The sequence below is a fragment of the Salmo salar genome, chromosome 14 (assembly GCF_965601325.2).
Source record: "Salmo salar chromosome 14, fSalSal1, whole genome shotgun sequence".
In the NCBI taxonomy this organism is placed as follows: Eukaryota; Metazoa; Chordata; class Actinopteri; order Salmoniformes; family Salmonidae; genus Salmo; species Salmo salar.
The window spans coordinates 65,469,387-65,613,565 of record NC_138304.1 but is presented as its reverse complement, the minus strand read 5'-3'; the positions used below and the strand labels follow the sequence as shown (position 1 = coordinate 65,613,565).

Genomic DNA, 144,179 nt, shown 5'->3' with positions numbered 1-144,179 from the left:
CAAAGTTATATTTGTGGCAAATCAAATACAACACATGGGTACCACTCTGCATATTTTCGAGTATAGTGGTGGCTGCATTATTTTATGGGTATGCTTGTAATCGTTAAGGACTGGGGAGTTGAGTTCACTTTTCAGCAGGACAACAACTTCAAACACAAGGGCAAATATACACTGGAGTTGCTTACCAAGAAGACAGTGAATGTTCCTGAGTGGCCAAGGTACAGTTTTGACTTAAATCTACTTGAAAATCTACTGCAACATCTTGAAAGAGCTTGAAGAAGTTTGAATAGAATAAATGGGCAAATATTCCATCATCCAAGTGTTATTTAATGTTTATTAATAAATAAATAAAAAATTGACTTTAGAGTATTTTGTGTAGTTTGCTGACAAAAAATGTAAACAATTTTAATCCCACTATGTAACAATAAAATTAGAAAAAATCCAGGAGTTCTAAATACTTTTGCAAGGCACTGAAATTTACATTTAGTTAATTTATCATGCCATAGTGCCATCAGACTTTTGAGGCCAATGTAGGGTGAAAGTGGGCCACAAAATGGTGCACAACTATAAAGAAATGGTATAGAAAAGTATTTTGTATTTAGAAAATACAAATTACAGCTTTCAAAAGTATCTTGTTACAAAATACATTATAGTTCAGCCCAGTATAATACAACATACAGAATACTCAGAAATAATAAAAATAGCAATTTCAAATACATGCAACAAAAATACTGCCCATCTCTGGGTACATGTGCCGTAATTGTTGGCACAGGGATAAGAAAGGATAGGAATTCTTAAAGGGACTGTGTCACAGCAGGGTCCAGGGAAAGGGTCCAGGTCTTCAGAGAAATATATTTTCAGAATGGAAAATGTCACCACACAATGTTGAAATTGTTGTCTTTGTCTGTTCAGAGTGCTTTCAACAAGAGCTGACAAAACCCTGAGACGAAGTGAATGAAAGTCCCTTGACCTTATTAGAGTCAGTGCAGATAGAAAACCTAGGCCTCATGTTGAATGTTCTTCAATATCACATCTCAAAAAACCTGGCATGAACCCCAGGGACAATAGGAAAGCACTGGTAATCAATACTCACAAATAGGGATGCACGATATATCGCTGAACATATCGGAATCGGACAATATTAGCTAAAAATGGGAACATCGGTATCTGCCACAATGTCTAGTTTAACGGCGATGTTAAAAACCGATGTCAAAGCTACCGTGCATACCTATATAACGTAGGTACAGGACGTAATGACGGCACATAAAATGTTGCGCTACACGTGCAACACAGCATTCCTAACCTAGCCCACAATGTCTGCTGTGTGGATCGAGCAGTCAACAAGTCCAGCAGTCATTTGAAAGAGTAAGAAAATTTCAGCGAGACAACTAAAAGGCGAAATCCATTAAAGCCAAGATAATGGAAATCATTGCCCTTGACAATCAACCATTCTCTGTCATGAGTGATGTTGGCTTTCGCCGACTGGTCGAGCACCGGAACACACTACAAAGTGCGCTATTTTTCAGATGTTACCCTACTGGAGTTGCACAGCAATAGCATCACTGCTATTAGCTTCACGACATCGATACTATGGAACGCCGTTTGGGTATTTGTGTGTCAAAAAAGATACACTAACACTGTCAAAGCTGTACAAAAAAGTCTGCAAACAAGCAAACTCTGGCCACGAACGATGTGTTTACAATATCGCGTTGGTAATAAAGCATCATTTGTTTGACTGCAGCTTCTGGGGTAGCTAGCTTTAGCTTGGTACCTAGCTAGCACCAATACAACCAGCCTGAAAACAATGACCAGTAGAAACTGCAGTCATTTTCATTATTCTTAGCAATGATTTAGGAATCTGTAATGGCTTCGGTAGTCGTGTAGGAGGAATGAGGCGCAGGAAGCAGCGAACACAGGGAGTGGTGTTTTTAATAACACTGGAGAATAAACAAAAGTTCCCAAACATAGGGAATAAATACAAATATGCGACCAGGTAAAGCCGACGAACAACACGTCGTCAATGAACAAAATTAATCCCGCACAAACAACGGACGGCCCAGCTAAATTAAATACCCCCTCTAATAGCTAATTGGCCACAGGTGCCCAAAACCAAAAAAAGGGAAAACCAAAAGGGGATCGGTGGTAGCTAATAAGCCGGTGACGACGACCGCCGAGCGCCACCCGAGCAGGAGGGGGCGCCACCGTCGGTGGGAATCGTGACAGTACCCTCCTCCTGACGCGCGGCTCCCGCAGCGCGCCGACACCGGCCTCGAGGTCAACCCGGAGGGCGAGGCGCAGGGCGATCCGGACGGAGGTGGTGGAAATCCCTCAACATAGATGGGTCCAGGACGTCCTCCGCCGGCACCCAGCACCTCTCCTCCGGGCCGTACCCCTCCCAGTCCACGAGGTACTGCAGGCCCCTCGCCCGGCGTCTTGAGTCCAGAATGGCCCGTATGCTGTACGCCGGGGACCCCCCGATGTCCAGAGGGGGCGGAGGGACCTCCGGCACCTCATCTTCTTGAAGGGGACCAGCTACCACCGGCCTGAGGAGAGACACATGAAACGAGGGGTTAATACGGTAATAGGAAGGGAGTTGCAACCGATAACACACCTCGTTTATCCTCCTCAGGACTTTGAAGGGCCCCACACACAGCGAACCCCAGCTTCCGGCAGGGCAGGTTCCGGGTCGAGAGGGGCAGGTTCCGGGTCGAGAGCCAGACCCTGTCTCCCGGTGCGAACACGGGCGCCTCACAGCGGTGGCGGCCAGCACTCCTCTTCTGCCGCGCACTGGCCTCCTTTAGTGAGTCCTGGACGGCTCTCCAGGTCTCCTTGGAGTGCTGGACCCAGTCCTCCACCGCAGGAGCCTCGGTCTGGCTCCGGTGCCATGGTGCCAGGACCGGCTGGTAACCTAACACACACTGAAAGGGTGATATGTTAGTAGAGGAGTGGCGAAGTGAGTTCTGGGCTAATTCAGCCCAGGGAATATACCTCGCCCACTCCCCTGGCCGGTCCTGGCAATACGACCTCAGGAACCTGCCCACCTCCTGGTTCACCCTCTCCGCCTGCCCATTGCTCTCGGGGTGATAACCGGAGGTCAAACTGACCGAGACCCCCAGCCGCTCCATAAACGCTCTCCAGACCCTGGATGTGAACTGGGAACCTCGATCAGAGACAATGTCCTCCGGCACCCCGTAGTGCCGGAAGACGTGGGTAAATAGGGCCTCCGCAGTCTGCAGGGCCGTAGGGAGACCGGGCAATGGTAGGAGACGGCAGGACTTAGAGAACCGATCCACAACCACAAGAATCGCCGTGTTCCCCTGAGAGGGTGGAAGATCTGTCAAGAAGTCAATGGACAGGTGCGACCATGGTCGTTGTGGAACGGGGAGGGGCTGTAACTTCCCTCTCGGTAGATGCCTAGGAGCCTTACTCTGGGCACACACCGAACAGGAAGAGACATAGGACCTCACGTCCTTAGCCAAGGTGGGCCACCAGTACTTCCCCCTTAGACTCCGCACTGTCCTAGCCTCACCAGGATGACCCGCAGTAGGTAGCGTGTGCGCCCACCGAATCAAACGATCACGAACACCGAGCGGCACATACATGCGCCCCACGGGCACCTGCGCAGGCGCAGGTTCCAACACCAATGCCCGCTCGATGTCCGCGTCCACCTCCCATACCACTGGTGCCACCAGCCTAGAAGCTGGAATGATGGGAGTTGGATCGATGGGTCGGTCCTCCGTGTCATAGAGACGGGACAGCACGTCGGCTTTAGTATTCAGGGAACCCGGTCTATAGGAGATGGTAAACCTAAACCGGGCGAAGAACATGGCCCACCTCGCCTGACGTGGATTCAGTCTCCTCGCTGCCCGGATGTACTCCAGGTTTCGGTGGTCGGTCCAGATGAGAAAGGGGTGCTTAGCCCCTTCAAGCCAGTGCCGCCACACCCTCAGGGCCTTGACCACCGCTAGCAACTCCCTGTCCCCCACATCGTAGTTACGCTCTGCCGAACTGAGCTTCTTCGAAAAGAAAGCGCAGGGGCGGAGTTTCGATGGCGTACCCGAGCGCTGTGATAGCACGGCACCCACCCCAGCCTCGGATGCGTCCACCTCCACTATGAACGCTATAGACGGGTCCGGGTGCGCCAACACGGGTGCGTCGGTGAACAGCGTCTTCAACTTCTTGAAGGCTCCGTCCGCCTCCGTCGACCATCGCAAACGCACCGGCCCCCCCTTCAGCAGTGAGGTAATGGGAGCCGCTACCTGGCCAAAACCCCGGATAAACCTCCGGTAGTAATTGGCAAAGCCTAAGAACCGCTGCACCTCCTTCACCGTGGTTTGAGTTGGCTAATTACGCACGGCCTTAACGCGGTCACACTCCATCACCACCCCCGTGGTGGAAATGCGATAACCCAGAAAGGAGACGGCTCGTTTGGAAAACTCACACTTCTCAGCCTTAACGTATAGGTCATGCTCCAGCAGTCTACCAAGCACCTTGCGCACCAGGGACACATGCGCGGAGCGGGTGGCGGAATATATCAGAATGTCATCGATATAGACTATCACGCCCTGCCCGTGCAGGTCCCTGAGAATTTCGTCAACAAAGGATTGAAAGACGGCTGGAGCATTTTTCAACCCATACGGCATGACGAGGTACTCATAATGGCCTGATGTGGTACTAAAGGTGGTTTTCCACTCGTCTCCCTTCTTGATACGCACCAGATTATACGCGCTCCTGAGATCCAGTTTTGTGAAGAAATGATTCCACCGCCGTAGCGATGAGAGGTAGTGGGTAACTAAATCCCACCGTGATAGCGTTTAGACCTCGGTAATCAATGCACGGACGCAGACCTCCCTCCTTTTTCTTCACAAAAAAGAAACTCGAGGAAGCGGGTGAGATGGAGGGCCGAATGTAACCCTGTCCCAGGGATTCCGTGACATATGTCTCCATAGCCGCCGTCTCCTCCTGTGACAAGGGGTACACGTGACTCCTGGGAAGCGCAGCGTTAACCTAGAGATCTATCGCACAATCCCCCTGTCGATGAGGTGGTAATTTAGTCGCCCTCTTTTTACAAAAAGCGATCGCCAAATCGGCGTATTCAGGGGGAATGCGCACGGTGGACACCTGGTCTGGACTTTCCACCGACGTGGCACCTATGGAAACTCCTAGACACCTCCCTGAACACTCCTCTGACCACCCCTGGAGAACCCCCTGTTTCCACGAAATACGAGGATTGTGACCAGCCAGCCAGGGGACCCCCAGCACCACCGGAAACGCAGGCGAATCAATAAGGAAAAAACTAATGCGTTCCTTATGATTTCCCTGCGTTACCATGTCCAGTGGCACCGTAGACTCCCTGACTAGCCCTGACCCTAATGGTCGGCTATCTAGGGAGTGCACGGGGAAGGGGGAATCTAACGGCACCCGCGGAATGCCCAGCTTAATGGCAAGTCCACGATCCAGAAAGTTCCCAGCTGCGCCTGAATCGACTAGCGCCCTATGCTGGGAAGAGGGAAAAAATTTGGTAAACAAAACACGTGACCAACATGGGGTTCTGGGTGACTCTGGTGCTGACTCACCTGAGGTGACCTAGAACTGTTCTGCCTGCCCTCTCGACTCCCAGACTGGCTCCTCCAGCACCGGTCGGCCGTGTGTCCTCTCCGACCACAGCTGGTGCAGGAGGAGCCACCTCCTCCGGTGCCCCTTGGCACGGCCCCCCCTACCTCCATAGGGGTAGGGGCGGGGGTGCACGGGCGTGGAACGGGCAGGACCCTCTCCGAACACCCGCGGGCAGCCAGCAAATTGTCGAGACGTATGGACATGTCTATCAGCTCGTCCAGGGACAGAGCTGTGTCCCGACAGGCTGCAGGCTGCAGTCTCCCTGCGGACGTCCGCGGGGAGACTGCAGCGGTAGTGGTCTATGAGGGCCCTGTCGTTCCACCCCGCCCCAGCAGCCAAGGTCCTGAACTCCAGCGCGGAGTCCTGAGCACTCCTCGTCTCCTGCCTGAGGTGGAACAGTCATTCACCCGCCGCTCTTCTTTCTGGAGGGTGGTCGAACACGGCCCGAAAGCGGCGGGTGAACTCTGGGTAGTGGTCCCTCGCCGAGTCTGGGCTGTTCCAGACCGCATTAGCCCATTCCAGAGCCCGGCCCGTCAGGCAGGAAACGAGGGCACTCACGCTCTCCTCTCCTGTGGGAGCAGGTCTGACGGTGGCCAGGTACAGCTCAAGCTGAAGCAAAAACCCCTGGCACCCAGCCGCCGCCCCATCGTACTCCCTTGGGAGCGCCAAACGAAGCGCGCCAGAACCAGACGTAGTAGGATGCGAAGGTGGCTGTTTCGGAGGAGGTGGAGGTGGAGAGAGGATTCCACTTCTCTCCCATCGGTTCCTCCATCGAGGGAAGAGGAGTGCCCGCTGCTCCCGCTGATTCCATGCCTTTTTCAGTGGTGCGGGATTCTGTAATGGCTTCGGTAGTCATGTAGGAGGAATGAGGCGCAGGAAGCAGCAAACACAGGGAGTGGTGTTTTTAATAACACTGGTGAATAAACAAAAGTTCCCAAACATAGGGAATAAATACAAATATGCGACCAGGTAAAGCCGACGAACAACACGTCGTCAATGAACAAAATTAATCCGCACAAACAACGGACGGCCCAGCTAAACTAAATACCCCCTCTAATAGCTAATTGGCCACAGGTGCCCAAAACCAAAAAAAGGGAAAACCAAAAGGGGATCGGTGGTAGCTATTTGGCCGGTGACGACGACCGCCGAGCGCCACCCGAGCAGGAGGGGGCGCCACCGTCGGTGGGAATCGTGACAGAATCCTTGTGAGTAAGTATTAGCTAGGTTGCCAGTTGTTGCTCGCTTATTGAACTTGAACTTTAGTTCATGAAAATAAATGGATAGCCAGCTACTTAACCCTGTTGCCCAAAGCTAACATTATAAGCAGCCAGCTAGCTTCATCTGGCTAGCGAGGCCTGACCGGACCGGGTTATAAATTGTGAAGATTGCGGTTTGCCTTCAAAATATAGGTATGCAATTGACAGTGATGCAAATGAATACAAATAATATAATTATACCATACTTTTATTTTTAAGGATAACCGCAAAGTACACTATTGTGGCTAATCCTTCCTTACTGTGGCAAGTTTCACATAAGAACTGTATTATAAATTAGGGTTATTTTAGATGATGACACCTAGATATATATTTAGCTAGCTAACTATATAGCTACTGAAACAGATTATGTCCTTTTGATATGTTTTTGGGGAAGAACTACATTGTTTGCATCCATGAGCTAGCTAGCTTTTTTTTATGACCAGCACTGTCCAGAGCTTGGGGTAGGGCAGGTGCGCGAGACAACTTTACCAGCATCATAGCATACATATCGATGAATCGTTGTGACATATGAAATACGAGTGATAGTGTAATCAATGTGTAATAACTACGTACAAAAATTATGAACGTGTTAAATTATTATTTGACGTGCAGTCATATTCAGGTCCTGGTTGGTCAACAAGCTTATTTGACACGTCAAATAGTGTTATTTGAGGTGTATCTTTTTTGACACGCAAAGACAATGTAGCTCAATAAATAAGTTTCCAATAAAATGTTGTTTTTTTTTAAAACAGAACATACAAATACACCTCTATTGACTTTCATTCATACTCATTCTACAGTAAAAGCCGCCAAAGGAGTGCTGCCGTAACGACACAGAGGGGGGAATACGGTCATTAGATTGGGAGGACTGTACTGTGGCCCTCATCCCCTCCAGGTGTGCTAAACGCATGCATTCTCCAAAGGCAGCGGAGGCCAAACAACTTTTGGGTTCTCTAACCGCTCTCCGTGCGTGATCTAACCCAAGACAGGTCATTAAGGCAGAGTGTGCATCCCCGTAGGCAGTGGTACCCCGCATCTCTCACAATAAAACACCATAATAGTTATGTAGTTTCTCCGTGAAAGTGAAGCCAACAGTGTGATATTACTAGGTGTCTACAGTATACACTACGCAATACTGTTATAGTAAGATACTACAGACCTACAGCACCAGCCTTAGTCTCATACACTATCTGATGGAGAAGAGACTTGAATGGTGTGTGAACTGCCTGATCGTGGGGGTAGGGCAGAGCACACAAATTCACTCACACGTTAGCTCAATCTTTGCTTATACGTGCAGGTTGGCTGTAACTCACACCATGTTATAGTTTATTCTACTATAGGTGGGAGTGTTGGCACGATGTAAGGAGTGTGCTTAGTCCTGCAGTGGTCTGCTCTTGTTAAGCGAGCTACTGCATAGCTCGTTCACAGTGGAACACACAAGAGTCTAGGCAAGATGGCTGCGCTCTGTGAGAGATAAGTGTGGTGCGCCTAGCAACACGTGACTCAATCTCCGGTGAGAACTGCAAGCCTGCCGGAGTGAAACATACACAGACTCCGATCTTGTGGGGTTAGGTGCTGGAGGCTAATCGGGAGGGTTCCGGTGGACAGACAAGACACAGACAAATAAGAGAAACACTCAGCACCGCAATACTGGTTGACCAGGTTGGTCCACTGTCATAAGTAATTAAATACAAGGACAAAACCCAAATGAGATGGCACAAGCCAAACCGATTTGGGGGACAGCAGAGCACCCAGGTGGAGAGGCTAGCTAGCTAGCTAGCTGCTCCAAACTATTGAATGGCTGCGTGTATACTTCTGCGCTTATACTCTCTAACATAGAGCTCTTACCAAGCGAATCCTCTCTGGAATGAGCCGAGAAAAGGAAGAGGTGGGAGTAGTGCGGCGGAAGAGTGTGCAAAGCTGTCAACAAGGCAAAGGGTGGCTACTTTAAAGAAAATTAATTATACAATATATTTTGATTTGTTAATGCAAGGGGTGCGTACTGGCGGCAGATAAGTCAGACGCAGGAGAGCAAAAACTGTGTTTCCAACGGCGCAGTTTAATAATAAAAACCCACCGGAAAACAGAACAATCAATAAATGGGTACATAACCCGACGCACACCAGACATAACGTGCACAAGCACTTACAATAAACAATACCGGACAAGGCCATGGGGGGAACAGAGGGTTAAATACACAACATGTAATTGATGGGATTGAAACCAGGTGTGTGGGAAGACAAGACAAAACAAATGGAAAACAAAAGGTGGATCGGCGATGGCTAGAAGACCGGTGACGTCGACCGGCGAACGTCGCCCGAACAAGGAGAGGGACCGACTTCGGAGGAAGTTGTGACAGTTAAACACTTTTTTGGTTACTACATGATTCCATGTGTGTTATTTCATAGTTTTGATGTCTTCACTATTATTCTACAATGTAGAAAATAGTAAAAATAAAGAAAAGCCCTAGAATGATCTCCACCAGGCTCCATCTCCACCAGGTTCCTGGAAATCATATGCTAAACCTGCATAGATTAACAAAATAAAATACTAACTGTATAAATACAGCTAAAGTCAATTGAAGTCATGACAGCCATAGGTTCTTTACACAGGAGCTTTTCAGGTTTTTGTTCCAGCACTTCATTCAACTAATTGTGGTCTAAGTTGAACAAAAACTTGCACACAGTTCAGCCCCCTGGAACAGAAATCACCCACGTTTGAATTATTGAATGAGCCTCCCAAGTTACAAGTTTAGGGACAATTCTGCATGATAGAAATAGATCCACACGTTGTTCTCTATCTAACCTTGTGAATAAACTCCAAGAACATTATGATTTTCCTGGTGCTTGGGAGGTTCCCAAGTTCTTTAGATCTTTCTGAGTGTTAGGGATGTTCTTTAACCCGAGGAAAAGAGAGGAGAGGGGGAAGAAAGTAACCTCACTGCTCAAATTTCAGTGCTGGTTCGTTGTCATTAAACTATCTTTAACTACCTTTAATGTGCCATCATCTTGTAAACAGTTTTGCATATTCATAAGCTTGATCAAGTTGTTGTCACCAGTTTACTTTTAGCTAGCTAATCTATTTACAGTGAAATTCAGAGGGGCATTTATTTGGGCAACTTTTTCAGTCATCAATTAATCAATAAACAGGCAGTGGAATGAAGTTTGACAAGTGTTCAAAAGTTGTCACGATTGTCGTAAGGAGTGGACCAAAACGCAGCGGGAAAATGTATACTCATCTTTTTTATTGAAGAAGGAAAAACAAAATAAACACGTATACAAAACAAACGACTCCAAACAGTCCCATCAGGTGCAACAAACACTAAACCAGGAAATAACTACCCACAAATCCCATAGAAAAAACACCCCTCTTAAATAGGACCTTCAATTAGAAGCAACGAGGAGCAGCTGCTTCCAATTGAAGGTCAAAACAATAAACTAGACATAGAAATAAAAAAACTAGAAAATAGAACATACACTGCTCAAAAAAATAAAGGGAACACTTAAACAACATAATGAACTCCAAGTCAATCACACTTCTGTGAAATCAAACTGTCCACTTAGGAAGCAACACTGATTGACAATAAATTTCACATGCTGTTGTGCAAATGTAATAGACAACAGGTGGAAATGATAGGCAATTAGCAAGACACCCCCAATAAAGGAGTGGTTCTGCAGGTGGTCACTTCTGAATGCTGCCGGTGCTTTCACTCTAGTGGTAGCATGAGACGGAGTCTACAACCCACACAAGTGGCTCAGGTAGTGCAGCTCATCCAGGATGGCACATCAATGCGAGCTGTGGCAAGAAGGTTTGCTGTGTCTGTTAGCGTAGTGTCCAGAGCATGGAGGCGCTACCAGGAGACAGGCCAGTACATCAGGAGACGTGGAGGAGGCCGTAGGAGGGCAACAACCCAGCAGCAGGACCGCTACCTCCGCCTATGTGCAAGCAGGAGCAGGAGGAGGAGCACTGCCAGAGCCCTGCAAAATGACCTCCAGCAGGCCACAAATGTGCATGTGTCTGCTCAAACGATCAGAAGCAGACTCATGAGGGTGGTATGAGGGCCCGACGTCCACAGGTGGGGGTTGTGCTTATAGCCCAACACCGTGCAGAACGTTTGGCATTTGCCAGATAACAGCAAGATTGGCATATTCGCCACTGGCGCCCTGTGCTCTTCACAGAAGAAAGCAGGTTCACACTGAGCACGTGACAGACGTGACAGAGTCTGGAGACGCCGTGGAGAACGTTCTGCTGCCTGCAACATCCTCCAGCATGACCGGTTTGGCGGTGGGTCAGTCATGGTGTGGGGGGGGCATTTCTTTGGGGGGCCGCACAGCCCTCCATGTGCTCGCCAGAGGTAGCCTGACAGCCATTAGGTACTCTTATGAGATCCTCAGACCCCTTGTGAGACCATATGCTGGTGCGGTTGGCCCTGGGTTTCTCCTAATGCAAGACAATGCTAGACCTCATGTGGCTGGAGTGTGTCAGCAGTTCCTGCAAGAGGAAGGCATTGATGCTATGGACTGGCCCGCCCGTTCCCCAGACCTGAATCCAATTGAGCACATCTGGGACATCATGTCTCGCTCCATCCACCAACGTCACGTTGCACCACAGACTGTCCAGGAGTTGGCGGATGCTTTAGTCCAGGTCTGGGAGGAGATCCCTCAGGAGAGCATCCGCCACCTCATCAGGAGCATGCCCAGGCGTTGTAGGGAGGTCACACAGGCACGTGGAGGCCACACACACTACTGAGCCTCATTTTGACTTGTTTTATTAAGGACATTACATCAAAGTTGGATCAGCCTGTAGTGTGGATTCCACTTTAATTTTGAGTGTGACTCCAAATCCAGACCTCCATGGGTTGATAAATTGGATTTCCATTGATTATTTTTGTGTGATTTTGTTGTCAGCACATTCAACTATGTAAAGAAAAAAGTATTTAATAAGAATATTTCATTCATTCAGATCGAGGATGTGTTATTTTAGTGTTCCCTTAATTTTTTTGAGCAGTGTAGAAATACAAAACATAGAACACTACCGAAAAACCCTGACAACACAAAACAAACACACCCCTGCCACGTCCTGACTAAACTACAATAACAAATAACCCCTTGTACTGGTCAGGACGTGACAAAAGTCAGTAACAAGATGTTTGTCACCATCCAGGCCCATGTCTCAGCATGCACTAAAGCCGTTTTAGCATTTACTGCACCTTGCTGAACTATCCAACCATTTTGTTAGTGTCATTGAAATAAAAATGGGCAATTCAAATACAATATCCAGTCCTTTGGTGGTCTGGCAGTATGCTGCCTTCTAGTGTTCTTACTCCCTCTACACCTGAAATGCAATAACAAAAACATGAATAACAATAATCCTAATCAGTCAGTAACTTGGCTAACTAGGCTAATTAAACACTTATGTAAATGTGTACATCAACCAAATAATACCCAACCAGCCTAATAGTCTATTTGCAGCGAAACGTCAACAGTGAAGTGGCGGCTCCGGGATGCTGGCTTTCTAGGCAGAGTTGCAAAGAAAAAGCCATATCTCAGACTGGCCAATAAAGAGAAAAGATTAAGATGGGCAAAAGAACTCAGACACTGGACAGAGGAACTCTGCCTAGAAGGCCAGCATCCCGGAGTCACCTCTTCACTGTTGACGTTGAGACTGGTGTTTTGTGGGTACTATTTAATGAAGCTGCCAGTTGAGGACTTGTGAGTCATCTGTTTCTCAAACTAGACACTCCAATGTACTTGTCCTCTTGCTCTGTTGTGCACCGGGGCCTCCTACTCCTCTTTCTATTCTGGTTAGAGCCAGTTTGCGCTGTTCTGTGAAGGGAGTAGTACACAGAAGGGAGTTGTACGATATCTTCAGTTTCTTGGCAATTTCTCGCATGGAATAGCCTTCATTTCTCAGAACAAGAATAGACTGATGAGTTTCAGAAGGAAGGTCTTTGTTTCTGGCCATTTTGAGCCTGTAATCGAACCCACAAATGCTGATCCTCCAGATACTCAACTAGCCAAAATAGGGCCAGTTTTATTGCTTCTTTAATCAGATCAACAGTTTTCAGCTGTGCTAACATAATTGCAAAAGGGCTTTCTAATGATCAATTAGCCTTTTAAAATGATAAACTTGGATTAGCTAACACAACGTGCCATTGGAACACAGGAGTGATGGTTGCTGATAATGGGCCTCTATACGCCTATGTAGATATTCCATAAAATATCTGCCATTTCCAGCTACAATAGTAATTTACAACATTACCAATGTCTACACTGTATTTCTTACCAATTTGATGTTATTTCAATGGACAGAAAATGTATTTTCTTTCAAAAACAAGGACATTTCTAAGTGACCCCAAACTTTCGAACGGTAGTGTATATATGATGTTCTGTATAGACATTATGGACAGTATGCGGATAGAATATACAGTGCAGTGAAAAAGTACCTGCCCCCTTTCCATACTGAACGTTATCACATCCTCAAAATACTCAACCAAAACCCAACACTAGACAAAGGGAACCTGAGTTTACGAAAAAATACACTTATTTTCTTTATTTAATCAACAAAGATTCCCCTTGTAAAAAAGCAATTGCCCCCTTACACTCAACAACTGCTCCTGCCACCCAAAGCTGCAATGACTGCAACCAAACCAAACATGCAAATCTTATTGAATGTATTCAAATGTCAAGTTACAAGTTTGTGATCGATGTTAAATCTTTCACACATCATGAGTCAAGCTTGCAAAATGTAATTACACATTTGCTAATCGTACTTGCAACCACGAATCTCTATGTGCGACCACAAAATTCAAAATACATCTCATTATATTCCCTTAAAGAAGTGGCATATTATACTGACATTTGCTCGCATGATTAAAACAAAGATATTGACTGATCCCCAGATTGTCGTTAGATGGCAGCAAATAGTTGTGCAATGTCTTCGCATGTGGATCTTTAGACCTGTTCCAGCCACGCCCACAAGTTGAAATTAAACATTTCCGCATTTTAAAGTACACAGCCAAGGGTTGGGCAGGAGTGGATTTGAAACGGTACCTGCTGCAGTAGGCCTGTTAATCTGCATAGTTGAGAAATTGTAATGGCAAGGCTACTATTAAGATCCAACTTTAGGGGCTTCTTTGCCACTCAGTTCAGGATGTTATCCGACCAGGTAAATGTAATGACAGTGTTGTATGGTATAGTAGTTAATTTAGTTGGAGCTCCCATAGCTAGTAAGTAGCCTAACAAGACTGATAGCAATTTCCTAGAAATAGTCCTCGTATTATTTGTCGCATACTGATCAATTCTATATTACAGATGGTTTGTAATGTTTCCGTTTCATTGTTTTAGTTCATTTGTAGCCAAGACATCCATCATGAACTGTAGTAACTCATGTGGCAGTGTTGTACATGTTTTGTCAGGAAATCAGAAAGGGGATTGGAAATTGGTCTAGTTCCACCATGAAGGCATAGTCCAATCATTAAGGATGTCTAATAAATGCTATGCTATTATATTTAACCCAATGCTCTCTCCAAAATAACCTAAGATAACTCTTCAGGTTTGTGGTATGGTCAGGTACGTTTTTCTTTTTCGGTTGTTCTGCCAAACAACATTTGTTCTGGAGGTAAGTCGAAATCGGTAACCGAGGTCTACGCTCCTTCGTTGTCGATTGTTCAACCTTAGGGATTTTTCAATAATCTTTGTTGACGTTCAAAGACACGATTCGTTTTCATGCACATTTTTTCATTGAGAAATACTGCACCAAACATCTTAGTTATATGTCAAATTGCCCGACTAAAGATATATCTCCTTGGCAAAAATGTCAAAATTAATGTCAGATTTCTTGAGTTAATTAGGAGTATTTTGGATAAGCGAATACAGGCTACAGCAACTCAAAATGGACAAACCGCTATTGCCGCTTTTTTCTCGTTTTTCAATCGAAGGTATTTTAAAACCTCTACGGGATGGGTGTCCCTAAACCGGGATGGGTGTCCCTAAACCGGGATGGGTGTCCCTAAACCGGGATGGGTGTCCCTAAACCGGGACGGTTGTTGCTAACGTGCTCTAATGTGACTAGAATGACTTTGTATACAACAGCCAACTTTCCGGGACATAGACTTGTCTTATATGGGCAGAAAGCTTAAATTCTTGTTAATCTAAGTGCAGTGTCTAATTAACAGTATCTAATACAGTGAAGAAATACCATGCTATTGTTTGGGGAGAGTGCACAACAACAACAAAACTTTTATCACAGCAACTGGTTTGATATATTCACCTCTGAAGATAAATAATGTACTTACATTCAGTAATCTTGCTCTAATTTGTCACAAACTGGGGTGGCAGCGTAGCCTAGTGGTTAGAGCGTTGGACTAGTAACCGAAAGGTTGCAAGTTTGAATCCCTGAGCCAACAAGGTACAAATCTGTTGTTCTGCCTCTGAACAAGGCAGTTAACCCACTGTTCCTAGGCTGTCATTGAAAATAAGAATTTGTTCTTAACTGACTTGCCTAGTTAAATAAAGGTAGAATTAAAAATCCAGAAATAGTTTTGTTTGATCAAATCCATTTTCATGTTCAAATGTAGGAATTGGGGTCTACAGTTTGACCCCACCGCTGTCTCTGGCTCCACACCCACCCTGCCCGGCCCGGCTATCTAGATGTGTGAAAGTTAGTGTATAAGCTAATGATCCATCATGTATGACATTCCTGGGAGTGTGTAAACTTAAATGTTTTATTATCAATACATGTTTTGTATGTTCTCTATAGTTATGTACTTGAAAATGTAAAAATTGACCAATTCGGCACATTTGGGCAAACTCCTGGCAGACTTGATACAAAATATTGTGCAGTAATGTAATTCTTCACTGGATTAGTCTGAAACTTTGCACATACACTGCTGCCATCTGTTGGCCAACATCTAAATTACACCTATACTCCTGTCTGAAAGAATGGCCTTTCTCTTGCATTTCAAAGATGATAAACACGTTTTTTTGTTTGTATTATATTGCTTCAGGTCCTGGTCTACAGGGTGTTAGATTTGGCGAAAATTGAAGGGTACAATCCTGAAGAGGTTTTAAGGGAGTATGTGAGCAAACTCGTTTGGTTCGCCTAGCAACTGAAGCATGCTGACGCCATGATTTGTTTGTTTTTCCCCGACTCAGATCCATCTGTGACACTTGTGAGATTATACTTTTTGGGAGGGGTCTACCTGAATTTCTCCAATACAAACTCTTGTTTTCAATACAAAACTTTTTCTGTTTGAAGTAAATGGTTTCTGTTGCAAAACGTTTGCAACAGATTTGGCATTTTGAATACACCCCTGGTTTTACTTATGCCTTGTTAGAGAAAGCAACCAACCTTTTCTCTCCCTCTCGCTCCTCAGGCAGAAGGAGCAGTTGTATGCCCTACGGAAGTACCATGAAGAGGAGATTGACCACAGTAAGAAAGAGATTGAGTGCTTGCAGCGTGAGATTGCCTGTCACAAAGGCAACATCAAGAAGCTGAAACATGATGACTAAACTCAGTCTTCAGTCCTGTTCAAATTGCTTACATTACTACCTATCCCATATATCACTCATTGCCTGACTTGGTGTTTGTCAGCCTGGTCTCATAGACTAGACGTAACATAGTAAACAAATCCGGGACACTCAAATGTTGTATATTTTACATTTGGTATGGTTACAGATGGTTACATAAGGCAAAAGTAGAGTGGTTGGTATGGGTGGGTGTTTTGCAGTGGCAACCCGTCATTCAGCCCCTCATTTTTAGAATGTTATTTTGGCATTAATACCTGTCACATATCAGCTTGCAAACAATGTAAAAAAATATATAAAAAATATTTGAGTTAATAAAGCTGCATACAGACATGGTCTCTTTTTTGCTTTCTTGTGTAGGCAGCTCCAAAATGCAGGTGTTTCAGCCTAGCTCAGTGCTTTCTGTGGTGGTGGGGCAGCCAGCGGAAAATACGGAGTGTAGGTGTTGGGAATGTTCTCTAGTTGCACCATGATTGGCTCCATCTTCTGTCACTCATGGGAACACTACGTCACTGCCAAATCTAAGGGTAGAGCTCGAAAATTCAAGCCCCTTGGGTGCTGCCATAGAGTTACATTAGAAGTGCCTATCCGCCCTCCCGAGTGGCGCGCAGTGGTCTAAAGGCACTGCATCGCAGTGCTAGCTGTGCCACTAGAGATTCTGGGTTCGAGTTCAGGCTCTGTCGCAGCCGGCCGCGACCGGGAGACCCATGGGGCGGTGCACAATTGGCCCAGCGTCGTCCGGGTTAGGGGAGGGTTTGGCCGGCAGGGATGTTCTTGTCCCATTGCGCACTAGAGACTCATGTGGCGGGCCAGGCTCAGTGCACGCTGACACGGTCGCCAGGTGCACAGTGTTTCCTCCGACACATTGGTGCAGCTGGCTTCCGGGTTAAGTGGACATTGTGTCTCGACCTTCGCCTCTCCCGAGTCCGTATGGGAGTTGCAGCGATGAGACAACACTGTAACTACAAATTGGGGAGAAAAAATGGTAAAAGTAACAAAAATATATATATAAATACAAAAATAAAATAAAAGGAGCTCCGACTGGGAAAATAAGTTTTGAACGTTCATCCAACTCGGAATTGTAAGTCGGGAACTCGGGCCTCTTTCTAGAGCTACGACCTGAAGATCCCTGATGTCATCATGATTTGACCTTGTTTTTTCAGAGTTCCCAGTTGTTTTGAAAGCACCATAAATCCAGAGAATGCCAGACTTTGAACATTTGCCCACAAAGGACCGTTGCGCCACCTTCCTGATCAAGTGAGCACAGCACAACAAGGTGACTCCAAAAATATTTTGTATGCTGCTGCATAAATGATGTAATATGCCAGTGAGATATGTATACTGTAGCTAAGAAAGTAATACTAAGTGTATGCTGTGTAGTAAGCTGTTAGTAGCCCATGTGCCTTACCCTAATAATTTAGTATATTTTCACCTCTTAATTTTGCCTACTGTTCTGTTCTGACGGATTGCCTATCTGCTTGTCGTCCCAGTATTCCATAGTTTGTACATCTCACTTGTCAGTTGAAACCACATTTGTTTAAGCAAGTCAGCCATATCAGCTGTTTTTTTAAAAGGCAGGAAATTAAGGTGAATCAACTGTTTTGCTGCCAGATAAGGCTCTGCTGATAGCCAGGTGTAGCTGTTGGGACAGCTTTATGTAGGCCCTAACAGTTTGTGGGCACCGTTTGTCACCGTTATAGTGCAATTAATGTATTGTTTATTGTTGTGTTGTGGCTTTGCTGGCATACACCCCCCCAATGTTTGTCCCACCAAGATGTACATGCTAAAATCGCCACTGGTGTTTTGTATAACACGAACGTCTAGCAACTCAACGTTTGTGAGTTTGAATCTTATCACAATTTTAGCATTTTAGCTAGTTAGCAACTTTACAACTGCTTATTACATTTTAGCAACTACTTGCATGTTAGCGAACCCTCCCCTAACCTTAACCCTTTAACATAACTCCTAACTTAACCCTAACCTTAACCCCTAACCCTTAGCTAATGTTAGCCAGCTAGCTAGCTAATGACGGCCAAACCTGGATGACACTGGGCCAGTTGTGCACCGCCCTATGGGAGTCCCAATCACTGGCGGATGTGATACAGCCTGGATATCCTACGTGTCGCATATTTGTAACATTTGTAACATTTTGCAAAGTCGTAACGTATTGTACATTTTGCAAATTATAACATATTGTATGTTTTGCAAATTCGTAACATATCATACGAAATGGGTGATGGACATCCACAAATGAATACATACCATACGAAATGTAACATATCATACTAAATGGAGTGTCTGATTTATATACAGAATAATATGAAATGCTCGGTGGCAGTTGTTGTAAGAGGTTGTATGTGAGTCACATTCAAAGCATTTAATAAAGCACCAAAGTTGTTTTCTGATTGGGAGTTTTTTGTGATTACTTTAAATACCACTGTAGAATGTTAATCTTGAAATCAGGCACCTTTGTTATGACAGATTAGTATGTGATTTCAGGTATGCAATATTTTGAAAGCATGAGCTGCACACATTTAGCTGTGACAGGCAGGCAGCCCAATCTCAAATCCGAACCAGTTCTAACAATGATAACAATAATCCCATCTCTTCCACATATCTGATTTCCATCGCCAAGACCTCATACCAAAAAATGCACAGAATTTTTCACATTCCGTTCAGTACGTTTATACTGAAATTCAATCACAGCATTGTGCAGTATCGAAATCCAAATATGTGCTTATTTTGAATGTATAGGTACAGTCATTGATTTACAATACCTAGACGTTCTGTCTGGAAATATGGGACTTTTATTGGTGAAAAGTCATGTCAGTCTGCGATTAACCACTTCGATTGGTTAAGATTGTGAGGCCCTACGTAGTTAGGTGTGGGCGTACTCCTTCGTCGCGGAGTGGTGTGCGAGCGACTGGGCCGTCTCGAAAACTGTCTCGTGGGTAGACTCAAACATATTATTGATATTGACCATAGTGCATATCTGTTTTGGTTAATTGTTGAAAAATACATTTAACGATACTGTTATATTCCTAGAAAAGATAGGTAAGCGTTTGCTAAGTATTCATTTTTCACCTCTTTTGGCGGGTGGTTTGTTTGAATGCTGAAAGGTGTTCAGCATGCTAACAAGGCCTTAGCTAGCCCTGTTAGCTATTTTCTTGGCAAAGCGTATGAACCTTAACGTTATTTTGATTTTCATTTTCGTATTTCTAACGCTAAACGTTTATTTTGGTGGGTGTAAATGTTCCAAATTGTGAATTCAGTCGAATTCGTCTAACAATGTAGCTAACTAAATCTAGTTATGTACTGTAGCTAGCTGCTGTAATTGAGCTTGCTATTATTGGAAGGGGGCGGGACGGCGTTTAACCAAGAAATACACACCACCAACTAAGCTTGCTTCAACAAAAACATGTTTGCTAGTTAGCATAGTCATTGTTTATGTTTACTGTCTGTTGGAGTTCACTAACTAGCTTGCTCCCGATATATCCTTACCGTTCACTTGTCCCCAGGTATTTCATTTTTTAGACATCGTGGTTGTCTGCATTAAAATGAATGGTTCAGATTTTCTAGTGTAGTTATAGTATCTTAGCCAATCTGAACTAGGTAGTTGATATATTTACAATACTTGCAGAGGTTTAGCTAGATTACATGAAGTTACTATTGCAGTTGGAAAAAATGTGCACAATATATCTTATAAAAGGGAAAGTTTATGTACCATACAAGTTGTTAGTCTTGATCTGTAAAGGGCATCTGAAACAAATATATGTTCTAATGTGGAACATTCTTACTGAAATCTTGTTTTTGTCTTGTCTTTTCCCCTTTCTCTCAAGAGAATGGCTGCTGCCGCCGAGGTGAACGGTACTTCTGCCCTGGTGAGGGAGGAAGAGGAGCCTATGGAAGTCACTGCCGAAGGCGAGCACACAGAGAACTACCAGACACTCATCAACGCTGGACTGCCTCAGAAAGTGGCCGAGAGTCTCGACAACGTATTCTCAACTGGTGGGGAATCGGTCATACAATGGCTGAGTGTAATCCGTTTTCCAAAGAAGCATGATGATATTGCATGAGGTTCAATGAAGTGGAGAAAGGCCAGGTTGTAATGTTGGGAATCTGTCTTGTACCCTCAGGCTTGGTGGCGTATGCTGACCTGGATGAGAGGGCCATTGATGCTCTGCGGGAGTTCAATGAAGAGGGAGCGCTGTCTGTACTGTTGCAGTTCAAAGAAAGTGACCTGTCTCATGTGCAGGTGAGTTACAGGGGGAGAGGAATGAAAGAGAATGAATACAAGTCAGTTTGGATGATGCCGCATTAGTCTAAGAAGTTTACATGGAGGGGTCTATACATTTTCCTCTGCTCATAACACCAATACATGAATCATCTGTCCCGTGGTTTGCTTTCCAGAACAAAAGTGCTTTCCTTTGTGGAGTCATGAAGACGTACAGACAGAGGGAAAAGCAGGGAAGTAAAGTACAAGAATCCACCAAGGGTCCCGATGAGTCCAAGATCAAGGTAAAATGCAGCTGTTAGAAGGTCGTTTCATTTGCTTAAATATAACCGTGTGTGTAACCTGTGCGCACAAAGTTCTCTGTCACTGTGACGTATTTCCGTCATTTGTTTAGATCAGTGTAGACCAGCTCCCCAGAGACTTTTATTGCAGGTTTGGCGATGACATAGCCTAATAGACCAACGGAAGGAAGCGTGTCTGTTTTGTGCTAAATAAATTCCCAATTGTATTATCAAAAAAAAATCTCAGTTACGCTGTATGCGCTGACTGGACATGCATGATTGTTGCTGACACTGATGTTCAGATAAAGGGAATTCAATTGTTTATAATGCGCAGCGCTCAACTCAAACAGCGGTGTGTAGCCTAGTGTACTTTTACATTTTAGTAATTCAGCAGATGCTATTATCCAGAGCGACTTACAGTAGTGAGTGCATACATTTCTTTTTTTACTGGTCCCCTGAGGGAACTGAACCCACAACCTTGGCGTTGGAAGCGCCATGCTTTACCACATGGGGCCACTGTAGCTGCTGGCAAAGTCATTCAAAGCCTATACTTATTGCTCAGGATGTAACTTTCCAGGGCTGGGTTTCCCAAAAGCGTTGTAGCACTAACATATTCATTCCATTGAAACTAAATGGATGAAAGATGATTTTACTGCTACGATGCTTTTGTGAAACCCTGCCCTGTGTGACTATTTTTGCCATGTAATGTTAAAACAAAATCGGACAACCCCATAGTAGAATAGTTTACCTATTTACCTAGTCGGCTTGTAGTTTTCTATTCGAGATAAATATGCTTGTCAATGCACAACAATTTTTAATGTCTCTGCCATTTACTGGTTGCTGAAATTCTAATACCTAATTTCAGTTTGACAAAACAAAGTATAGTGTACATTTTTAGATTTTAGTCATTTAGCAGACGCTCTTATCCAGAGTGACTTACAGTAGTGAATGCATCCATTTCATCCATTTTTTGTTGTTGTTGTACTGGCCCCCTGTGGGAATCGAACCCACAACCCTGGCGTTGCACACACCATGCTGGCGTTGCAAACATCATGCTCTACCAACTGAGCCACAGGGAATCGTTGTACCATCTAAACCGCTGTGAAATATACTTTACATAACCAAAAATATAGTATTTTCAGCTGTTTGAAGCTGGTGTACAAAAGTGAGAGACAAAAATGAAACTTAAAGGAAAAATCCACCTAAAATCACTCATACCTTTAATTAACAATGTTAAATAACACTGTGGAAACACTTTTTTTTTTTTTTGTGAACAAATGTTTCATTTTGGTGTTATAGTAAGGTTGGTAGCAACATGAAAAACTGTTGTGGAGATCTGTTGCAGGTGAAGTCGACAACAAAATCAGCAATGCTCTCTGGGCTGGCTAGCTAGGTAGCAAGCAAGTGTAGCTACTCACAATACCAAAGACAATATCGGCATGTAAAGTAGCTAGTTAGCTGTAAAATCGCCTAAACAAACTAGTCTATCAATTTAGGAATATACTATCTCCCCATGTTCAACCTAGACAGATGTGCCTCACAGTGAAGTCTGACATTTACAACAGCACATACACTATATATACAAAAGTATTTGGACACCCCTTCAAATTAGTGGATTCCGCTATTTCAGCCACACCCGTTGCTCACAGGTGTATAAAATCGAGCACACAGCCATGCAATCTCCATACTTCACCGGCTCCGACGCTCGTCGGATGTGGCAGGGCTTGCAAACTATTACAGACTACAAAGGGAAGCACCGCCGCGAGCTGCCCAGTGACACCAGCCTACCAGATGAGCTAAATCACTTCCATGCTCGCTTCGAGGCATGCAACACTGAGGCATGCATGAAAGCATCAGCTGTTCTGGACGACTATGTAATCACGCTCTCCGTAGCCGACGTGAGTAAGACCTTTAAACAGGTCAACATTCACAAGGCTGCGGGGCCAGACGGATTACCAGGACATGTGCTCCAGGTATGTGCTGACCAACTGACATTTTCAACATGTCCCTGATTTGAGTCTGAAATATCAACACGTTTCAAGCAGACCACCATAGTCCATGTCCCAAGAACACAAAGGCAACCTGCCTAAATGACTACAGACCCGTAGCACTCACGTCCGTAGCCATGAAGTGCTTTGAAAGGCTGGTAATGGCTCACAACACCATTATCCCAGAAACCCTAGACCCACTCCAATTTGCATACCGCCCAAACAGATCCACAGATGATGCAATCTCTATTGCGCTCCACACTGCCCTTTCCCACCTGGACAAAAGGAACACCTATGTGAGAATGCTATTCATTGACTACAGCTCAGCGTTCAACACCAGAGTACCCTCAAAGCTCATCACTAAGCTAAGGAACCTGGGACTAAACACCTCCCTCTGCAACTGGATCCTGGACTTCCTGATGGGCAGCACTCAGGAAGTGAGGGTAGGTAGCAACACATCTGCCACGCTGATCCTCAACACTGGAGCTCCCCAGGGGTGCATGCTTTGTCCCCTCCTGTACTCCCTGTTCACCCACGACTGCATGGCCAGGCATGACTCCAACACCATCATTAAGTTTGCAGACGACACAACAGTGGTAGTTCTGATGACAACGACGAGACAGCCTATAGGGAGGAGGTCAGAGACCTGGCCGGGTGGTGCCAAAATAACAACCTATCCCTCAACGTAACCAAGACTAAGGAGATGATTGTGGACTACAGGAAAAGGAGCACCGAGCACGTCCCCATTCTCATCAACGGGGCTGTAGTGGAGCAGGTTGAAAGCTTCAAATTCCTTGGTGTCCACATCAACAACAAACTAGAATGGTCCAAACACACCAAGACAGTCGTGAAGAGGGTACGACAAAGCCTATTCCCCTCAGGAAACTAAAAAGATTTGGCATGGTTCCTGAGATCCTCAAAATGTTCTACAGCTGCAACATCGAGAGCATCCTGACCGGTTGCATCACTGCCTGGTACGGCAATTGCACAGCCTCTGACCGCAAGGCACTACAGAGGGTAGTGCGTACGGCCCAGTACATCACTGGGGCAAAGCTGCCTGCCATCCAGGACCTCTACACCAGGTGGTGTCGGAGGAAGGCCTCGAAGACCCCAGCCACCCCAGTCATAGACTGTTCTTTCTACTACCGCATGGCAAGCGGTACTGGAGTGCCAAGTCTAGGACAAAAAGGCTTCTCAACAGTTTTTTTAAGACTCCTGAACAGGTAACCAAATGGTTACCCGGACTATTTGCTTTGAAAGATAAACATCTCCTTAATCTAACCACGTTTTACGATTTCAAAGAGGTTTTACGGCGAAAGCATAAATTTAGAGTATGTTAGGACAGTACATTTACAAGAGTTGTGTGTAATGTTTTGTCAAGTCAAAGACAGGGTCACCAAAACCATAAAACCAGCTAAAATGATGCACTAACCTTTTACAATCTCCATCAGATGACACTCCTAGGACATTATGTTAGACAATGCATGCATTTTTAGTTCTATCAAGTTCATATTTATATCCAAAAACAGCGTTTTACTATGGCATTGATGTTGAGGAAATCGTTTCCCTCCAATAACCGGCAGTCAAGTCAGCGTCAGAAATTAAATAATTAAAATTAGAAAACATTGGTAAAATATTATATTGTCATTTAAAGAATTATAGATTTACATCTCTTGAACGCAATCAACTTGCCAGATTTAAAAATAACCTTACTGGGAAATCACACTTTGCAATAATCTGAGCACTGCGCCCAGAAAAATACGCGTTGCGATACAGACTAGACGTCATGTTGGGGAGATCTAAAATCGAAAATACTATGTAAATAATCCATTACCTTTGATTCTCTTCATCAGATGTCACTTCCAGGTATCACAGGTCCATAACGAATGTAGTTTTGTTCAAAAAAGCTCATCATTTTATGTCCAAAAATCTCCGTCTCGTTAGCACATGATGTAAGCCAGCCGGACTTCTCGTCATGAACGAGGGGAAACAATATATTTCCGTTCGTTCAAACATGTCAAACGTTGTATAGCATAAATCATTAGGGCCTTTTTTAACCAGAACATGAATAATATTCAAGGTGGACGAATGCATACTCTTTTATAACGTATTGGAACGAGGGTACCCAACATGAACTAGCGCGCCAGGTGTCTAATGGGACATCACCGTTCCATGGCTCTTGTTCGGTCAGATCTCCCTCCAGAAGACTCAAAACACTTTGTAAAGGCTGGTGACATCTAGTGGAAGCAATAGGAAGTGCCAAAATATTCCTAAACCCCTGTGTTTTTCAATGGGATAGGTTTAAAGTCAATACAACACATCAGGTATCCACTTCCTGTCAGAAAATGTCTCAGGGTTTTGCCTGCCAAATTAGTTCTGTTATACTCACAGACACCATTCAAACAGTTTTGGAAACTTTAGAGTGTTTTCTATCCATATATAATAAGTATATGCATATTCTAGTTACTGGGTAGGATTAGTAACCAGATTAAATCGGGTACATTTTTTTTATCCAGACGTGCAAATGCTGCCCCCTAGACCCAACAGGTTAACTGTTTGTATGGAGCTTCATGAAATGGGTTTCCATGGCCAAGCAGCCGCACGCAAGCCTAATATCACCATGTGCAATGGCAAGCGTCGGCTGCAGTGGTGTAAAGTTCACCACCATTGGATGTTCTAGACGATTCTGTGCTTCCAACTTTGTTGCAACAATTTGGGGAAAGCCGTTTCCTGTTTCAACATGACAATGCCCCCAAACACAAAGCGAGGTCCATACAGAAATGGTTTGCTGAGATCATTGTGGAAGAACTTGACTGTCCTGCACAAAGCTCTGACCTCAACCCCATCGAAAACCTTTGGGATGAATTGGAACTCCGGCTGCGAGCCAGACTAATCGCCCAACATCCATGCCCGACCTTACTGATGCTCTTGTGGCTGAATGGAAGCAAGTCCCCGCAACAATGTTCCAATGTCTAGTGGAACACCTTCCCAGAACAGTGAAGTCTGTTATAGCAGCAAAGGGTGGTGGGCAACTCCATATTAATACCCATGATTTTGGAATGAGATGTTCGGCGAGCAGGAGTGAATTCGAGGAGTGAATGGGAGTCTGTTGGGCGCTAGCTCAAACGCAACATTAGCATGAATTTATTTAACAAGAACTACATTACAAATATTTTCAGAGATGTGAGAAGAACTTGCTGTAATATCGTATAGCTTTGGAATTGTGACCTTACGTGCTTTTGAGGAAAATGGGCGCGTTTCTCGGCATATACACTGTCTTTGAGAAGGGATTGCGTGAAGATTAGCTTAGCAACCGCGTGACGCACCATGACAATGTGTACGTGATTGACAGTCTGCTGTGTGGGGCGTTATACGTTTCTTCATTTGTTGGATTCCTATCTCTTTTCTATAATATTCCTGCCAACGGCACCATGCAATGCACCATGGACTAAATGTGCTAGACCCTCCGTTAAATTACACATTTCTTGAAGTAGTAATATTGCAAAAAATATGATCAATGGCTCATTCGAGAGACATCCTCCCGAGGTTATGACTTTGGCCAGTATTGAAATCTGACATGCATGATAGATGTTTTCACAATCTAAAAGTTGTATTCCTATTGACTTCCAGTGTAGTGAGAGCGACTTTATCGCAGTGCTACGCCATACCGGACGGATTTCTGCCTGCTTGAACGCCAATAACTCAAACATGAAAATATTAAATAAACCAGGGAATTGATGGAACATCACTGAGATGCACGAAAACATTGAAAATGGGTGAACCTTTCCTTTTTACTTTGTAATAGAAACCAACATTTTTTTATTTGAGTCATAATAATTTGAGGCCCTCCTGGCCAGTGACAATGTTGCTACTTTAAAGCTAATTTCCTGCAATTCTACATATATTGCCATGGCTTATGGCAGGATTTCCCAAAATCGGTCCTGAGGACCCCATGTTTTTGTTCTAGAACTACACAGCTGATTTGAGTAACTTACCATCCATCCCGAGTATAGCCCACAAAGAACTCCCCCACGGCACAAACCCAAGGGGGGGTGCCAACCCGGACAGGAAGATCACATCAGTGACGCACCCCTCCTAGGGACGGCATGGAAGAGCACCAGTAAGCCAGTGATTCAACCCCTGTAATAGGGTTTGAGGCAGAGAATCCCAGTGGAGAGAGGGGAACTGGACAGGCAGAGACAGCAAGGGTGGTTGGTTGCTCCAGTGCCCTTCCGTTCAACCTTCCCACTCCTGGGCCAGATTACACTCAATCATAGGACCTATTGAAGAGATGAGTCTTCAATAAAGACTTAAAGGTTGAGACTGAGTCTGCGTCTCACACATGGATAGGCAGACCATTCCATAAAAATTGAGCTCTATAGGAGAAAGCCCTGCATCCAGCTGTTTGCCTAGAAATTCTAGGGACAGTAAGGAGGCCTGCGTCTTGTGACCGTAGCGTACGTGTAGGTATGTACGGCAGGACCAAATCGGAAAGATGGGTAGGAGCAAGCCCATGTAATGCTTTGTAGGTTAGCAGTAAAACCTTGAAATCAGCCCTTGCCTTAACAGGAAGCCAGTGTAGAGAGAGGCTAGCACTGGAGTAGTATGATCAAATATTTGGGTTCTACTCAAGATTCTAACCAGATGTGTTTTGCACTAACTTAAGTTTATTTAGTGCTTTAGCTGTAAAGTAGAGCATTGCAGTAGTCTAACCTAGAAATGACAAAAGCATGGATACATTTTTCTGTATTTTTGGACAAAGTTCCTGATTTTTGCAATGTTACGTAGATGGGGAAAAAAAGCTGTCCTTGAAACAGTCCTGATATGTTCGTCAAAAGAGATCAGGGTCCAGAGTAACGCCGAGGTCCTTCAATTTTTTTTGAGACAACTGTACAACCATCAAGATTAATTGTCAGATTCAACAGAAGATCTCTTTTTGTTTCTTGGTACCTAGAACAAGCATCTCTGTTTTGTCCGAGTTGTTTAAAAGTAGAACATCTTTTTTCGCCATCCACTTCCTTATGTCTGAAACACAGGCTTCCACGGAGGGCAGTTTTGGGGCTTCACCATGTTTCATCGAAATGTACAGCTGTGTGTCATCCGCATAGCAGTGAAAGTTAACATGTTTCCGAATGACATCACCAAGAGGTAAAATATATAGTGAAAACAATAGTGGTCCTACAACGGAGCCTTGAGGAACACCGAAATGTACAGTTGCTTTGTCAGAGGACAAACCATCCAGAGACAAACTGATATCTTTCCGACAGATAAGATCTAAACCAGGCCAGAAGTTGTCCGTGTAGACCAATTTGGGTTTCCAATCTCTCCAAAAGAATGTGGTGATCGACGGTATCAAAAGCAGCACTAAGGTCTAGGAGCACGAGGACAGATACAGAGCCTCGGTGTGACACCATTAAAAGGTAATTTGCCACCTTCACAAGTGCAGTCTCAGTGCTATGATGGGGTCTAAAACCAGACTGAAGCGTTTCGTATACATTTTGTCTTCAGGAAGGCAGTGAGTTGCTGTGCAACAGCTTTTTCAATTGTTTTTGGGAGGAATGGGAGATTTTTTTTATATTTTCAGGGTCGAGGTTTGGCTTTTTCAAGAGGGGCTTTATTACTGCCACTCTTAGTGAGTTTGGTACACATCCGGTGGATAGAGAGCCGTTTATGTTCAACATAGGAGGCCACGCACAGGAAGCAGCTCTTTCAGTAGTTTAGTTGGAATAGGGTCCAGTATGTAGCTTGAAGGTTGAGGCAATGATTATTTTCATCAGTTCATCCATCCAGTCAACTGAAGTAAATTCATTAGGCCTAATTTATGGATTTCACTTGACTGGCCAGAGCCATGGGTGGGCCTGGGAGAGCATTGGCTCACACACTGGGGAGCCAGGCCCAGCCAATACGAATACATTTTTCTGCACAAAAGGACTTTATTACAGATAGACATACTCCTCAGTTTCATCAGCTGTCCGAGTGGCTGGTCTGACATTCCCGCGGGTGAAGAAGCCAGACGTGGAAGTCCTGGGCTGTCGTGGTGTCATTATCTAAAACAATGCTGGGAGGTGGCTTATGGTAGAGAAGGGAACATTAAAGTATCTGGCAACAGCTCTGGTGGACAATCCTGCAGTCAGCATGCCAATTGCACGCTCCCTCAACTTGAGATATCATGTAGCATTGTGTTGTAACACAACTACACATTTTAGAGGGGCCTTTTATTGTCCCCAGCACAAGGTGCACCTGTGTAATGATCATGCTTCTTGATATGCCACACCTGTTAGGTGGATGGATTATCTTGACAAAGGAGAAGTGGGGATGGAAGCAAATTTGTGCACAATGTGTGAGAAATAAGCTTTTTGTGCATATGGAACATTTATTTCATCTTTTATTTCAGCTCATGAAACATGGGACCAAGACTTTACATGTTTTATTTTTGTTCAGTGTATATATATATATTAGTGCAAGTGATCAAGGCTGTTCAAGATTCTGCACAGATTATTATAGCAATTGTGAAGATCTCCACAGACCTGCGACCTTTGCATGCTATCTTGAAAATGCACACTTTCTATGATCACTTTGAGGTTACTGTAACTAAATGTAGTCATGGATGTTTTACTCATTTTAAGGTTTAATAAATACTGTTACATTAGTTTAAGAGCCTTAACTTTAGGCTGTTTACTGTATTACAAAAGGAATATTGAATTGTGTTTGGTTGGCAACTAGTGTTGAGCAATTATTGCTTTTTGAGTGCAGTTTTGTTCGAATAATTTTTTATATAATCATTGACGTTAAATGCACTAGGGATGTACGATATACCAGTGAACATATCGGAATCGGCCGACATTGGCATTTTTAGCTAATGTCGGTATCGGCACGATGTCTATTTTAACGACGTGTAAAACCGATGTCAAAGCTGACGTGCATACCTATATAACGTAGGTACATGATGTAATGACGCCATGTAAAATGCTACGCTACACGTGCAAAACAGCATTCCTAACCTAGCCCACAATGTCTGCTGTGTGGATCGAGCAGTCAGCAAGTGGAGCAGTCATTTGAAAGGATAAGATGACAACTCAAAGGCGAAATCCATTAAAGTCAAGATAATGGAATTCACTGCCCTTGACAATCAACTGTTCTCTGTCGTGGGTGATGTTGGCTTTCGCCGACTGGTCGAGCACCGGTACACGTTGCCCAACCGGAGTTACACAGTAATAGCGTCACAACATACTATGGAACGCCGTTTGGGTCTTTTGCGTTTCAAAAAAGATACATGTCAAATATCACTATCAAATGGCACAGTTCTATTATAGAATGTTGTAAGTATTAGCTAGGTTGCCACTTGTTGCTCGCCTATTGAACTTGAACTTCAGTTCATGAAAATAAATAGCTAGCCAGCTACTTAACCCTGTTGCCCAAAGCTGTTATAAGCAGCCAGCTAGCTTCGTCTGACTAGTGAGGCTTGACCAGCCTGGGTTATGAGTTGTGGCTAGCTTCACAAGTGGAATTTGCGTTTTGCCTTCAAAATAAAAGTACCTCTTTGCAGGTGATGCAGAAGGTTGGTGGAATCATGCCATATTTAGACTAGATAATGTTAAACAGGGTTGGAATGTGAAGCAATGAAATGGGGTGTCAGTCTACTCGGTGACACCCGCAGAACACAACTGTGAAGAGTTTATGCAAATATTAACGTTGTAGTTCTTATTGCGGGACTGTGAAATCACATCCCCAGTCAGCCTATTTGGTGTCTTGACATTCATATTGCACTGTACAGCTTTACCTAGGGATTGGGGATCAATGAAATGGGGTATCAGTCTACTCAATACCCAATATATTTTTTTCCCACCGTTATCAGATTCCCAAACATCCACGCAGTATTGTTTTTCCTCGTGAATAGTGTTCAATACACATAGTTGGACAAAATGTGTCTCAATTCAGTTGTTTCAGAGTACTACAATAAGAGCTATGACGCTAATGTTCTCTGGGTGTCACTGAGTAGACCGATACCACATGGCATTGATCCACAATTAGGGTTGCAAAGGTTTAGAAACTTTCTGGAAATTTTCCATGGGAAGTTAAGCCAGGGAATTTGGGGGATTTTGCTTAAATTTGTGAAAAAGGTTCACTTTTACGTGGGATACACAAGGCAATTCTAGGTCTTGTGGCATATGTTTGTTAAACTATCCCCAATTCAGTGAAATTGCAACCCTTTGCATGCACAGTGCACTCTTCCATCACATGTACAGCTGATTCTCAAGATCTTGCACACTGAGATGCTATTGAGCCCACACTACTACACTGTCTGAGCCAAGGACTGCATGCTTTCTGGTAAGTTTTGATTACAATACTGGGTGGGGTGAATATATTTTATGACAGATGATTTCTTTGTTAAATAGTAGCCTACAGCAAAGTGTGTGTTAGAAATAATTTAACTTGTTAACAATTTCTGCTAGTTAGTTTTTGCTACCATGTGGGTTTGAGCTTGCTTGAGCCTGATAACTAAGTGTTTCCATATACGTTTCATTTAAAAACATTTATCTTACAAAGGAGTTTTAATCTAACTGCTTAACTATTTATCTGTACATGGAATTGTATTGTTTTTTTTTTGTTTTGAAATCTTTACAGGAAAATGCCACAGGCACTATCTGATGTGTGGAGACATTTCACTGCAGCTAATGTAGAAGGAAAAGCTGTGTACATTTGCAAATACTGTGCCAAATCATATGTGAAGAATGAAAAAAAGATGCAGAATCATCTGGCTAAGTGCATAAAGTTCCCACAGCGCTCACAACAAGCAACCTCTGACAAAAGTGTCTACTTCTATTCGAGGTGACAATGATGAATCGGACACCTTGTCGATAGCAACAGCTTATGGTCCTCCGGGAATCAGATGTTTTTTTTGACTCCATGGAGGAACGTAGTCAGAGAAATGTTGAGGAATGTCTTGCACGAGCTGTATATGCAACTGGTTCAACTCTGCTCACAGGCAATATGTATTGGAAGAGATATCTGAATGTTCTTTGCCCAGCATACACCCCTCCAAACAAACATGCTTTATCTAATTTGCTGGATGCGGAGTTCAACAGAGTTCAAGTGAAGGTCAAGCAAATCATAGAGAAAGCAGACTGTATTGCAATCATCTCTGACGGGTGGTTGAATGTTCGTGGGCAAGGAATAATTTAGCATGCATTATCTCAAAGTTTTAAGTTGTTTTTGGAGAGAGTGCGTGAGAACACAATAGCAAGATATACAAATCTAATGAGAAATTTGAACAAACCTTAGTTGACCATCATTATAAGACAGAAATTATGCATGCGTGGCTGGGGGGGAAAAAATCCTTCCTTGCTGTTGTGAATCAAACAACCAAAAGCCTAATCCTACTATTTGAAATATCCATAAAACATTAAGACACATTTAAAGTTTTGAAGAGTATTTTCCAAAAGTGTCTAAAGTTGCAGCACAATAGCTATTGATGACTTCCCAAATGCTATACAGACCTAAATAGTGTCATTGATGATATGTGACTTATAAAGTATGCTTACATTTACCTTAAACACTTCAGCTGTACAGACTGAATAGAGTCCTAGTACACAAATTAATTAAATGAAACAAATAAAACCAAGACTAAATTCATGAGGTTAGAGTCCAGAAATACACTGAGTCCATAGTTGCGAACATAAGCAACCGTTTAAATGTAAAACAATTTTTCTGTTAAACCTACCCTTTTGAAATGGCTACGATAGCAACAATTAATATATTTAGGTAAGACATCTCTCAATCTTTCTCACCCTGGCACATTGGTAGTAGTCGGTGACAAATATCAAAACTAAGCAGGGCTGGGCTCGGTTAAAACCCTGGATGGGAGACCAGATGGGATGGCTGGAGATAGACTAATTCTCCCATAGGCGGTGCTGCCCAACCAATTGTTTTTTTTTTTCTGATTTTGAGTATGACTTTGAAGATTTGATGACGAGGTTTGTCTTATGTTGAAAATTGGAAACCACTGTGGTTGAAATTTCGCCCTCAAACGTTGCGTTCCTGCTCATGTTGTGTATTGGTTATGCTGACCTCTACATGTTCCCCAGGCTCTGTTGGAGCGGACAGGATACACCTTGGACGTCACCACAGGACAGAGGAAATATGGAGGGCCCCCACCGGAGGAAGTGTTCCAGGGAGCACAGCCTGGGATTGGAACTGAGGTAAAGTTGCCTGAGATGAACCATTATAACATTGTGGCAAAGCCTATGACTGATAAAGAGATACGTTTGTAAGACTTTGGCCCCAGGAATGGCAACAGACTTTTATAGCAACACTACAGCCGTTTTCCCCTGCTGAAGTATCATGCGCTGATCTGATTACATTGTGGAACCCTCACTGATCTAGGCTCTGTTTTCTGCCTTCAGGTGTTTGTGGGAAAGATCCCCAGAGATCTGTATGAAGACGAGCTGGTGCCACTGTTTGAGAAGGCGGGCCCAATCTGGGACCTGAGGCTAATGATGGACCCCCTATCGGGTCAGAACCGGGGATACGCCTTCATCACCTTCTGCGGCAAGGATGCAGCAGCTGAGGCAGTGAAACTTGTAAGTCCCTGCAGTCAGTCAAGTCTTACTTCACCTTCTAAGAACCAAGCGGCTTGTTTCCCAGACACAGATGAAGCCTAGTCCTTGACTAAAAATCACTTTCAATAGAGAATCTCCATTGAGTGTGCTTTTTTTAGTCTAGGGCAGTGGTTACCAACCTTTTCTGAGTCCATATCACTTTCTGAGTCAAAATGTAATCCAAGATCTAACGCTCAGATTTTTTTTTCATGACTTAGAGAACGTAAGCCTATGCAATATTAACCAATTAAACAGTTCTTCCGCAATGATATTTGTGCAGTAGGCTATAGGCCCAATACATTATCACTGCATATTGACTATGCTTGAATTACCATGCTAATGTTGTTTTTCTCAGACCATTTTATAATTATATTTGAAAAAATAACATGATCACACTGCTAATAGATCTTTTTTTTTTTTTTTTTTTACTAGACTGATGGCTTGCATCAGTCTGGGGGGGGGGAGCGAGCAGCGGTGAGGTTGCCTCTCACCTGACTCGCGTCCCTCTGCTCTCCCTCCCTCTGCTGAGAAAAGGGGACAGTCTTTCAGCTCATGGCAAAACTCAAGTCACACTGCATTATTTCTGTCTCATGCACCAATTCATGTTATTACTCCGATGATGACTGTAATATTCCTCTATTAAAAATGACAAGCTGCTAATAATAACGGAGCACTTTGCTATACTCATTAATTGCAGCTGCAGAGCTGGTTGTAGCGTGAGTGGAAGTAGGCAGAATGCACATTTTATGGCTTATAAAAGTTTTGAACAAAGTGTTGACAGCTTAAGAGCTGTCATTTTTATTGTGAGGAACTGCAGTTCCTCAAGGACAAAACGGAATTAAAAAAAATGGATAAAACTGCAGTTCCTCGCAATAAAATGACAGCTCTTAAGCCATCTTTCCTCGATTCTTGTTTTCAGTGTGATAACTATGAAATCCGGTCTGGGAAATACCTTGGAGTTTGCATATCTGTAGCAAACAACCGCCTGTTTGTTGGATCAATCCCAAAGAACAAGACCAGAGAGAGCATATTGGAGGACTTCGGCAAAGTCACAGGTCAGTGACAGTGCAGACACCCCAATTTGGTTTACATTTGTTTTATGTTCTGTGGGTTGTCATTGGTCAGACATCAGTCATGTGACACCAGTCTCCTTCCTCCAGAGGGGCTTCAGGAAGTGATCCTCTACCACCAGCCGGACGACAAGAAGAAGAACCGTGGCTTCTGTTTCCTGGAGTACGAGGACCACAAATCTGCAGCCCAGGCCCGCCGCCGCCTGATGAGCGGCAAGGTGAAGGTGTGGGGGAACCCGGTCACTGTGGAGTGGGCTGACCCGGTCGCTGAGCCCGACCCAGATGTCATGGCGAAGGTAAGTCATGTCTTGTTCACTTGCTCTCCCACACTCACTCTCATTTTACAATGACCTCTCTCTGCATAAACTGAGATTAATATGGAGTTGAACTGTAATGTTTGTGTCATCAGGTAAAAGTCCTGTTTGTCAGGAAGCTAGCCACCCCGGTCACAGAGGAGCTACTGGAGAAGACCTTCTCTGCGTTTGGAAAGTTGGAGCGGGTGAAGAAGCTCAAAGACTACGCCTTTGTTCACTTTGAGGACAGGGACGCAGCTGTGAAGGTGGGTTACCCATCGTCCTTATTTCTCAGTAAAAAAATAAATACGTTTTACCTTCGTATGTGTGATACACATTTTCTGCTTTCCTCAGGCAATGTCAGAAATGAATGGGAAGGAGCTGGGGGGAGAGGAGATTGAGATAGTCCTGGCCAAGCCCCCTGACAAGAAAAGGAAAGAGCGGCAGGCTCAACGCCAGACCACCAGAAACCCAGGGTGAGGTCACAGAGCGACTGTGCCTAATATCTGAGTAGATCTCCTGTCATGGGATTACGTTGAACCTTATGTGTTATTCTTGTATTCTGCAGGTATGATGACTATTACTACTATCCACCGCCACGCATGCCTCCACCAGGTAGGGGCAGGGGCCGTGGTGGCAGAGGGGGTGGTGGCTATGCCGCCTACCCCCCAGACTACTACAGCTACGAGGACTACTACGATGACTACTACGGCTACGACTATCACGACTACCGCGGGGGTTACGAGGACCCGTACTACGGTTACGACGATGTGTACAGCATGAGGGGCCGTGGCAGCCGCCCCAGCAGGGGAGGCCCACCCAGGACCCGCGGAGCACAACCCACACGGGGCCGAGGGGGCTATGCCCAGAGGGGGCCACCCATCGGCGGGCCCAGGGGTGGCAGAGGAGGGGGCCGAGGGGGACCATTCCAGCCACAGAGGGGCCGAGGTACCCGAGGAGCCAGGGGGAACCGCGGGGGCAATGTGGGCGGGAAGAGGAAGGCGGATGTCTTCAACCAGCCTGACTCCAAGCGCCGGCAGATCAACCAGCAGAACTGGGGGTCCCAGCCCATCGCCCAGCAGCCCCTGCAGCAAGGGGCCGACTATTCCGGTAACTATGGTTACAGTAATGACACCCTGGAGTTTTCACAGGATTCTTATGGGCAACAGTGGAAGTAGACGCATCAAAAAAGGTATTTGGCAAAATAAAAACAAAAGTACAGGGGGAGAAAACATAAGGAGATTGGCGCAATGTTTTTGATTGACTTTTTATTCTTCATCCCTCACGGAGAAAAAAAAAAAAATTCACTGAGAGAAAAAAATGGACAGACACCCCCAGAATTGGCACATGATTGGCTGGAATTGCATTTTGGCCTGAAGATGTGAATGTAACCGTTTTGCTGAATCATTTCTTACTCTTACGGTTACATGGGACAAATGTCTTAAAACACACATCACTTTTACCTTCCAACATTTTGTTTGTTTATTTTAAAGCCAACAATGAGCATTTTAAATGTGGACATTCATTTTCAAAAGTCTGAGGACATTAAAATCATGATCTTGCCTTGCAGGAAAGTTTGTGTCCAAGCCCCTCCATCCCCTACCTGTATTCCCCTTATTTCTGGTTTCTAACAGTGGCATAGTGACTTGCTTGTAAATAATTGCTTATGGCTAGAGCTTCATATTCATTTTTTGCCGTGATGGAGAAAAGAATCCACAGGAAGTAGAAAAATTTAACGTTTTGTAATGTTAAGTGTATGTCAAGCATTTCTAGAGGTAGATCAATTGTGTTTTTTAAAACTGATATTATTAAATAACTTCCTATGTTTTCTTTACACTTGCCCGTTAGTTTGGTTTGGCTTACCTTAAAAGCCATTGCAGTTTGTTCTGATGTTTGTATTTATAACTTTTACGTTTGTTCCGTTTCAATAAAACTCAGTTGAGCATTATTCAATTGTCAGATACCTTCAAATTCAATGGTGTCATTCAGTATTTGAGTCTACTCCTAAACCTACCTCAAATTTCACATTTGGAATGAGATTTTGTCGGCTTTTTGCTCAAAGAATAAATAAAGACTCCAAATGAAGTTGTCAAATACCGAAAGACTGGATGACAGAGCACAAATGATGTTTGAATGACTGAATAAAAAAAAGATTATAACCCTTTATTTTCCAGGATATGCCACCCTCTTATGATCTGGTAAAAATTCAAAGGTATACAAATAAATTTAAAAAATGAACACAATAGTTGTACATTTTGTACAACGATGCAGAAATTTCTACCTCGCAATCATTTACATTGGACTCAACAGGAAGACCAGAACAGCTGAGAACTCAAATACATTCCCCTTCCCTGAAGGCACTGGATCAGTTGCAACTCACCTCCACTCAAACACCATGAGGCCCAATTTATACAGTAATTCCTTATTACAGACCGGGAACATCCAAAGGATAAAAATGATTCAGAAATTATCAAAGTAATATCTGCTGCTGCTGTACGTTTTGTCTTTTGCTGCTGTAGCAATGACCCTTCTAGCCCTGCTGTTGTTCCATAGAGAAATGCTAAGAGCAAATGCCTTTGGTTTCATTTATATTATTATTTGTGTTTTATCTTTTGTCCTTTTATTCCAACTTACCCAGGTGGTGAAGCGAGAGCGGCATCGCTTGAGTGAGGAAAGAACTCACCCTGAACGGTGTTCCTTACAAAAGGCCCGGGTGAGCTAGTTTAGAGTACTGTCTCTCCTCACCTACAACTGCTGCTAAAATCAAAGGGGGGGATTTCCAGCCACAATCATGCCATGCTCCTTGTTATTGTTGTTACGAATATACTACCGTGAGTGATGTAGGCCTACATTTCAATTGATTATTTTTGTCAGTGTCAACCACATCAATCCTTGCATCCTCAAACTAGGGTAATGAAGCTTCTAAATAATTGCATTGTTATTGTAAATCTAGATAGAAGACAAATGGCTCTCTCCAGATTTGAAGTTATCACCCCCTTTCTTGGGATGTAGCCTAGTCATCCTGATTGACCAAGAAGTGGTAGGTCACAGTAGTATTAAAGCCAGTTGGCCACATTTATTCAGAAGCAGATTAGTTAGTTAATCTACGGAATGAAATGGACAAAAGCAGACAGTCCAACTCGAGGCTTTTCTATAAATGAGATCGGCCTAAACTCTCAACACCTGTCACTTAGACAATTCCCTATATGGTGCACTACTTTCAAACAGCCGCTAGGGCCCTGGTCAAACGCAGTGCACTACATAGGGAATAGGGTGCCATTTGGGACACACTTAGCTACACCCTGTTGTGATAATTGCTTCAGCTGTCACCGTGTCACATTCTTTAATCTCTAGAGGCAGCTTTCTTAACAAAAGCAAGGGGGACTAGAATTCCTTTTACTTTCTTTAACAAAGCATATTTGTTTTATTGGGCAATTCTAAACTGACATTGGCTTTCTGTATGATGGATACCTGTTACTACTGTGGTAATTGATAACTACACTGATCCCAATGCCTTTGAAGGTTACAATTTAGTCAACTGCCGGGCAAGCGACAGAACAAAAGGCAGTTGCTGGAAATTGGTCTTTACATTTTAAATCCACAAGAGGGCAGTGTCTATTTGTTTTACTGATGTGCCTTATATTGCACCAGCAAATTTTATTCATGTTGCACACAATTTAGCTTTGTATTAATGTCTGATTTTTAAAGGATGCCATTTAATAAGAGTAGTTGTGTTTTATATGTTGCTTCTGTCACCAGACTGTAGGGGAGCTTCCCTCAAGCTAGCCCTCACCCTGCCCTTCCTGTGGACCAGTTAGGTTGGGCTCATTCGAGATGGAGTGGACTTATGGGTAAGGTCTTATATTTGTTCCTTTTCTATTTTGTTCTGTAATATACAGCTATCGTTTGAAATTGGATCCCTTCATTTATATTACAGTGTAAGAGGTAAATCCATTGAAGATGCTCTGAGATGTGATGCCTAGTTGTTATTCACTGACGTTTGCATAGAATATTCCAATGGGATTCCATTGATAACCTAGCATTCTGATTTGTTTTCAAGACTCTATTGAGTTGTTGCCAAACCTATGCTATGTTTCACAGGAATGTCTGATATTTGATATGGCTTTCTCTGTTGCCCTTTTCCAGCCCTCCTCCTAAGGAGACCTCTGTTATTTTCTCCGAACTCCTGGCATATTTCCGAGCCCAGGCTGATGAAAAGACCCCAAGGCTACTCTACTACATTGATCTCCTGTCCCCATGCCTCTCACCTTTGCTGCTAGTCTTTGTCATAGCTACTGCTGGCTACCATGCTTACAGAAATGGAAGGTAAAAATAATATTTTCTAAAATATAAAATCTTTAATTTTTATAAATATTTTTTTGTATTGGCACTGTTTAATCTGTGAATTTCTTCTAGTCATTAATATTTTTTGCGTCCACATCCCTATCCAGGAGTGGTCGGAGGCAGACGCCCTGTCTAAGCGGCTACATCAAGTCCTGGAACTTAAGGAGAGCCTGGCAGCACGGGTGAGGGAGGCCAGTCAGCGCCTGGAGGCCCTGGAGGATGCCAAGCGAGCTGTCCGGGGCAGAAGGGGCAGGCACTGTCACCGCTGTGGCTCCTCCACAAGATACCATGAAGACAGCCTACTGGATACCAGCCAGAGAAAATAAAATATGGAAAAGTTGGGCCGTGTGTGTGTCCCATTTTTCATTAACTGAATTAAAAGATCCCATTTTCCATATGCACAAAAAGCTTATTTCTCAGAAATGTTGTGCACAAATGTGTTTACATCCCTGTTAGTGATGATTTCTCCTTTGCCAAGATAATCCATCTGACCGGTGTGGCATATCAAGAAGCTGATTAAATGGCATGATTATTACACAGGAGCACCTTGTGCTGGGGTGTGTAATTGGCATGCTGACTGCAGGAATGTCCACCAGAGCTGTTGCCAGGGAATGTAATGTTAATTTCTCTACCATAAGCCACCTCCAATGTTGTCTCAAGAGAATTTGTCAGTACGTCCATCCGGCCTCACAACCGCAGACCATGTGTAACCATGCCAGCCCAGGACCTCCACATCTGGCTTCTTCACCTGAGTAATTGAGACCAGCCACCCAGACAACTGATGAAACTGAGTATTTCTGTCTGTAATAAATCCCTTTAGTGGGGGGGGAAAGTATTCTGATTAGCTTGGCCTGGCTCCCAATTGGGTGGGCCTAGGTCCTCCCAGGCCCACCCTTGGCTGCTCACATCAGTCATGTGAAATCCATACATTAGGGCCTAATGAATTTATACTGAACAATATAAATGCAACAATTTCAACAATTTTGCTGAGTTACAGTACATATAGGAAATCAGTCAATTGAAATGAATTCATTAGGCCCTAGTCTATGGATTTCTCATGACTGGGTATGGGTGCAGGCCCAGCCAATCAGAAAAAGTTTTTCTGATTAAACGGTTTGGCCCAGGGGGTAGGCCCTCATTGTAAATAAGAATTTGTTCTTAAGTGATTTGCCTAGTTAAATCAAATTTTCCTTGACAGGTTGGCACACTCTTAGGATTCTCTCAACCAGCTTCGTGAGGTAGTCACCTGGAATGCATTTCAATTAACAGGTGTGCCTTGTTAAAAGATAATTTGTGGAATTTATTTGCGTTTTAGCCAATCAGTTGGAACAAGGTAGGGTTGGTATACAGAAGATAGCCTTATTTGGTAAAAGACCAAGTCCATATTATGGCAAGAACAGCTCAAATAAGCAAAGAGAAACGACAGTCCATTACTTTAAGACATGAAGGTCAGTCAATCCAGAAAATGTCAAGAACTTTGAAAGTTTCTTCAAGTGCAGTCGCAAAAACCATCAAGCCCTATGATGAAACTTGCTCTCATGAGGACCAACACAGGAAAGGAAGACCCAGAGTTACCTCTGCTGCAGAGTATATGTTCATTAGAGTTACCAGCCTCAGAAATCAGCAATTAACTGCACCTAAGATTGCAGCCCAAATAAATGCTTCACAGAGTTCAAGTAGCACACATCTCAACATCAACTGTTCAGAGGAGACTGCATGAATCAGGCCTTCATGGTCGAATTGCTGCAAAGAAACCACTACTAAAGGACACCAATAAGAAGAAGAGACTCGCTTGGGCCAAGAAAAACGATCAATGGACATTAGACCGGTGGAAATCTGTTCTTTGGTTTAATGGGTCCAAATTTGAGATTTTTGGTTCCAACCGCTGTGTCTTTGTGAGACGCAGATTAGGTGAACAGATGATCTCCGCATGTGTGGTTCCCACCGTGAAGCATGAGGAGGAGGTGCTTTGCTGGTGACACTGTTGGTGATTTATTTAGAATTCAAGGCAAACTTAACCAGCATGGCTACTACAGCATTCTGCAGTGATACGCCATCCCATCTGGTTTGCGCTTAGTGGGGCTATCATTTGTTTTTCAACAGGACAATGACCCAAAACACACCTCCAGGCTGTGTAAGTGTAACAGTGTAGGTTCCATCCCTCTCTTCGCCCCAACCCGGGCTCGAACCAGGGACCCTTGCAAGCATCGTTACCCATCGCGCCACAAAAGCCGCGGCCCTTGCAAGGCAAGGGGAAACCCTACTTCAAGTCTCAGAGCGAGTGACGTCACTGATTGAAATGCTATTAGCGCGCACCACCGCTAACTAACTAGCCATTTCACATCGGTTACATAAGGGCTATTTGAACAAGAAGGAGAGTGATGGAGTAATGCATCAGATGACCTGGCCTCCACAATCACCTGAACTGAAGCCTATTCAGATTGTTTGTCATGAGTTCAACCTCAGAGTGAAGGAAAAGCAGCCAACAAGTGCTCAGCATATGTGGGAACTCCTTCAAGACTTTTGGAAAATAATTCCAGGTGACTACCTCATGAAGCTGGTTGAGAGAATGCCAAGAGTGTGCAAAGCTGTCATCAAGGCAAAGGGTGGCTACTTTGAAGAATCTAAATATGAAATATATTTTGATTTGTTTAACACTTTTTTGGTTACTACATGATTCCATATGTGTTATTTCATAGTTCTGATGTCTTCACTATCATTCTACAATGTAGAAAATTGTAAAAATAAAGAAAAACCCTTGAATGAGTAGATGTTCTTAAACTTTTGATAGGCATTTTTTATTTATTGTTTATATACAGTTTTGTTCAAGTAAATTGACGTGTTATTCTTTGGGATTTCAAGACTGGTGTGATGTATGTGAAAGGTGGGGATATGATTTAGCTTGGCAAAAAGCAACAGTGCCTATTTCTATTGAACATGTACTCTTTTATGACGTCTTTCACAGTTGTCTAGCACTATTACATCACAATAGGGGTTGAGGTTGTGGAATTTCATATTCTCAAGTCTGCATATACCGACTTTGGTTTCTCATGAGCATACACCTCGTCAATTGACCGGAGAAGAAAAAGAGGACACTATCAGAGATGGCGTGCATGAATCTCTGTGGGATCCCCTCGTGGTCACAAGTTGGAATGGAGTTCCCTCAAGTGGGCATTCGGGACACATGTGTCCATGGCTCTTGCAGTGATGCCATGTTCTGGGCACTCCATGAGTGGCCCAATGTCACCTTTGCTCTGGTTGTGGTCTTGCTGATCATCCTCTTCATCAACCTTAGAATCATCAAGAGGAATCAAAACCAGGTGACTGACCAATACGTTTCATCATAGATGTGTCTGGGGTTTATAAGATATTTATCCATACAGTATCAGTAGTAGACAGTACACGTGAGCTTAATTCATATTTTTGGAGACAAATGTATATAACTTGCAACAATGATTGAGATAGTATTGGTAATTTTCATTTCAACCGCTGCCGCCTCAGCTGCAGTACACTGCGGACATGCAGTCGATGTTTCAACAAGGATTCAGGCTACAGGAGGTGACCGAGCAGAAGTTGACAGCTCTGGACACACGACTGACCAACCTAGAAGACTTTCTCTATGGACTCTGGAGACCGTCGCGTGGAGGACGCTTCACCGGCTCGGAATCTGATGAGAGCTCCCTTTCCAGGAACACGCGCAGATACTCTGAATTGTCCGATTGAAAACTGCTTTTTCTGTTCAGTGAAGGACAATTGGTGGAAATGTTGTGGTATATTTTTGAACACCCGAATAATTTTTTGATCAAAATAATAAATATTTTAACCTGTTTTCAATTTTTTATCAACATTTTATTACAAGTTTTATAGTGTAAGCTAGCTATGTTGAATGCAATTTATTGAATTGTTTGGGAAATGTTTCAAAGGACAACCTGAAACCGGACCTGTGCTATTAGCGATCATACATCTTTGCAATATGTTTTATATATTTCATTGACATTTATTGAAGGTCCCTATTTTTTTATTTGTATAAATGTATTTGAGCGCAAAAACTCCAAAACTGCATTGACAGTCATGTGATAGTGGATATTGTGACGTCAGATGAGTGAAGTCTTAGCCAAGATGGCGGCTGCTGGAGGAGAGCCCTCTACCCAGAGTGGTCCGGATGATTTGTTCAATCATTTCTACACAGAGGTAAGATACATTTAGGAAATACATATTACACAGTGTGTTGATATGTAACCTAACATTATGGATTTGACAAATACCGACAATTCGTTCCCTGGACCTGCATTTATGAGGCCTACAAACATCTGCTAGCTAAAAAGCTAGAGGGGCTAAAGTTAGCTAACGTTAACTGGGCTACCTAGCTCGCATAACACGGTGTGTGTTCGTGCTAACTAACTAAGCTAAGCTACCAATTGCTAACGCTAACAGAGTAGTGTTGTCGATTCGCCAGTACACACTTCTCTGTGATCATTACACGTATATAGTTTGTTACACCGCTATTCTATCAGTGTAGAGGAATTTTGTTTCCCATTTAAACAGTGGTGAAATTGTTGAGTATTTGATCTGTTTTGTGCTCTTGCTAGCCAGCACAGCAGATTCGACCCTGTTTACAGCTAACTGCACTAGGTTGGACAGGCTTCCTGTGTAGATTAAGATATATGACTCGGAAAATATACCTCAATCCAGGGATGAGAAATGCGTTGTATAGTACTCCGAATTGTCCCATTATGCCAACTGTTACACCAAGAAGATTGAAAGACTACTCGTTTTTAGAAGTCATTCAATCTTCTCGGTGGAACAGTTAGGGTAATGGGACAATTTTAGGAATTCAACACATTTCTCATCCCTGGATGGAGTTTCATTTTCTGAGCCATATCTCGCACCAGCTTTGGGGTGTCTTAATCTAGACAGGAAGCCTGTCTGACCCTACCGCAGCTGTAAGCAAGTGGGTTGGATCTCTGGCATGAATGTAAACATGCTCAGTTCCATCTATCCAACCTTCCCCAAGTGGACTCATGAGTCATGACAGATAATGCTACGCCAGCTGGCCAGTGAAAGGGACCAAGATTATGTAAATATCCATTTGCTTGCTAATATGACCATGACTGAACTTCTGTGACCCTAACTAATATGGCATGTCTCTGACCAACAGGTAAAGCAGATAGAGAAAAGAGACTCTGTGCTAACCTCGAAGCAGCAAATAGACAGGCTGCTCAGACCTGGGTCATCCTACTTCAATTTAAACCCGTTTGAGGTAAGTGGCTAGTTCCTGTCACATGCAGCTGTAGTTGATCTATTATTATTGTGACAAGGTCGTTGTGTATAACTGCATTGAAGTGCCCTTAGTACAACACCAGCGACCTCATTAAGAAGTTCAAACCTCTTGCCATAATGGCTTAGGTGTTGTGCTGACAGACACATCGTTGCAGGTTTCAACCCATTTGAGATTCTTGTTGAAGGTGCTGCATTAGTGTCAGAAGTTAAATGTTAACTTTGTGTGACTGTTGTATTTGGGCGAGATGGTAAAGTGCAAAAGTGTTTCTCAAAGGAAAAGGGGTAGTGTAACATGTTTATTTAAACCTTATTTAACTAGGCAAGTCAGTTAAAAACAAATTCTTATTTACAATGATGGCCTACCAAAAGGCCTCCTGTGGGGACGGGGGCTGGGATAAAATTTTAAAAAAAAGATGATATATATATATATATATATATGACAAGAGAGACACAACACTGCATGAAGAGAGACCTAAAACAACAGAGCATGACAGCAACACATGACAACACAGTATAGTAGCAACACCACACCTTCTTTTTTTACCTAACACTTATTTTTCTTAACTGCATTGTTGGTTAAGGGCTTGTAAGTAAGCATTTCACTCTAAGGTCTACACCTGTTGTATTAGGCACATGTGACAAATAAAATTTGATTTGATGCGTGTGCTTTGGGGACCTTTTTAACAGAATGTGACTGGCAGAACAGGTGTTGTATGTGGAGGATGAGGGCTGCAGTAGGTATCACAGATAGGGAGGAGTGAGGCCTAAGAGGGTTTTAAAATAAGCATCCAGTGGGTCTTGCAACATCCTTTGTACAACACCGTAAACTTTGTCTAGCTATTTTAATCGCTGTCATATATATATATATATTTTTTTTTTTATCCCAGCCCCTGTCCCCACAGGAGGTCTTTTGGTAGCCCATCATTGTAAATAAGAATTTGTTTTTAGCTGACTTGCCTAGTTAAGGTAAATACACATCTGTGTTGCTTAATGCCTAATTTGAATTCCAGGTGTTACAAATTGATCCAGAGGCAACAGATGAGGAGTTGAAGAAGAGGTTCAGAGCGGTAGGTATACTACAAATCTGACAGTAGGTACCGGAGGATCCGGTCTTGGATCTACCGGTTCCAACACAGCTTCCAGGTCATAACACTGTTGAACAGCTAAACCTAGCTTTCTACCTGCACATACTGTACCTGCTAGTCACCCACACCCTATTAAAATACTATTTGCACTGACTCTTGACACACCCATTCACACTTTCATACATACACACTTTCACTCACTACCATCATTGCTGTTATTATTTAATTGTACTGCTCACTTTATCTACTGTAAATAACTGTCACATTGACAGTACATTCCATAGTAAATAGTGTATATTCTATAGTTTTATATTTTCCACCATATCTTTATAGCTGATGTCCTTAATAGTGAAACAGCCACATCCATTTGCAATATTACAATAACAAAGAAGTTACTGCAAACAACGAACACTGTTTTTTTCCCCCTCTGACATCATTGCATGCATGAAGAAAGTAGAGCCAGACTTATATTGGATTTTGGGGTCCGATACCAATTTTAGGGAGGCAAAGGTCACCGACTATTTATAGGTACAGTTGAAGTCGGAAGTTAACATACACTTAAGTTGGAGTCATTCAAACTCGTTTTTCAACCGCTCCACAAATTTCTTGTTAACAAACTATAGTTTTGGCAGGTCGGTTAGGACGTCTACTTTGTGCATGACACAAGTAATTTTTCCAACAATTGTTTACAGACAGATTATTTGACTTATAATTCACTGTATCACAATTCCAGTGGGTCAGAAGTTTACATGCACTAAGTTGACTGTGCCTTTAAATAGCTTGGAAAATTCCAGAAAATGATGTCGTGGCTTTAGAAGCGTCTGATAGGCTAATTGACATCATTTGAGTCAATCGGAGGTGTACCTGTGGATGTATTTCAAGGCCTACCTTCAAACTGTGCCTCTTTGCTTGACATCATGGGAAAATCAAAAGAAATCAGCCAAGACCTCAGAGAAAGAATTATAGACCTCCACATGTCTGGTTCATCCTTGGGAGCAATTTCCAAATGCCTGAACGTACCACATTCATCTGTACAAACAATAGTATGCAAGTATAAACACCACGTAGCCGTCATACCGCTCAGGAAGGAGACTCGTTCTGTCTACTAGAGATGAACGTACTTTGGTGCGAAAAGTGCAAATCAATCCCAGAACAACAGCAAAGGACCTTGTGAAGATGCTGGAGGAAACAGGTACAAAGTATCTATATCCACAGTAAAACGAGTCCTGTATCGACAACCTGAATGGCTGCTCAGCAAGGAAGAAGCCACTGCTCCAAAACTGACAAAAAATGCCAGACTACGGTTTGCAACTGCACATGGGGACAAAGATTGTACTTTTTGGAGAAATGTCCTCTGGTCTGATGTAACAAAAATAGAACTGTTTGGCCACAATGACCATCGTTATGTTTGGAGGAAAAAGGGGGAGGCTTGCAAGCCGAAGAACACCAGCCCAACCGTGAAGCACGGGGTGGCAGCATCATGTTGTGGGGGTGCTTTGCTGCAGGAGGGACAGGTGCACTTCACAAAATAGATGGCATCATGAGGCTCAAAAATTATGCGGATATATTGAAGCAACATCTCGTCCCCAGTATTTGATCGCCTGCTGATTTTGTACGTTTGCCCACTGACACTGATCAGGCAATTTTAATGGTAGGTTTATTTGAACAGTGAGAGACAGAACAAACAAAAAAATCCAGAAAAACGCACGTCAGAAATTTTATAAATTGATTTGCATTTTAATGAGGGAAATAAGTATTTGACCCCCTCTCAATCAGAAAGATTTCTGGCTCCTAGGTGTCTTTTATACAGGTAACGAGCTGAGATTAGGAGCACACACTTAAAGGGAGTGCTCCTAATCTCAGCTTGTTACCTGTATAAAAGACACCTGTCCACAGAAGTAAATCAATCAGATGCCAAACTCTCCACCATGGCCAAGACCAAAGAGCTCTCCAAGGATGTCAGGGACAAGATTGTAGACCTACACAAGGCTGGAATGGGCTACAAGACCATCGCCAAGCAGCTTGGTGAGAAGGTGACAACAGTTGGTGTGATTATTCGCAAATGGAAGAAACACAAAAGAACTGTCAATCTCCCTCGGCCTGGGGCTCCATGCAAGATCTCACCTCGTGGAGTTGCAATGATCATGAGAATGGTGAGGAATCAGCCCAGAACTACACGGGAGGATCTTGTCAATGATCTTAAGGTAGCTGGGACCGTAGTCACCAAGAAAACAATTGGTAACACACTACACCGTGAAGGACTGAAATCCTGCAGCGCCCGCAAGGTCCCCCTGCTCAAGAAAGCACATACACATGCCCGTCTGAAGTTTGCTAATGAACATCTGAATGATTCAGAGGACAACTGGGAGAAAGTGTTGTGGTCAGATGAGACCAAATAGGAGCTCTTTGGCATCAACTCAACTCGCCGTGTTTGGAGGAGGAGGAATGCTGCCTATGACCCCAAGAACACCATCCCCACCATCAAACATGGAGGTGGAAACATTATTCTTTGGGAGTGTTTTTCTACTAAGGGGACAGGACAACTTCACCGCATCAAAGGGACGATGGACGGGGCCATGTACCGTCAAATCTTGGGTGAGAACCTCCTTCCCTCAGCCAGGGCATTGAAAATGGGTCGTGGATGGGTATTCCAGCATGACAATGACCCAAAACACACAGCCAAGGCAACAAAGGAGTGGCTCAAGAAGAAGCACATTAAGGTCCTGGAGTGGCCTAGCCAGTCTCCAGACCTTAATCCCATAGAACATCTGTGGAGGGAGCTGAAGGTTCGAGTTGCCAAACGTCAGCCTCGAAACCTTAATGACTTGGAGAAGATCTGCAAAGAGGAGCGGGACAAAATCCCTCCTGAGATGTGTGCAAACCTGGTGGCTAACTATAAGAAACGTCTGACCTCTGTGATTGCCAACAAGTACTAAGTCATGTTTTGCAGAGGGGTCAAATACTTATTTCCCTCATTAAAATGCTAATTAATTTATAACATTTTTGATGTGTTTTTCTGGATTTTTTTTGTTTTTATTCTGTCTCTCACTGTTCAAATAAACCTACCATTAAAATTACAGACGGATCATTTCTTTGTCAGTGGGCAAATGTACAAAATCAGCAGGGGATCAAATACTTTTTTCCCTCACTGTAAAGCTTGGTCGCAAATGGGTCTTCCAAATGGACAATGACCCCAAGTAAAGTTGTGGCAAAGTGGCTTAAGGACAACAAAGTCAAGGTATTGGAGTGGCCCTGACATCAATCCCATAGAAAATTTGTGGGCAGAACTGAAAAAGCATGTGCGAGCAAGGAGGCCTACATACCTGACTCAGTTACACCAGCTCTGTCAAGAGGATGGGCCAAAATTTACCCAACTTATTGTGGGAAGCTTGTGGAAGGCTACCTGAAACTTTGACCCAAGTTAAACAATTTAAAGGCAATGCTACCAAATACTAATTGAGTGTATGTAAACTGGGAATGTGATGAAATAAATAAATGCTGAAATAAATTATTCTCTACTATTATTCTGACATTTCACATTCTTAAAATAAAGTGGTGATCCTAACTGACCTAAAACAGGGAATTTTTTGCTAGGATTAAATGTCAGGAATTTTGATTAACTGAGTTTAAGTGTATTTGGCGCCAAAAGATTAACAGATCTAAATGTTGATTTCTTAAGTAATTCAATGAACATTATTTAAGAACATTCTATTTGTGGTTTACATGATAACTATCAAAAAGCAACTATATAAGTATGAAAGTAAATTCAAAAGTTGTTCAGTTTACCTCCTTAGACAAATCTTTAAGTTTACCTATCTACTGCAGTGGGTAAGAATCCATAAGTGTTTGTGCTGAAGCACCACAAGCACACGAATAAACAATAAGGGCTGAATGAATTAAACTCAGTCTCAAAGTAAATCTGAAACGGCACTGTTCATAACCAATACAGAAGCTTGCAGTTTGTAATGTCACCACGAGATGTAATTTGTATTGAGTAGATTCACTACAGTGCTTTACAAAGGTCATGTAAAGAAACACTTTTAAATACATTTTTTATTTAATTAGGCAATCAGTTAACAAATTCATATTTACAATGACGGCCTACCCTAGTTGAAGCTCCTTGACATCATATTGCTCTACATGGACAACGCTGGGCCAATTGTGCGCCGCCCTATGGTACTCCTAATCATGGCCGGTTGTGATACAGCCTGGAATCGAACCAGGGTCTGTAGTGACACCTCTAGCACTGAGATGCAGTGCCTTTATGGCAACCTTGCAATGAGAGGGTTGTCACTAGTTACCACAGCCACAAAGTCATAAACCCTGCCTATTTCTACAATTTCTCTTAACCTCACTGCTAACCCTAACCTTAAATTAAGACCAAAAAGCAACCTCTTGTTTTCCTACATTTTTTGTGGCAGTGGAAACCCAATGAGAGCTTGTTACAACAAGCACACGCTAGCTCTTTATTAGGACAATGTTTTCTTACTGAAACCATAATGTAAATTACTGTTATTCAATACAAAATTCATTGGCTGTATATTTCAACTGCAAATGGCATCCGCTGATGACTGAACGTTAATGCAGAAAAATAGTTACTGCACTGGTTTTAGTAACACACGTTCTAATTTAGCTAGCTAGCTAACAACAATCTTATCTCATCATGAACGCAAGCAAGCACATCGCCTGAATGATAGCTAAGCTAACTACCTTCCTGCAGGGCTGCCAACTTTTGAAGAAAGCTTGGAGTGATATTTGCTATGAGAATTTCATTGCGCCCTGGCACAAACCCCTAGATGGAAAATTGTACTGTTTTAAATGCAATTCTATGTATTTTGACATGGCTTAGGCGTATGACCATGGTGGAAAATGTAAAAATAAAAACCACAGGTCAGGTGTATTCAGGATGCTTTGAATGTTAACACTCAACATTCGCTGACTTTGTTACTAAGACATTTTTGGGGGATTAAATTGAAAGTACATCTAAAAAAATATTAATTGGCAGTCGATAACTGAATCATAGATTGCAGTCTCCTTGTCCATAGATTGCTTTCAAGGTAAGGACACAAAGATTTTGTAATTTGGGTGAACTCTTTAAAATAGGGCTGGAAGAAATTCCTCCTTGCTGGATTGGCTTCCCCTGAAGTGCTGGGTGTTTGAAAATGTTCTTGTTATAACAATTAATTTCTCAATCACCCAACCTTCAAGTAAATATCAATATTCAGGTGGTTTATGCCAACTAGTTGAAGCTCCTTGACATCATATTGCTCTACATGGACAACATAGGATTGGTTGTGAGTCCCCATACCATTTCTGCCTAGCATATGCACAATACTAAAGTGTCAAATTGTATTTGATACCTGGAGCATTTAATATCTAATGTCTATTTATATGACTTGTTCAAAACTGTCCACAAAGTACTGCAAAAATACATAGCCTGATATAATTAATTTTCAAAGACACAAGTAGGTATATGTGATTACACTGATAAAATTGTGAAGAAGAGGAATAATAAAATAAGTGTGGGGAATAAGTGTTCTTACTGACAAGAACAGTAATTACCCTATATTTTAGCCTATTGTTAAGAATTAGAATTGTTTCACTGATCAGACTAAAAGTAAATCAATAATAAGAAATCCTGAAGACAAGATGACATAAATCTTGCTTTACACCCTAACCCAATTATTTTTCCAGTTATTGACGCCCCTCTAGAATAAAACGTACACTTTTGGGTTCACGATGTGTTTGACAAAATTATTTTCATAGTTACAAATCAGGTCACCCTGCCAAACTTCCCTGCTAAAACATACAGCTGGCTTTTCGTTGTCACAGACGAAACGCCAATCACCGAGCGAGGGGACTAGTGTGAATTAAATTGACGTTAGCACATGCTGTCAGAAGGCTGAATTCTGCAATAGAGACTCGAGTAACAGCAACCTAATTTTGTTGACAACGAACAGCGCCACCGTGATACTCTTTTTAGAGTTTTATAAGCAGAGAACATTCTCTCTCTCTATTCAGCTCCACTGTAACCTTCAGGGGCGTTTCTTTAAAACACGCATCCAATCCCCTTGATGCTTTACATAACTAGACCAATCATATGCTTCAACGCGCCGTGGCGAGACGTCACAATTCTACAGGTTCAGCTCGTGGTGTTAAATGGCAGTTGCAGATGCTCTGCTTTCGAAACGATTCGGAGTATAGTCGGAAAAGTAAACGCGCTGACTATACAACGGACTAATTGAAAAGTACTGCTTTTATTTTTCTAATGCGTGAGATATGAGGTGTGTGCTGTGAGAAGAGGGTCAAATGCGTTTGTCTCAAAGCCAATGCGTGAGAGTGAGCAGCTCTGTACCTGGCTAGATGGAGCCTTAACTACATTGCTTGCTAGCTGGCCAGCTAACGTTAACTAAGTGATGAGGACAGGGCTGCTTGCTTGGTATAGTGCACTTTTGATTATTTACTTACTCAAATACGCTGTCAAACAGACAGGCAGGTAGCCTAGTGGTTAGAGCGTTGGGCCAGTTACCGAAAGTGGATCGAATCCCCGACCTGACAAGGTATAAATCTGTCGTTCTGCCCCTGAACAAGGCAGTTAAAACCTGTTGAGGACAGACGGAACGCCTCACCAATATCCAATGGTAGAGCGTGGCGCGAAATACAAAAAAAATAAAAAATGCTATAACTTAAATTTCTCAAACATGACTATTTTACACCATTTGAAAGATAAGACTCGATAATCCAACCACATTGTCCGATTTCAAAAAGGCTTTACAGCGAAAGCAAAACATTAGATTATGTTAGGAGAGTACCCAGCCAAAAATAATCACACAGCCATTTTCAAAGCAAGCATATGTCACAAAAACCCAAAACACAGCTAAATGCAGCACTAACCTTTGATGATCTTCATCAGATGACACTCCTAGGACATTGTTATACAATACATGCATGTTTTGTTCAATCAAGTTCATATTTATATCAAAAAACAGCTTTTTACATTAGCATGTGATGTTCAGAACTAGCATTCCCACCCAAAACTTCCGGTGAATTTACTAAATTACTCATAAACGTTGACAAAATACATAACAATTATTTTAAGAATTATAGATACAGAACTCCTTTATGCAATCGCTATGTCAGATTTTAAAATGGCTTTTCGGCGAAAGCACATTTTGCAATATTCTGAGTACATAGCTCAGCCATCACAGGCTAGCCATTCAGACACCCGCCAACTTCGGGGCTCACTAAACTCAGAATTACTAATAGAAAAATGGTATTACCTTTGCTGTTCTTCGTCAGAATGCACTCCCAGGACTGCTACTTCCACAACAAATGTTGTTTTTGTTCCAAATAATCCATAGTTACAGTGGGGGAAAAAAGTATTTAGTCAGCCACCAATTGTGCAAGTTCTCCCACTTAAAAAGATGAGAGAGGCCTGTAATGTTCATCATAAGTACACTTCAACTATGACAGACAAAATGAGGGAAAAAAATCCAGAAAATCACATTGTAGGATTTTTTATGAATTTATTTGCAAATTATGGTGGAAAATAAGTATTTGGTCACCTACAAGCAAGCAAGATTTCTGGCTCTCACAGACCTGTAACTTCTTTAAGAGGCTCCTCTGTCCTCCTCTCGTTACCTGTATTAATGGCACCTGTTTGAAGTTGTTATCAGTATAAAAGACACCTGTCCACAACCTCAAACAGTCACACTCCAAACTCCACTATGGCCAAGACCAAAGAGCTGTCAAAGGACACCAGAAACAAAATTGTAGACCTGCACCAGGCTAGAAAGACTGAATCTGCAATAGGTAAGCAGCTTGGTTTGAAGAAATCAACTGTGGGAGCAATTATTAGGAAATGGAAGACATACAAGACCACTGATAATCTCCCTCGATCTGGGGCTCCACGCAAGATCTCACCCCGTGGGGTCAAAATGATCACAAGAACGGTGAGCAAAAATCCCAGAAGCACACAGAGGGACCTAGTGAATGACCTGCAGAGAGTTGGGACCAAAGTAACAAAGCCTACCATCAGTAACACACTACGCCGCCAGGGACTCAAATCCTGCAGTGCCAGACGTGTCCCCCTGCTTAAGCCAGTACATGTCCAGGCCTGTCTGAAATTTGCTAGAGAGCATTTGGATGATCCAGAAGAGGATTGGGAGAATGTCATATGGTCAGATGAAACCAAAATATAACTTTGGTAAAAACTCAACTCGTCGTGTTTGGAGGACAAAGAATGCTGAGTTGCATCCAAAGAACACCATACCTACTGTGAAGCATGGGGGTGGAAACATCATGCTTTGGGGCTGTTTTTCTGCAAAGGGACCAGGACAACTGATCCGTGTAAAGGAAAGAATGAATGGGGCCATGTATCGAGAGATTTTGAGTGAAAACCTCCTTCCATCAGCAAGGGCATTGAAGATGAAACGTGGCTGGGTCTTTCAGCATGACAATGATCCCAAACACACCGCCCGGGCAACGAAGGAGTGGCTTCGTAAGAAGCATTTCAAGGTCCTGGAGTGGCCTGGCCAGTCTCCAGATCTCAACCCCGTAGAAAATCTTTGGAGGGAGTTGAAAGTCCGTGTTGCCCAGCGACAGCCCCAAAACATCACTGCTCTAGAGGAGATCTGCATGGAGGAATGGGCCAAAATACCAGCAACAGTGTGTGAAAACCTTGTGAAGACTTACAGAAAACGTTTGACCTGTGTCATTGCCAACAAAGGGTATATAACAAAGTATTGAGAAACTTTTGTTATTGACCAAATACTTATTTTCCACCATAATTTGCAAATAAATTCATAAAAAATCCTACAATGTGATTTTCTGGATTTTTTTTTCTTCTCATTTTGTCTATCATAGTTGAAGTGTACCTATGATGAAAATTACAGGCCTCTCATCTTTTTAAGTGGGAGAACTTGCACAATTGGTGGCTGACTAAATACTTTTTTCCCCCACTGTATGTCCAAATACCCCCGTTTTGTTCGTGCATTCAGGTCACTATCCAAAGGGTAACGCGTGAGCGCATTTCCAGACAAAGAAATTCAAAATGTTCCATTACCGTACTTAGAAGCATGTCAAACGCTGTGTAAAATCAATTTTTATGCTATTTTTCTCGTAAAATAGCGATAATATTGCAACCGGACAATGTTGTATTCATTCAAAGAGAAAAATAAAAAATGGCATGATCTCGTGAACGCGCATCTCCAATCTTTCTGTCACCAGGCAGTCCACTGACAAACTGTGCTCCTGTTATCTGCCCAGAGACAGGAGACGCCTCAATCTGGTTTCTGAAGGCTTTAGAGAGCCAATGGAAGCCTTAGAAAGTGTCACGTAACAGCTCAGATACTGTAGTTTCGATAGATATGCAACAGAAGGACTACAAATTCGCAGATAGGCCACTTCCTGCTTGGAATCTTCTCAGGTTTTTGCCTGCCATATGAGTTCTGTTATACTCACAGACACCATTCAAACAGTTTTAGAAACGTTGGAGTGTTTTCTATCCAAATCTACTAATTATATGCATATTCTAGTTTCTGGGCAAGAGTAGCAACCAGATTAAATCGGGCACGTTTTTTTTCTCATCCGGCCGTGAAAATACTGCCCCCTATCCACAACAGGCTTTAACCCACTGTTCCTAGACCGTCACTTTAAATAAGAATTTGTTCTTAACTGACTTGCCTAGTTAAATAAATAAAAAACAATAAGGCCTACTCTCACCTCATGGCTTAGGGCAGAATTATGTTCAACGAGCAACCCACAGAGCACCCTCTGGAGAAAAAAAAAACGACTGCAAATTAGCAGACGTATTTGTTATTTCAATGTATATAATATCGCCGCTTTATCTGTGGAATAAAGACCGATGCAAATGTTTTTGTGAAAGGCTATCGGACAATAATATTGATTTATCAGTCGACTGATTTATCGGTCAGACTCTACAAAGAAGAGCACTACCTATTGCAATTTTCTTTACCATTCTGCTCACACTCCTCAGCTCTGCAGCAATAACAAAGGTGGTGGGGCGGCAGTGGCATTGTTTCCGCACACTGCAGATTCCATCTTTAATGCTCTACTGCCTTATTTGTATTGCACTGTTACCACTTATTGCCTTATGTTATTGTTTTGAGTTCATGTTTCACTGCACTGTTGAGAGAGAGCTCACAAATAAAGCATTTCATTGCATTTTAAAAACAAGAAAATTGTACCTTCTGGTTTGCTTAATATAAGAATTTGAAATGATTTATACTTAAGTATATTTTATCAATTAATTTTACTTTTGATACTTAAGTATATTTTAAAACCAAATACTTTTACTCAAGTAGTATATTACTGGGTGACTTTTACTTGAGTAACTTTCTATCTATACTTTTACTCAAGTATGACAATTGGGTGCTTTTCACACCACTGCCATTTACACCCCAATGTGTCCTGTGTATCTAACAAATACACTTTGATTTGATATTGTTGATTCTCACACTAACGAAAGCTAACTAATTTCTCCTTCCATTTCAGTTGTCCATCTTGGTCCATCCAGACAAGAACCAGGATGATCCAGACAGAGCACAACTAGCCTTTGAAGGTAGAAATATGATTGCTGTCACAGTATGTCTACATCAGTTAGCCGAATACATTCAAAGAGTTCTTAACAACCCCAATCCCACTGTATTTCTAGCTGTGGACAAGGCATACAAAAACTTGCTGGACCCAGAACAGAAGAAGAGGGCAGTTGATGTGATCCAAGCAGGAAGGGAATATGTTGAGCATAATGTGAGTAACTAACCACCTGTCCCTCTGTTCACACGTCTCATAGGTACAGTAGCTTCCCAAATGGAACCCTGTTCCCTATATTGTCCACTACTTTTGACCATGACCCATAGGGTTCTGGTCAAAAGTACTGCACTATAAAGGGAATAGGGTGCCATTTTGGACACAGATTTACTGTACAATTGTGTTAATACTAGTGATGCCATTATTACAGTTGAGTTCATGTATTGCCACAGCATATGACACTTCAACTGCATCTTTTTTTATTGCAACAGATGAAAGAGAAGAAGAAACAGCTGAAGAAGGATGGGAAGCCTCAATTCTTGGAGGAGGATGACCCAGAAATGGTATTGACAAGTGGTTAAATATAACTTGGAACAGATGTAAGGCTGTTTTTGAGATTGGGCTTATTGTTATTTTACTAAGGGAACCACTCTTCTCTTGATCGTCAGTTCAGACAGGCGGTGTACAAGCAGACTATGAAGCTGTTTGCAGAGCTTGAAATCAAGAGGAAGGAGCGGGAAGCCAAGGACATGCATGAAAGGTAATGGTGCCATTTCAGTCAACTTGCCATAGATTTTGAAGCCGATTTTTAAATCCAAACTTTAACTAGGCCACTTGGTAACATTCAGCGTTGTCTTGGTAAGCGCCTCCAGTGTATATCTGGCCTTGTGTTTTAGGCTATTGTCCTGCTGAAAGGTGAATTTGTCTCCTAGTGTCTGTTGGAAAGCAGACTGAACCAGATTTTCCTCTAGAAAACATCTATTCCGGTTATTTTTATCCAAAAAAACCTCCCTAGTCCTTGCCGATGACAAGCATACGTGCAGCCGCCACCATGCTTCAAAATGTGAAGTGGTACTCAGTGGTGTTGGATTTGCCCCAAACATAACACTTTGTATTCAGAACATAAAGTAATTATTTTTGCAGTTTTACTTTAGTGCCTTGTTGCAAACAGGATGCATGTTTTGGGATATTTTTATTCTGTTCAAGCTTCCTTTTCACTTAGTATTATGGAGTGACTACAATGTTGTTGATCCATCCACAGTTTTTGCCTATCACAGCCATTAAACTCTAACGGTTTTAAAGTCACCATTGGCCTCATGGTGAAATCCCTGAGCGGTTTTCTTCCTCTACGGCAACTGAGTTAGGAAGGATGCCTATATATTTGTAGTGACTGGGTGTATTGATACACCACCCAAAGTGTAATAACTTCACCATGCTCAAAGGGATTTTCAATGTCTACTTTTATTTTAGCCATCTACAAATAGGTACCCTTTGCGAGGCATTGGAAAACATTCCTGGTCTTTGTGGTTGAGTCTGTGTTTGAAATTCGCTGCTCGAGTGAGGGACCTTAGAATTATCTGTATGTGTGGGGTAGTCATTTACATTTTATGTTAAACAACATTTAGGCTTGCCATAACAAAGGGGTTGAATACTTATTGACTCAACACATTTCAGCTTTACCATTTTATATTTACTTGGCTCATCGTGCTCTAGCGACTCCTTGTGGCGGGCCGGGCTTCTGCAGGCTGACTACGGTAGTCAGTTGAACAATGTTTCCTCCAACACATTGGTGTGGCTGGATTCTGGGTTAAGCAGGCGGGTGTTAATAAGCACGGTTTGGCGGGTCATGTTTAGGATGCTTGACGTTCGCCTCCTGATCCCATTGGGGACTTGCAGCGATGAGATGATTTGAAATTGGGGAGGAAAACAATAATGCATAATGACAAAGAGAAAATAGGTTTTTAGAAATGTTTGCAAATTTATTTTTAAAAAATAAAGACGGAAGCCACTCCTCAATAAAACGCACAACCCGCTTGGAGTTTGCCAAAAGGCACCTAAAGGACTTTCAGACCATGAGAAACAAGATTCTCTGGTCTGATGAAACCAAGATTGAACTCTGTCCTGAATGCCAAGTGTCACATCTGGAGGAAACCTGGCACCATCCCTACGGTGAAGCATGTTGGTGGCAGCATCATGCTGTGGGGATGTTTTTCAGCAGCAGGGACTGGGAGACTAGTCAGGATTGAGGGAAAGATGAACGGAGCAAAGTACAGAGAGATCCTTGATGAAAACCTGCTCCAGAGCGCTTAGGACCTCAGACTGGGATGAAGGTTCACCCTCCAACAGGACAATGACCCTAAGCACACAGCCAGGACAACGCTGGAGTGTCTTTGGGACAAGTCTCTGAAAGTTCGTCCTTGAGTTGGCCAGCCAGAGCCCAGACTTCAACCTAATCGAACATCTCTGGAAAGACCTGAAAATAGCTGTGCAGTGACGCTCCCCATCCAACCTGACAGAGCTTGAGAGGATTTGCAGAGGGAAAAAAAAAATGGGAGAAACTCCCAAATATAGGTGTGCCAAGCTTGTAGTGTCATACTCAAGCATGTATTTGCTGCCAAAGGTGCTTCAATAAAGTACTGAGTAAAGGCTCTGAAAACTTATGTAAATGTAATATTTCTGTTTTTTTATGTTAAATATATTTGCAAACATTTCTTAACCTGTTTTTGCTTTGTTATGGGGTACTGTGTGTAGATTTACATAATTTGTTTTGGAATAAGGCTGTAACAAAATGTGGAAAAAGTCAAGGGGTCAGAATATTTTCCGAATGCACTGTACATAGCCCTCAATGTCTTTGGTCATCTTTTTGTGTCCTTAAGGAGGGAATACCATGGAATTCAATGTTTCATGTTTTCCTTTTCAGGAAAAGGGCAAGAGAGGAAGAGATTGAGACGGCAGAGAAAGCTAAGCGAGAGAGGGAATGGCAGAAAAACTTTGAGGTATGTTTAAAAAAGGTTGTAAATACATTTTAGTAATTTTTGGGGGGTAATGTTTTGAGCAGAACTTTGATCATCACCCAAAATAAGCTGGGATGAGGAGAGACTGAGTACCTACTGTTGAATAACTAGCTCTTCAGTTGTTTTAACTGAGATTCAGGGGTATGGTGTTGCCACGAGCAGCAGGGTGAACTGCAGATAGTCGTAGTTGTTTCAGAAGTCATCCCTGATGTTGCTGTTTACTTCGTACATCGCTGACTCTACCTTATATTTTCACAAGGAAACAAGGGATGGGCGAGTGGACAGTTGGAGGAGTTTCCAGGCAGGCAAAAGCAAGGCAAAAAAAGAGAAGAAACCCCGGTCCTTCCTGAAGCCTCCTAAAGTCAAGATGGAGCAGAGAGAGTGACGTCTGTTGAGATGTGAGGTTTAAGGATACTACCTAAAGGCTACATCCCGATTCTCCACCCTTTTCCAGAAGTGTGTGCTTGCACACTCCACGTGATGTTTAAAAGCATATGAGTGGTGTGTAAGCATTGGCTGGAGGGAGTTTCCACCATTGTAAAAATTCCACCATAGCAAGTGTACACTTCGAGAGAGGTGGGCGAGACTCAGCCCAACATTCTTACTTACACTTGACAGTGCATCCACCCTCCTGAGAAATGTAGTTTTTGTGCTTGTTTTTTTTTTTTTTTTATGTACATAATTGTGATCTGCAACCTCCATGGGACCATCACACTTACTGTCCTCAATCAAAGTAGAAAAGATGACAGGAAATCTTCCATTTCTGTAACTACCTTAGTTTGACTGGACTTTTTGTGCTGTATTTCTTTTATTTTATTTTTTTTTACCTTTAAATAAAAGCTTGTTTGTAACAAGCCAATTTTGTGGTCTACCAAGTATTGACTCCGAAACAAGGCAATCTAGTTGAGGGTAGAATAATGAAATCCTTAGCTAACGACTGCCTTGTATTTGTGTTCGTCAATAGGTACAAGATGCTATAACATGTTATTAAGGAATTTTCCCCTTACTGTGAAACACAAGGAGAATATCCAGCCACTCTTGGAGGACAATGGGAGTAGTTTACTCCTCTATTCAGGCACCGTGGTTGTAAAGTGAGGAAGAGAGTATCCCCACATCTCAAGTATCCTGCCATCCAGATTATTTTTTTTTCCCTTTGCAAGTAAATAAGAATTTGTTCTTTGGCGGCCCAGGAACAGTGGGTTAACTGCCTTGTTCAGGGGCAGAACGACAGATTTTTACCTTGTCAGCTCGGGGATTCGATCTTGCAACCTTTCGGTTACTAGTCCAACACTCTAACCACAGGGCTACCTGCAGCCCCGACGATCTGCTCATCACAGTTTCAAACCCACAGTGGGTTGGGATTCTACTACAAAGGTAGCGTCCCAATTGGCATCCTATTCCATATATAATGCACTACTTTTGACCAGAGCCATATGGGTCCTGGGGGAAAGAAGTGCACTAAAAAGCAAATGGGGTGTCATTTGGGACAGAGACACAAATCCACTCCTATTCCCATGATGATAGCCCCTCTGATTTTGTTTTCTCCAATACATTAAAATATGTTACCCCAACTGACCATTGGTCGTGATCCTATACCTATCATCTAACCGCTAGTAGTGTTCTTTAATTAGCAGTAGCATTGTGCATCCATTCTGTTTTCATATCAAATGTTTAATTGCAGCAGTGTTTCACTCAATCTACAGTACCAGGGAAAGTCGAAGCCTAGTCTGTGAGAGCTGTTTTTCTGTCAGTTGAACTGTAATCGTTACACTATAACAATAAAAATGTCCAAGATATTCTTAGGAGATAGTCAGGTCGTCTGAGTGTGATCAAAGCAAAGACATTTGTCAGTTTGTTCTTGCCTGTAAGTGAAGCATGATGAGCCCAAGTTTAGTCTTGTTCAACATTATGTCTTTAATAATTATTAATTGAAAATACATTCAATTGCTCATTTGTCAAAGACCACTAGACTAAATTGTGACCGAGCAAAAAATTATACAAACGTATATTTACTTGAAGTGCGTAAGTTGTAAATCAATTCAATGACAACTATCAAGTGTGCACATATAGGATACAACATGAGGATATTAAACACATGGCAATACAGATAGAAATGACTACCAGCATTAAAGTGTTCTCTTCGGCTACAGAGGCATAAAGGACATCCGCAAGGTCGGAGTTTGCCCCCCCCCCCCCCACCCTTAAAATATAACGTAGTCTATTGTGTTAGCCAGACAGCCACTCATAAAGTATAGACTACCGATTGTTGTCCGTGGTGCTTAAATTGCGACATGTCTATGCTGCTGCATGCCAATCGAGTCGATGTTCGGCTTTCTGTGGTGCCAGGGAATGTATAGGTTTGCTTTAGCTTATGGATAAATGTTTATTGGCAGACCTATTTGGTCATAATGTTCTCATTTTAAGCCTAACATTTCTCAAAGCTATACAAGGTGTAGCAAACCTGCCATTTTGTGACTGCTGGCTGGTTATTCAGTAATTAAAACTTGGGTGTTCAAACATTGCCGATTGTAAATAAAATGTTCGATGCAACAGCATACTAATCAGCTACCAATAATGTTTTAGAATATACAACTTTCCTGTATAGGCTAGGTGAACCTGCATCACGAGCCGTCCTTGCGCTGTAGTGCTGAGCGATTAACCAAAATGCCAGTTATTTTTGTTTTTAAACAACTAATTGACTAATGTCGGTTAAATTATTTGAATTCCATTTCGTTAAAGTTTTTTTCTGTGAGCTCAATGCGCACATAGCTCCGTTTCTCTACAGACAAATCAGATCCAGCCTGAACTGTGTGATGTAGTTTCCAACAGGCCAATATTCTACATAGTTTAGGGCATAAAACGCAGAAATTAACTACAATGATCATAATTCATTGCGTATCTACTTGTCCGATCTGTTTCTTTTACGCTTGCTACAGAAGAGAGAATGCCGATGGTGAGGTGATAAAGAGAGCAGCTGTTGCTTCACAAGGTATCTCTACCTGAAAATGCATGATCTAAGTGGTTAATAGTTGGTATATTCAGCAGTCAAAAGTATGCCTCATGTACTTTGAAGAACTACAAAATTGTGATTTTGTCACACAGCATAGGCAGCAGCTCTTTAGCGATGAGATGACTTGGAACGAAATAGTCATCAAATGTAATCTACACAGTTGAAATATTGTTAATAAATTATTAAGTGATAAGCAGTAATGGGCAGTCACTATCATCATTGGACTTTTAATAATTGTGTTATTCTGTGTTGTTATAGCATTCAACCCACATAATGCATAGTGCATTTCATGTTTTTAAACAATTATCAAAAACGAAATTGAAAACCATGATTGTTTTTTTTAATAATCAAACAGACTTCAAAAAGCACTAATCGCTCAGCACTATTGCACTCTCTCCTAACCTGGATAGAAAGCTGTGTGTCCATCCTCAAGTCATTAGATGATCAGTCCCTACACCCATAGGGCACTGCGTTCATCCACCTCTGGCCTGCTGGGCCCCCTACCTCTGCGGAAGCACAGTTCCCGCTCAGCCCAGTCAAAACTGTTCGCTGCTCTGGCACCCCAATGGTGGAACAAGCTCCCTCACGACGCCAGGACAGCAGAGTCAATCACCGCCTTCCGGAGACACCTGAAACCCCACCTCTTTAAGGAATACCTAGGATAGGATAAAGTAATCCTTCTAACCCTCCCCCCCCCAAAAAAGATGTAGATGTACTATTGTAAAGTGGTTGTTCCACTGGATATCATAAGGTGAATGCACCAATTTGTAAGTTGCTCTGGATAAGAGCGTCTGCTAAATGTAAATATAATTAGAGCCCCCCCAGGCACTTGTCCTCTCCCGCCTGGACTACTGCAACTCGCTGTTGGCTTGGCTCCCCGCCTGTGCCATCAAACCCCTGCAATTTATCCAGAAAGCAGCAGCCCGCCTGGTTTTCAACCTTCCCAAGTTCTCTCATGTCATCCCACTACAAGACCATGGTGCTTACCAATGGAACAGCAAGCGGATCTGCCCCTCCCTACTTTCCAGCTATGCTCAAACCCCACACCCAAACCCAAGCACTCCTCAGGTCTCTTGGCCAGCTCCCACTCAGCCCAATCCAAGCTCTTCTCTGGCACCCCAATGTTAGAACCAGCTTCCCCCTGAAGCTAGGCCTTCAGAGTCCCTGCCCATCTTCCGAAAACAGCTGACAATGTTATATATAAAAGGACTGTTGATATTGCAACCCCACAACTCAAACACCGGTTTACCAGTAGGAACGAAATCTCAAACCTTTTTTTTGTTCAAACCCTCACAAACTGTTGTCCGTTAAAGATGATTACTAAAAATGATTGAATCAGACAATTTATTGGCTATTCAGAATCTAGACGACGTGCTCTATCCATTGTTCTATCTGTGGTAGCATTAGTGCCTCAGCTGCTGTTGGTGGCTCATCATCATCATCAGTAGCCTACAACCGGCTAGCACTAGCAGCAGCACAGCGGTCGCTAATGTCGAACCAGAGCGAGAGCTCGGGGGGAGGAAGATGCAAATCATGCAAATTCGGATTCAGAGCCTGATTCACCCCAGCCCTTGCTCTTCCAGAGTCACAAAGATATCAGCATGTGGACCTACTGCGTGAGTGTGTAAGTGATGATGCCGCATTGTGGCATGAGGTGCTGTCTAACAGAGGTGTGATCTTGTCAAAAAGGGCCCAAAACAGATCAGAGATATTGTATTCCCTCAAATTTAGTAGCGACAACTACGAAAAATTACACGGACAATGCTTGTGTATTCAAGTAGAGGTGATACTGCTTTTTGTTGTTGCAATTTTGTAGATTTTTTTGTTGACTAATTTGAGCAGTGGGGGTTTTCGTTACTGGGAGAAAAAAAAATCGGCACCAATCTATAAGAGGTTAAAACTACATGAGCGTTGTAAGCCAACTGAGCATTTGCAAAATATGGAGAGTTGGCGCCACCTTGCGGAAAGATTCAAAACAGGCACAATCATTGACGTAAATCAACCAGACTGGCGGCGAGGTGGATCGCATTCTGACAAAGCCCCTGCAAAGAAGTTCTGGCCTGGTTGCTCTGGGTGTTGCCTACTTCAAAGGCATTTGGGCTGGGGTTCAAGACCTCATTTCATCTCCTGAAGTTGTTTTCAAGCTTCATCTATTGGCTCTTACACGTACGTACTTGCGTGTATATATAGATCAATAACTCAGTTCTGTCAAATTAGAGGGATGGAGACACTCACTTGCATTTCCATGATGTTCCAGGACCATTAGTCAGTGAAATTGGGAATCAACTCAGAACGGGGCCACACAGTTAATTTGCTCTCACAACCTGGTATAAAAAGTTGTAAATACGTCTTACTGTTCATTAAAAAAAAAATCTAATTGATCTGATCTCTCCCCTTCTCCCTGCAGGATGATGTTTGTGGTCTTCCCTGATGACATCACTGCCAACATGACCCTGGTGGAGGAGAGCCTGATGGCCGAGTTTGTCCAGGACCGTTCAGTTTCTGCACTTGGCCGACGCACTGCCTTCCAAGAGTTCAGCTACTCCACTGGCCTGCTGCCTGCTTACTGACCAGGGTGAGTACTCATTCATCCCACCTCATCCTGTCTTTGACTTGTCTCTCTCCTCCACTCCCCATCTCTTCTCAACCCTTAGGACCAACAAAACTCAACTTTAGGAGTAAAGTAAAATAACTATTAGAAAAAATAAAATGTGTAAGGATGTGTAAGTTCTTGTGGACTATGTTGTGTCTTCTACAGTCTGATGGCAGGAGTGCATCTATTTCTTTATTTTACATTTTAGTCATTTAACAGACTCTCTTATCCTGAGCCACTAACAGGAGCCATTAGGGTTAAGTGCCTTACTCAAGGGCAAAACCTTTCTTTTAACATGTCACCTAGTCAGTTCAGGGATTCAAACCAGCAACCTTTTGGTTACTGGCCCAACACTCTTTACTGCTAGGCTACTTCCCACCCTCTTTCTGTATCTCTCTCTCAACTTTAGAGTAAAGTAACGATAATAAAAAAAAATGTCTATCTATATAAGGGGTGAATATCAGAAGTGGAGGGAATAATCTCAGTTTCTAACCTGTCAAGTACCTTCTGCCCTCTCTTTCTCTTCAGGTCTATCTTGATAGGTTGCAGGACACAGACCAGTGTTCTGCAAAGCTCAGCAGCCTCAATCACAAGTTGGCACACACACACACACACAAACCAGCACTTAGGAGGATCCTAAGAGGAGACCTTTCAATAAATATCATATGTAGAAATATTAATCTAATAAATAAAAGGAATAAAAAAATAATAGCATTAGTCAGTCTCTTATCTATTTTCCTTCCTCGTCTTCCATGTGGTGATGCAAATAGCTTTACTAGTGAAGGGAATCTCAAATCTTTTCAGTCTGCGTTTTCAATATCCTTCTCTGGTTCAGACTGGTCTCTGCCTGGGGCCTCCAAATCACTAAGTCCGCCCCTGATGAGAGGCTCAACTAAAGATGTTGCAGAACTGCTGTATTTGAAGCACTCACACCCTTCTGCCCAGTTTCCCTGACGTTTCTATGGCAATCAAGCCATTTTTACCATCCCTGTAACTGTTGCTTCTGCGGTAAGATCGTTTGTATAAACTAAAACTCAAAGAACTATGTAAAAAGCCTTGACCACGGCATTTGTTCACGATATCCCCATATACTTTCAGTCAGTTGAATTTGTAGAAACTGATAATGTAATAACTGCCTATAATGCAATAGCTGCTAATCTAATAACTGGCTATAATGTAATAGCTACTAATAATGTAATAACTTTTGCATTTGATAATGAAATAACTGCCAATAATGTAATAGCTGCTAATGTAAAAACTTTTGCATTTATAATGTAATAAATGCTGATAATGTAATAACTTGCCAATCATGTAATTAATATGCTGAACGCATAACGTTTTTGCACATGAAGTTGAATTAAATAATTACATTATGCATTGACTTTTACATTTTATATCATGGCATTGTTGAGTACTGATTGGCTTTAAGGGCATTCAAGAGCGTGCACTACTTAAGCGATAATGCCCGAGAAGCCAGAGGATATAGTGGCATGGGTGTTGTTAGGCCCGAGACGAAGTCACTTTTTACAATGGGTTACCAACATTCAAATAATGATTGATTAATGTATTCATACTATTTCATCCTTCCACGAGATATAGTCTGACACAAATCTGAAGGTTGCTACCAAGCCGGCTGATCATTCGTTCTATCGGTTCGGTTGCCAGACCCACTCGTTGTCTTTTTGTTCTGCATCTATGGACGCGATCGTCCCAGTCATTCGTTCTAGATGTTCCTTTGTATACTGGCTGGCAACGTTTCTAATACCTTGTTTACTAGCTAGCCAACCACAGCTAATTTACATTCATGTCAAACAGTGCAGCCAGAATAAAAGCAAAGTAGCTGCATTTGCGTTCGTTTAATCTGTTTTCCAGGGACATTTATATGGATACATCCATAACAATGAGCTAATGATGCGCAATTTTGTCTGGCATAGAACATGTGCTCTCTCGTCAGGACACTGTTGTTCAGATGAGCTAGCCAACAACACAGCTAGCACAATCACTACAAACGGAAGATGGAAAGACTGCAAACAAGCTGCATTTAGATTAGTTTGACCTGTTTTCGATTGACATATCTTTGCATATATCCATAAAAATGATGCCAGCTGATTCATGATTTCGACTGGCTGAGAAAAGCTGTCTGACACGTTCATTACTATGGGACAGCTAGAGATCGAGTTTCAATATTGAAAATGTCGGAGAGACAGACAGCAAAGTTTATACAAATCTCCGCTGTTGAAAACCAAATGCTAGTCGAAAAGAAATGGGAGTTAATGTCTAAATGCATTTTATAGTGAAGGTCAAGTTTATAAATTGCCTGGCTGGGCTGATGAGACAGTGGATTGCGGAGATGGAACAGAGTAAATAGGCATTTTAACTTCACACCGGCTGAATGCGGTTTTAACCAATCAGCATCCCGGATTAGACCCACTCATTGTATAATTTCCTATAACGCATGGTATATTTCCATGGTAGAATTCAATGGCTATGGTTACTTTTTACATGTTTTGTTCGAGCTGCTTTTGAAAGCAAAAGTCGAATTGAAAACAGTATTGGTATTGTTGAACTCGATTTTCATAAAGGGAAGCTAGGACTGATGGTTTGGTTAGCTAAACTAGCAAGTCTGTTTGGTTACCACAGCAACTACTGTAGCTGTCTAGTAAACTTGCTAGCTACTTCAGTGGATGTTGAACACAATTCTATAAGCAAATTAACATTTCTAGTGGTTAAATTACAGCCATTGGTATAAGAGGCATAATCAACTCGACTCCATGCGTTCTCTGGAAAATAGTGCTACGCCGTGGAATGTCAGTTCCTCTCCGCTAGCGACACGTGTCGTGGAACACATCTTCCAAGGCGTTCATTATTTCCATAAAACCCATTTGCCCTTAGAACAGCCTCAATTCGTCAGGGCATGGACTCTACAAGGTGTCGAAAGCGTTCCACAGGGATGCTGGCCCATGTTGACTCCAATGCTTCCCACAGTTGTATCAAGTTGACTGGATGTCCGTTTTTTGGGTGGAGGACCATTCTTGATACACACAGGAAACTGTTGAGTGTGAAAATCCCAGCACTGTAGCAGTTCTTGACACAAACCGGTGCACCTGGCACCTACTATCAAACCCTGTTCAAAGGCACTTAAATGTCTTGCCCATTCACTCTGAATGGTACACATACTGTACAAATCCATGTATCAAATTCTTAATTTACGATGACGGCCTACCCGGCCAAACTAACCTGGACGACGCTGGGCCCATTGTGCGCCACCCTGAGATGCAGTGCCTTAGACCGCTGCACCACTTGGGAGCCAAGAACAGGTGTTCTTAATGTTTTCTATACAGTGTATAGATAAAAAGATATCCCCTGATATTGACCCTTTTCTCACAGTGACCCACTCTACACAGCTGCCTCCAGAACAATATTTAGTTACCAAGATGTCACTAAGGACCATGTCAGGACCTTTTTAGGACATTCTTAGGAATTTCATTTTACTAGCCATTAGGATGTTGCGTTATGTCCCAATGGAATGTTCGGGGGACCTTTTTCTAGTTTCAGGACATCACCGAGGACCATGTCAGAACATTCTCAGAACTTTCATTTTACTAGTCATTAAGATGTTTGCATGATGGTCCCAAGGGAACGTCCCTGCTAACAAAATAAATTGTCATTAGGATGTCCCCGGAACATCACAAAATGGTTTCCTAAAGTGGTCAGGACGTTATGTCATTGTCCCCTGGATGTTTTTAACTAGTTCCCGGTTTGTCCCAGGGACTTCCCGAGGACGTTTTAGGGAAGTTCTTGAGACCTTGTGTCATGGTCCCACGGATGTTTTTGTCTAGTACTTAGTTTGTTCCGGGGACATCACCTGACTCATTTTTCTTTTCAGGGATATATATATCTATTAAAAAACATTGCATATTAGTTGAGATTTTAGTAGTAGATACCCCCACAAAAAAAAAAAAAAAAAATGCATGCACACACGCTCACTCTCTCCCTCATTTACACAGACAGATTCACCAACTCACTGACTGACTGGGGTCTGTATTGATGGGTCAATTGTGTCATTTGAAAGTCTTGATATTACTGTTAAAGTCAGGTTTAAAGCTAGGATTCAGAAATGTGGTTTGGTGTGTACACAACTATTACTGAAGCACAAAAATAAAAATTGAGTGAATATTACATTATTGGTTAAAGTTACACTATTCATAATGTAATAATCAACACAATGTAATAATTGTAATGTAATAATTATTACATTGTGCGCAAAAACCTTGTTATGCGTTCAGCATATTTATTACATTATCGGCATTTATTACATTATGAATGCAAAAGTTATTACATTAGCAGCTAGTATATTATTGGCAGTCATTACATTATCAGTTGCTACAAGGCCTGAGGCACTTTTTTCCGTCACACTTCTGAAGCCCAAGAAACAAACACTTAGCTTCTTAATACATATGGAAATTGAAAAGGTTTATGATTGACTTGAGGGTTACTGTAAAAATGATTTATTAAATCAAATAAAAATAGACATTGATGACAGGCGCATGGGCCCCCAGAGCTTGTGGTGTCTGATATGCTAGTGCACTTACTCCCATCATCTTTAAACAAACTGAAAAGGTAGACTCAGCAAAATGACGTTGCCACAAGCAGCACCGCAGATATTGGGATATAGGGAGATGCAAGATGACGCTCTCACACAGTATTTGCACATGCGCACAGGTTCACTTCAAGCTGTTAGAAGGTCGTAACTAGTTACCACAGCCACAAAGTCATAAACCCCGACTATTCGTACAATTTCTCTTATTAAAAAGTGATTTTTAACCTTACCTACACTGCTAACCTTATGCCTAACCCAAAATTTATAAAAATGCATGATTTTTTTTCTTCTTCTTATAGACAATTTTGACTGTGGAAAACATGTAAAAAAATAAATTTCATTTTTTTTTTTATTTAACCAGGCAAGTCAGTTAAGAACAAATTCTTATTTACAATGACGGCCTACACCGGCCAAATCCTAACCCGGACAACACTGGGCCAATTGTGCGCCGCCCTATGGGACTCCCAATCACGGCCGGTTGTGATACAGCCCAGAATCAAACCAGGGTCTGTAGTGATGCCTCTAGCACTGAGATGCAGTGCCTTAGACCGCTGCACCACTCAGGAGCCCAACGTGGTAGGTACGGGACCAAACAGCCTTGCGCTTAGTTGTTCTGGAAATTTACCCACTATTCTGTATCTACATCATATTGTTGAGTCTACCTTTAAAACTTTGGCTTCATTGTGATTTCTCATCACCACACAAGACCTGTTGTTTTTCCCGTAGTTCAGTCTTCTCAGAATGTCTCAAGGGAAAGTGTAGGTAACCTCGTCCCCAGTCTCAATTGTTATCCCATACACATGTCAACAGAGAGAGCCATCTGAAGGACGAGATTAAAGTGTTAGAGGATATGTTGCCTCGGCCCAGGCTTTCATGTACATGAGCGAAGCCTAGGCCAGGTTATACGAGTCAAGTCTTTTGTCTCACATTACTTTACACTGGTCCCCGCCTGAGGCCATAGAGCTCTGGGTGCCTCCCGTCACATTCAGACTGAGCCCCTGGAAGGCACCAAACAGCGAATCATCCTTCGCAGATTTCTGGTTCCTCTTGGCATTTGTCTTACTCTACATGAAGATAGAAAAAAAAGAAAAGGGTCAATTATGCCTTTTGTAAGTCTAAAATCCTGGCCGACAGTACCCGTGTAATCCCTTCATATAAACGAGACATATGAGGTCAGTTCAATTAGAAAAGGTCTCTTGTGATTCCTAAGTTTCACCCATTACTCCTTCAAAATTAAAATCTTCTCAGATCAGATGTCTACTGAATGAGTGACCTTCTGTTCTTATGACCAGTGACACATGACATGCACACAGACTGAATTACCTTTGGGAGGCAGTGCTGGCTCCTGAAATGCTGACTCCTCCTTCTGATGGACCTTTCTGCAACCTTCTTCTCTCTCAGTTTCCTACAGTAGCACAATACGTAAACATTAGAGATGCTTCAGTGTCATTTTGTGAGTCTCCCAAGCAGATATACCTAAAAGTTTGATACTTATCCATGTAAACTCTACGGGTCGGTTTCCCAAACACAGATTTAGCCTAGCCCTGGACTAAAAAGCACACTCAATGAAGAATCTCCATTGAAAGTGCTCTTTAGTCCAGGTTTAGGCTTAATTTCCTTCCGGGAAACTGGCCTTTAATGATTTTATATCTATTAAAAACAAATGGCCAACCATCCCTACCTTTCTCTCTGAATGTCAGCCTGGTATGCACTGAGCCAGGAGTCTGGTACGGCTCTTTGCTTGGCGCAAGTTTTAGCGCAAGTTTTGGCGCAAGGGACACTCTTCCTCCTGACAATGCTGTGCCTCCGGACTACAACTACGCTCTTCCGTCTGGCCCCTGTGCTCACGACTATGCTCTTCCGTCTGGCCCCTGTGCTCTTCTTGGTGCCTATTTTGTTGTCCGGTTTGGTCCCCGTCCCTGACACATAATCGCTGAACTGCTTGATGGGATCACCCAGAGACTTAAGATCCACCATAAGATCCATCTAGTTGTGTGTGTCTGTACTGCTTTGAGCACTACGGTAGTGTTTCAGTATCTCTCAGCTGACTGACTGGAGGAACTCGACTGATGGGCTGGTTTTCAGACCTGTCAACAGCAAATAAAGAATAATGATTGAGTTGGGAGTACAAAAGGAGGGAAACGACACAAAACGAAATGCATGCAGTGTCTCTGAATGCAAGTTGAACTGAACAGTCTTAGAAAGGGGCATTATCAATGACAAAGGAACCAATGTCAACTACATTATTTAGAATACAGCCAACACATACTGATAAATAATTAAACACATTATCAAAACAAAAATCTATGCAAGGCCATTTCAAGTGTGACATGCATCCTTTTCTAATTGCACATACCTGTAAATATTGTCTATTTGCAGTATCCAATAAAGTCAAGTACTCCAAATAATTCCTCACAGTGACAGCATTGTCTGAGGTTGGACTAGTGCGCATTTGTCCGGTAAAGTGGCTAGTCTCCTCTTATGGGGATTTAACAGATGACCCTCCTAGCTTCTCAGGCAGATTAGTTGAAGACGTAAGCGCTAATTATTTAATTAGAACCTATAGGGTCGCAAACAAACCAGTGTAGGAAAGAAACAAGCATGTCATGTTGATGTCACTGATGACATGGCATGACCTGTTCCCATTTCTTAAATTTGGTTAGGTTGTAATGAACTGTCAGTGTAGTATAGGCCTACGTGTTGCCAGGTGCTTTTTTGAGTTCTGATGCAATGGATGGGTAATCTGACCATAAATCATAGTGAAAGAGGGGGTAGGGAGAGAGAACCAATGGTCTGGAGGAACAGTGTTAAAAGGAATCTCTTTATTTTCAATAGAGTGGGGGGAATACTATTTTCTTTAGAATAGCTGCAATTGAAGTTAACTGATTCATTGATGCAATACCAGATCAAAATCCTATGTGGAAACATCTAACCATGACCCATCAGCCTTCTACCACTTTGTACCTGATCATGTCTATACATTGACTGATGGAAATAAACGGTGGGTAATACAAAAAAAAAAATACACAATCTCAATTATAAAACTTGGTTGCTTGGGTTATTTTTTTATTTCTATAGCTAGACGTTTAAAAGGTTAATAGTTTTGTTCATCCAGTGAACTTAACTCTCAACCTAATGTCTGCCTTGGTTGCTACATATACCCCTTCCCTTTTTCCACATTTTGTTACATTACAGACTTATTCTAAAATTGATTTACACACAATACCCAATAATGACCAAGCGAAAAAAAGTTTCTCATTTTTAGCAAAGATATATATATTTTTAAACAAATGCCTTATGTAAATAAGTACTCAGACCCGTTGCTATGAGACTCAGGTGTCTCCTGTTTCCATTGATCATCCTTGAGCTGCTTCTATAACTTGGGAGTCCACCTGTGGTAAATTCAATTGATTGGACATGATTTGGAAAGGGACACGCCTGTCTATAGAAAAGGTCCCACAGTTGACAGTGCATGTCAGAGCAAAAACCAAGCCATGACGTTGAAGGAATTGTCCGTAGAGCTCCGAGACAGGATTGTGTCGAGAAACAGATTTACGGAAGGGTATCAACAAATTTCTGCAGAATTGAAGGTCCCCAAGAACACAGAGGCCTCTATCATTCTTAAATGGAAGAGGTTTGGAACCACCAAGACTCTTCCTAGAGCTCAGCTGGCTGCCCAGCCAAACTGAGCAATCAGGGGAGAATGGCCTTGGTCAGGGAGGTGACCAAGAACCCGATGGTCACTCTGACAGAGTTCCTCTGTGGAGATGGCTGTCCTCCTGGAAGGTTCTCCCATCTCTGCAGCAATCCACCAAATCTGGCTTTTATTTTTATACATTTGCAAAATGTATTGCTTTGTCATTATGGGGTATTGTGTGTAGACTGATGGGGGGGGAATTACATTTTAGAATAAGGCTGTAGTGTAAAAAGGTCAAAGGGTCTGAATGAACTTTGTCTGCCTTAGTTTACCTACAGATTCTTGCTTTGCTAAGCTTTGCTCTAACTTTTATGGTAGCAGATGGGAGAAACAGATGGAGCGAGGGAAAGCAGGCCAGGGACAGTGAGGCAAAGAGACTAAGGTAGTAGAGAGATGACGAGTTAGTGACAGATGGAGGAGTACACCTGCCAGGCGGCTGCCACAGCGGATCCTCTTGTCCTTGGCCCGTCCCGTGGGTGAGCCTGCTATGTCAGATCTGGAAGGCAGACTTCAGAGGAGTTTCCATGGGTGAACCTCGATCTTTCCTTGCATTCTACCTATTCCTTCTCAAAAAACATTGGCGGAGGACATCTGAGGGGAGGGACCTAGGACCTCCTCTAATAAGGTTGAGGTGGGGAGAAGATCAGAATGAAGGAAAGATGAAAATTGTAGCTCTACAGACTATTTGGTTAGTAGTAGTAGAGTTGGTGGCAAAATACTATGAAATAGAGCAACAGGGGTTATTAAGGGGTTTCCTGACAGCCTGCTATATCTTATGCCAACACTAGTTTTGCCAGACACACACAGAAGTCCTAAGGGCTACAGTCACAAGATAAATCAGGGATTCAAAGACACAGTCAAGCATCTAAGACAAAAAGCCTTCGCATAACTGTGCCAGAGGCCAAAGCTGACATTAACAGCACTATAAGCCCTGGCAAAGGAGGACTTGACTTTAATTCTAAACAATCATACATATATACAGTTTTATACACTTAAATCTCATACAAAAAGTACTGTACAGGGAGATGACCAGCAGTAGCGTCTCATAATAAATACTGTAAACTGTGCTGCTGTGTGCATGTGGCATTGGGATGCCACACTTGACTACTATGACCCTGTGGGTACGTGCGCTCTCATAGACCACAAGCCTGATCCTATCAAAGTATAAAAAGGCAGTTTGCGTTGTGTGTGGGTCAGTTCCCCAGACAAGATGACCAGCTGAAAAAAACCACATCTAGGCGTGAGTACTATTATTACATTAATATGGCAGCATAATCCCTCTCCTCGAAAGCATTACGTAACAGAAATAAATATATCAATAGGAGAGGCCTACATAAACAATGTGGTGTGTCAATCACGCATTGACAAAACATGTCATCCAATTGGCTAATATTAGTCCAGATCGATGGTTTCCAAATAAATAGTGCTCTTTAAATGGAAGAACTAACCACGTTACACATTACAATGCCCATTTTCGCCAATTGTCTGACATCAAACGAAAAGGGTCACAATATTTGATTTCGTAGCGAGGGTCCCTCTTGCTCTCACTAGTGTTCCACTTAATGGACCTAGACCAGGCCGGTCCTTTTCTTTACATGCGGAAGACTGGAGCTGGGTAGTTTAAGGTTGGGCTAAAAACTCTAATCTCGTCATGTCTTCTGTTGGGAGTAGAAGCCGAGAGGACTAAGAGGACTGTCCTTTTCTGAAGTCCTTCTGGTCTTCTAGCTGCCAGCATGAGCCCCTCTCCTGGCTGTGGAGGTTGGGGCAGTATAGTAAGCAGGAGGGAACAGGTTCATGCTGTGATACGCCACCTTAAGCGGTCATATCTGTCTGCTCCACCTTAAATCCCTCTATCCTTAAGAGTCTGGAGGCCCTGGGTCACCGGCTGATGTCGCGGTTGCCCTCCCAGCTCTTCCCCCCCACCGCATCGCCTGCTGTCCCCGATTCGAAGAAAGGGTGCCTGAGGGAGTTGGCCAGAACCAGGCGCTTAGTGGGCTCGTACTCCAGCATGCTCTCAATCAGGTCAAACAGCTGATGGTGCTCCTCAGCCTCCGACAACAGGTATCTCTGAGAGAGAGACAAAGAGAGAGCGGGTATACAGAGATGTGATTAGCATAACAATGAAAATCAGGAACCGTTGATACTAGATTTGGGGTTAGGGTTCATTTAACATGTCTAAAGAGGATGATTTTAGAAATTCCTGGTTAATCCGATATGAGAGGGTGAATGAGAGGTAGCGGGCAAGGAAGATAAAGTAGCGGGGTGCTACACAAGGAGAGAAAAGGAGCTGCTCTCTTACCCGTAAGGGTTTGCAGTTCTCCCTCACGTATCTCCCAGCTGATGAGCTTTCGTCCCAGTCCAGACGGCCACGGTAAAAATATTTCTGCTTCCTGAGTTGAGAAATTGTCGCAAAGATTGAGGCGTGACATGCAGAGATAAAAACACTGAGAAGAACAGTTTGTGTGTGCGCACGTGCATGCAGGGGCAGCACCCTGGAAGAGTTGCCATGGGGTTCGATGCAAGACAATGACAAACATCACTAGAAAAAGGCCCTTTAATGTGGCATGGACCAAACTTTACTTTGATGCTCTGTGTCAACAACTAGACGCTATGGGGGTGTGTGTTGGATTGCTTTTTGACCTGCAACAAACTACACAGATGCACCTGGTCATGTGTGAGCTCTGACCTTGTCTTGCGTATCATCCTGGAGGGCACTGGCCCCAGTATTCTCTCCATCATAGCCAGATGCTCCCTGTTATCATGAGTCTGAGGGAGGGATGAACAAACAAGATAGCCATGGTAAATCTTAATTTCATCACCATTTCTCATTCAATGTATAAAATAGCCATAAAAGTAGATTGTGGATATCAGCAATGCAAACAGACCATTATCAGAGTGCTCACCTATCTTGAAACTATTTAAATAAAACGCTGAGTAAAATGTGGCTGAAGTTGAGAGCTTTGAATAGAATGTGTGAGCTAGCATCTATGGTATTAGAAGCACGGCCAAGCAAAACTCAGAACACGGAGGACAACCTCAACCAAGGGTTGATCCTCAATAGGACTAGCAGCTGTGTCTCCCTGCTGCTCTCTCCGGCTCAACATGTGCGTGTTTTCTTGCACGTGCGCAAATGTATTTTTGGGCACACATGTTGGTGTGATACTGGTCCGACTCCGGGCTGACCAGTACCAGGCAGAAAGCTATTCTTGGCTTCGTTCAGTCCTTCCTGAAAAATCGACCAATCTAGGAAGGCAGCTGTCGCCAGACAGAATTGGGTTGGGAAGTGAAGTGGGGTTACCTGGAACAAGGTGAAGCCTAGGTAGTACTCGAACAGGATGCAACCAATGCTCCACACGTCACATGGCTGGCTCCAGCCCAGCTCTGCAGGAAAAAAACATAATGGGTGGAAAATAACATTTCTCAGGTGGTTTCCCAGAGACAGATTAAGCCTAATGCTGGATTAAAAAGTATTTCAATTGAGATTCTCCATTTAGCTTGTCTTTCAGTCAAAGACTAGGCATAATCTGTGTCCAGGAAATGCCCCCTTATTATTCAACGCATATTGAATTGGTGTAGGCTGGTGGAACCTGACAAAACAGCAGGAAAAACTCCATTTAAAACACTAGCCTCACTCTTACTCCAGTGCTTCAATTTATCAAAAGCAACAACCCAAGTCTCAACATAACAGCTTTCTGCCTAAACATTGTTCGTCACTTCACAACTAGCATTTCAGATCAAGAGGGTGAGTGTGCAGCTTTTGAGTTTCTTTAAATAGAACACGGGAGGACTTACACACGCCACATAACATGGCCAAGGGTAAGCGTACACCTTGAGCTTTTAAAATGACGTGAAAAGACAAAATCAACCCCGCTCAAAGCACACTCAACTAATTATCTCATGCACTACTAAGCGAGGTTAAGCCGATCAACTGTGCTTAGTGTCTGACTGAGTTGTTCAGTGTCTATCTGACTGGAACAGAACTGGCAGGCACAGGCAGTTCAACGCGACTGCCAAGGAACACCCCCCCCCTCTGTTTTAGAATAGCCCTCCTTGCTCAACTGAAGCAACCAGACAGACTATAGACGTTCATTGCCAACGTAGCGGCTACACACCGTTAGTTTAAGAATAGTCCTAATTTGGGCTGTGGCGGTCGTGAAATTGTCAAGCAAATAACTGCCAGTCACAGTAATTTGACCATTAATTAACAAACATTTCACATCTCCTGGCTTCCAAACATTGTCTACAAGCCACTGATGCAGACCTTTAGAACATCTACATTAAACAGTCTAATAAATCCATGTAATATAGCCTACACCTTCCAAATAAGATTTATTTTAGACAGGTCTAAAGAAGCATGATATCAAGAAAATGTAGTCTTTTTCAGAAGAACAGAATAACATACTCTTAGTTGTACCATGTTAAGCCCTGATCTGGCTGTGCCATATGGCTGTGGGCTACACTAGTTCATTTAGCAGACAAGATTTGGTTAAAACTCCATGGCATTATTTTATAATATGAAGAATACAATTGAACATAATGGAATTAAATAGGATATTTTCTCCAAACTATTTGAGTGCACACATGCGGCTATTCTATGTTGAGCGATTAACAAAGAAATAGGTACTCCTATATGCTTAATTTAGAGATATTCATGTAACTTTAGTTGTGATACAAAATGTTGGGCTATATGTTTAGATTTTTAATACACTAAGGCTGCATGAGACTGATTTGAAAAAAAGTCGCATGAAAAAGACACAACCTCTGCTTTGTTTATTGCGCAGGCTGTACACACTTCATCAGTCTCTCATTCACAATGTGACAAGCACTTGATAATACCTTTAAAACATGACAATACATTCACAACACACTGTGTACCCATAGGCCCCTACTCCACCAGATATCTACAGTACTAAATCCATGTGTATGTATAGTGCGTATGTAATCGTGTGTGTGTATGCATGTGTCTGTGCCAATGTTTGTGTTGCTTCACAGTCCCCGCTGTTCCATAAGGTGTTTTTTTAATCTAATTTTACTGCATGTGGAATAGAGTTCCATGTAGTCATGGCTCTATGTAGTACTGTGTGCCTCCCATAGGACTTGGGGACTGAAGAGACCTCTTGTGGCATGTCTTGTTGGGTATGCATGGGTGTCCGAACTGTGTGCCAGTAGTTTAGACAGACAGCTCAGTGCATTCAACATGTCAATACCTCTCATAAATAAAAGTAGTGATGAAGTCAATCTCTCCTCCACTTCGAGCCAGGAGAGATTGACATGCATATTATTAATATTAGCTCTCTGTGTACATCCAAGGGCCAGCCGTACTGCCCTGTTCTGAGCCAATTGCAAATGTCCTATGTCCTTTTTTGTGGCACCTGACCACATGACTGAACAGTAGTCAAGGTGCAACAAAACTAGGACCTGTAGGACCTAGTGATGTTAAGGCAGAGCATCACATTACTATAGACAGACTTCTCCCCATCTTAGCCACTACTGCATCAATATGTTTTGACCATGACAGTTAATCAGAGTGTGATGGGTGAATATTCTTGATTTAATCTTGTCTCTACATGCACTGTATATTATTTAGTGTATTCAGAAAGTATTCAGGGTCGGAATACTTTCTGAATGCACTGTATGTGTGAAATCTGTTTTTCGATTTAGAATGACCCATTATCATGAATCTGTCTCCCAAAAAATATGTAATCTATGTACTTAGATAGCGAATGGAGGACGCCTTTCCCATGGTTAATTTTCATGCCAGCCAGATAAGCAACAGGAGTATAGCCTCTCTTTACAATGTGCTTAATATTAGGAAAGTTGAATAATAAATATAGTAAGCCTAGCCTATAGAAAGCTGATGGGACCCTCTTCTTAAGAGGCCATCACTCTTTTCTTCAGCAATCGCATGGCCTATAAAAATGTTGCACAACATGAGCTCTCATGAAGGGTTTGATAACATTTTTGATCACATTTGCATTGATGTCAGAGTGATTAGAGGGACAATCGAGTGCCGAGTACCAGGCAGTTAGCAAGTTTGGTCATTAGTACCCCTACCATCGGCAGCATCAGAGCTTTGAGAAGCCTTATTATCGTGACTAAATGGTCATGTGGAATTTGACTGCCGTCGTGAATCGTGACCACCGGTGTGGCCGTAATACGGTCACTGTAACAGCCCTAGTCCTCATCCAATTGATCAGCCAACTGGCCTGAAGGAATGAAGTCTGAAGTGGGAGGTCACTCACCTAGTATGACTTCTGGGGCGCGGTAGTGCCGTGTGGAGACGATGGTGCTGTGGTGCTCGTGGTCAAACGTGGCACTGCCAAAGTCCACCACCCGTACATTCGTGCTCTTCACGGTCCGCTCTTCGCGCTTCTGTAGGGGAGGAAGGTGAAAAATGACATGGTTTAAAAACAGAAAACGTCCTAAAAAATATATATATATATATATAAAAAGTAAAAAAGGTTTCCACTATCACTGAACTAATTTCAAACCTCATGAAACAAGTAAAAGGTAAACTTTTAGAATGGGGCCAGTGAGTGATGCCTTGATTACTCAATTTCTGATATCTAGTAACCTTGACATTTAACCATACCTGTATCCAAATGGAAAATGCTTCATTTGTTTTGCTCTGGTACATTAAGGCCAATTCATCATCTGCACTTAACGCCTGCTTAAGCAGTTGCTATGACACTCAGGTCGCATCCCAAATGGTACCCTTTAACCTATAAAGTAAACTACTTTTGACCAGGCACTGGTTAAAAGTAGTGCACTATTGGGGAATAGGGTGCCATTTGGGACGCACCCTTGGTGAACGCAAAACAGGCTCTGAAGAAAGCACATGATCCTGAGGCCTGACTTCTCGTCTCACCTTCTCTACGTTATAGGTCATGGTGAAGTCGGAGTTGACAAACAGGATGTTTTCTGGCTTCAGGTCTGTGTGTGTCAGCTTGGTATCATGAAGAACTGTGAGGAGAAAATCCCAGTTAAAATCCCAACAAACGAGACATCCGCATTCGATGGTGGTGAATGAAAAGAGCACTCCTCTTCTGACAGGTGTTTGAACCAACGATGCCCTCATGTGGCTAAAGGCTTCTTATTGTAAACAATGGTGGCCTTTTACGCCAACCTCTCAGTCTCACCTATATATGGGTTGTTGTAGCGAGACTTAGTGCATCCGGAAAGTATACAGACATCTTCCTTTTAACACATTGTTACGTTACAGTCTTATTCTAAAATGTATTAAATAAAACATTTCAAAGTGAACGCATTTTAGCAAATGCATTAAAAATAAAAAACAAATACCTTATCTACATACAGTACCAGTCAAAAGTTGACACCTACTCATTCCATGGCTTTTCTTTAAAATGTACTATTTTCGACATTGTAGAATAATAGTGAAGACATGTATGAACACGTTATGTCGTAACCAACAACAAAAAAAGAAGCTGGTTGAGAGAATGCCGTCAGTGTGCAAAGCTGTCATCAAGGCAAAGGGTGGCTACTTTGAAGAATCTCGGGTTGTAGTTTTTTCAAGTGATTGCTACAGTATACAGTGACTTAGGGATCATTTTGCACTTCCTAAAGCTTCCACTAGATGTCAACAGTCTGTAGAACCTTGTTTGAGGATTCTATGGTGAATTTGAAGGGAATAACAGCCCGAGGAAGTAGGTGTCCCATTATAAGGCATGGGTTCAGTCACGCGCAGAGACTTGGGAGCGAGCTGAGTTCATATTCCTAAAGAGAACGGATAGGTCCGGTTGGAATTTTATTGAAGATATGTTAAAAACAACGTAAAGATTGATTCTATACATCGTTTGACATGTTTCTACAAACTGTAGTATAACTTTGACTTTTCGTCTGGACTAAGTAAGCACGCGCATTGTGGATTTGGATAGTGAACCTAACACGAACAAAATGGATGTATTTGGACATAAAGATAAACTTTATCGAACATTTATTGTGGAACTTGGATTCCTGTGAGTGCATTCTGATGAAGATAATCAAAGGTAAGTGAATATTTAATGTAATTTCTTAGTTTTATTGACTCCAAGATGGCGGGTTTCTGTTTGCTTGTTGTTGGTGTCTTCTGGGCTGTTCTCAGATTATTGCAAATTGTGCTTTCGCCGTGAACCTTTTTTGAAATCTGACAAAGCGGTTGCATTTAGGAGAAGGTTATCTATAATTCTGTGCATAACACTTGTATATTGATCAAAGTTTATGATGAGTATTTCTGTAATATGTGTGCTCATTGACCGAAAGGTTTGGAGGGAAAACATTTCTGAACATTACGCGCCAATGTAAAAATGGGGTTTTTGGATATAAATATGAACTTTATCGAGCAAAACATACATGTATTGTGTAACATGAAGTCCTATGAGTGCCATCTGATGAAGATCAAAGGTTAGTGCTTAATTCTAGCTGTATTTCTGGTTTTTGTGACGTCTCTCCTTGCTGGGAAAATGGCTGTGTGGCTTTTCTTGTTTAGGTTGTGTCCTAACAATCTAATGTTTTGCTTTCGCCGTAAAGCCTTTTTGAAATCGGACAATGTGGTTAGATTAAGGAGAATCTTATCTTTAAAATGGTGTATAATACTTGTATGTGTGAGAAATTTGAATTATGACATTTTTGTTGTTTTGAATTTGGCGCTCAGATTTTTCACTGGCTGTTGTCAAAATCAATCCCGCTAACGGGATCCTATCTCGAGGGGGTCCTCAACAGGTTAACCTGTTGGGGGTAGGGGGCAGTATTGACACGGCCGGATAAAAAAACGTACCCGATTTAATCTGGTTACTACTCCTGCCCAGTAACTAGAATATGCATATAATTGTTGGCTTTGGATAGAAAACACCCTAAAGTTTCTAAAACTGTTTGAATGGTGTCTGTGAGTATAACAGAACTCATATGGCAGGCAAAAACCTGAGAGGATTCTATATGGGAAGTGGCCTGTCTGACAAGTTGTTGTTCATCTTGGCTCTTTTTATTGAAGACTGAGGATCTTTGCTCTAACGTGACACTTCCTACGGCTCCCATAGGCTCTCAGAGCCCGAGAAAAAGCTGAATGATATCGAGGCAGCCTCTGGCTGAAACACATTATCGCTTTTGGCAAGTGGCTGATCAGAGTACTATGGGCTTAGGCGCGTGCCCGAGTCGACCCCATGCTTTATTTTCTTTCGTCTGTTTACCTAAATGCAGATTCCTGGTCGGCATATCGCTTTTTTACGAGAAAAATGGCATAAAAATGGATTTTAAACAGCGGTTGACATGCTTCGAAGTACGGTAATGGAATATTTAGAATTTTTTTGTCACAAAAAATGCGCCATGCTCGTCACCCTTCTTTACCCTTTCGGATAGTGTCTTGAACGCACAAACAAAACGCCGCTATTTGGATATAACAATGGATTATTTGGGACCAAACCAACATTTGTTATTGAAGTAGAAGTCCTAGGAGTGCATTCTGACGAAGACAGCAAAGGTAATAACATTTTTCTTATAGTAAATCTGACTTTGGTGAGTGCTAAACTTGCTGGGTGTCTAAATAGCTAGCCCTGTGATGCCGGGCTATCTACTGAGAATATTGTAAAACGTGCTTTCACCGAAAAGCTATTTTAAAATCAGACATAGAGTGCATAGAGGAGTTCTGTATCTATAATTCTTAAAATAATTGTTATGCTTTTTGTGAACGTTTATCGTAAGTAATTTAGTAAATTCACCGGAAGTTTGCGGGGGGTATGCTAGTTCTGAATGTCACATGCTAATGTAAAAAGCTGTTTTTTCATATAAATATGAACTTGATTGAACAAAACATGCATGTATTGTATAACATAATGTCCTAGGGTTGTCATCTGATGAAGATCATCAAAGGTTAGTGCTGCATTTAGCTGTCTTCTGGGTTTTTGTGACATTATATGCTAGCTTGAAAAATGGGTGTCTGATTATTTCTGGCTGGCTACTCTGCTGACATAATCTAATGTTTTGCTTTCGTTGTAAAGCCTTTTTGAAATCGGACAGTGTGGTTAGATTAACGAGAGTCTTGTCTTTAAAATGGCGTAAAATAGTCATATGTTTGAGAAATTGAAGTAATAGCATTTCTAAGGTATTTGAATAACGCGCCACAGGATTCCACTGGCTGTTACGTAGGTGGGACGATTTCGTCCCGCCGGCCCTAGAGAAGTTAACACTTTTTTGGTTACTACATGATTCTGTGTGTCATTTCATAGCGTACGTCACTATTATTCTACAACGTAGAAAAGTCAAAATAAAGAAAAATCCTTGAATGAGTATGTGTCCAAACTTTTGAGTGGTACTGTAACTATTCCACCCCTTTGCTATGAGACTCGAAATTGAGCTCAAGTGCATCCTGTTTCCATTGATCATCCTTGAGGCGTTTCTACAATTTGCTTGGAGTCCACACCTGTCTAGATAAGGTCCCACAGTTGACAGAGCAAAAACCAAGCCATGAGGTTGAAGGAATTGTCCACAGAGCTGCGAGATTGATTTGTGCCTCGACACAATCCTAAGGTTGCCAAAAAAAGTGGGTGGCAAAAAAATGTCTGCAGCATTGAAGGACGCCAAGAACACAATGGCCTCAATCATTCTTAAAAGGAAGAAGTTCAGACCCACCAAGACTCCTAGAGCTGGCTGCCCAGCCAAACAGAGAGAAGGGCCTTGGTCAGGGAGGTGACCAAGAATCCGATGGTTACTGAAGGAGCAACAGTGTTCCTCTGTGGAGATGTTCGAACCGTCCAGAAGGTCAACCATCTGTGCAGCATTCCACCAATCAGGCCTTTGTGGTAGAGCGGCCAGACGGAAGCCACTCCTCAGTAAAAGGCACGAGAGCCCACTTGGAGTTTGCTAAAAAGGCAGCTAAAGGACTCGGACCATGAGAAACAAGTTTCTCTGGTCTGATGAAACCAAGATTTAACTCTTTGGCCTGAATGCCAAGCATCACGTCTGGATGAAACCTGGCACCTCCCTACGGTGAAGCATGGTGGGGCATCATGTTGTAGGGATGTTTTTCAGTGGTAGGGACTTGGAGACTAGTCAGGAGACTAGTCAGGACTTCAGACTGGGGCGAAGATTCACCTTCCAACAGGACGACAACAACCCTAAGCACACAGCCAAGACAATGAAGGCATGGCTTCGGGACAAGTCTCAATGTCCTTGAGTGGCCCAGCTAGAGCCCGGACTTGTACCCGATCAAACATCTCTGGTGCAACCGGAAAATAGCTGTGCAGTGACACTCCCCACCCAACCTGACAGAGCTTGAGAGGATCTGCAGAGAAGAATGGGAGAAACTCCTCAAATACAGGTGTGTCAAGCTTGTAGCATCATACCCAAGAAAACTTGCGACTGAAATGGCAGCCAAGTGCTTGAAAGTGCTGAGTAAAGGGTCTGAATACTTATGCAAATGTAATCGTTTACTAAAAAGTGTAATACATTTGCAAACATTTCTAAAAACCTGTTATGCTTTGTCATTATGTGGTATTGTGTGTAGATTGAGGGGATTTTTTGTTTTGTTGATTAAGGCTGTAATGTAACAAAATGTGGAAAAGTAAAAGGGGTCTGAATACTTTGCAAATCCACTGTATGACCAGTTGACGGTAGGTCATGTTGAAATTGGTTAAATAAAGGCAATACAAACAAGATAGTAGTGTAATATCGGCGTGCACGTACACTTGACAGCCAGGCTGCGGAGTAAGAATTATGACTGGAGGACTGGTAGTAGCCTAGCATCTGAGTGTACTTATGTCAGGCTGTTAATGTGAAAGAGAACATGCCCTCATCGACTTAGCAGGTTAAATAAAAGGCAATTAAAAAAATATATAAACTTACACTTGACAGACAGGCATAGCTGGTAGGCCATGTGTCGGACCTGGGCGATGGAGTAAGGCAGGTAGTTGTTCTCCTTGAGGAAGTCAAAGGTGCTGAGGGCCAGCAACTCAAAGGAGATACACATGTGTCCGTGGTAGTCAAACCAGTCATACATCTGCACACACAGGCTGGGAGTAAAGAGGAGTTACATATTAAATAACACTAAACGCAAACATAATACAACAAAAACGAAATTATACAGGATCGAGTCAGTGCTTTTTCTGATCAAAAAGGGGCTTAGATGGTGGGTGTGGAAATGGGCATGTTCAGCACTGCTTGATTTGAGAACATTTTAGAGGCCCCCCCATGTTTTGCATTGTTAAGCCAATTTCCTGCAATTTTACTAACTTCTCCATGGAGCCGAGACACAAGAAAATGTTGCTGTTTTAAAGCAAATTTCCTGTAATTCAAAGCATTTTGCCATGGCTAATGCTTTGTTCTTTTGCTCAAACCTGCTAAATTCATTGATTTGGGAATTTAATTCTCCCCAACTGGCTAGCTTTTCTTTTGGTGATTGTTGGTGGTCAAAGATTATATTACTTAAAAATATATTAGGTCCGTTATCTTTGACATACTTTATATTTTTCATAAAAACGGCATTGTTGGTTAAGGGCTTGTAAGTAAGTGTTTCACTGTAAGGTCTACACCTGTTATATTTGGCCAATGTGACTATATTTGATTTGATTTTAGTCATTTAAGTTTACGGCCAAAGTGTTTCCATTCCGAAACTGTATTTCTAATACATACACACAAAAAATATAAACTCAACATGTAAAGTGTTGGCTGAATGTTTCATGAGCTGAAATTAAAGATTCCAGAAACTTTACAAGCACAAAAACCATTAAACAAAATTAGTGCACATCCCTGTTAGGAAGCATTTCCCCTTTGCCAAGATAATCCATCCACCTGACAGGTGAGGCATGTTAACTGCATGATCATTACACTTGTGCACCTTGTGCTGGGGACAATAAACAACCGTTCTAAAAATGTGCAGTTTGGTCACAACACAATGCCACAGATGTCTCAAGCTGAGGTGCCATTGGCATGCTGACTGCAGGACTGTCCACCAGAGTTGTTGCCAGAGAATTGAATGTCAATTCCTCTACCTTAAGCCACCTCCAACACCGTTTTAGAGAATTTGGCAGTACGTCCAACCGGCCTCACAATTGCAGACCACATGTATGGTTGAGCGGTTTGCGGATGTCAACGTTGTGAACAGAGTGCAGGCATAAGCTACAAACAACGAACACAGTTGCATTTTATCTACGCCAATTTGAATGCATAGATATACCGTGACAAGATCCTGAAGCCCCTTGTTGTGCCATTCAGTCGCTGCCATCAGCTGTTTGGCAAAGACAATGCACAGCCCCATGTCGCAAGGATCTGTACACAATTCCCGGAAGCTGATAATGTCCCAGTTCTTCCATGGCCTGTACTTACCAGACATGTCACCCATTGAGCATGGGATGCTCTGGATCAATAGCGTGTTCCAGTTCTTGCCAATATCCAACAAGTTCACGTAGCCATTGAAGAGGAGTGGGACAACATTCCACAGGCCACAATCAACAGCCTGATCAACTCTATGTGAAGGAGATGCATGAGGCAAATGGTGGTCATACCAGATACTTATTGGTTCTGATCCACACCTCTACCTTTTCCCCCTACCAGATGCATATCTGTTCTCCTAGTAATGTGAAATCGATAGTTTAGGGCCTAATGAAATTAAAATTTACCTGAATTCCTTATATGAACTGTATCTCAGTAATTGTTGCATGTGTGTGTATATATACTGGTAATGAACAATACACCAGTGGTCTAAGTAGTAGGTATACTCACTGTTTGTTTTCCGGGTCTTTCTCATTGATTCTCTCCAGCACATTGATCTCCAGACGAGCTGCTTCCTTATATTTCTCCACATTTTTTATGATCTTCAGAGCAACAGTGGCTCCTCCCCTGTAAAACACAATGAATGAGAAAGATAAACGGTTAAGGTAAGGCTAAGGGTATGGACGTCCCAATGATCCCTCATAGCACTAACCTTAGGTACATTCAAAGATTTTTGATTAGTCTTCAGGCTTTTCCTCTGATATACACTCCACCACTGGTACCACCATATATTACAGCAAAAGTGAAGATTTGCCCTACCTCCGTGGATTTAGCTAGCGATTAGTATTAAAGGCTAGCCTAACAAAATGTTTCAGGCACATTGGCAGCTTGCGAAGACCAACTAATCAGCGTGTGGCACAGAGCAAGTTACAAGCGAATAGTATATCCAAAACGTGGATTTATATTAAGAAACAAAGTGGAAAGCTCTGTTCTTGTTTGAAAAAAAATCTGTTGACTGCATGCTGTTCATTGGTCAAAGCATGCAGAGTGAATCTCTAGCACTTGGAACTGCCTGCTTGAGTGACAGGGGGCGGGACTAAGTGTGTGTGGGGGATTGAGAAGCGGCAAAAAGGAGAGGGCGAGAACACCGTCAACTGAGCAATAAATCAAAAGTATTGCGCATGTCAATGTCACAATTTAGGTGCCGTCCTAACACACAATACATTAGGGAATAGCATATGGCGCATAGCTGTTATTCCCTAAAGTGAGTCTTGTTAGAGGTTTATCTACATTAACCAAGAGTGCTGTTGCTTGGAAACCTGGTGTCACAGGTTTGGCAGCTAAAATAAGACTGACGGATACACTAAGATTAAAAAGCAGGTTTCAAAAGCTCTCTCTAAACATGATAAATTTGTCCAATTCTATAACTATGAAAGTCCACCTTATTTCATACAAGAAAACAATTGTGATGAGTAAATTTGCTTTTCATGTTGATTATGCATCATCTTTTATTCTCATAATGACGTTCAGTTTTTATCACATTTAAGTTCAAACTCATATCATGCTTCAGGGAGCCCAGGCAAGGACATTAGCATGGCACACATTTGCATGGGGTATAATTGCCAAGCCAGCTACACTCACGGAGCCACGCCACTCTTCCATAATTACATGGGAGGGTGATATAGGCGGAGGCTGTGTCCCAAATGGCACCTAATTTCCTTTATAGTGCACTACTTTTGACCAGGGCCCACAGGGCTATGATCAAAAGTAGTGCATATATTAGCTAATAGGCTGCCATTTGGGACACACTCTGAATTTACACAGAGGTCTATATCGCTAGAACTAAAACGTGTAAATAGTAAACACCTAGTGCAGGGAGAGGGAACACATCACAGAAAACAAATAGGAATCTGGAGGCTTTAAAAAAAGGCCACCAGCTAATGGTCAGAGAACAGTTGTTTTTAATGCGGATACATACCGGCCATGGTCAATACATTGCATTACCCTCCCAAAGGTGCCTTCCCCCAGAGTGCCGACAATCTCATCTGGAAGACAGAGAGAGAGAGGGACAAAGCGGGAAAGAAGGGAAGAGAAGAATTAGACATGTGGACAGGAGCAGGGAAACCAAGGCAAAAAAAGTTAGGCGTTTCAATGCTAGCGCCCATCCCCCTTTTCAGGTTGTGGACAAATGGGATGCCTATAAAAAAATACATTTACTTTTCCACAGTCCTAGATAACCTATGACTATTGGGGTCCACACACTAACAGGGGGGGAAAAAAGAAAAAAAGGGAGGGAGTAAATTTGAGTGCCCCCCAGCAGCTTATAGGAAGGAAAACAAAAGTATATTCCCTACAGATGTGGTAGTGTGCCTATTTTAGGGCAAGGTAGTGTGAGGAATGCATTTGCTTTTACTGGTTTACCGTAATTAAACCACTCAAGCTAAACTTTTCCTGAAATAAGTGTGAATGTGTAGACTTGGGGGAGGGGTGTTTCCAAACAGGAATTACTGAAGATAACATACAAGTTATGCCAGGGATATGAGCTAGAAAGTGGTAAAACTTTGTTAATTGTGTGGGTGTTATGAGATCATGATCATAACTGGTTTTTATCATGCTCTTAATTTACTAAGAAGTGTAGCATTAAAAAGAAGCAACACTGTCAAATGAAAAAAATTGCAACACTGCAGACAACTTAAGTTGTGAGGCCCAATGAATGTTTACTAGATACGCCTCATGTTAGTTGAGGGAAAGGGCTAGATATGAGGGATTGGAAAAATATTTAAAACGTTCATAATTGCTTTGCCTAATTAAATGTATTACAAAAAAAAAAAATATTTGTAGACCTGGACTTGGGTTTAAACTAAAGCGCAAGAGACGATTAAGAAGTTAAGGAAATGCGGTGGTAGGGGAAGATAATTTTTTGTTTGTTGAATATCTCCGATATAAAACATACCACAGCTAGATATCTTCAACACAACGAGCAATAGTTATCTAAAACCATTATCCTCAACATTGTGTGCAATCCACCCTGCTTTTTGAGCTAGAGCGAACAACATTCTACCATGGCATCATCATCAGGCACTCCCCTGTCAGTGAATGCTCTATGGTTTTAAATACTCATATGGAGAAGGGTTACGATAGAGTAGTGGCAGTGAGTACATCTCTCTTGCAGGACGTCCCCACTCCGACAGATCAGGTGCCCTTCCTCGTCGTCCCTCACACTCAGTGCCCGCGTCCGGCTGTCGCTCCGCTGTTTGCAGCCCCCACGGCATCAGCAGGTCACGACACGACCGACAGGGGGACAGGGGGTTTTCAGGGGTAGCCGTAGCCACGGCGATGGAAGGCGGCACAGGTAGAGGAGGGAGGAGGAGGGTGGTGTAGTTGACGTAGTGGTTGTGGTGGTCATTGGGCGATTCGTATGACACCACGTGAGGAAATATATAACGATAGGGATATAGTGCAAGGGAACAAGTCAAAGATCACATTTCGTCCTCTGCTTCTCTCCCCCTCTACCGTTTAACCCGTGCTGCTTACAAATAAGGAAGCAACCTGCATATCCATTCATGAATAAAAATCCAATTCATAAAAGAGCAAAAATATCTACAAATTATAATAATGCTCACTTAAAATTAAGCAGAGTACTTCCCAGAAAACAAATAAACTGAGAATGATTAGGAAATGAAGCAGAAATAGTTTGAGATTAAAATCAGTGATATATCCCAACCTATGGTCACCTCTCATTCATGTCTACTTAATGCAGGATAAAATGCGGCTGATGCTTTATCCACAATGTGTCAAAAAACAATCAATGTCTCACTACACAACTAATTTTATCAAGACTGTAGAAAGTACATTTGGATTGAATTACTAAGACCAACAAAAAAAACTAAAATCCTGCTGACGAAAACAAAACAAAAAAGATTGTACTACTTACCAAGTCCAGGAGCTGTGGACAAGAGAAGGTTAAAGAGAAGTAGAGAGAAAGACATGAGAGAGAAGCGGGAAAGACATGAGGGAGAGAGAGAAGAGAAAGGAGTGGGAGGGTTAAAGGACAAGCTCGGGCCGGGCTGTACTCACCGACGAGGATGGGCTATAGGACCTGGTTCTACGCCGCCTTCGTTTGTGCTTACGCCTGCTGCCCTTCCTTCGGAGTGACTCCTCCCGTTCCCTCTCACGACCCCGCCGGTAGTCGCACATGCTCGGTGAGAAGTCGGGTGCGTAGTAACCATCGGCTGCTGCTGCTCCTCCATGTTCCCTTTCCCTGATTCCGCGATCTCTGTCTCGTTCGCGGCTCTGGTCCAGGCGCCGATAGCCCTCACAGTAGCGTCTGTCGTACGGCCTGCGGTCTGCCGAGCGATTATTGTAGCTGCAAAAGAGGGCCAACACAATGGGTTAGAGTAATGCTGTCTGACCATTCAAGAAGACGCATTGCTTAAACTCAGGTTACACATTAAATGAATGCCACCAGGTACTCTGATACAGGTACATTCATCTATTGAGATTAAGACTATGAAAACATTTCTACCAGATAAAATATCATACAGAACAAAAGCTACCATACCAACTAATTCAGTATGCAAGTGAACAGATATAATACAACCATACAAACACACCTCCTAGAGCGAGCATAGCTTCCCTCCTGTCTGTTTTCCCGTCCCCTTCTGTCTTTGTCCCTTTCCCGGTCACTGCTAGAGGAAAAAGAGGGCGATCTGCGGTGCCTCTGCTTGCGTCCTCTGTCTCGGTCTTGATAGCTGCTCCGGCTGGCCCGTTCTGAGGACGGGTACCGTCTTGAGTGTGGCATCTGTGACAAGACAAGAGTTGTTACTTGGTATTCTCATTGCAGTTGGTGAGGGGTTGGATTGCACTCAGTATGGAAGGGTGGGATACATAACAGCTGCATTGTGGGGAAAAGGAAGAAAGGTAGCCAAAGCAAACCTGGTGAGGAACAGGTGGTGGGGAGGTATACAATTAAACATGACTTACATTTGTACATTTGAAGGCTTTGAAACACAAACTCTATATTGTGGAGGCAGGTAGCATTGGGCCAGTAACTGAAAGGCTTCTAGATCAAATCCCCGAGCTGACAAGGTATGCATCTGTCGTTCTGCCCCTGAACAAGGAAGTTAACCCACGTTCCTAGACCGTTATTTTAAATAAGAATTTGTTCTTAACTGGCTTGCCTAGTTAAACAAAGGTAAAATAAATTTTAAAAAATACTGGTGGTTTGGTAGTATTCACGATCACAAGTGTTAAGCCAGTCAAATGCCAAGAGTACAGTGACGTTAGCCTACTGCACTCAATAACAAAAACTTATAATAACAGTAGCTAAGAAGAACGTTAGCTAACGTACCTTGTTGATGTTACCTGGCTAAATGCAAATGTTAGATAACTAACTTAATGACGTGGGTTAATCACTGTGACAGTTTAACTAAATGTGAACTAAAAAAGACATGGGATGACCAAAATGTGTAGTTAGACAACTAAGTCTGTTCGCTAGCCATCATGACAACAAATAGCAATTTGTTGACTCAGACTAGTTAGTTAACTACGACGTCAGAATTCAGTCGAGTTGGCTGCATAACGAACGCTTCGCTAAATTCGCTACTAAACAATGACCTGATATTTCGCAGAAATGCACCCATGTCACACGAACTGCTTTCGTGAAGAAAGGCATAAATTGTCATTTTGTCGAAATAAATAACTGTTTGGCTATTTCTGAAAATATGTCGCTAACGTTAGCTAACAGCTATTTAGATCGGCTACCTAGCTCCCTAATGCTAGCTAATTTGACCGCCATCTTACCTAGCGTTAGCTAGCTACTTGTTAGCTTTGATTCGCATGGATTACCTTGTCATTGAAACCCGAATACAACTACATGCACACGTGTATTTCCAATTTATTGTTTACCGTTTTAGCAGCCAGGCCTGTGTGTTTATCCCACAGGAAATCCGTGTTGGCAATTGCTCGTTTTCGCTTCTCTTCTCACTATTGGAATCCTATCTATATCTGTTCCGAGCGCTGTAGCCTCATACGAACCATCACGGTCTCGCGAGCGTACGTCTGTTTTGCGACAGAACGTAAGCTCGCGAGATCATGATGTTTAGTAAAAACGCTACTAGCGCTCATCCCCTGTGCTTGCAACTTTTAAAAACATGTACATGTAAAAATAATGTTTCTTTACAGGACAAGAATTGTTTCAGATCAGATCTACAGTACCGCAAATTGCGAAATTTGCCTCTAAATGGGTAAGGGAAACATATATATATTTTAATTAAACAGTAACATACAAAACACAAAACAGCCAGGCGGATTACATAGACATTACAAAGAGGAAAATTAAATAAAAACATATCCACATGATATAAAATCATATACAGACATTTAGCGAATACATGAGACATTTTGTTTTGCATACGTTTCAATAATTCTAAATAATTTTCGAAATCTAAAAAATTAAGGCTTTTTCTTTAAAAATGTAGATGTGTATGACATTTCTTCCCTAATAAAATAAAAAGATTAATGACATACTGACATTCAATTGTACAATCAGTGTAAAATAATGTCAAACTTAGATATTTCAATGGTTGTATGCATTTTGTTGTCAAGATATAGCATCACGTCAGTCCAGAACAGCTCACAACGCAAACAATTATGAAATAAGTGTTCAATGGATTGTTTGTAGTTCACAAAAAAAACTGCATTCACTGTAACATCAGGAATATATTTAGAAATCAAGCTATTACACGGATAGAATCTATGGATAATCTTAAAGGAGATCTCCTTTACTTTGTTGGTCACCGTACATTTCTGTGGAGTGAGACAAGCATGGCGCCAGTTTACGTCAAACCATGAAGCCCAACTAAATATGGCAGAAGGAATCGATGTCCTGTAGTAAATATCCCTTAATAAACGATTGTTAAATTTCTTATCTACACTGAACAAAAATATAAACGCAACATTTGAGTTACTGAGTTACAGTTCATATAAGGAAATTAGGCAATTTAAATAAATTCATGAAGGTATAATCTATGTATTTCACATGACTGGTCACAGATACCTTGAACAAAAATGGTAGGGGCATGGATCAGAAAACCAGTCAGTATCTGGTGTGACCATTATTTGCCTCATGCAGCGTGACACATCTCCTTCACATAGAGTTGATCAGGCTGTTGATTGTGGCCTGTGAAATGTTGTACCACTCCTCTTTAATGGCTGTGCGAAGTTGCTGGATATTGGCGGGAACTGTAACATGCTGTCGTACACTTCCACCCAGAGCATCCCAAACGTGCTCAATAGGTGACATATCTGGTGAATATGCAGGCGATGGAAGAACTGGGACATTTTCAGCTTCCAGGAATTGTGTACAGATCATTGTGACATGGGGCTGTGCATTATCATGCTGAAACATGATGTAATGGCAGCAGAGGACTGCCACGAAAATTGGCCTCAGGATCTCGTCACGGTATCTCTGTGCATTCAAATTGCCATCGATAAAATGAAATTGTGTTTGTTGTCCGTAGCTTATGCCTGCCCATACCATAACCCCACCCCCACCATGGAGCACTCTGTTCACATAGTTAACATCAGCAAACCACTCACCTACACGACACCATACACGTTCTCTGCAAGTGAAGTAGCCGGATGTGGAGGTCCTGGGCTGGCGTGGTTACATGTGGTCTGCGGTTGTGATGCCAGTTAGACATACTGCCAAATTCTCTAAAACTACGTGGGAGGTGGCTTATGGTAGAGAAATTAACATTCAATTCTCTGGCAACAGCTCTGGTGGACATTCCTGCAGTCAGCATGCTAAATGCACGCTCCCTCAAAACTTGAGACATCTGTGGCATTGCGTTGTGTGACAAAACTGCACATTTTAGAGTGACCTTTTATTGTCCCCAGCACAAGGTGCACCTGTTTAATGATCATGCTGTTTAATCAGCTTCTTGATATGCATATGGAACATTTCTGGGATTCACATTTAAACATTTATATTGAAATGTTGCAAGCAGTAGGCATTTACAATTAAATGTAGAGTGGAGCTTATAGTTTTTAAGTATTCGGCAATCATAATTTGTGGCAATAAAGAAATTTGGACAAAAGAAAAATCCACCTCTGTCGAATGAATACATTTTTTGTCAATCTTTAGAACATTTCTTCTATATCTGCCGTTTCCATTACACGTCGCAATATTTTGTTGTTGTTGTTGGGACATTGCCTTTGTCGGATAAACCTTGGTCAATGGAAACCTGCCTAGTGAGGGGTTTGTTGTTTGTGTGGGGAGTGCACATATTTCTACGACGGGGGATGAGTGCTAGTAACGTTTTACGACCAACACTTTAAATGTTGCGTATATTTTTTGGGGGTATAGTAAAACCTATGATATCCAGGTGAATGGCACTTACAGTAGGAGATATTCCAGAATATGCCTTATTCTGTAGTAAAGGTTTTATCCAACTAGGTATAGCTTTTAGAACAATGTTATATTCCTTTCTTGAAACCTCAAAGTTATATTTTTCTATAATCTCTCTGTATACACAGATTCCCACTAATACTGACTAATTGGCTGACTAGGACAATGTTTTTCGAGAACCAATTACGGTAAAATAACATCTTGTTTCTATGTAATATAGACCAATTATTCCATATAAAACATTTGAGGTGAAAAGTTGTTTATACAGCAAAGCCCAGCACATTAAAGCCTGCTTGTGAAAAGCTGCCAATTCCACAGGAAGTTTACCCACAATATCAGGACATTGTGGTAAAAAACTTAAGCCCTCCAAGATAATGAAAAACAAAATGAGGTACAACATTCCAAAAACCTTGAGGAAAAACCCATCACAAAACCTGTTGGTGATAACATCTCTTTTTAACTTATGTGGCTTTTCCATATGAAGTTGTACAATAGCCTAACTAAAAAGCTACAGCAAGTGGATTTGGGAATATCAATAAAAGAAAAAAAAAAATAGGATGCACAACATAGCCCTTCAACCTTGGGTAAAAGCACCCCTTGAAGACTTAAATCCCTCCCTAACCATGAGGAGAATTACAAGTTTCAAATGAAGACGATTCGTAGCCTTAAGGTTTTTGGTGATCTTTACAACCAGGTAGTTTACAGTATCTTTTTCAGAGATGTTAAATATGTTGGATTGACAGCTCCTTTAAGAACAAACATCTCACATTTGAAAATATTTCATACCAAACCTGATATTTTGGAGAACTGCTTCACAATATCCAATGCCAATCTAGCTTGTGACACATTTCTCAAAAAAATCTGTGGAGGGAGCTGAAGGTTCGAGTTGCCAAACGTCAGCCTCGAAACCTTAATGACTTGGAGAAGATCTGCAAAGAGGAGTGGGACAAAATCCCTCCTGAGATGTGCGCAAACCTGGTGGCCAACTACAAGAAACGTCTGACCTCTGTGATTGCCAACAAGGGTTTTGCCACCAAGTACTAAGTCATGTTTTGCAGAGGGGTCAAATACTTATTTCCCTCATTAAAATGCAAATCATTTTATAACATTTTTGACATGCGTTTTTCTGTATTCTTTTGTTGTTATTCTGTCTCTCACTGTTCAAATAAACCTACCATTAAAATTATAGGCTGATCATTTCTTTGTCAGTGGGCAAACGTACAAAATCAGCAGGGGATCAAATACTTTTTTCCCTCACTGTATAAGATGACAACAGAATAATACATAATTTTCCATCTGTTATATTGGAAATGTGTCATTTGCTCTGCTCCCAACTCTCCAGTTAAAAATAGCAGTGTCCGGCACGGTGTAGCACCCCCAAGGGCGGAGTCATCACTATAGGTAATGGCAGAGTTCTGTTTCATGAAGTATGACGTTCCAGACAGACCAGTCATCTAGATGCTCACCTAATTGACCTGGGGAGAAGTTTCCCCCTAGGGAAAAAAAATAAAATACAATAAAAAAATTTTTCCCCCTAGGAACAGATCTTGGATCACCCCCCCAATGCTAACCTTTAACCGTTAGAGAGGAAAATGCTAAACTGACCTAAGATCAACATCTAGGGGAAACTTCACCCTACCCCCACCTTGTTATTGACCCGGCGGTGGCCCTTCATGCGGCGGAACTCGCAGAGCAGGGGGATGAGCATCGGGTTGAGTCCACGGTGCTTGGCCTCAACCTTTGACCGGATGCATTCCAGGCAGGCTGGGCAGCAACGGTGGAGGGTGAAGGTGACCAAACCTTTAGCTGTGATAACAGATGACTCGCCAGTTGAACGGTTCTGGCCATAGGGCCTCCTGACGTGATCAGGGAGAAGATGACATGGGTTTGAGGGAGAATGAACGAACTAGGAAATGTTGCCATTCTGAAACAAGGATCGAAAGGACTAAAGATCAAATAGGGGGTGCTTATATTTGTCCTGTTTCACACATGTACACGTGTGTAACCTATACAAGCATGTGGTGTGAAATAGATTTTTTTTTCTGCATATCCTCCCCCCCCCCCGAGAGCGGGATCAGCCATTATTGACGGTGACCCTGGAGCAATTATGGTTAAGTGCTTTCAATCAAATTTATTTATAAAGCCCTTCTTACATCAGCTGATATCACAAAGTGCTATACAGAAACCCAGCCTAAAACCCCAAAACAGCAAGCAATGCAGCTGTAGAAGCACGGTGGCTAGGAAAAACTCCCTAGAATCCCCAAGCCTTCACATAGTGGGCTCGGGGATTCAAACTAGCAATAATACATACTTTTTTTTTTCTGTCCCCCCGTGGGAATCAAACCCACAACCCTGGCATTGCACACACCATGCTGGCTTTGCAAACACCATGCTCTACCAACTGAGCCACAGGGAAGACGGATAACTTTTTTAATGAAATGTATGCATTCACTACTGTAAGTCGCTCTGGATAAGAGCGTCTGCTAAATGACTGTAATGTGGAGTTTGAGGGGGTCCAGGGGAGGACAGAAGTAGAGCAGATTGACTGCAGCCCTAATAAAATCAAATTATAAATGCATGCAGGTAATACATATTCATGAAATTTGTGCAAGACTCTCTTTTGAAAACAGTACAGCAACAGTATAAACACAGAGACATAAATTCTACTCACCCTAAGGGTGCTGAGGCAGTGACGTAAGGTTTGCTGGCAGCGGCCGCGCTGGTCTTGTGGATAGTATTAGCAGTCGACGCTGCTCCCCCAGGGTGATGGAGAGTGTGCTCGCGAAATAATCACGTTGTCCACTATATGAATCCAAATACAGGAATGATTCAAAGTACTGTGCACACCATGTAAGGAAACAGACGGCTGACTTCGATGCTCATTCAGTCAGATAGACTGTAGATGTGTTCATATTTATCTACAGGACACAGTAACACACAGAGACAGAGGGATAAAGAGAGACAGACATTTACCAGCGTTGGGCAGTGTCACTGCTGGTTTATCCTTTGACTCCTCAACACGTTTCTTCATGTTGGCCATATGCTCCAGGCGCAAAGAACCTCGATACAACCATTCCTTATATTCGTCATCCTGAGAACACACACACACACACACACACACAGGAAAAAAGGATTGGCATTATGTGCGTCAGTGAAGAACTAGACTTTAGTTAGGTAAGCATAACCAGAACACCAAGCACAATATACTGCAAGTCAATCATTATCACTTCAATAAATGGTTACAGCATGAGCAGTTGTAGATTCTCACCTTGTAGACGACACACAACAAGCTGCAGTCAATCAGCTCTACTTCTGTCCTCCTCTGGACCCCCTCCAACTCCACATTGATGGGCTGGCCTGGTCTGTACTGGGCCATGGGCGGGTTGGGGTACACCTTGATGTAATCCTTGAGGAACTCCCTGTTGGCCTCATCCTGTATGTCTTTCCACACCTCCGGCACTTAAGACGATAGAGAGAGACAGTAGGCTTAGTTTGTGTGGGTATGTATGTGTGTTTCCCTGCAAGCATCTCACCAACACCTACATTTGCAGATTAAACTTGTTGTATGACAACAGCCACAGTATGAGTTTTGTGGCTCCATAAAAGCCAATTAATTGAAAAATGTATAACAAAAGAGTATTACATTGGAATATACATGTATTGTCACACAGGTGGATCTGAATTAGACATCTTACATTTGGTAGGAGGATCAAACAGAATTACATTTACATTTTACATTTAAGTCATTTAGCAGACGCTCTTATCCAGAGCGACTTACAAAATGGTGCATTCACCTTATGATATCCAGTGGAACAACCACTTTACAATAGTGCATCTAAATCTTTTAAGGGGGGGGGTTAGAAGGATTACTTTATCCTATCCTAGGTATTCCTTAAAGAGGTGGGGTTTCAGGTGTCTCCGGAAGGTGGTGATTGACTCCGCTGTCCTGGCGTCGTGAGGGAGCTTGTTCCACCATTGGGGTGCCAGAGCAGCGAACAGTTTTGACTGGGCTGAGCGGGAACTGTGCTTCCTCAGAGGTAGGGGGGCCAGCAGGCCAGTGGTGGATGAACGCAGTGCCCTTGTTTGGGTGTAGGGCCTGATCAGAGCCTGAAGGTATGGAATTGAGCCAAGAAGTATTGAGTAAAGGTCTGCAAACAATGTGAAGATCCGGCAAGCCTACATAGGAAGGTGTGCCGTCATCAAAAAAGATCAGGAACCTGAAACACAAGGGGAAGCGCAACAGAGCTTTACTAAGACATTGATGAATCATATTTAGCATTATGTTTCCATATATCATCATCCAACCACACCCACAATAGCTAATCACACACACACACACAAACACAGGGCCGGTCCTTGCTGTTCTGCCGGCCTAGGCGAGAGCAAACAAATCACGTTAAAAAGACAACTAAAACACTTAGTTTTCCAGACGGAAATCATTTTTGGTTCTGAATGAAAGTTGAAAAGACGTCATTTAGAGAAGTCTATGTATGGTCCAAATCGAGGCTGTTCCAGACCGGGCAAAATTCATTGTCCGTGAACATAAAAAAAAAGACACCCATAGGGCGTCAGCATCGGTCTATCCTTACTGAGGTTTATCCGACAGTGTCGCCTGAATTAGAATTTTAGGAATGCCCATCTATGTGGTAGGCCCACCCAAGGGCGGGGGGGGGGGGGGGGGGGGGAACATGAATGATTCATGGGGCCCTAGCCTGGTAGGGGCCCCTAAATGTTTTGAAAATGATTTATCATTTAAAAAATGTTAGACAAAAAATAAATAAAATCGGATATATTAAAACGTATAACCATATATAACGTATAACAGATCTTGGAGGTGAGGAAGTTGTTTTGTAGCAGCAGCAGCATAACTAGACCATTTTTTTTATTGTAAAGTTAGGCACATGATTACTTAGACACACTTAAATATGTAATCTATTTGATATGTATACTATTATTAAAACATGTTTTCTTTCAGTAGTAGATTTTTTGTATGGTAACCTTTTGTAGGAGCGAACATTAAACCTAACATTCCCTTTGTTTACTCACTTCCTAGTGCCTAGAGAGCCCCAGGTAGGCAAAATCTCAGCAGAAAGCTGTCAGACAGACTGATGCAGAGGAGAGCAGGGAGGAGAAAGAGGAGTTAAAGAGTAGCAGCAGTGCCAGTGAAGGAGTGACAGAAGAGACTGAACAAGCAAGTAATAAGGGAAAGGAAGTGTATGGACAGATTCGAAGTGAGGAAGATGAGGTTTTATATGATCCAGCACTGTGGCCAGAGAAAGTACAAGACCATGAAAGAGAAGCTATTGTTCGCAGACTCGCCAACAGGTGTGGTGAGGAGACAGAACTGTATAAAATCATGCCCCTAGACTCAGAAGGCAAGCCATTCCCCAACTATTTACAGTACAGTAAGTCAGCAAACGGAAGAGAAAAGATGCAGAGAGACTGGTTTATTTATAGTAAGAGTGTAACGGAATTATATTGCATTCCATGTGTTATTTTTTTCTCATGAGCAAAGTAAACCATCACCCAGTTCTCTGAGTAGTAAGGATTGCTATTAGATATCATCAGTGAAATGCCGGAGACTGTATGACAAACTACCAGAGCATGAGGATCGTGTGTCTCACAAGAACTGTTACTGGAAATGGAAAAATCTGCAGCATACCGTAACAGCTACAGGTATAGACAGTCAGCTGCAGAAACAAATCCAGTCAGAAATGTATAAAAACAGAGCACTTCTTGAAAGGATTTTGGATGGGACACTGTACTAACCATCTAGGAATCTGCCATTCTGGGGAAATCACTCAATCTTGATGATACGCATAATGGACATTATCTAGGCTTACTTGAACTGTTGTCAAATTATGACCAGCTGTTACGTGGCCACTTACAGAAAGTCAGGGACAAAAAGAAAGGAGCACGACTTACTCATTAACTCAGCCCTGAGAGACGAAACAAGTTCATCGGAATATGTGATCAATTGTTTTGAAAACAATACTTTATGAAAGAGAAGATGCAATCTATTACTCGGTTATATGTGATGCAACTCCAGACATTTCCCATACTGAGCTAAATGTATTATTGGTGAGATATGTACACAAAGATAAAGTTCAGGGAACAGGCGAATGGGAAATAATTGAACGTTTTCTTGAATTTAAAGACTTTGCTAGAAAGACAGGCAGTGACATTTCTAAAATGATTGGGTGCAAGCACACAAACTGCAAAATAATCCACTGGCCACATACCTTGTGCCTACCATACTCCTAATCTTGTGGGTGTACATGCAGCTCAGTCGTGCCCAGAAGTATCAACCTTTTTTGGCTGTGTGAAACGTCTTTACAATCTGTTCAGTGCCAGCCCAGAGCGATGGGCCATTCAAGGAAAAGACTGGCTGCTGTCTTAACCCCCTTTCAGACACGCGATGGAGAGAGCGCATTGCTGCGGTCCAACCAGCGTCAACTCATTTACCGTCTATCATCAAGGCCCTAGACATGCTTCCTGCTACCTGCAGCCTGACAAACGAAGCCAAATCAGAGGCAAAAGGTCTGAAAAGCTACTTCATGTCTTTCAAGGCAGTCTTCCTGCTCACTTTCTGGGTAAAAGATTTGCAGTGTATTGAGAATAGAACCTAATTCTTCAGTCAGGAAATATTTATCTGGACACTGAAGCAGCTCACATTAAGGCACTACAGGAATAAATACAGGCTCTGCGTAATCAATGGGACACTCTTCTGGCAGAAGCCTCCATGGTGTCAAATCAAATGGGTGTAAATACTCCATTTCACAGTGAACAGAGGTGCTGCCAGAAAAAAAAAAAAAAGTTTCCCTGATGAGACCAAAGATGACATAGCAAAGGAACAGAAGTCAGAGAATGGATTTTGCAACACAGTGTTTTATATGGCTCTGGATAATATGTTCAGTTATTTGGACAAGAGGTTCCATGCGATTACAGCTATATGAGAGGAGTTTTCACAATACTTACATTTAGGAAAATTACTGAAAACTAAATGTGTATCTTGCCACAAATTGAGAAACATGTACTCCAAAGATCTCAGATCTCAGATGGATTTGAAAATGAAGTGCGAGATCTAAAGACGATATATGCTGCGACTTTTTCAGATGGTCTTCCTCCTGTAGAGCTCCTAGTTGTCTGCAGCTACAGGGTATTTTTTGAGAGGTGTGCATTGCACTGCAAACTCCAACAGTTGCTGGAGGTAAACGTGCCTTCAGTAAGCTGAAACTTATAAAGAACTATCTAAGATCTACCATGTGCCAAGACAGGTTGAACAGCCTTGCCAAACAGCCCCAAAATTCTGGCAATGACTCTGGGCCCACCGTTTGACAAAACAGGCCGTTGTATTGGCTTTATTAGTTCTGAATCCCGTGATGAATCCATTTGGCTATTTTAGCTCTGAATATCAGCTACCCAACTTTATGAGGAGTTATCCTGAGCCTATTTGCATGTCACGCCCTGACCAGGTGAACTCGGGTATTTTGGGTCAGGGTGTGTCATGTAGGGTAATTTTCCTTGGTTCGTTTTCTATGTTTGGGGTTATAGCCTTGTGTTAGCTCTATGTGGGTTATTTCTAGGTTGGGTTCTGTCGATTCCCAATCAGAGACAGCTGTCGCTAGTTGTCTCTGATTGGGATCACATTTAAGTTCCTTTTCCCCCACGCTGTTGGTGGGGTGTTGTCTCTTTGTGTTAAGAGCAGTTAACGTATCGGCATTTTCTTGTTTTTGTGTACGTGTTTATTTCAAGTGTAAAGAATAAACATGTGTTCGCTCCCAGCTGCGTTTTGGTCCGCTTCCTCGTCACCCGACGACGAACGTTACAGAACACCCCACCAAACCAGGACCAAGCAGCGGGAGGATAAAGAGCGCGAGAGATGGGCTCGCGAGGGGAAGGAGTTCTGGACCTGGGAGGAGATCAAGTCGGGGAAAGGACCCTGGCGGAAGGATTCCCAGGTCGAGGAGGTAAAGCCAGCCGGTGGACGGAGTCGCAGGCGGCGGTCAAGGAGGCCCGGAAGACACCCCCAAGAATTTTTTTGGGGGGGGACTAATGGGGTGGTCCGGAAGGGCAGAGGAAGAGCCCAGACCACTGCTCTCGTGGGAGGAGACGGAGATGAGGCGGTTGATTGAGGACCTGCTGAGGGAAGATCTGGAGGAGGAGCCATGGTATGCGGAGTTGCGCGCTGTGTCGCCAGTGCGCCCGCACAGCCCGGTGCGTCCGGTGGACATGCCCAGCACATGCCGTGCTAGGATGGGCATCCAGCCAGGACGAGTGGCTAAACCGGTCCACGCTTCAGTTCACCAGTGCGTGTTCACAGTCCTGTCTGGCCCGTTCCTGCTCCCCGCACCAAGTCAGTGGTGCGTGTCCCCAGTCCGGCCCGGCCCGTCCCTGCTCCCCGCACCAAGTCAGTGGTGCGTGTCCCCAGTCCGGCCCGGCCCGTTCCTGCTCCCCGCACCAAGCCAGTGGTGCGTGTCCCCAGTCCGGCCCGGCCCGTTCCTGCTCCCCGCACCAAGCCAGTGGTGCGTGTTCCCAGTCCGGCCCGGCCCGTCCCTGCTCCCCGCACCAAGCCAGCGGTGCGTGTTCCCAGTCCGGCCCGGCCCGTCCCTGCTCCCCGCACCAAGTCAGCGGTGCGTGTTCCCAGTCCGGCCCGGCCCGTCCCTGCTCCCCGCACCAAGCCAGCGGTGCGTCTTCCCAGTCCGGCCCGGCCCGTCCCTGCTCCCCGCACCAAGCCAGCGGTGCGTGTCCCCAGTCCGGCCCGGCCCGTCCCTGCTCCCCGCACCAAGCCAGCGGTGCGTGTCCCCAGTCCGGCCCGGCCCGTCCCTGCTCCCCGCACCAAGCCAGTGGTGCGTGTCCCCAGTCCGGCCCGGCCCGTTCCTGCTCCCCGCACCAAGCCAGTGGTGCGTGTTCCCAGTCCGGCCCGGCCCGTCCCTGCTCCCCGCACCAAGTCAGCGGTGCGTGTTCCCAGTCCGGCCCGGCACGTTCCTGCTCCCCGCACCAGGTCAGCGGTGCGTGTCCCCAGTCCTGTCCGGCCCATCCCTGTTCCCCGCACCAAGCCAGTGGTGCGTGTTCCCAGTCCGGCACGGCCCGTGTCCGGTCCACCGGTGCCCAATCCTGTTCCGATCGACGGCTCCGCTCCAGAGCCTGAGCATGCCGCTCCACAGTGGTCCAGTCCGGGCCAGAGGGGTAGGGCTAAGGTGGAGGCGGGGGAAAGAACACGCCCGGGGCCAGAGCCTCCACCGAGGGTGAGGCGCCCACCCGGGTCCCCCCCCTAATAGACTTAAGTTTGGTGCGCCGGGAGTACGCACCGTTGGGGGGGGGGGGTACTGTCACGCCCTGACCAGGTGAACTCGGGTATTTTGGGTCAGGGTGTGTCATGTAGGGTAATTTTCCTTGGTTTGTTTTCTATGTTTGGGGTTATAGCCTTGTGTTAGCTCTATGTGGGTTATTTCTAGGTTGGGTTCTGTCGATTCCCAATCAGAGACAGCTGTCGCTAGTTGTCTCTGATTGGGATCACATTTAAGTTCCTTTTCCCCCACGCTGTTGGTGGGGTGTTGTCTCTTTGTGTTAAGAGCAGTTAACGTATCGGCATTTTCTTGTTTTTGTGTACGTGTTTATTTCAAGTGTAAAGAATATACATGTGTTCGCTCCCAGCTGCGTTTTGGTCCGCTTCCTCGTCACCCGACGACGAACGTTACATTGCAATGTGTTTACACAGCGGGAAATGCATAAGTATTTAATTCTTTGTTATGACCAGCTCATAAAAAAATGTATGGATAGAGACTTGAAACCACTGATCATGACAATTTAGCCCACGGGATGAAACTCCTGGACAGCAGTTGTGAGTAGCCTGATTGTCCATTTTACTTTCACCTGTCCTATTTTTAAGGATAAGTTTGTTAACATGTCAGCACGTTTTATTCGCTTTGGTGTCATTTAGGTTAGGCTATTTGATCGGAGAAACATGCATGATGTAAAAAGTTTCCGTCTCATTACATTGTCATACATTTGATCTCCAGCCTGTAGGCTACAGAAAAAGGTCAAATACTCTATCACATGCTATACCGGATACACAATATGTTTTTTCACGGAATGTTGGTGGAGCAGTGTAGCGATGCGTTTCTCCAACAGCACCCTGGAGAGGCGCGCTGCGAACGGACAAGATAGATATTTTGTGTCCCTGCCAAAGTGGGCACCGCTCATCAAAGGGCGGCATCAGCGCTCACCTAAAAAGCCCATATGCCACTGGTTGAGAGAAATTGTCGTTGTTTTTGGCCAGAATTATGTGTTGTTGGGAGGTGCACCTTGGTCAGTTTTGCTCAGAAAATGCCGCCCTCGTCAAATCTACCATAATGGGCGGTCGCCTAATCCTGCCTAATGAGCAGACGGCCCTGCACACACAATCACACACTAACTTTACGCTCAAGCGGTTCTTTCGGTTGGGGAGTTCAGCCAGAATGCCAGAGCAGAACAAGGACTGGTCGACATCTTTGAACTTGGCCACCACTCGCACGCCCACGTACAGCTGCTCCAGCAAAGTGGTGTGGTCAAAGGCTATGTGATGTCCTGACAGCATGCTCCTCCCCTTCTCGCTAAAGTCCACCTTATACCTGCTTCCATTCTCTGTGGAGCATCAACGGTTGAGATATAGAGAGCATGGAGAAAACTAAGAAATCTGTAAAGGACATTTAATGATATACAAGAACAGGAATAACCGGTGGTTGGGTGTGTTCTTACCTGTTGGTTTGATTTCTGTAATCCTGTCGTGGTGCCAGGTCTCGGTCCTCCTCCTGGCCAGGACCATCATGTCAATCTTGATCTCCTCTATGAGGACAGGGAGTGACTGAGTCACGGGGTTGGGTGCATGGGTCAGAGCTTGCGACATGCTGGTCACCACAAACAGAGTGTCTGTTTCTAAATCAGGGAGCAAGAAGACCACCATGAGCACTAAAGATGGTCATTAACGATATCATTGACATTAGGTAGAAAGCAATTTAGAGAAGATCAATGTAAAACAAGGTCAGTCCATTAATGCAAAGCATAACTCACCTTTTCAGGCCTCTTGTGGTTTTGATGGGGCAGTGGAACCACATTTGCTGGCCTCTTGTAGTTTGGGAGCAGATTTGTCACTCTTGCTGGGCTCTTGGGATTTTGGTGGGGAAGCTGTGCCAGCTTTGCTTGAGTTCAGCTGTTTTGTTGATGCAGAGGAGTCACCTGTTATGGGTTTTTGTGGTTTCATTGGCACAGAAGGATTTGTAGGGGCAGGAGACAAGTCTTCAATGTAGCACCCACATTTGTGTTTGGCTAGGGGAGATTCTCTTCTCTTTTTCTCAGTCGTCCACATTTGCTGGCGTCGGGATGTTTTGTTGAAACCTTTTTTGATTTTGACGGTGGAGTATTATCGTCGCCGTCTTCTTGTGGACTTGGTGGTTCAGACTCTGACCGTGCAAGGCGAGTTGCTGGGGTATCACTAGAGCTTGAGGCTTCACTTGGGACAACAGTTACAGAAGGGGTGGTCACAGCTAGAGAAGATGACATGCTCTCCATGTCATCTGCCGTGTCATTGTACTAAGGAAGAATGAGAGAAGAGCATGTCAGGAGCATGGCCCGAGACCACACACGTAGAAGTGTGTGTGAGAACATTTGAATCCGGTCTGGCTTAGTTCTCACATCTTCTGTGTCACTGTCTGTATCTGTGACTTCTTCAGGAGCAGCTTCGGGAGCAGCAACTGAGAAAAAGATAGAGGTGGATGAAAGAATAAAGCAAAACGGATTGGGATTGAGGGTCTCGTCAAAGACTGTGTTCCCATTCAAACAACATCTCCCGCAATCCCTTTCAGCAGGGTTTCCCAAACTCTGTCCTGGTTTCCTTGTGTTTGATACCATTCCATTCGCTCCAGACATTAAGCGGCGTCCTCCCCTCAGCAGCCTCCACTGCTACAGTTATATAAGGACTGAATTTGCGTCTAATTTACAAATCTCCATCTGGCTTTTGGGAGGGGGGGGGGGGGGGTGTCACATACTTTTTGTGTAAAGATAAAACATTTGCAGGTAAATTGCAGGTGCAGAGTTTTAAAGGAGCCTATCACTCGAATATTTTTGCTTTAAAATGAACTCCTGCAGACAGTGAGTCACATGGCTGGCTATCTAAAGCAGGCAGACAGGCATTCAGTTACTGTTTTATTGAACAGTAGAATGGGCAACACAAGTGACCTAAGCTACTGAGCGTGGCATGATTGTCGTTGCCAGGTGCGCCGGAAACAATATATCAGAAACGGCCACCCTCCTGGGCTTTTCACACACTATAGTGTCTTTGGTTTACAGAGAATGGTGCGACAAAGAAAACACATGCAGTCAGCGGAGTTCTGTGGGCAAAAACAGCTCATCAAATCAAATTTTATTGGTCACATACACGTGTTTAGCAGATGTTATTGCGGGTGTAGCTAAATGCTTGTGTTTCTTGCTCCAACAGAGCAGTAATATCTAACAAGTAATATCTAACAATTTCACAACAATCCACACAAATCCAAAGTTGTCACGACTTCCGCCGAAGTCGGTTCCTCTCCTTGTTCGAGCGGCGTTCAGCGGTCGACGTCAACGGTTTTCTAGCCATCGCCGATCCACCTTTCATTTTTCCATTCGTCTTGTCTTGTTTTCCTACACACCTGGTTTCAATTCCCTCAGTATTAGACGTGTATATAACCCTCTGTTTCCCCCCATGTCTGTGTGTGGAATTGTTTTGTTGTAAGTGCTTATGCACATGTTGACTGGTGTGCGACGGGTTTTGTACCCATGTGTGTTATTCTTTATGCCGTTGGTTTTGCAATTAAACTGCTCCGGCTATTACCTAGTTCTGCTCCTGCTCCCTGCCACCAGTTATGCACCCCTTACAGAATTCCACACCTGTACAATGGAGTCAGCAGGAGCAGGTGCCCCTGGTATAGGGGTCGAGGAGCGCGTCCAGGAGCAAGCGGCGATGATCCACCATCTCGGCGCCACCATGGACCGCATCATACAGACCATGGACTGCTGGGAGAGACAGGGAGTCCCTCCAGCACCTCCACCAGCACAAGAGGGATTACCACTACTCGTCCCTCCTGTACCCGATCCCAGTGAGATGCGTCTTGTCCTCCCCGGGGAGTATGATGGGACGGCGGCACGGTGCCAGGATTTCCTGCTACAGCTGGACCTATACCTGGGCACCGTTTACCCGGCTCCCTCGGGAAGGGAGAGGGTGTCCGCCCTCGTCTCGTGCCTCTCAGGGAGAGCTCTGGAGTGGGCTAACGCCATGTGGGGAGAAGGAGATGCGGCGTTGGACGACTTCAAGGAGTTCACCTGCCGTTTCCGGGCAGTCTTTGACCACCCGCCCGAGGGTAGAGTGGCGGGTGAACGTCTTTTCCACCTGAGGCAGGGGACGAGGAGCGCCCAGGAGTTCGCACTGGAATTTCGGACCCTGGCCGCAGGAGCGGGATGGAACGACAGGGCCCTTATCGACCACTACCGTTGCAGCCTGCGCGAGGATGTCCATCGGGAGTTGGCCTGCAGGGATACCACCCTCACCTTCGACCAGCTGGTGGACCTGTCCATTCAGTTGGATAACCTGCTGGTCACCCGCGGACGTCCAGGGAGGGCTCTGTCGATTCCCTCTCCCAGCACCACCACTCCGGTGCCTATGGAGCTGGGAGGTGCTGTGCTCATGGAGGCCGGAGGAGGGGCTTTCACGTGTACCATCTGTGGCCGCAGAGGTCACACTTGTTGGTGCCGGTTTGGTTCCACTAGGGGTCGAGGCAGCAGGCAGGGCACTCTGGCGTTGCCCCAGGTGAGCCTGCACCACTCTCATCCAGAGCCCTTTGTTTTACACCTGTTTGTGCATGTTTACTTTCCTGAGTTTTCCCCGCATTCCCAGCATAAGGCGCTCGTAGATTCAGGCGCGGCTGGGAATTTTATCGACAGAGCATTCGCCCATAGGTTAGGGATCCCTATTGTTCCAGTGGTTAGGCCTTTCCTAGTTCACGCTCTGGACAGTCGACCATTACGGTCCGGGTTAATTAGGGAAGCTACCATTCCTCTGGGCATGGTGACGCAGGGGGGTCACGAGGAGAGAATCAGTCTCTTCCTCATTGACTCTCCTGCATTTCCCATGGTACTAGGCCTTCCCTGGTTAGCTCGTCATGACCCCACCATTTCATGGCAAAAGAGGGCTCTCACGGGGTGGTTGCGAGAGTGCTCAGAGAGGTGTTTAGGGGTTTCGTTGGTGCTACTACGGTGGAAAGTCCAGACCAGGTCTCCACCGTGCGCATTCCCCCCGAATATGCCGATTTGGCTCTCGCCTTCTCCAAAAAGAAGGCGACTCAATTACCACCCCATCGACGGGGGGATTGTGCGATAAATCTCCTGGTAGACACTGCACTTCCCAGGAGTCACGTGTATCCCCTGTCACAGGCAGAGACGGCGGCTATGGAAACATATGTCTCCGAATCTCTGCGTCAGGGGTACATTTGGTCCTCCACTTCACCCGCCTCCTTGAGTTTCTTTTTTGTGAAGAAGAAGGAGGGAGGTCTGCGCCTGTGTATTGACTACCGAGGCCTAAATCAGATCACGGTGAGGTACAGTTACCACTGCGATTGAGTCAATGCACGTTGCGCGCTTCTTCACCAAACTAGATCTCAGGAGAGCTTACAACCTGTTGCATATCAGGGAGGGAGACGAGTGGAAGACAGCGTTCAGTACAACCTCAGGGCATTATGAGTGCCTCGTCATGCCGTACGGGTTGATGAATGCTCCATCAGTCTTCCAAGCCTTTGTAGACAAGATTTTTAGGGACCTGCACGGGCAGGGTGTAGTGGTGTATATTGATGACATTCTGATATACTCCGCTACATGCGCCGAGCATGTGTCCCTGGTGTGCAGGGTGCTTGGTCGACTGTTGGAGCATGACCTGCATGTCAAGGCTGAGAAATGCCTGTTCTTCCAGCAGGCAGTCTCCTTCCTAGGGTATTGCATTTCCACCTCAGGGGTGGAGATGGAGAGTGACCGCATTTCAGCCGTGCGTAATTGGCCGACTCCCATCCCGGTAAAGGAGGTGCAGCGGTTTCTAGGGTTTGCCAATTACTACCGGAGGTTTATCCGGGGTTTTGGTCAGGTAGCGGCTCCCATTACCTCACTGCTGAAGGGAGGACCGGTACGTTTGCAGTGGTCGGCTGAGGCGGACAGGGCTTTTGGTCACCTGAGGGCTCTGTTTACCTCGGCTCCCATGCTGGCCCATCCGGATCCCTCTTTGGCGTTCATAGTGGAGGTGGACGCGTTTGAGGCTGGGATAGGAGCCGTGCTCTCTCAGCGCTCGGGTACGCCACCGAAGCTCAGCCCCTGTGCTCTTTTTTCAACATGCTGCGGTTCGTTTTAAATGCAGGTAGCTTATCGGTTTGTCCAATTTCCCATGCATAATCTTTAGTCAAAGTAAATTGAATAACTCTTGCATCTTCTCTCCTAGTTTCCTCAAAACCCATTGGATGGAAAAAAACCGCCCCTATAACCTTCTCTAATTGGTTTTGAGAAGGAGGCAATGAGAGAGGATGCAAGGAGAATGCAATCGAGGTTCTGCCTATGTAACTGAAGTTGCAAAGCTAATGGCTTTATTCTTGGGTCAGCACACACTTTTTGTTACGTGTTTCAGGGTTAATTGATAGCTATGTTGACAGTTATTTGACATGACCATATCAATACGTTTCTACGCTGAGTGTACAAAACATTAGGGACACCTTCCTAATATTGAGTTGCACCCCATTTAACCCGCAGAACCTCCTCAATTCGTCAGGGCATTGACTCTACAAGGTGACAGAAAGCATTCCACAATTGGCCGATGTTGACTCTGATGCTTCCCACAGTTGTGTCAAGTTGGCTGGATGTTCTTTGGGTGGTGGACCATTCTTGATACACACGGGAAACTGTTGAGTGTGAAAAACCCTGCAGCGTTGCAGTTCTTGACACACTCAAACCGGTATGCCTGGCACCTACTACCACACCCCGTCCAAAGGCACTTCAATCTTTTGTCTTGCCCGTTCACCCTCTGAATGGCACGTATACCCAATCCATGTCTAAATGCTTCAAAAATCCTTCTTGAACCTGTCTCCTCCCCTTCATTTACACTGATTTGAAGTGGATTTAACAAGTGACATGAATAAGGGATCATAGCTTTCACCTAAATTCACCTGGTCAGTCAATGTCATGGAAATGTTTTGTACACTCAATGTATATAGGACAGTGTAGAGGGGTCTCTGCCTACACTGTGACAATTCCACATGTTCTGATTCCCAAATTTTTGGTAAAACATTGCATGATCTGATAAGGTCGTCTGGCATTAAACCCTACACAGTCAATGCATTAAACATTCATCACTTATCAAGGAATGTACAGACTAGAGAAATAAATACAGTACAAGTCATGCAAAAACTTTATTTACAAAAAGATAGAAAGGAACAGTGCAACTCAGCTGCCGTTGTGGAAATTATTTGCATTCTTTCCCCAGTGATAATCTTGGATTATACACTGGCCTGCGTAGGCTTAGCCTACAGTATTAGCTATTTCTGCTGCATCTCCCAATTAAACCAAAGTTTGTTGCTAAGTCAAATGACATCCCTCATTTAGGCTATCTTTCCATAAAGCTTAGGGATTCCTGCTGTATATCTTCAGCCTGGTGAGTAGCAGAATGTCAACTCTCTCCAGCACATGATTTGTAAGTGCCTCTTTTTTTGTGTGGTACTCTCTTCTTAATTAGTGATCTGTTCCTCTTGATAGGTGGAGGTTGAGATGGCACCATAAGGGTCCATCACTGTCTGAGCGCAGCGCACCACCGTCAGCAGCAGGAAGAAGCAGAGGAGGGCAAGAAAAAAGAGAGCAAAGCCCAGGTCCACGTCCACCTCCAGCTTGGACAGAGAAGGAGCTGGCTGGTGCTGGTCCATGTGACTGATCAAGCTATGGGTCAGTAGTAGCTTGAGAGATGCTTGTAAGCTTGTGTTGCAGATCCTGGATGAACAGGATAAATGAAGACAACAGAGACTTAGCTGATTTTCCTATGGCTTGTCTTCCAATGTATGAGATCAGTTGCCAGGTGAGTTAAAGTCTTCTCAGGTAGGTAATGTCTTGTCATGAAATTGCAATGTAAATCATATGATTATATGATATCTCATTAAAGATCCAAGTTAAGTCTTGTAAGGTGAGTCACTTGCAGCATAAGTGAACGCCACATTGGGCGTGTGTCCTCCTGTGAGAGAGGAAATAATATTATCAGCCTTATCTTAATCTAACACTCTCACTGGCTCTGAGGTGTACATGTACCCTTGTTAATGTATAGCTCAGAGAAAAAACAAAGAAGACATACATACACTCATACAAAAATGTTGCTCTGACAGAGAAGAAATAGACAAAAAAAAGAAAACTGGCCAATACAGCACTTTGTATTTAGGAGCACCCCTAGGTATTCCCAAAATCCCAATAATGCTTAAATGTTTCTCTTTTCAATATTTTGCATACACGTGTAAGAAAAGTATTGTTTATTTTAGCATATTGTGGCTGCAGGTAGCCTAGTGGTTAGAGCGTTGGCCCAGTAACCGAAAGGTTGCTAGATCAAATCCCCGATCTGACAAGATAAAGATCTGTTGTTCTGCCCCTGAACAAGGCAGTTAACCCACTGTTCATAGGCCGTCATTGTAAATAAGAATTTGTTCTTAACTGACTTGCCAAGTTAAATAAAGGTTAAATAATAAAAATAAATATTTCTGGGTTATACATCACACAATTTGAATACAGTTCATATGAATGTTCATAGCTGTTAATACGTTTAGTTTGTGTTTTCACCAGTGCTTGACATGGACTGAAATAGGTGCCGGTACTGTTTATATTTAGGTGCAGGAGCTCCACAATACTTTTGAGCTAATATTCTTTAACAGGGGTTCCCAAACTTTTTCACTCAGGACCCCCCTTCCAGCATTGGGGAACATCCTGCATTTTGCAGTTTTAAAGCACATTTTCTTGCAATTCTATAAATCTTTTCATGTCTAATGTATTCATGTGATATTTGAGTGACAAAAAAGGTACAACTATCTACGGGCTAAAAAACCTAAAAAAATAAACGTTAGCTGACATGGGCTTGTTGATCTGGACATTTCTGATAAGTTATAAATATCTCTCTAAGGTATGCAATGACTAACATGACAAGAGGACATGATGATGCACTACCCAATTCCGAAATTACACCTTGTGCATTCTACTATTACAACATTCAGGAGTAAGTTTAAAGCCGGACTAAGTTCCTTCATTTTTTTTATGGGGGAGGGGGGGGGGGCACCCCACAGTTTGGGAACTACTGTTCTATAAGAGGAACAGGAGCTCAAGCAGTAGAACATTTGAGGTGACGGTACTCAGCTCCAGTGAGCTTTTACCCATGTCAAGCACTGATTTACACAAAACAGTAAAAGTGCTTAGCAGTAGTCTTAGAATAAAAATGCACACATATGAAAAGCTATAACTGTGGCAAAAGAGCACTCGAATGGACTCAATTAAATAACAAACCAAGCTACACACATGCACCATATATACAAAAGTATGTGGATACCCCTTCAAATGAGTGGATGCAGCTATTTCAGCCACACCCGTTGCTGAGAGGTTTATAAAATCGAGTACAGTCATGCAATCTCTATAGACAAACATTGGCAGTAGAATGGCCTTACTGAAGAGTTCAGTGACTTTCCATGTGGCACCATCATAGGATGCCACCTTTCCAACAGTTCATCAGTTCGTCAAATTTCGGCCCTGCTTGAACTGGCCGGTCAACTTTAAGTGCTATTATTGTGAAGTAGAAACGTCTAGGAGCAACAACGGCTCAGCCGCGAAGTGGTAGGCCACACAAGCTCACAGAACGGAACCGACAAGTGTTGAAGCGCATAGCAAGTAAAAATCGTCTGTCCTCTGTTGCAACACTCACTATCGAGTTCCAAACTGCCTCTGGAAGCAACGTCAGCACCAGAACTGCAATAACGGTTTGTCGGGAGCTTCATGAAATGGGTTTCCATCACCGAACAGCCGCACACAAGCCCAAGATCACCATGTGCAATGCCAAGCGTCACCTGGAGTGGTGTAAACTTGCCGCCATTGGACTCTGGAGCAGTGGAAACACATTCTCTGGAATTATGAACCATGCTTCACCATCGGACGAATCTGGGTTTGGCGGATGCCAGGAGAACGCTACCTGCCCCAATGCATAGTGCCAACTGTAAAGTTTGGTGGAGGAGGAGTAATGGTCTGGGGCTGTTTTTCATGGTTCGGGCTAAGCCCCTTAGTTCCAGTTGATTAGCGTTAATGGAAATCTTAACGCTACAGCATACAATGACATTCTAGACGATTCTGTCCTTCCAACTTTGTGGCAATAGTTTAGGGAAGACACTTTCCTGTTTCAGCATGACAATGCCCCCATGCACAAAGCGAGTGAATTGGAACGCCGACTGCGACCCAGGCCTAATCGCCCGTATCAGTGCCCGACCTCACTAGTGCTCTTGTGGCTGAATGAAAGCAAGTCCCCACAGCAGTGTTCATCTAGTGGAAAGCCTTCCCAGAAGAGTGGAGGCTGTTATAGCAGCAAAGTGGGGACCAACTCCATATTAATGCCCATGATTTTGGAATGAGGTGTCCACATACTTTTGGTAAAACAATAAATACAATCTCCCAATTAAATTAAAAATAAAGAGCATAACTCCCTATGAATCTGAATAACATAAAACATTGATTATTACGTACATATTGTTCACTACTGTATGAGTATTTCAAACAGTGCTAATGATTTAAAACTCACCGTCCTTGCTTGTCTTTCACATGTGGGAAGAAATTGCAGTTTTATCGATCTCCCTGTTGTTTCACAGAACTTTTCCCTACCTGTCTGCACCCCTTTTAACATGAACCACCCACACCGGCAAGCGCCCTCATGTATCGCTCCCTTTGAGCTCCCCTCTTAAGTTCTTTTACTGCTTTTTCTTACATAAAACAGTCCTGAGTCCTCTATTACAAATCTCTTCATCCTCCCATCCTGTCACGATCAGAGGAAAAATGAGCACCCCACAAAATACTTCTCTACACATATTCATGCAGATACACACACACACATCCGTGGGCACATGCGACCTCCCCTTGGCACTAAAGTCTTCATAAATAGTTTAACAGGAGTTGAATAACAGTCGCTGCAGTTCACATGTGAATCAAACACCCCTGTCCTTTGTTTCCCTGTCAGAAAGACCTTAAGCCTGGTTACCTGCTAGACTCGACACCTCAATAACTCCAGCCACATCAAGAGTCAATGCATGTGCCTTTATCATGGAAGACTGAAGGGTTACTAATGAGGCAGGGAAAGCTTGACTTGAATGAAGGCAAAGATTGAGGAGGAGCAAGAGACAGAGGCCTGACGTTGGGAATGCGCTAGAGAGAAAGACGATACACATGAGCAATTAAATTCTGTAGCCGGGGGCATGACCAGGATGAAATTGAGATTGCTTCAGTGGAAGCAATGGAGATTGTTTCAGTTAAGCTGCCAGTCAAGAGGAACGATATACAGTAGAGGCTGAGGGTGCAGGCGTAAAGTGATCCCGATCATATGCAATTAACTAAGGAGGCCTTTAGGCTGCAGCCAAACAGAGGGAGAGAGAGGAAAGAGACAGAGTATGGTATCTACATTGAACAAAGCTATAAACGCAACTTGTAAAAGGTTGGTCCCATGTTTTGGAGCGTTGGGCCAGTAACCGAAAGGTTGCTGGATCGAATCCCCCAGGTGACAAGGTAAAAATCTGTCATTCTGCCCCTGAACAAGGCAGTTAACCCACTGTTCCCCAGTAGGCTGTCATTGTAAATAAGAATTTGTTCTTAATTGATTTGCCTAGTTAAATAAAAGTTAAATAAATAAAACATCTTTAAAAAAAATCCATGAGCTGAAATTAAAGATCCCAGAATGTTTCCATATCACAAAAAGCTTATTTCTTTCATATTTTTTGGCACAAATGTGTTTATATCCCTGTTGGTCAGCATTTCTCCTTTGCCAAGATAATCCGGATGGATTATGCCACACCTGACAGGCATATCAAGAAGCTGATTAAACAGCATGATTATTACACAGGTGCAGCTTGTGCTGGGGACAATAAAAGGCCACTCTAAAATGTGCCGTTTTGTCAAGCAACACAATGCCACAGATGTCTCAAGTTTTGGGGGAGCGTGCAATTGGCATGCTGACTGCAGGATGTTCACCAGATCTGTTGCCAGAGAATTTAATTTTAATTTCTCTACCATAGCAGCCTTTCAATGTCATTTTAGAGAATTGTCAGTATGTCCAACCTGACTCACAACCGCAGATCACGTGTATGGCGTCGTGTGGGCAAACGGTTTACTTATGTCAATGTTGTTAACAGAGTGCCCCATGGTGGCGGTGGGGTTATGGTATGGGCAGGTATAAGCTACGGACAACAAACGCAATTGCATTTTATCGATGGCAATTTGAATGCACAAAAATACCGTGAGGAGATCCTGAGGCCCATTGTGAGGCCATTTTTTTTAAAGGTATCTTTGACCAACAGCTGCATATACAGTACCAGTTAAAAGTTTGGACACACCTGTTCATTCCAGAGTTTCTTTATTTTGACTATTTTCAACATTGTAGAATAATAGTGAAGACATCAAAACTATGAAATAGTCAGGCAATCCGGAACATCTGCAGAACTTTGAAGGTTTCTTCAAGAGCAGTCACAAAAAACATCAATCGCTATTATGAAACTGGCTCCCATGAGGACCACCACAGTAAAGGAAGACCCAGAGTTACCTCTGCTGCAGAGGATATGTTCATTAGAGTTAACTGCACCTCAGATTTCAGCCCAAATAAATACTTCAGAGTTCAAGTAACAGACACATCTCAACATCAACTGTTGAGAGGAGACTGTGTGAATAAGGCCTTCATGGTCGAACTGCTGCAACGAAACCACTACAAAAGGACACCAATAATAAGAAGAGACTTGCTTGGGCCAATAAACACAAGCAATGGACATTAGACCGGTGGAAATCTGTCCTTTGGTCTGATGAGTACAAATTTGAGATTTTTGGTTCCAACCGCCGTGTCTTTGTGAGACGCAGAGTAGCGGGTCTGACTCTGTACCAGCACCGCCTGGTATATATTGCTATTTTTTTTTTACTGGTGCTCTTTAATTACTTGTTACTTTTATCTCTTATTCATATTTTTTTGAAACTGCACTGTTGGTTAGAGGCTCATAAGTAAGCATTTCACTGTAAGGTTGTATTCTAAGTAAGCATGTCCAGATTTTCAGGAAAAAGTTGGACATTTCACCTAGATATCCCTAATATGATGACTGAGGTGTACAACATAGAAGCTTATCAGGATTTGATCATCTTACTATGCTTCTTCACCCGAGATAGGCCCCAGATTGCTAATCAATAAGTTCTTTATTCTCCAGGCTCCGCTTTGTCATCAACATGGACAACCTCGCAATGAGTAACATTTATCCATCGTTATTTTCCCTAGACTTTTACTGCTGACCTCGTTATGAGCAAAATTGATAAGGACCTTCCCATTTTGGCCCTAATGTGTCTGTTACCTATTTTTTTTACCATCATGGGTAACACCGAAAGCATACCTTGAGTCTGTGTAGATATTAGCCGTTTTCCCTTCATCCTGTTTGCATGCTTCTGTCAAAGCCACCAATTCCGCCACCTGTGCTGATGTTCCTGTAGGTTATGGTGGAAATTACAAGATTATGTTATAATACTATTATTGCATCAAATGGTTGTTTTATGCAACAGAATAGGGGGTTGTTAGAATGCTCATCTGTGTGTGTTCTAGTGAGGATGGGCCTCTGGGAGATAACACTGACAGGAGATTTACGATTTCCTTTGGGTGATAAAATCTAAAGAGACCGCATTCCAGAGCATGATTTAATGTTTCTGTTCTATATGGTACCAGGGAGAGATGACCCCAGGGCCAGACCTTGGTCTCTACACAAAGAGTACTGTTTTTACAGCACATACTGTCGTTTCATACAAATCTTAACCTATTTTTCATACAAATCTTAACCTTGTGACCCATTCTATACATCTGTTGTTCGTCATGTAGGTTGAAAGGGGTGTATCTTGGCTATAAAAGACCTATGTACTTTTGTCTCGGGGCTCTCAACGAATCATCTGTGGGTGATTCGTCGACCAGCCATCGTAATCGTAAAGCACTCAATCAATTGACTTTATATGTGTGTGTTGTATTGACCTGCTCCCTTATTAATAAGTGATTAAAGATTTAGTTTCAGTATAACTCTGACTTGTGTGATAAGTTTGTCTCTCCTCATTTGATAGTAAAGAAATTACCAGAAATTGACCAGAAATCCCGCAATAATGACATACACCAGGTTTCTCTTCTGCTGAACGAATCATGTTGTTGGTTTCACTCGGAACCTGCACAACTCTGATAACAGCCAGTTTATTTTGTTGATCGATGTCTCTGTCCAGTTGTAATGGACAGAGACATGTCGATGATGTCACCGTAGTTTTGTCTCTCCCAATCAGTAGTTGTGGAAACAAATCATCATGTATGGATTGTATCAACTGATGGGTGATTGCCCCATTTTTGGAGGAATTGAGTGCATCTTCATCTTCCATGTCGGGTAACCCACTGTGCCTATCCACCTCTGCTCTAAACCTTTCTTTAAATTCAACAAACAGTTATTTTGGTTATTGGACACATTTTGTTATCTCTCCCCAATTGGTGGTTGCATTGGTCAGTCCCTTAAGGAAAACATGTATGGCTCTCCATCCATCGGCCACATCTTGCTCTTCACCACCAACAACTCTATAAACCTTTTCTTCATGTACACCATGTTCACGGTTGTTCAAAACAAAGGCTAATACCTATAACCCATCATAAGGATGTAGATTGTAGAGTTTCTTATATCGCTTCAAATGGTCCCACGTCTTTATACCCACGTCTCGCGGATACTTCAAAGTCTTTGACCATTCATCCAACTGTTTTGGAGATGCTGATTTATGTGTGATTACTGTCACTGGAGGTTTGGCTTTACTTCCTTTAACAGCCTGTGTTCTGGTTGGCCTAAGACATCGTTCGTCACCGCGGTCAGAATCTGTTGACTCAAAGCCAGGTAGTGCTGACCAGATGCTTGAAACCTGATCTGCCTTGTGCAATTCAGTGTGAGGATAGATGGAAGGAACAGAGAGCCCACAGGTGGGGGTCAAGTCTGACTTTTTCACCTGTGTCTCTGCAATAGTTGTATTTCTCCTTTTAATGATTTGATCTGTTCACTAAGAGCTCTCAAACTCTCTTTATCTCTCTGCAATGTAAACGAGTTAGACATTCTTTGTATTTTCCCCCAAGCTTTTTGTATATTGAACAGATTCCATATTTGTCAACAATGACATAATATTTATTTATTATCTCATGCCTACACTCCTCTATTATGTAATGGTTCTTCACATCACTAGACAGTCAATTTAAAATATTTTTTATGTTCACATACGGAGCAGCCGTTACGCCCTTTTCCAGAGTGGTTTTCTCACTTAGAAATGGCATTAAATTAACTTCAAAAAGGTGTGTAATATATATACTGCTCAAAAAAATAAAGGGAACACTTAAACAACACATCCTAGATCTGAATGAAATAAATAATCTTATTAAATACTTTTTTCTTTACATAGTTGAATGTGCTGACAACAAAATCACACAAAAATAATCAATGGAAATCCAATTTATCAACCCATGGAGGTCTGGATTTGGAGTCACACTCAAAATTAAAGTGGAAAATCACACTACAGGCTGATCCAACTTTGATGTAATGTCCTTAAAACATGTCAAAATGAGGCTCAGTAGTGTGTGTGGCCTCCACGTGCCTGTATGACCTCCCTACAACGCCTGGCCATGCTCCTGGTGAGGTGACGGATGGTCTCCTGAGGGATCTCCTCCCAGACCTGGACTAAAGCATCCGCCAACTCCTGGACAGTCTGTGGTGCAACGTGGCGTTGGTGGATGGAGCGAGACATGATGTCCCAGATGTGCTCAATTGGATTCAGGTCTGGGGAACGGGCGGGCCAGTCCATAGCATCAATGCCTTCCTCTTGCAGGAACTGCTGACACACTCCAGCCACATGAGGTCTAGCATTGTCTTGCATTAGGAGGAACCCAGGGCCAACCGCACCAGCATATGGTCTCACAAGGGGTCTGAGGATCTCATCTTGGTACCTAATGGCAGTCAGGCTACCTCTGGCGAGCACATGGAGGGCTGTGTGGCCCCCCAAAGAAATGCCACCCCACACCATGACTGACCCACCGCCGAACTGGTCATGCTGGAGGATGTTGCAGGCAGCAGAACGTTCTCCACGGCGTCTCCAGACTCTGTCACGTCTGTCACGTGCTCAGTGTGAACCTGCTTTCATCTGTGAAGAGCACAGGGCGCCAGTGGCGAATTTGCCAATCTTGGTGTTCTCTGGCAAATGCCAAACGTCCTGCACGGTGTTGGGCTGTAAGCACAACCCCCACCTGTGGACGTCGGGCCCTCATACCTCCCTCATGGAGTCTGTTTCTGACCGTTTGAGCAGACACATGCACATTTGTGGCCTGCTGGAGGTCATTTTGCAGGGCTCTGGCAGTGCTTCTCCTGCTCCTCCTTGCACAAAGGCGGAGGTAGCGGTCCTGCTGCTGGGTTGTTGCCCTCCTACGGCCTCCTCCACGTCTCCTGATGTACTGGCCTGTCTCCTGGTAGCGCCTCCATGCTCTGGACACTACGCTGACAGACACAGCAAACCTTCTTGCCACAGCTCGCATTGATGTGCCATCCTGGATGAGCTGCACTACCTGAGCCACTTGTGTGGGTTGTAGACTCCGTCTCATGCTACCACTAGAGTGAAAGCACCGCCAGCATTCAAAAGTGACCAAAACATCAGCCAGGAAGCATAGGAACTGAGAAGTGGTCTGTGGTCCCCACCTGCAGAACCACTCCTTTATTGGGGGTGTCTTGCTAATTGCCTATAATTTCCACCTGTTGTCTATTCCATTTGCACAACAGCAGTTGAATTTTATTGTCAATCAGTGTTGCTTCCTAAGTGGACAGTTTGATTTCACAGAAGTGTGATTGACTTGGAGTTACATTGTGTTGTTTAAGTGTTCCCTTTATTTTTTTGACCAGTGTATATATATGTGTGTGTGTGTATAACCCCTTGAGGTCTCTAACCTCATCTTCTAGAACACAAATTGTTTCTGTAAGGCCTGGTTACCCATAAAACTTGTGTTCACTTCAAAAGCTTGTACAATGCTCACAAGGCTTACATTTCCCACACATGTAAAAATCACTACTCAACTAGCAACTCACTTCTATGCAACAGTAAGGTTTCACACCCTTAATCAATTATGGCTTATTGAACTGATAGGGCTTTAACAAAAAGGACTCAAACCTTCAACAAAGGACTCAAACCCCTATACATCACAGATACAGTTGAAGTTGGAAGTTTACATACACATTAGGCAAATACATTTAAACTCAGTTTTTCACAAATCCTGACATTTAATCCTAGTAAACATTCCCTGTCTTAGGTCAGTTAGGATCACCACTTTATTTAAAAAATGTGAAATGTCAGAATAATAGTAGAGAGTGATTTATTTCAGCTTTTATTTCTTTCATCACATTCCCAGTGGGTCAGAAGTTTACATCCACTCAATTAGTATTTGGTAGCATTGCCTTAAATTGTTTAACTTGGGTCAAATGTTTTGGATAGCCTTCCACAAGCTTCCCACAATAAGTTGGGTAAATTTTGGCCCATTCCTCCTGACCAAGCTGGTGTAACTGAATCAGGTTTGTAGGCCTCCTTGCTTACACACGATCTTTCAGTTCTGCCCACACATTTTCTATAGGATTGAGGTCAGAGCTTTGTGATGGCCACTCCAATACCTTGACTTTGTTGTCCTTAAGCCATTTTGCCACAACTTTGGAAGTATGCTTGGGGTCATTGTCCATTTGGAAGACTCATTTGCGACCAAGCTTTAACTTCCTGACTGATGTCTTGAGATGTTGCTTCAATATATCCACATAATTTTCCTTCTCATGATGTTATCTATTTTGTGAAGTGCACCAGTCCCTCCTGCAGCAAGGCACCCCCACAACATGATGCTGCCACCCCCGTGCTTCACGATTGGCGTTCTTTGGCTTGCAAGCCTCCTCCTTTTTCCTCCAAACATAATAATGGTCATTAAGGCCAAACCGTTCTAATTTTGTTTCATCAGACCAGAGAACATTTCTCCAAAAAATACGATCTTTGTCCCCATGTGCAGTTGCGAACCGTAGTCTGGCTTTTTATGTCGGTTTTGGAGCAGTGGCTTCTTCCTTGCTGAGCGGCCTTTCAGGTTATGCTGATATAGGACTCATTTTACTGTGGATATATATATACTTTTGTACTTGTTTCCTCCAGCATCTTCACAAGGTCATTTGCTGTTGTTCTGTGATTGATTTGCACTTTTCGCACCAAAGTACGTTCATCTCTAGGAGACAGAACGCGTCTCCTTTCTGAGCGGTATGACGGCTGCGTGGTCCCATGGTGTTTATACTTGCGTACTATTGTTTGTACAGATGAACATGGTACCTTCAGGCGTTTGGAAATATTGCTCCCAAGGATGAACCTGTTAGGTTGGTGGGGGTAGCTGGTGTATAAAGTCAGGCGCAGGAGAGCAGAGATGAGTGAAACAACATACTTTACTCAACAGCACAAAGTAAACAATTTACAAAGTGCAAAAAATAACAGTTGCCACAAAGAATGGGTGATAAACAGCACCCGGTACAAACGAGCCGGAACATACCGACCTGAACAAATAACAATCACACACAAAGACATGGGGGGAAACAGAGGGTTAAATACATGACCAGTAATTGGGAAATGAAAACCAGGTGTGTAGGACAACGAGACAAAACAAATGAAAAAATGGATCGGCGATGGCTAGAAGACCGGTGACGTCGACCGCCGAACACCACCCGAACAAGGAGAGGCATCAACTTCGGCCGAAGTCGTGACAGAACCAGACTTGTGGAGGTCTACAATTCTTTTTCTGAGGTCTTGACTGATTTCTTCTGATTTTCCCATGATGTCAGGAAAGAGGCACTGAGTTTGAAGGTAGGCCTTGAAATACATCCACAGGTACACCTCCAATTGACTCAAATGATGTCAATTAGCCTATCAGAAGCGTCTAAAGCCATGACATAATTTTCTGGAATTTTCCAAGCTGTTTAAAGGCACAGTCAACTTAGTGTATGTAAACTTCTGACCCACTAGAATTGTGATATAGTGAATGATAAGCGAAATAATCTGTCTGTTAACGATTGTTGGGAAAATTACTTGAGTAATGCACAAAGTAGATGTCCTAACCGACTTGCCAAAACTATAGTTTGTTAACAAGAAATTTGTGGAGTGGTTGAAAAACAAGTTTTAATGACTACTGTCACGGTTATCGTCGGTGAAGGAGGACCAAAATGCAGCAGGACTGTGTTTGTTCATTTTGAACATTTATTAAATCAAAATGAACACAAAAACAAAACGAACTCAAGATATACCGACAGTCTTCTCAGGCTCATACATGCTAGACAAGAAACAATCTCCCACAAATACACAGACAAACACACCCAACTAATATAGGACTTCCAATCAAAGGCAACACCACACAGCTGCCTTCAATTGGAAGTCCACCCCAATTAACCAAACATAGACATACAACCAACTAGATCAACATAGAAATACGTAGACAAGGAACAGTGCCCAAAAACACCGGAATGCTAAATCAAATGCCCTTTTAAGAAAAAACACCACCGCGAGCCACATAAAACAAATACCCTCTGCCACGTCCTGACCAAACTACAATAACAATTAATCCTTATACTGGCCAGGACGTGACAGTACCCCCCCCCCCTAAAGGTGCTAACCCCGGAAGCACCTCAAATTAACAAACCCCCCCCCCCCCAAAAAAAAATCCCCCTAACTAAAGGGAGGGAGGCTGCCGTCAACGACGGCACTGTGCTACACCCCCCCCTCCCCAACCCACCTATATCTGGAGGTGGCTCTGGTTCAGGCAGTTCCGGGCAGACGACCCACCCCGGCAGCTCCGGGGAGACGGGCCACTCGGGCTGACCCGGAAGACAGTCGGGCCACTCTGGCTGGCCCGGAAGACAGTCGGGCCACTCTGGCAGACCCGGAAGACAGTCGGGGCAGTCTGGCATCGCCGGGCAGTCTGGCATCGCCGGGCAGTCTGGCCACTCTGGCAGCTCCGGGCAGTCTGGCCACTCTGGCAGCTCCGGGCAGTCTGGCCACTCTGGCAGCTCCGGGCAGTCTGGCCACTCTGGCAGCTCCGGGCAGTCTGGCCACTCTGGCAGCTCCGGGCAGTCTGGCCACTCTGGCAGCTCCGGGCAGTCTGGCCACTCTGGCAGCTCCGGGCAGTCTGGCCACTCTGGCAGCTCCTGACTAGTGGGTGGCTCTGGCGACTCCTGACTAGTGGGTGGCTCTGGCGACTCCTCACTGACGGGTGGCTCTGGCGACTCCTCACTGACGGGTGGCTCTGGCGACTCCTCACTGACGGGCGGCTCCTCACTGACGGGCGGCTCTGGCGACTCCTGACTGACGGGCGGCTCTGGCGACTCTTGACTGACGGGCGGCTCTGGCGACTCTTGACTGACGGGCGGCTCTGGCGACTCCTGACTGACGGGCGGCTCTGGCGACTCTTGACTGACGGGCGGCTCTGGCGACTCTTGACTGACGGGCGGCTCTGGCGACTCTTGACTGACGGGCGGTTCTGGCGACGTCGGACTGGGATGACGCACTTGAAGCCTGGTGCGTGGTGCTGGTACTGGACGTATCAGCCTGGGAACACGCACCTCAGAGCTAGTGCGGGGAGCGGGAACAGGACGAGTCAGACTGGGCTGATGCACTAAAAGCCCGATGCGTGGCGCTGGTACTGGAGGTATCGGCTTGGGAACACGCACCTCCAGGCTAGTGCGGGGAGCGGGAACAGGACGAGTCGGACTGGGCTGACGAACTGGATGCCTGGTGCGTGGTGCTGGTATTATCTTCACCAGACAAGCTAGCACACACCTCAGGACTATTAATAAACGCTACTCCAGGTGATAACATTAGGACACGCTCTGTAGGGCGAATGTCGTGCTTAAAACACCAACACAGTAGCTCTCTCATCCTTTTCTCCTCCAATTTTCCCATCAACTCCCTTATAGTCTCTGTTTCTCTTTCCTCCACACTAGCTCTGGTTCCATCCTCGGCTCCACCGATCTGTCCGTGTGCCCCCCCAAAAAAAATTATTGGGGCTGCCTCTCCGGTTTAAACGCCAGTCGCGTTCCTCGGTAGCGTTCCCGGTCCTCACCGAATTCCCCTTGCTCCTTCCTCTGCTGCTTGGTCCATTTTTGGTGGGAGATTCTGTCACGGTTATCGTCGGTGAAGGAGGACCAAAATGCAGCAGGACTGTGTTTGTTCATTTTGAACATTTATTAAATCAAAATGAACACAAAAACGAACTCAAGATATACCGACAGTCTTCTCAGGCTCATACATGCTAGACAAGAAACAATCTCCCACAAATACACAGACAAACACACCCAACTAATATAGGACTTCCAATCAAAGGCAACACCACACAGCTGCCTTCAATTGGAAGTCCACCCCAATTAACCAAACATAGACATACAACCAACTAGATCAACATAGAAATACGTAGACAAGGAACAGTGCCCAAAAACGCCGGAATGCTAAATCAAATGCCCTTTTTAGAAAAAACACCACCCCGAGCCACATAAAACAAATACCCTCTGGCACGTCCTGACCAAACTACAATAACAATTAATCCTTATACTGGCCAGGACGTGACAACTACAATCTAAGTGTATGCAAACTTCTGACTTCAACTGTACGTATCACTCATTGCATGCACTAGTTTTAACTTGATTTGGTTCTTTTAAATGACATAGTTCTAGACTCACCCAGGAATAAGATATGCCATCAATCAGGAGATTAATAGTTGACTCCCGTGGTGGGTTGCGCTCAGCCCTCTCTTTCCCCTGGATCAACACACAGTTGATGAGTTTTTCCCCAAAGGGACAGGATATAATTTATAACCCCCAACCCTAGCCTGTGGTTGACCAATTAGAATTCCTTGCAGTAAAATTGGGCAAATGGCCAAATAACAAGTATCCTGTTTCAGGCCGAATGTAGACCATTCGAACCAATGAAAACTTGCCACATGTAGCTATGAGTCCAGGACTGAAACCCCATACACAGATTCTAAACAGAATTTGAACTTAAAAACAACTATTTCCATTGATCGTCAATTCTCTATTGCCCTCTAGTCAGTCCTCTGCGTTGTGTATTATCTTAAAATATTCTTACACTACTTTGAAGAATCTGAAATATAATACATTTTGATTTGTTTAACACTTTTTTGGTTTCTACATGATTCCATGTGTTATTTTATAGTTTTGATGTCTTCACTATTATTATACAATGTAGAAAATAGTACAAATAAAGAAAAACCCTAAAATGAGTTTGTGTGTCCAAACTTTTGACTGGTACTGTATGTATTCCCAGTCATGTGAAGTCCATAGACTAAGGCCTAATGAATTTATTTCAATTTACTGATTTCTGGATATGAACTGTAACTCAGTCAAATCAATCAGTATAGTTTCATTGACGTATGGATAAGAAAATAATTGAAAAACTATATTCTTCAATAGTTCCACCGCTATCTCTTGGCTAGATCTGCATCTACTCAGTCTGCCACTCAAATGCTGACAAGCTTTTGCAAACTTGACTGTATCATTGTTAGGCAAGCCTAAGGATCCGAAACGTATCTTATCTGCCCAACAGCTTATCTTTACACCATTTATGTGCATACTTAAACCAAAGACTGCTGGAGCCACCACCACCAGAGACGCATCACTCTTATCCTCCTTAAAGGAGAAGTAACAGTTGGTCATGTAAACAAACCATGAATAACATGGCCAAAGGCATATTCATTCATTTTCATTAAAATGCCTGAAATATCAAAAGTACAGATATAGTAGGTAGAAAAGGGAGAAGCCCCAAAAGTGGCAGCAATGTTGGCGAATAAGTGACCTCGTCAGCAGGCTCAATTGCCACCGCACACAAGTTCGACAGAAAAAGAGAGCTGGCTGGAGGACAAAATTAGTGAAAAAGATCCTTTCATTCACAAAGCTGTATGAAGGATGAGTAAAAGAAGATGGGGATGCTAGATGCAGCAGTAATCGTTCACTAAGAGCCAATTTATGCTTGATCCGAAAATGTGGTCGGAAGTGCCGTATGGATGGTGTGATGCAAGTGCGGCGCCTCCAGAAGCGCGCAAAGGCCAAATTGAGCTCCGTACTGCATCGCTGTGCACCTCTCAAATTTTGAATGATGCGAGGACAATGTTAGGTCCGCATTAACATGACTGGTTGATGGTAGGTGATGGCAGAAGGTTCTTTATAAACACAAACTCACTTCCTTGACAACTTCCTTCACAACAGCTCTGCGCTGCTCCACGAAGCATGAATGCCCTATCACTGTAAATTCTTCTTGCGCTTCGCGGAGCAGCGCAAAGCTGTTGCGAAGGAAGTTGTCAAGGCAGTGAGTGTGTTTATACAGGACCTCCCGTCCTCACCTACTGTCAACTAATCATGTCAATGCGGAGCTATATGGTGCCCTCCACATTGTTACATTTGAGAGGCGCACAGCAATGCGTGCCTCCTGAGGCGCCACAGTTGCGTCGCACCACCCATACGGCGCCTCACAACATTTTTGGATCAAGCATAAATTAGCTCTTAAAGATCATTGTCTTTTACTGCCAACAGACTCTGGGGAATCTCAATTGCATACCCTTAACATCACCTCTCTTTCTCAAAACCCATTGGATGAGAAAGCCAGAGGTCTCGCCCCTCTGGATCTTTCCTCCAATGGGTTTTGGGGAGGCGAGGAGAGAGGACCCGAGTAGTATGCTATTGAGATTCTCCCATTGAGACTGCCACGGTATAATTAGCATGAGGAATGGAACACGGATGGGAGCATTCAGTCATCTGCCATTTAAACAAAATACTTTTCATGGTTTGTACTTTGAACCAGGCAGCACACAAAGCATATTCATAAAGAAATAATCACATGAGACAACCATTTAAATCAACAATAACCTTTATCTTATATCTTTGCAACGTGACAAAATAAAAACACTAGAGTAGGAGAAAAGCAGTTTTTTGGGAAGGGGGACCATATGCAACACACAAGATCATTATAGGGAGTGGTCTTTACATTGAGACATGAAGACGTGAAGGGGAACAAAGGCCATGTTACAGCACTGTAGGTAGGTCAAGTTGCATGGCAAATGGCACACCATTTCCTATATAGTGCACTACCTTAGACCAGGGTCAAGTAGTTGGAGAGTTTGACAAGAGAGGTGAAGATTTTTTTTTTTTAAGTGCAAGATGGTAGACAGAAAATGAAAAGGAAATAGACATGGTGATTATTATATATTCTTTTTTCAAGTAACAGATAGCTAAGGCACTTGCGAAACTAAAACATGCAAAACATACTTTGGTGTCCCATTTTATTAAAGCTTCAATAAACTTAATGACTTGAATCAGAAGCGTTACAAAGAAATTGAAAAGGACTCCTTTGCACTTGTGGACATAATGAAATAAATAGGAAATTAACTGTAGTGTAATTGTAAACCCCAATCATAATCCAATTCACTCAAATAAACACAGTATGACCTGGACGTTCATCTTTCTTTATATTGGGTCTACGCTGACCCATAAAGTGCATCTTTGGACGAATGGGCAGAAAAATACCGATTTGAATGAATGAATTCTCCTCCAGTCCTGTTGAATTAAGGGTTGGACTGGTTTGGGTAGGTTTCTGGTTGTCTGGACTTTAAAAAAATTAAACAAAATAAAACCCGATAACTAAAAAGTTATTTTGAAAACATTTAAAAAAATTATTATTTAAAGCCATGTGATTTCTGCTCCCCAAAGGCCATTGCATTTGGAGACCGGTGGAAACGAAAACAAATATTCACAACGCAAACCGAACCTCTCCAGCTTTTCTTTAGACAGTTAAAAACTTAATTAACCACCATCCCCCCCCCCCCCCCCCCCCCCAACAACATTTAAACCAAGAACATTAACAACACTAGCACATAACAGGTTGAATAGGAATGCCATGGCAATAATTGTAGCGACTGCTCCACTACAATCCAATAACAAAATGGCAGGTGCAAAAAAAAAAAGATACATTTCCATTATCGCTACTGTATGCTTTAGTGGTCTGACATGGTGATTTGAACACTTACACAGACCTGTACCAAGCTGTGATCATTAAGAGAACCTCATTTCTCTAGGCAGTGTTCAGTGGTGGCGCACTTTTATTTGGTACGGGAGTCAGCGTGCTGAGAAGGCAGCGTTTGAACAGTCTAGCGATACTCCGAGCGTTAACCAAGCATGCAGGAAAGGAAAGCCCCGTGAACAATTAGTAATTGCGCTACCCATAACGCAGGATGGGGAAGCCGCGAGTAGGGCTAGGCACCTTATTGAACGATTAGCAATATAAGGTCTACAAATAGAGGGATGGATAGAAATAAAATAGGGAATAACAGTTGGTTGCTAAGGCACAGTTTTACCAAGCGTTTGGCTCTATTGCCATCTTTCCTGTACTCCCCATCCTCTTCCCTCCAACTAGTGTGATCTACAGAGCAGTGAAACCCATCCAGCCCATGTAAGGAGTGTGTCCGTGTGATCTTTAGCATTACTTGTGTATATATTATTCAGCTGTGTGTGTGTGTGTGTGTGTGTTTGTGGCCTTTCCACCAGCAATTCTGACTTACTGTGGCCTCTTGGACTAGGCCACATGGGAAAGTTATTCTTCACCATTGCAGACACATCCTCCTTGGTGTCTCTGTAACAAATCAATCCATTTTGCTGTGGTGGTGGTTGTTGTTAAGCATTGTGTGGCCATTGCCATTCTGTACAAAGCCATTTTTCGTTTTCTCATGGTCTTCTTCATCCCCGTCTGAATCAGTCTCTTCCCTGTCGCTCCTCTCATCTTCAACGATATCCTGATGGGAGAGAGAGTACATTTAAATGTATAATTTAGCAGATGCTCTCATCCAGAGCGACTTACAAATCAGTGAATTTAACTTAAGGTCGAGGATCCGACTTTTCTGGACCCCGCTTCCCGGCAACTGGGGGTCCCGGGGGTTCTGCGCATGTGTGGGATTCTTTACTTTGCGCACACTCTGCTCTACTCGTTTGTGTCAAATCGGAGGGCCAGTTGTCCGGACCTCTGGCAGTCTCTATGGGGGTGCCACAGGGTTCAATTCTCAGGCCGACTCTTTTCTCTGTATATATCAATGATGTCGCTCTTGCTGCAGGTGATTCTTTGATCCACCTCTACGCAGACGGCACCATTCTGTATTCATCTGGCCCTTCTTTGGACACTGTGTTAACAAACCTCCAAACGAGCTTCAACGCCATACAACACTTTCCGTGGCCTCCAACTGCTTTTAAATGCTAGTACAACTAAGTGCATGCTCTTCAACCGATTGCTGCCAGCACCCTCCCGCCCGACTAGCATCACTACTCTGGACGATTCTGACCTAGAATATGTGGACAACTGCAAATACCTAGGTGTCTGGTTAGACTGTAAACTCTCCTTCCAGACTCACATTAAGCATCTCCAATCCAAAATTAAATCTAGAATTGGCTTCCTATTTCGCAACAGTCTCCTTCACTCATGCCGCCAAACATACCCTCGTAAAACTGACTATCCTACCGATCCTCGACTTCAGCGATGTCATTTACAAAATAGCCCCCAACACTCTACTCAGACTACATCCAGTTTGCTATCACAGTGCCGTTCGTTTTATCACCAAAGCCCCATATACTACCCACCACTGCGACCTGTATGCTCTCGTTGGCTGCCCTCACTACATATCCGTCGCCAAACCCACTGGCTTCAGGTCATCTAAGTCTTTGCTAGGTAAAGCCCCACCTTATTTCAGCTCACTGGTCACCATAGCAACACCCACCCATAGCACGCGCTCCAGCAGGTATATTGCACTGGTCCTCCCCAAAGCCAACACTTCCTTTGGCTGCCTTTCCTTCCAGTTCTCTGCTGCCAATGACTGGAACGAATTGCAAATATCTCTGAAGCTGGAGTCTTATATCTCCCTCTTTAACTTTAAGCATCAGCTGTCAGAGCAGCTTATCGATCACTGTACCTGTACACAGCCAATCTGTAAATAGCACACCCAACTACCTCATCCCCATATTATTACTTACCCTCTTGCTCTTTTGCGACCCAGTATCTCTACTTGCACATCATCATCTGCACATCTATCACTCCAGTATTAGTGCTAAATTGGAATTATTTCGCCGCTGTGGCCTATTTATTGCCTTACCTCCCTACTCTTCTACATTTGCACACACTGTACATGGATTTTTCTGTTGTGTTATTGACTGTACGTTTGTTTATGTGTAACTCTGTGTTTGTTTTTGTCGCACTGCTTTGCTTTATCTTGGCCAGGTTGCAGTTGTAAATGAGAACTTGTTCTCAACTGGCCTACCTGGTTAAATAAAGGTGAAAGAAAAAAAGAAACTCCCTTCACATCAGTCAATCGTGAATGCTATTTCTTCACATTTACCAGTGAAACATCCATGCAGCATCTGCATACCAACCATTTGATTTCAAATCAGTTTCATGGGGATGTGCATTTAAATCTTCTTCAATTATATGCTACAGTTTCTAAGTAGCCTTTAACTCAAGATCTTAAGGCGTATCCCCGTGAAACTGATGAGGGTCATACTTACGAACATTAGAAACAGTTTAAATGTAAACGGTTTCTCAGTCTGAAAACGTGCATCAGCCAATTAAAATGTAGCTGGTCCCATCAGATAACATGGCACACGTTAGCCCTACGCTAACCTCACCAGATGACAGTGATCATTTCCTGGAACAAAATTCAGCGTCAGCCTAAAGATCTTAGAATTTTTTTTTTTTTTTTTAAATAGGTCAACCTGGCCACCCAAGTTAAACCTATAAATTCAAGGTTTACTTTTGTTCTGTAACAAAATGTTGCGTGACAATATTGCATTGATGTATCATTGACAAGGCTACTAGCTACTAGTACTAACAGACAAAATGTTCATGTTTTTGCCCATTGGTTTCACAGATATCCAGGATTATACAACATGTAAGTTTATATTTGTACAATGAGTTCAAAATAGCCCTTGGAACAAGGTTTTATTTTTATTTTTTTTATAAAATGTTCCACTGGTCCTCGAGTCAAATAACACGTGACAAAGTAGATGATAAAAATGCACATAAAACGTTGTACATGTAAGTGTAGCCTACACGTCTATGTAATATAGCCTATAGTAGCAACAATTATTTATGTAGCAGTGCAAGTAGCCTGTGTGTCAGTTTGCAAGAAGGACTCCAAGAAGCTCCTCATAAAATGTCTTTGTAATCTTATTTACATGGTTTTGCCTGCACTTATTTTCTCTTCACAACACACTACCACAATTAGTGTAGGCTTACTATGTAGGCCTACATTTGAAGGGTAGCCTACAGTGTGCCACCCCGCCAAGCCCTGTGAAGTGAGTGACTTAGGCCTAGTATAAAAAATAAAATGTCCTAACAGCCTATTCGAGGAAAGAAGCAGGCTTGCTCTTGCTAATTGCCTTATGTAAAACAGGCCTACAGCATAGGCCAAATTAACTGTCGGGGGAGGTTGAGAGAAAATGCGTTGGTTGGATCTCTTTGGCCGGTAATGATAACATAGTTGCACAGGACAGACAGATGAGCACAGAGGAAAAAGAAGACCCAAAAGGAATTATATGGCCCCACCGAGGGGCCATATAATGGTTGTTCATCAACACAGTTGTTTTGAATTATGCACAGTGACCGAATCTTAGCGCAGGAGGTGTTGAACTGTAGCATAGCCTACCTTTGTTAGTTTCATTCAAAGCACAAATTGATTGGAGAAAAAAAGTTTTAAAAAAAGCGACCATTCACCCAATCATCCTAAGGTGGTGTTTCTTAAAGTATCGTTATACTATGCCATTAGTCAGTTATGTAGAATACTATCATTATGTGATCTTGCAGACATTGATTCAGATTTGATCTAACTTTATTAAAACTGGCACCAGTCGACAGAGTAGCTATGTTTTATAGGAGTGGAGCCTGCGCGTCGCACAAGCACAGAGGCTTCAGGACCTTTAGTTGTATGAAAGAACGGAGTGGCTGCGGATCCGATAACTTACAGCTAGAACCATTAGTTGCTACATCCATTCAATTATTTATATATACACTCATTGATTCTTGAAGAATATAACTTAGAAATGCCTCCTGAGCTTAGTTCAACTGTCATACCACAGAACCCTAAATATAAGCTTGCTTAACTCAAATGTTTGTAAAAATTGTAAAGGTAAAGAAACACTATATAGCCTCAAAACATGGTTAAAAACTACAATTTTGATATGGTCAGTCCTTACATCCATAGCTCTGTCTATGAAAGAGTGGTTGCATTACTCCAGGCCCATCCCTCAGCAATTACCAAAACAGACGTGGGATGACCGCTTTGTTATTGTTTCAATTAAGTTAGCAGGTAAGACAACCACATATCACAATCATTGAAAGTAAACGTTGAGTTTAAGTGGTGATGTGGAATTTCCAGGTACAGTTCGGTGATGAAAAGTGGAGCAGTGAGGCTTAGAAGAGTTGGACATTGGGGCGGTTTCCCAGACACAGATTAAGCCTCACCCCGAGGGGGATTACTACAAAGCAGGATCAATGAGTTAACCAGCTAACGTTGATAAACAACCAGAAATAACTTGATTTTATGATTCATTAATAAAGCTAAACTTAATGTGTTTTTTGGGAAGGGGGAGTCAATTAGACCATTTAATCTAATCCTTCTTTCAGGATATTTAGGATATTTAGTTAGCTGGCTAACTCATTGATCCTGCTTTGTAGTATACTCTTCAGCTAGACTTAAAAGCACTTTCAATGGAAATTCTCCATTGAGCTTGCTTTTTAGCCCTGAGGGGGGGTAGATCACAATTGAAGCAAGCTCTACTCAGGGTTTTCTAAAGCTGGCCAGCTTCAGAGCTTCACATTCTGGAGCACTTTACTTCGTACAGTGCCTTCAGAAAGTATTAACACTACTTGACTTTTTCCACATTTTGTTACAGCCTAATTTTAAATGGATTGAATTTAGATTGTGTAGGTCGGTGACACACACACACACACACACACAATACCCCATCATGTGAAATTGAAATATGTTTTTAGAATTGTTTTACTAAATAATAAAAAATGAGTCAATAAGTATTCAACCCCTTTGTCATGGCAAGCCTAAATAAGTTTAGGAGTAAGTTGACTAACAAGTCACATGTACTCATTCTGTGTGCAATAAGAGTTGAACATGTTTTTTGAATGACTACCTAATCTCTATACCCCACACATATAGATAATTGTAAGGTCCCTCAGTCGAGCAGACATTTCTAAACACAGATTCAACCACACAGAACAGAGAGGTTGTCCCTTGCCTCGCAAAGAAGGGCACCCATTGGTAGATGGCTAAAATAAATATCCCTTGAATATCCATTTGAGCATGGTGAAGTTATTAATTACACTTTCGATGGCGTATCAATACACCCAGTCACTAAAGATACAAGCGTCCTTCCTAACTCAGATGCAGGAGAGGAAGCAAACCGCTTTCACCATGAGGTCAATGACTTTAAAAAAGTTAGAGTTTAATGGCTGTGATAGAACTGAGGATGGGTCAACAACATTGTAGTTACTCCACAATACTAACCTAATTGACAGAGTTAAAAAAAAAAATCTTTATTTTAACAGGGAAAACAGACAGACCTGGATCTCTTTTACGGCTGTGCCCTGTGTAAACATGTTGACATGTACAGTTTTAGGCATACAGACAAGAACATTTCAAACATACAAAACAAAGACACAATTCAACAGAAACAATCACAGACAACATCATATTGATCCTCCATAACATTTTTAAAATGGGCAAGGGACACCAGAGTGTCTAACTTAAGTTGGATCTGCAGTTTGTTCCATAAATAAGGCGCAAAGGAACTAAAGGCAGTCCTACCCAACTCTGTGGAGACCGCAGGAGTCTAATGTAATCCACATCTGATCTGGTTTTAAAATTAGTATATCGAGTGGAAATGAATGATATATATGGAGGTAGTTTTAAAAGAAGCGCTTTATAAATAAACAAGAGAGCATGTTGCTCTCGCCTCACAGATAGAGAGGCCCAACCCACATGTTGATATAGGATACAGTGATGAGTTTTGTAACTATTGTTGGGTTATATTTTCTTAAACTAGTTGTGGTGCATAGCTTATGAATACATTAATGTCAAACATAACAGGTTTGTGCTGTGCTGATTGTGGAGCCGCTCAAGGACAGGTGTATGTGAGGAACTGGTAGAGTGGAAAATAACTGTAGCATAATAAAAAAGACTGTCCTTGGGTTGGCTGACTTTTGGGTGAAAAATACGAAGATAAGCTGGAAGACAACTACGCCTGGCAACAGTGATGCGCGAAGGGGCTGGGACCAGCCTGTGCAAGTCTAAACCACGCCCAGCCTCTACTCTGACAGGCCCGCTCTGAGCGGGAACTATCTCTGTCAGAGTATTAAAAAATAACTTTGTGTGTGAACAGTTAGTTCTCTGTTTGCCCTGCGAGGTGTTACAGTGAACCCGTATATACGAAGATTGCATTTACCATTTATCGCTTGACTAATTATATTGAATAAAAAAGCTGAGAATATATTCAGTGACTTAGTGTTAAATCCTGTTCTGATACCAGATTCGATTGACACAACCTAACACTATCACCCGTGATAAACCTGAATGCACAATGGTAAATAGCATCCAGTGGTTTTAATGTGTTTGCCGATGCATGCATATAGATAATATCACCATAATCTAAAACGGACATAAAAGTAGCCTGCACAATTTGTTTTCTATTTACGGAGGACAGACAAGCCCTGTTTCTGTAAAGGAAGCCCATCTTGAATTTGAGCTTTTTTTCCCATTCAGTTACATGTTTTTTAAAAGAAAGCCTATCATCTAACCATACCCCTAAGTATTTATATGAGTGAAAAGAAAGAAGCCTGTACAGAATAATATTCCAAAACATGCATCCTGTTTGCAACAGGGCACTAAAGTTAAACTGCCAAAAATGTGGCAAAGAAAACAACTTTATGTTCTGAATACAAAGCATTATGTTCGGGGCAAATTCAACACAACATCACTGAGTACACCACTTCACATTTTGAAGCATGGTGGCGGCTGCATCATGTTATGGGTATGCTTGCCATAGGCAAGGACTATAGAGGGTTTTTTTTACATGAAAAATAAACGGAATACAGCCATAAGCACAGGCAAATTCTTAAAAAGGAAAACCTTGCTCGGTCTGCTTTCCAACAGACACTGGGAGACAAATTCACCTTTCAGAAGGACAATAACCTAAAACACAAGGCCAAATATAATAGCTTACCAAGACGACATTGAATGTTCTTGAGACCTAGTTACCATTTTGACTTAAAACTACTTGAAAATCTATGGCAAGACTTAAACATGACTGTCTAGCAATGATCAACAACCAACTTGACAAAGCTTGAATAATTTAAAAAAGAGTAGCGCGCAAATATTGTACAATCCAGGTGTGGAATGCTCTTAGAGGCTTACCCAGAAAGACTCACAGCTTTAACCGCTGCCAAAGGTGATTCTAACATTTATTGCTTCAGGAGGTTGAATACTTGTCTAATGAAGATCTTTTTTTGTTTTACAAAAATAAGTGTTAGAATTATTTTTTCCCCGAGTATTGTGTACGTCACTGACATTTTCTTCTCTCAATTAAATCCATTTTAATCCCACCTTGTAACACAACAAAATGTGGGAAAAGTCAAGGGGTGTGAATATTTTCTGAAGGCGACAGGAGGGCTAGCTTGGAACTTCTGAAAATTGATTTTAAATAACTGATTCTAGCACTGAAAGATTCCAATAAGCGGCCAATTATTTCAGGTCCGGTACCATCGTTTTTCCACGGGTGTGAAAGATTCAGCAGGCTACTGGCATTACACACCTGGCTCCAAGATTACTGTAGCTCTGTTGGAAATCACTTTTATAGATAACTTCGACACCTTCTGGAAACAGAAGATGCTCCATCTTGGCTCCTGGACTCTGTCCATTCATTTCAAGGCTGCGCTGAGACAATGAATTATCAATGACCCAAGACCAGCTCAGTTAATCCCTACCATTGTGTCGCTGAGTTGTCATAATGCTGCAGCAAATGTACAATATCCCAGGGACATTGGCAGACACAATGCATGTCACTTAATTTATGTCCCTCTAACTGCCCCGAATGCCTCTTGACCATACAACTATTGTATGCAGTAATCATGTGCCTATGAACCAGAGTTATACTGTTTGCACTGAGGCAGTGTGCCCTAGTAGGAAGTCCACTGTGTGCAGCTCACTGTGCTCATCAGCTCAAACATAAATAACATGAGCATGTCTACTACTGATAAGCTTCCCAGTAAAGCAATAAAAACAAATCAAGGATCCCAGAAAAGTGCTAAAAATAGCCCAAATGAACATATGTAGCCTAAGAAACAAGGTTCATGAAATCAAAAACTTGCTAGTAACATATGACATTCAATTTCTAACTATCTCTGAAACTCACATTGATAATACCTTTGATACAGGGGTAGGAATACATGCTTATAACATCTACAGAAAAGTAGAAATGGCAACAGGGGCAGTGTTGCAGTCCATATTCAGGACCACATTCCTGTAAAGCTTAGAGGGGATCTCATGTTAAATACTGTTAAGTAATATGGATACAGGTTCATCTGCCTCACTTAAAGCCCAATCTTGTCAGAAGCTGCTATAGATCACCAAGTGCTAACAGTCAGTATCTGGATAATGTATGTGAAATGCATGTGATATCAGAGGCATATTTTCAGGGTGATATCAATATTGACTGGCTTTCATCAAGCTGCCCACTCAAGAAAAAGCTTCAAACTGTAACCACTGCCTACAACCTGGTTATCAGTCAACCAACCAGGATAGTTATAAACAGCACAGAAATGAAATCATTAACATGTATTGATCACATCTTTCCTAATGCTGAAGAAATTTGCTTTAAAGCAGTATCCAAATCCATCGGATGTAGTGATCACAATATAGTAGCCATATCTAGGAAAACAAAAGTTCTAAAGGCTGGCCTAATATAGTGTATAAGAGGTCATACAATACGTTTTGAAGTGATTCCTATGTTGATGATGTAATTCATATTTTCTGGTCTGGGGTCAGTAATGAGGAGCAACCAGACGCTGCACTTGACACATTTACGAAATTGCTTATTCCAGTTACTAATAAGCATGCACCCATAAAGAAAATGACTTACAGGCAACATCCGCACCGAGCTAAAGGCTAGGGCTGCCGCTTTCAAGGAGCGGGACAGTAATCCGGACACTTATAAGAAATCCTGCTATGCTCTCAGACGAGCAATCAAACAGGCAAAGCATCAATACAGGACTATGATTGAATCCTACAACACCTGCTCTGATGCTTATCAGATATGGCAGGGCTTGAAAAATATTACGGACTACAAAGGGAAACCCAGCCGCGAGCTGCCCAGTGACGTGAACCTACCAGACGAACAAAATGCTTTTTATGCTCGCTTCGAGGCAAGCAACACCGAAGCATGTATGAGAGCACCAGCTGTTCCAGACGACTGTGATAACCCTGATGTGAGCAAGACCTTTAAACAGGTCAACATTCACAAAGCCGCAGGGCCAGATGGATTACCAACTGGCAAGTGTCTTCAGACATTTTCAAACTCTCCCTGACCGAGTATGTAATACCTACATTACAAAACAGTCCACCATAGTCCCTGTGCCGAAGAAAGCGAAGGTAATCTGCCAAACTGCTTACCGCCCCATAGCACTCACATCAGTAGCCATGAAGTGCTTTGAAAAGTTGGTCTTGGCTCAACACCATCATGCCGGAAACCCTAGACCCACTCCAATTCGCATACCGCCCCAACAGATCCACAGATGACACATTCTCAAATCGCACTCCACACAGCCCTTTCCCACATGGACAAAAGGAACCCATTTTTTCTTCGAAATATATATATTTTATTTTTATTAACCTCAACATACTCTTCTGCAATCTGCCTCACCCAATGTGGTATGGATCTGCTATTTTCTTTACTTTGTACAGGAACCCCCAACAGAAGCTAGCCAGCTAACTAGCTTCTAGCTAGTAGTCAGCTAGCCACTGCTAGCGGTCATCAGCTACCTTTAGCCCGGACAACTCTTGCCAGTCTGCACAGCGCGATTCAAACCAGAGCAAATCTGACTTATTTTTCTCCATATCTCCGGATTCCTACCGCAAGCTCTGAACCTTTTCACCTGGATCATCGCAGCTAGCTAACTGCTATCCGAGTGGCCACTCCTGGCTAACGTCTCTATCCCGAAGCAAGAACCAACTAGCCTGGAGCTAGCCTTTGCTAAGCCCATCTCCCGGCTAGCCGAAGAGGTCCATCAGCTACTCCTTGGGCTACAATACATATTTTGCCAATTGGCCTGGTCCCCCGCCGACCCATCACGACTGGACTACCGACGTAATTCGACCGAGGGGGTTTTTCAACTGGCTCCTCTGTCGCGACGTCCCCCGAATGCCCATCTGCTAGCCGTGGCCTGCTAGCTGTCTAGAGCATATCGGACTGTTAGCTTAAGAGGCCCATCAGACAAATTCTTTGGGCACTATACCTATTTTGCCAACTGGCCTGGACCCTTTCACCACACGGAGCCCTGCTGATCCACGACGACTGGTCTGCCGATGTTACAACATGAGGGGGCTACTACGGACTTCTTCCGACACGACGTCCCTCTAAGGCCCTTCTGCTAGCTTGCTTGCCCCGGCCCACTAGCTGCCTGAATTGCCGTGTCTCTGGCCCGCCTGAGCCACTCACTGGACCCCTATGATCACTCGGCTATGCATGCCTCTCCCTAATGTCAATATGCCTTGTCCATTGCTGTTTTGGTTAGTAATTATTGCCGTATTCTACTGTAGAGCCTCTAGCCCTGCTCAATACGCCTTAGATAACCCTTTAGTTCCACCTCCCACACATGCGGTGACCTCACCTGGTTTAAATTATGTTTCTAGAGACAATATCTCTCATCGTCACTCAATGCATAGGTTTACCTCAACTGTATTCACATCTTACCATACCTTTGTCTGTACATTATGCCTTGAATCTATTCTACCGTGCCCAGAAACCGGCTCCTTTTACTCTCTGTTAGAATCATCCTCCCTAAGTTTGTTTTACTCACTGCCTTAGCACTCTGCCAACCCGGATGTCCTAGCCGTGTCTGAATCCTGGCTTAGGAAGACCACCAAAAACCCTGAAATTTCCATCCCTAACTATAACATTTTCCGACAAGATAGAACTGCCAAAGGGGGCGGAGTTGCAATCTACTGCAGAGATAGTCTGCAGAGTTCTGTCTTACTATCCAGGTCTGTGCCCAAACAATTTGAGCTTCTACTTTTAAAAATCCACCTTTCCAGAAACAAGTCTCTCACCGTTGCCGCTTGCTATAGACCCCCTTCTGCCCCCAGCTGTGCCCTGGACACCATATGTGAATTGATTGCCCCCCATCTACATTCAGAGCTTGTGCTGTTAGGTGACCTAAACTGGGACATGCTTAACACCCCGGCCATCCTACAATCTAAGCTAGATGCCCTCAATCTCACACAAATTATCAATGAACCTACCAGGTACAACCCCAAATCCGGAAACGGGGGCATCCTCATAGATATCATCCTAACCAACCTGCCCTCCAAATACACCTCAGGCCTTTCTAATCGACCTGGCCCGGGTATCCTGGAAGGATATTGACCTCATTCCGTCAGTAGAGGATGCCTGGTTATTCTTTAAAAGTGCTTTCCTCACCATTTTAAATAAGCACGCCCCGTTCAAAAAAAATGTAGAACCAGGAACAGATATAGCCCATGGTTCACTCCAGACCTGACTGCCCTTCACCAGCACAAAAACATCCTGTGGCGTACTGCATTAGCATTGAATAGCCCCCGCAATATGCAACTTTTCAGGGAAGTTAGGAACCAATATACACAGGCAGTTAGGAAAGCAAAGGCTAGCTTTTTCAAACAGACATTTGCACCCTGTAGTACAAACTCAAAAAAGTTCTGGGACACTGTATAATCGCGGCCAAAAGTTTTGAGAATGACACAAATATTAATTTTCACAAAGTCTGCTGCCTCAGTTCATGTGTGGGGTTGCTTCTCAGCCAAGGGAGTGGGCTCACTCACAATTTTGCCTAAGAACACAGCCATCAATAAAGAATGGTACCAACACATCCTCCGAGAGCTACTTCTCCCAACCATCCAGGAACAGTTTGGTGACGAACAATGCCTTTTCCAGCATGATGGAGCACCTTGCCATAAGGCAAAAGTGATAACTAAGTGGCTCGGGGAACAAAACATCGATATTTTGGGTCCATAACCAGGAAACTCCCCAGACCTTAATCCCATTGAGAACTTGTGGTCAATCCTTCTCAAGAGGCGGGTTGACAAACAAAACCCCACAAATTCTGACAAACTCCAAGCATTGGTTGTGCAAGAATGGGCTGCCATCAGTCAGGATGTGGCCCAGAAGTTAATTGACAGCATGCCAGGGCGGATTGCAGAGGTCTTGAAAAGAAGGGTCAACACTGCAAATATTGACTCTTTGCATCAACTTCATGACTAATTGTCAATAAAAGCCTTCAACACTTATGAAATGCTTGTAATTATACTTCAGTATTCCATAGTAACATCTGACAAAAATATCTAAAGACACTGAAGCAGCAAACTTTGTGGAAATTAAGATGTGTCATTCCCAAAACTTTTGGCCATGACTGTGGAGTCCATGGAGAATAAGAGCACCTCCTCCCAGCTGCCCACTGCACTGAGGCTAGGAAACACTGTCACCACCGATAAATCTGCGATAATTGAGAACTTCAATAAGCATTTTTCTACGGCTTTCCACCTGGCTACCCTTACACCGGTCAACAGCCCTGCGCCCCCCACAGCAACTTTCCCAAGCAACTTTCCCTCCCCCATTTCTCCTGCACCCAAATCCAGATAGCTGATGTTCTGAAAGAACTGCAAAATCTGGACCCCTACAAATCAGCCGGGCTAGACAATCTGGACCCTCTCTTTCTAAAATTACCAGCAGAAATTGTTGCAACCCCTATTACTAGCCTGTTCAACCTCTATCGTATCGTCTGAGATCCCCAAAGATTGGAAAGCTGCCGAGGTCATCCCCCTCTTCAAAAGGGGGAAACACTCTAGACCCAAACTGCTACAGGGCTATATCTATCCTACTCTGCCTTTCTAAGGTCTTCGAAAGCCAAGTTAACAAACAGATCACCGACCATTTCGAATCCCACCGCACCTTCTCCGCTATGCAAACTGGTTTCCGAGCTGGTCATGGGTGCACCTCAACCACGCTCAAGGTCCTAAATGATATCATAACCGCCATCGATAAGAGACAATACTGTGCAGCTGTATTCGTCGACCTGGCCAAGGGTTTCGACTCTGTCAATCACCACATTCTTATCGGCAGACTAAACAGCCTTGGTTTCTCAAATGACTGCCTCGCCTGGTTCACCAACTACTTCTCAGATAGAGTTCAGTGTGTCAAATCGGAGGGCCTGTTGTCCGGACCTCTGGCAGTCTCTATGAGGGTGCCACAAGGTTCAATCCTCAGGCCGACTCTTTTCTCTGTATACATCAATGATGTCACTCTTGCTGCTGGTGATTCTCTGATCCACCTCTACGCAGATGATACCATTCTGTATACTTCTGGCCCTTCTTTGTACACTTAACTAACCTCCAGACGAGCTTCAATGCCATAGAACTCTCCTTCCGTGGCCTCCAACTGCTCTTAAATGCAAGTAAAACTAAATGCATGCAATTCAACCGATCGCTGCCCACACCTGCCTGCCCATCCAGCATCACAACTCTGGATGGATCTGACCTAGAATATGTGGACAACTACAAATACCTAGGTGTCTGGTTAGACTGTAAACTCTCCTTCCAGACTCACATTAAGCATCTCCAATCCAAAATTAAATCTAGAATCGGCTTCCTATTTCGCAACAAAGCATCCTTCACTCATGCTGCCAAACATACCCTCGTAAAACTGACTATCCTACCGATCCTTGACTTTGGCGATGTCATTTACAAAATAGCCCCCAACAGTCTACTCAGCAAATTGGATGCAGTCTATCACAGTGCCATCCGTTTTGTCACGAAAGCCCCATATACTACCCACCACTGCAACCTGTATGCTCTCGTTGGCTGGCATTCGCTTCATATTCGTCACCAAACCCACTGGCTCCATGTCATCTATAAGTCTTTGCTAGGTAAAGCCCTGCCTTATCTCAGCTCACTGGTCACCATAGCAGCACGCGGTCCAGCAGGTATATTTCACTGGTCCTTCCCAAAGCCAATTCCTCCTTCGGCCGCCTTTCCTTCCAGTTCTCTGCTGCCTTTGACTGGAACGAACTGCAAAAATCACTGAAGCCGGATACTCATATCTCCCTCACTAGCTTTAAGCACCAGCTGTCAGATCAGCTCACAGATCACTGCACCTGTACATAGCCCACCCAACTACCTTATCCCCATGCTGTTATTTATTTTGCTCCTTTGCACCCCAGTATCTCTACTTGCACACTCATCTTCTGCACATCATTCACTCCAGTGTTTAATTGCTATAGTCATTATTTTGCCACTATGGCCTATTTATTGCCTTACCTCCCTTAGCCTACCTCATTTGCACACATTGTAAATAGACTTTTTCTATTGTATTATTGACTGTATGGTTGTTTATTCCATGTGTAACTCTGTGTTGTTTGTGTTGCACTGCTATGCTTTATCTTGCCCAGGTCGCAGTTGTAAATGAGAACTTGTTCTCAACTAGCCTACCTGGTTAAATAAAGGTGAAAAAAATAAAAATGCTGTTCATTGACTATAGCTCAGCGTTCATCACCGTAGTGCCCACAACGCTCATCACTAAGCTAAGGACCCCGGGACTAAACACCTCCCTCTGCAACTGGATCCTGGACTTCCTGACGGGCCGCCCCAGGTGGTAAAGGAAGGCAACAACACGTCTGCCACGCTGATCCTCAACACTGGGGACCCTCAGGGGTGCGTGCTTAGTCCCCTCCTGTACTCCCTTTCCACCCACAATTGCGTGGCCAAGCACGACTCCAACACCAGCGGTATGCCAGATCACCGACAAAGATGAGACGGCCATTGAGGAGGTCAGAGATCTGGCAGTGTGGTGCCAGGACAAAAACCT

At 43.3% G+C, this 144,179-nt stretch overlaps 5 protein-coding genes and 1 long non-coding RNA gene across 10 annotated transcripts in view; 3 read left to right on the top strand and 3 right to left on the bottom strand.

Moving 5' to 3' along the window:
• The first annotated feature begins 19,282 nt into the window (after nt 1–19,282).
• Nucleotides 19,283–36,811, top strand: LOC106570083 (heterogeneous nuclear ribonucleoprotein R). Of its 3 annotated transcripts, none has more exons than XM_014142056.3 (11): nt 19,283–19,346; nt 20,239–20,407; nt 20,536–20,654; nt 20,810–20,917; nt 32,988–33,101; nt 33,306–33,482; nt 34,420–34,555; nt 34,661–34,866; nt 34,980–35,129; nt 35,218–35,339; nt 35,432–36,811. In XM_014142056.3, the coding sequence occupies exons 2-11, from the start codon at nt 20,242–20,244 to the stop codon at nt 36,039–36,041; spliced, it is 1,908 nt and encodes a 635-aa protein (XP_013997531.1). In that variant the 5' UTR covers nt 19,283–19,346; nt 20,239–20,241; the 3' UTR covers nt 36,042–36,811. The 3 variants fall into 3 exon arrangements, with proteins under 3 accessions (XP_013997531.1, XP_013997532.1, XP_013997530.1); XM_014142057.3 differs by having other exon boundaries at nt 19,289–19,350; XM_014142055.3 differs by having other exon boundaries at nt 19,302–19,453.
• Nucleotides 36,812–38,622: 1,811 nt separating this feature from the next.
• On the top strand, nt 38,623–39,547 carry LOC145860366 (uncharacterized). The gene is made up of 3 exons (XR_014380405.1): nt 38,623–38,714; nt 39,010–39,189; nt 39,315–39,547. It is a non-coding gene; the product is annotated as an uncharacterized LOC145860366 (long non-coding RNA).
• Nucleotides 39,548–43,263: 3,716 nt separating this feature from the next.
• LOC106570084 (dnaJ homolog subfamily C member 8) lies at nt 43,264–59,996 on the top strand. The gene is made up of 9 exons (XM_014142059.3): nt 43,264–43,398; nt 44,366–44,467; nt 45,498–45,554; nt 56,088–56,154; nt 56,248–56,342; nt 56,615–56,686; nt 56,792–56,883; nt 59,044–59,119; nt 59,397–59,996. The coding sequence occupies exons 1-9, from the start codon at nt 43,306–43,308 to the stop codon at nt 59,520–59,522; spliced, it is 780 nt and encodes a 259-aa protein (XP_013997534.1). The 5' UTR covers nt 43,264–43,305; the 3' UTR covers nt 59,523–59,996.
• Nucleotides 59,997–69,007: 9,011 nt separating this feature from the next.
• LOC145860365 (uncharacterized) lies at nt 69,008–73,664 on the bottom strand. Its single transcript, XM_082961086.1, has 4 exons — nt 71,697–73,664; nt 71,022–71,427; nt 70,664–70,745; nt 69,008–70,404 (listed from the first exon to the last, which is right to left on the bottom strand). Exons 2-4 carry the CDS (start codon nt 71,324–71,326, stop codon nt 70,264–70,266), a joined length of 528 nt encoding a protein of 175 aa, XP_082817212.1. The 5' UTR covers nt 71,327–71,427; nt 71,697–73,664; the 3' UTR covers nt 69,008–70,263.
• A 309-nt stretch (nt 73,665–73,973) lies between these two features.
• LOC106570085 (dual specificity protein kinase CLK2) lies at nt 73,974–92,289 on the bottom strand. Of its 2 annotated transcripts, XM_014142060.2 has the most exons (13): nt 92,142–92,289; nt 90,848–91,035; nt 90,312–90,600; nt 89,394–89,484; nt 88,213–88,279; nt 86,745–86,861; nt 84,870–85,036; nt 79,906–80,000; nt 79,280–79,409; nt 76,336–76,418; nt 75,724–75,803; nt 75,337–75,427; nt 73,974–75,104 (listed from the first exon to the last, which is right to left on the bottom strand). In XM_014142060.2, the coding sequence occupies exons 2-13, from the start codon at nt 91,033–91,035 to the stop codon at nt 74,916–74,918; spliced, it is 1,587 nt and encodes a 528-aa protein (XP_013997535.1). In that variant the 5' UTR covers nt 92,142–92,289; the 3' UTR covers nt 73,974–74,915. The 2 variants fall into 2 exon arrangements, with proteins under 2 accessions (XP_013997535.1, XP_013997536.1); XM_014142061.3 differs by lacking the exons at nt 89,394–89,484; nt 90,848–91,035; nt 92,142–92,289 and having other exon boundaries at nt 90,312–90,574.
• A 35,592-nt stretch (nt 92,290–127,881) lies between these two features.
• The window catches only part of cers2a (ceramide synthase 2a), a 45,307-nt gene continuing 29,009 nt past the window's right edge, over nt 127,882–144,179 (bottom strand). For both annotated transcript variants that reach the window (XM_014142064.3, XM_014142063.3), the window contains exon 11: nt 127,882–129,817. In XM_014142064.3, coding sequence (XP_013997539.1) covers nt 129,668–129,817 — 150 coding nt within the window. In that variant the 3' untranslated portion in view covers nt 127,882–129,667. The remainder of the gene's footprint in view (nt 129,818–144,179) is intronic.

What these genes read in the sequence shown, in the direction of transcription:
- LOC106570085 (XM_014142060.2), bottom strand. Translation starts at nt 91,035, where the DNA reads ATGCCACACTCAAGACGGTACCCGTCCTCAGAACGGGCCAGCCGGAGC. An exon ending in CCTATAGCCCATCCTCGTCG is followed by an intron (nt 89,485 to 90,311) that starts GTGAGTACAGCC and finishes GGCTGCAAACAG; the next exon opens with CGGAGCGACAGCCGGACGCG. An exon ending in CGCCCCAGAAGTCATACTAG is followed by an intron (nt 76,419 to 79,279) that starts GTGAGTGACCTC and finishes TTTTTCCTGCAG; the next exon opens with AGCTGGGCTGGAGCCAGCCA.
- LOC106570083 (XM_014142056.3), top strand. Translation starts at nt 20,242, where the DNA reads ATGGCTGCTGCCGCCGAGGTGAACGGTACTTCTGCCCTGGTGAGGGAG. An exon ending in AGCCTGGGATTGGAACTGAG is followed by an intron (nt 33,102 to 33,305) that starts GTAAAGTTGCCT and finishes TTCTGCCTTCAG; the next exon opens with GTGTTTGTGGGAAAGATCCC. An exon ending in CAGCTGAGGCAGTGAAACTT is followed by an intron (nt 33,483 to 34,419) that starts GTAAGTCCCTGC and finishes TCTTGTTTTCAG; the next exon opens with TGTGATAACTATGAAATCCG.
- LOC145860365 (XM_082961086.1), bottom strand. Translation starts at nt 71,326, where the DNA reads ATGGATCTTATGGTGGATCTTAAGTCTCTGGGTGATCCCATCAAGCAG. An exon ending in GCTGACATTCAGAGAGAAAG is followed by an intron (nt 70,746 to 71,021) that starts GTAGGGATGGTT and finishes GTGCTACTGTAG; the next exon opens with GAAACTGAGAGAGAAGAAGG. An exon ending in GCCAGCACTGCCTCCCAAAG is followed by an intron (nt 70,405 to 70,663) that starts GTAATTCAGTCT and finishes ATCTTCATGTAG; the next exon opens with AGTAAGACAAATGCCAAGAG.
- LOC106570084 (XM_014142059.3), top strand. Translation starts at nt 43,306, where the DNA reads ATGAGTGAAGTCTTAGCCAAGATGGCGGCTGCTGGAGGAGAGCCCTCT. An exon ending in TCAATTTAAACCCGTTTGAG is followed by an intron (nt 44,468 to 45,497) that starts GTAAGTGGCTAG and finishes TTTGAATTCCAG; the next exon opens with GTGTTACAAATTGATCCAGA. An exon ending in AGGAGGATGACCCAGAAATG is followed by an intron (nt 56,687 to 56,791) that starts GTATTGACAAGT and finishes CTTGATCGTCAG; the next exon opens with TTCAGACAGGCGGTGTACAA.